Source organism: Ahaetulla prasina, chromosome 6 (genome assembly GCF_028640845.1).
Source record: "Ahaetulla prasina isolate Xishuangbanna chromosome 6, ASM2864084v1, whole genome shotgun sequence".
Taxonomy (NCBI): Eukaryota; Metazoa; Chordata; class Lepidosauria; order Squamata; family Colubridae; genus Ahaetulla; species Ahaetulla prasina.
Window position 1 is genome coordinate 80,371,247 of NC_080544.1, and position 121,896 is coordinate 80,493,142.

At 37.6% G+C, this 121,896-nt stretch overlaps 1 protein-coding gene across 4 annotated transcripts; it reads right to left on the reverse strand.

Moving 5' to 3' along the window:
• Positions 1 to 45,146: 45,146 nt before the first annotated feature.
• On the reverse strand, positions 45,147 to 111,861 carry PLOD2 (procollagen-lysine,2-oxoglutarate 5-dioxygenase 2). Of its 4 annotated transcripts, XM_058187000.1 has the most exons (21): positions 110,427 to 111,856; positions 110,036 to 110,301; positions 95,766 to 95,857; positions 92,321 to 92,457; positions 79,511 to 79,674; positions 69,787 to 69,899; positions 67,663 to 67,726; positions 66,408 to 66,505; positions 66,073 to 66,174; positions 63,941 to 64,066; positions 61,752 to 61,873; positions 59,729 to 59,833; positions 58,207 to 58,332; positions 56,137 to 56,278; positions 55,048 to 55,110; positions 52,397 to 52,510; positions 52,156 to 52,221; positions 50,121 to 50,225; positions 48,841 to 48,987; positions 47,975 to 48,100; positions 45,147 to 46,152 (listed from the first exon to the last, which is right to left on the reverse strand). In XM_058187000.1, the coding sequence occupies exons 2-21, from the start codon at positions 110,154 to 110,156 to the stop codon at positions 45,997 to 45,999; spliced, it is 2,289 nt and encodes a 762-aa protein (XP_058042983.1). In that variant the 5' UTR covers positions 110,157 to 110,301; positions 110,427 to 111,856; the 3' UTR covers positions 45,147 to 45,996. The 4 variants fall into 4 exon arrangements, 3 of the variants coding, with proteins under 3 accessions (XP_058042983.1, XP_058042982.1, XP_058042984.1); XM_058186999.1 differs by having other exon boundaries at positions 110,036 to 111,856; XM_058187001.1 differs by lacking the exon at positions 55,048 to 55,110 and having other exon boundaries at positions 110,036 to 111,857.
• Positions 111,862 to 121,896: the final 10,035 nt, after the last annotated feature.

Genomic DNA, 121,896 nt, shown 5'->3' on the forward strand with positions numbered 1-121,896 from the left:
GTTGTTGCCTGCATTCCTGACATTCCCTCCTGACTGTGTGAATTACTGCCATGCTTCTGTGTGCCTAGCTTGTCTTGATGGGATTATTCTTCCTGTCTAGAACTCCTTATCTTGCCCTGCTGGAGTGACTGACTGCAGTCATTCTGTTTACAGTGTTAAAATTGGATTATCTTCAGGTTTTCTCCAGACCGTAAAAGGAACATTGGGGGCAGAGTTGATGCCAATAAAGAGATTCATACTGGCTCTCTGGCTGTGTTGCCTACATGCCACACCCTGAGTCATCACAACTAGTCTTCTCCCACACAGTATGCAAAATGCACATTATGCATTTTGCATTTTAGTCATTGAAATTATCACCCCCTTCCAACATGTTCCTGTTTCACTGTAATACAAGTGCATGGACAGCTGGAATGATCATCTTGCTCTGGTGGAATCATGCTGGAAGTATATATCCTTGGCATTCTCACCTTGTGTTCTTCAATCATCCCTCATCCCAGGAATAGCTCTCCATCACTATGAAACAACAATATGAGGGCAAAAAGGTGTGTGTGTGTGTGTGTGTGTGTATGTGTGTGTGTGTGTGTGTGTGTGAGAGAGAGAGAGAGAGAGAGAGAGAGAGAGAGAGAGAGAGAGAGAGAATCTCAACATGTAACCCTGTGAGCAATATTGATTACTATGGCAATACATTAGAAACAATAAATTGCTTTCAAATAATTAAGGAGAGATTCTATGAGAAAACTCCCACATGTAATTTGTTATCATAGAAGTGTTTCAATTTGGATACATACTTACTGCATATCTACTAAATCATGGCTGATTATCTAGTTTACATTGTATTTCCTGTATTCAGTAGTTTCAGTAGAACATGAGAAGACCCACCAGTAACAAAGTCAAACTGTCAAACTGTGTTTTTTTTCATTTAGAATACAAATACCATGGAATATATAGGTTATATAAAAATGAAATAGATAATAAATTTGTCTAAGTATCTTACCTCCTACTCTATAATTCATAGGAATCTCCATTCTAAGTCGATGTCATCCATTCAACTATTGCATTTTCTACAAGCTAATAGCATCGGTTTATCTAGAAAATTCAATCATAAATCTGGTTTACCCTGTTCAATTGAATTGTTTAAATGAAACACAATATATGAGTTTTCCATGTTTTCAATAAGACACATTGATGAAGCACAATGTAGCACTCTTACACAGCCCAAAATGATGAAAGTCTGGATAAAAGGTTCATGTTACTATAGTACAGAGCATTAGGTGCATCTGATTCACCTTAGGCATTTGAGTTGTGACTTTTGAAACATGTATCTTGTTGATACCTTCCAAAAAGTTGACTTCCACTTCTTTTCCAGGGGAAATATTTTGTTTTTATTAGTTTACACATCACCACTGCCTATGCTTCTTTTTTACCAGTCTCTTGTTCTTCTTTGCTAACCAGGAGCAGCTAAGGGAGTGATGCTTAACTAAACAAACCAGAAAATATTTTTAATTCTCTCTCACCCACACAGTGCATCTAGGTCTAAGATTTTTCAATAGATTTGGACAATGTTTATAGTATTAAGTTTCAAATTTCCATCTGCCATCTTCTGTAATAATGGTAAGAGTGTCAAATGTCATGGATTCATTTCAATATATTTCACTCAAAGAAATATCTTTTCCTATATGTTCAATAATGATAGAAAGAAACATCTTTTCGCCTAATGGATGTTAAAAATATCACTATGATAGAATTATTGTGATGCAACATATTCCATAGACTTTCAACTCAGTATGATTTTTCCATAGAATTGGCTAATACAGAAGACTTTCCCTTCTCTTTCTGGCATCATCTACTTCGCTATGTCAATTGATAGTGGGTAAAACATTTTTACAGGACATAATTTTGAAAATTTAAATCTTCAGAATTTTGCTTTTTTTTTTTTTAATTTACAAGGCTTGCTTTACCTCCAATTATAACTAAACACTAGACTACCCATGACACATTAGATCATCCTTTTAGTCATAACGATGAAACAAAATGGCCACCAAAAAAGGAGTGGGAATGGGGCCATTTTCTTCTTGGCTTCCCAATGTTGTTTGTGGGAAGCTAGCAGGGAATGTTGGGAATCATTCCTCCTTCTCCTTCTCCTCCTCCTCCTTCTTGTTCTCATCTTCATCTTTCTCGTCCTCCTTCTCCTTCTCCTTCTTCTTCTCATCCTCATCCTTGGCTGACCTATGGAACTGCCTACCACTTTGTTGAGAGGAAGGTGGAATAATGGAATAATCCTGGCAAGGAAAGCTAAAAAGCAATGGGAACATAAATAGGTTCTGACCACCTACCAGCTTTCTTACTGATTTTGATGAGGGGAAGAGAAGGAATAAAGGGAGGCATTGATCACAAGGAAAGCTGCAACCATGCTCCTCCTCCTGGCATGTCCCCAAGGCCTCTTCCCTCTAGGAATGGCTCATCCATCAACCACTGTACCCCTCAGATGCCCTTCCTCCAAGTTGCTCCCTCATCCTTCCATTATTGCCCATTGCTGTTAAGAAATTACAAATTTCAGTATTGGTTCCAAAGGAACCAACCACCATTCACCTGTCAGGCCACAAGACAATTAGGTGCAGCGCAGTGGTGGAATTCAAAAACTTTTACTACCAGTTCTGTGGGCATGGCTTGGTGGAGCAGCAGGGGAAGGATACTGTAAAATCTCCATCCCTCCCCACTCCAGGGAAGGTTACTGCAAAATCCCCATTTCCTCCCAATCATCTGGGATTCAGAAGGCAAAGAACAGATGTGAGTGGGGCCAGTCAGAGGTGATATTTACCGGTTCTCCAAATTACTCAAAATTTCTGCTACCAGTTTTCTAGAACTGGTCAGAACTCCTGAATACCACCTCTCATGCAGCACCCAGAAGGCAGGAGGAAAAAGGCTGGGTATGCAGCCTTCCCATCTTCCCTTGAGCCGTGCAACCTACAGATTTCTGGGGAAAGTAGTCGAAAAGCACAGTAGTACTGAAGCAACCACAGCTTTCACAAATTTCATTCCCATTGGAATAGTGTATACCAGCATTTTATAGGTTAAGCCCTTTTGAGTTACTTTGGATGAATATTTTATATTTTACAATTTACTATATTTTACAATTTCAACCAATTGAAGTTTACAAAATGTTAGTGAACCGGGAGCTCATCCCATTATGCGGCACTAGGGATTCGAACCGCTGAACTGCCAACCTTTCGATTGACAAGCTCAGCATCTTAGCCACTGAGCCACCGCATCCCAAACTAATGGTGTGTATATATATATATATATATATATATATATATATATATATATATATATATATATATATATATATATATATATATATATATATATATAATTATTATAAATATTTTATATTCTTCAATAAGCTTTTAATAGTTTTTTAAAAATTGACCCTCAGGTAAGCTTGTAAAGTGGGCTCAAAAAACATTTTTAAAAATACCAGGCTGCTAAAAAGGACATTATTTTTATAAAATAACAAAATGAATCTTCTAAGAGAAAATATAGGCCAAATGATAAACTTTTCCAGGTTACTATAGTTATTCCAATTAAACAGATAATAAGCAATTTTGTAAAATAAGTAGAATGACTTTCCTGACTTCAATGCCTTTAAAAAAATAAGAACAATAGTCTTTTATTATGTGTATTTGAATTAAAAAAAACATGACAAGTCATTCTACTTCCTGCTGCTAGATGTTTCAGATATACGTTGTTCAAAGTATGGCTGCTTTGTGGAGACTGTGAAGAATGACATAAGTCCAATTAATTTTCTATGTGGAAAAAAGAAATAAAAATGACCTCATCTGTTTGGACACCCTTGTTCAATTGGAATAGTTAGCAGCTCATTGTCAGATGCTGCATGCCTTTATAACTGTTTTATATAATCCTCTTTGAATAATGTTTAAGTGCAAATGAGATAATTGTAAAAAGTATAAAACAGAGGACATTAGTTCCGCTTGTAAACGCTCGATAAAATGCTTTTAAATGTGTGTGAGAGTGTGCATGTTCCAATCTGGAAAGTGTCCCAAGAAATAATTGTGGTTAAGGTTAAGTTATGGATCTGTTTAAGAAGAAAATGGCAGAAAGAAAGTAGAGTATGGCCATAATTTCAATTCCTTTTTAGATACTGAAATATCTGAGCTAGTCCATCCAAATTCTTTACCCAGGCCTACTATGATGGCATTGGCTCTGAAACTATTCCTTCATTATGGAAACATACTCCATAGTTTGAATGAATATCACATTTGGGTAGAAAATGTTGTCACCTATATTTTTATGGTTGAAATGTTACTGGAAGCCAGTATTCAAGAAATACTCTTTGGAATGCAAATAGACCTAAGATTTATTTCCTTTCTGGATGAGTCCTAAAATGTTATAGCTATGTTTTTAAATTAAATTGAATCTGACTTGGAATAGTTCTTCAATGTATTCATAAGTTTAATTCTGTTTTATGTTAAATATCCGTTCAAGAATTATGTTACTTTCCAAGTAGATGTTAGGAATTTCCAGAGAAACAATACTTGTGTGGCATAAATCTAAAGGAAATAGAACACTGAGATTGCAGAATAACTTTTAAAATGTGTTCCATATATTGTCCAGTTTGTGAAAATAGATATTGCTAAATGAGGTCTACCTGTAATGAAAAGACAGTTTCATTACATTCCATTGTTTTTCACCTTGAAATCCAGTTTAGATGCATAAAATATATGATAGTACAAAGGAAATTGTTTTAAAATAGCTCCATTTTACTCAGGCCTTCAAATATAGTCTGTGAAATAAAATATTTCTTACATATTGTGCTGCATATCTGAGGATTCCAAAAGTGCTAACATATACAGTGCAGGGTTTGTTTGTTTTTTTGAAAAAAATAAAACCAGGCAATAAAGTTGTTAACGCGAAATTCACTTGATGTATTGTGAAGCTCCAGGCTCTATGAAGAAAACAATAGAAAAGATACACATAAATTCTCCATTTATAAAATTGTTTAGTGATGCTAAATGGGACTGCAGCAATTTTTCAATGATGTCAGAAAACACAGCAACTTGTTACTTTAAAATCAGTCATGCATATTTGGGGTTTAATAAAAAGTCATATGTGGTTTATTTATGCAAAATATGTGAACAGAGTATGGCTATGTTCCAAGGATTGTATTTTTATTATGGTTTATATCTTTGAGATCTGCTTCTATTCAGCTGTTTACTTCCTCATGGATTTTCCTGGATTGTGAATGTTTTATATAAATTGATGGTGTTATGATGAACTGTTACATTTCATGCAAGCACTTAGTGGATATTCCAAGTGCATTTGTTGTGCTTTTCCAGAAATAAAATCCCAAATTCTCCAGAACAGCACTGAGCATTACTTTAAAATTAAAGGATTGAAAAGAATGATGATTTTTCTGTTCTGCCAGCTCACTTGGTAGATTGGAAGTGAGAAAAAGAAGGAAACAGAAACATGGCTGTCACTGAGGATTATTATTATTATTATTTTATTTACACAAAATGACAGTATATACAGCAAACGAGATAATTATGCGGGATTTCGTATCACAGATCACTAGTCGAACACTTCCCAAGTGTTTAGGACTGCGTGATATATTGGCGAATTATGCGAGCAGATCCCAGTAAGGTGGCCTTCTGCAGTTGACCAATGGTGATCTGGTCAGCACCAATTGCTTTTAAGTGCTTGCCTAGGTCTTTAGGCACAGCTCCCAGTGTGCCGACTACCACTGGAACCACCTGCACTGGTTTATGCCAGAGTCTCTGCAATTCAATTCTCAAATCTTGATATCTGGTGAATTTTTCAAGTTTTTTCTCATCGATTCTGCTGTCACCAGGTATAGCAATATTATTATTATTATTATTATTATTATTATTATTATTATTATTATTATTATTATTATTATTGTTGTTGTTGTTGTTGTTGTTGTTGTTGTTGTTGTTATTATTTTCAATCAACATAATATACTTAGGGAAAAACAGTAAACAGAAAAAACTCAAATGGAGAAAAAAACCCACCATTTTTTTTTAAAATAAGCATTCTGAATGGTTTAAAAAAACTAAATAAAAAACTAAAAATCATACTTGTATCATGTTAAATAGTTTCATTCATATATATATATATATATTTGTTTTCTGAGGTTTTCACGGGTGTTTGTATGTAGGTCTTTGGTTGTTCGGGTTTTCTCCCGTGTAAAATTGGAAGTGTCTTGGCGACGTTTCGACGAAGTCTCATTCATCATCTTCAGGCTTCAGCTTCATGCTTCTGGGAGCAATGTGTGATCGCAGCTGTTTCTTCCTTTCCTTTTGGGTGGGGGCTTGGTTGTGCTCAGTTTAGTCTGTGTTGCAGGGGGATTTGAGCTGGTGAGCTGCATAGCTGTTGTTTGGCTTTGTGGTCGTGCTACATCTTCATAGTGGGTGTCAGTCTGCTGCATGTATGGATTGGAGGGGTTTGAAATGGCTAATATTGCAGCTGCGGTCTTGCTTCTGGTCCTTGGTCATGCTTCATGATCAGTGTGGGTTTGGGTCTGCTTTCTGGGTGGATGTGTGGTGGTGACATCATGTGTGGACCTCGTGAGTGTGGGTCTGGTGTCATTCCTCATGTTAGGGACTCGTTTGTCAATAAGGGCAGGTTTCCAAATGGCTGGTAGGCAGGATGTATCATCTCGTTTGTTCATGCTGTGTGGGCGTTTTTCTATCTCAATGGCTTCTCTGATTATTCTGTTGTTAAAGTGTTCAGTTTTGGCGATAGTTCTGGTCTTTTTAAAGTCAATATCATGTCCTGTGACTTTAAAGTGTTGGACCAGGGAAGAAGTTGGTTCCTCTTTTTTGACTGAGTTCTTGTGTTCTTCAATGCGTGCACTTATTCTTCTGTTGGTTTGTCCAATGTATGTGGTGGGGCAGGCGGTGCATGGGATTTCATATACTCCTTGATTTTCTAACTCAATTTTGTCTTTCTGGTTGGTCATTATGGTAACAGAAATTAAGCTTTAAGTTTGATGACAAGTATCTCTTTCTTCCAGTAATGAAAGAAGGATAATTTACATATCTTTGGAAAGAGCTAAGAATTAAAATTGTATTACTAAGGACAGCCAAATTGTTTATAGTATGTACACTGAGTTTCCGCTATAACAAAAGGTTCAGTTCGGAACTTAAGTCCAGTTTGATTTAGACTGATGTATTTGGGTCCGGATCTAAAGTAAATTTATAAAACTTTCTATATATCATTTATGCAAAAAATATTGAAGGACTCACCCTAAGCAAGCAAACTCTAACTGTATTGCTTTTTAGAAAAATGAAATGACATCTGTCGATGTAGTGATCCACCAGATATTTTGGATCAAAACTATTTAAAATTTTCAGTTTAAAAAGATTAGAAATGACTATAATTAATATCTATGGTATTCTTCAAGAAAAATCTTTATACTATCATTTTCAGGAAAGGACGTTCCCATTATCCTTCCATTTCTCCCATTATTTCATTGGCAATGCCTTTGATAAAAAAAGATGTTATCAATTCAGATAACATTATTCAAAAACATTCACAAATTAAAAAATAGATAAAATGCAAGAATCAATAAAAAAAAATCCCATGAATGGCAAACTCTTTATTGCAGAGTTGTTAAAATTAAAAATCATTAAAGGAGAACAAGCACAAAATGAAGCAAAGGATATTATAAAACTAAAAATTTTCTGCCTTTGAGGACCATTTCTTAAAATTACAGGGTGGACATTCTTGCCCTTCCTGGAGTTTTACTGGAAAAACCTATTCTAAATATAGACCCAATGGCAGGTTTGTTTGTTTGTTTGCAAAGCTTCAAAGTGCTGAATTGTATATGAAGCATCATGATGGACCTAAATGAATACTGGTCACTGCAAATGAACCTGCATTATCTCAAGAAGCCACAGAATTGGTTCAGAAGCAAATTTGGGATCTAAACGTATTCTTGCATTTTCAATAAATAGAGATATTTTTTCAGCTAATATGTCCTATTCCAAGCCTAGATCATCAAGTTAAAAGAAATTTACAGAGGAATTATTGAGTCTGTCATCTGCACCTCTATAACTGTCTGGTTTGGTTCTACAACCCACAAGACAGACACAGACTTCAGAGGATAATTAGAACTGCAGAAAAAACAATTGCCACCAACCTGCCTTCCATTGAGGTTCTGTATATTGCATGAATCAAAAAGAGGGCTGTGAAAATATTTACAGACTCCTCACATCCTGGACATAAACTGTTTCAAATCCTACCCACAAAACAACGCTATAGAGCACTGCACACCACAACAACTAGACACAATAACAGTTTTTTCCCGAACACCATCACTCTGCTAAATAAATAATTCCCTCAACACTGTCAAACTATTTACTAAATCTGCACTACTATTAATCTTCTCATCATTCCCATCACTCATCTCCTTCCACTTATGACTGTATGACTGTAACTTTGTTGCTTGTATCCTTACGATTTATATTGATATTGTTTCCTGATTACTTATTTGTACCCTATTACTATCATTAAGTGTTGTACCTTATGATTCTTGATGAACGTATTTTTTCTTTTATGTACGTTGAGAGCATATGCACCAAGACAAATTCCTTGTATGTCCAATCACACTTGGCCAAAAAAAAAAAATTCTTTTTAAATAACTTTGGATATTCCATGAATTATCTATGAGATTTTTCATGAATAGAAAGTCAGAATCTAAAAGCAGAGCTCAGATTTTGATGAACCTCAGAATTCAGAATAAAGGTAAAGATAAAGGTTCCCCTCGCACATGTGCCAGTCATTCCTGGCTCTAGGGGGCGGTGCTCATCTCTGTTTCAAAGCCAAAGAGACAGCACTGTCTGAAGACGTCTCCATGGGCATGTGGCTGGCATGATTAAATGCCAAAGGTGCATGGAAAGCTGTTATCTTCCCACCATAGGTGGTCCCTATTTTTCTACTTGCATTTTTTACATGCTTTCGAACTGCTAGATTGGCAGAAGCTGGGACAAGTAATGGGAGCTCACCTTATTACACAGCACTAGGGATTTGAAACACTGAACTGCCGATCTTTTGATCGACAAGCTCAGCATCTTAGCCACTGAGCCATCGCGTCGCTTAGAATTCAGAATACATCAATTTAAACCAAGGTCCACGAGATTAACCATATTTGACCCAAGTTCAGTTAGCTGCTTTGCTTTTCCTTCAGAGTTAATCTGCCCTGAAACCAAAAGCAGCTCTAAGAGATTTGGTGGAATTTCTGAGTTTCCTTCCATCTCAAGCGTAAATCAGTTAAAAGTTATAATTTACTGTAATTCTTTGTTTCTTTAGTATTTCCTTCTAAGTCAAAGAGTGACTTAAGTTTACTTTCAAAAGAAGGAATCCAGAATGATGAAAAAGGAGGTTTTTGTTTTTGTTTTCCATTCTAAGCATCAAATTAAAATGGACTAGAGTAGCCAACAATAAGTCATTATAACACTACAAATATAAGCATAAAACACATGATGGATTTGTGCAGTGTAAACTAATTAGATCTTAGAATCCAGCTTCACACATTCATTTGAATAAATTTCATAACAGTATGCCTGGAAATAAATTTGATTTAAAAAGCAAATGTGCTGATTTAACAGAGAAGGAGCAAAGTTAGATACGTTAGTGTTCATTATAATGTATGTTAGTGGTTTGGAAACTCAGTCTGAATGACTGAAAATAGAAATTATGATCCACAACGTTACTTCATCAAGTGAGTTGAAGCTGAAAAACATAGACTTAAAGTTTTAGTATAGTATTATTTTCTATAATTGTAAAGCTCTGAATGAAGGACTAAAGATCCTCAAAATGAATACACTGAAAAGACAAAATAACAAAATCATAACAAAGCTATCATTTCATGGAAGCCATAATGAATTGAGGATTGAAGAGGATGAACTTTCTAAAAAGCATTTATTTACAAATCTTTGTTTGAAAAAAAGAAATTGTGGAAATCCTTAAACCAAAGGATTAAAACACTTAAAATATTTCAATTATGTGTAATTCTAAGTAGAAGTGGAAAAATAATACAGAATAACATTAAAATAATATAAAAATGATTGCATTAACACTAAGATGGGGCAATGTATAAAGCCTTTATTTACTTGCAATGTGACTTTTATTTATTTATTTTTAGATAGAACTGAGGAATCTATTTGCTTTTGCACATAATCCAAGCAATATTAATATAGAATGAATATATTCAACTTAATAAATCATACCAAGATCTTAATCATAACGCATAATTTGGTTCAGAACAATAGAGTTTGCTGGAAAGTAGCACTGATAAAAAATCAACGGATGGAAGTATATTTCAGAATAAGAACATAACTAAAATTTATTCCCTACAGCACTCGTTTTTATAGTAAAGAAAAAAGAACTGTGCTTCTGACAGAGGTTTGCTTTGCAGAAATCAATTTAGGCATCACTTTTGAAGAATGAGTATTATGATCTTAGTACTTCAAAGACATCTCTTCTTCACCACATATAGTAGCTAGCCAAAAAGCAAAAAAAATCTAGCAATGTTTATAATGTGTGGGGTTCATTACATCTAAAACAGAAAGGCTTTAACAATCAAACACTATGCTGTTTCATTCCGTTGTCTTAGATCCTTCTTATTGCTTCATTTTTCCTTTGTGGGGAAAAAACATGAATCTTTTCCAGGCAATCCTATATAACGAGGAACTTTGCTGTCCCACTTAAATAGCCAAAATACCAAGACATTTAAAATAAAATCAGAAAAACTGCAAGGTTATGCTATTAATTGTTTGTAGAGGAAAGAATCCTAAAAATGTAAGGAAAGAATCCCTATAACTAACAATTGATGATATTTAACGAATAATCTCTTGAAGAGTGAAAGGAAAAGCAGAGAACAAGTTCATGTTTTGTGCAATTTTTGGCAGCCATTGTAAGAGCATTCATCACTTGCTCTCCAAATCAAAAGGTCCTAGTAGATTCCAAAGGGTGAAGGTTTTATTCATTACAAGAAAAATGATGAACTGTACAAGTAACGCAGTTCCTGAAAAATTGTAATGCTCCTGTTTCTTCTGCTTAATTAAAAGGGCTATTTGAGACTACTGGAACTTTCAGCTGGGGTATGATTTAATCAGGTTGCAAAAACATCAGACAACATTTCATGTTTGTTGCTTAAGCAACATAAGGCAGACAAATCATTTAACGAGTTTATGATACAGTCAATCAATTTTAAGATAGCATAGACTCCAATAGTTTAGTGAATTGTGAACCATTGTAGCCATTTTCTGTCAAACATTTATAAATCTCAATCACAAATTGGCTCTGTTTTACCATCAAGAAAGTGGTCATCCCAGTGGTGATGGGGATTAGCTGTTCTAATGGGGCAATACGGGACAATGTGGCCCAATTCATCTGGAGAGAACCTGGTTGAAGAAGATCAGTATTTATTTTATTAGCCTTTTTCTTCCACTTTTGTTTCCACGTGTGTAGATGTTGCAAAGCTGTTGAAATTTATCTATTATGAGTCAAATCTAATCCTAGACTTTGAATCTATTCCTTGAATTTCATTACCATTATCAACATTAGGTCCTATGCAGTATGCATTGGGCATCAAGTTTTTTGATCATTCTTACACCTTCAGCATTGTCCCAAGATCTTCCTTAAGTGTTTGGTGTTAAGTTCCAATGCTGGCCTCATTTTCTCTTTCCTCCAGGAGGTATCAAATATAGTGCAATTTTTGGACCCAGTCTTTAGGGATATGTAAGATATGTTCAACAAACCAGATTCAATGTTCATTCACAAGATGGTGGAAATAATTGGGAAGGGGAGGACATAGAAATATCTTGGCCACATGTCATGAAGGGGGTTTTAGGTGACAACTAACATTTGGAAGATTATTCTCAAGCAGTGTTGTTGGAAAACATTTAATCTTTTAATCATCTGAGTTGGAAAGTTCCACGTTTCACAAGTATACATTGCAGTTGGTATAATACTATTCTTTCGGTCTAAATAGTAGTTTGAAATAGTCAAAGTGTAGCAATTCCGATCTGAAGCAGACAAGGTGTTTTGGAAAGGGTGTGGGATACTAGTAGCATCTACCAGTCCTTCAACTGAAAAGCCACATCTTCTTCTTAACTCAATTGGTGCCACCTTAACTCAAAAATCCATTCTCTTGGATCACAGTTGCATCCCACCCAAAGCATCTTTTCCATCTTTTGTATCTGTACTATTGCACTTCACCAGATTAAAAAAATGCAAAGAAAACAATATACCACACCAGAATGGCATATTAATAACCTCCTCCTCCTCTTCCCCCTCCTCCTCATTTCCTTCTCCTTTTTCTCTCTCCCCTCCTCCTTCTCCTCCTTCCATATATTTTAATTTACTGGTATGTTATAAAAATGATCTGTCTTTTTCCTGATCATTTTGTGAAATCTGTTTTAAAAGTTATGAGTTCTGTAAATAAATAAATACTTTTTAAAATATGAGCTCACATAAACCCTAAACTCCCGATTCACAATTATAATTTAAAGAGCCATTTGAATTATACATTCCCTAAAACAGCTGTTCTCTATTGAAATGCAGCTGTAGAAAATTTGAAAATGAAAAGTCATTCTGATAGTTTATGCATTGCAATCTAAACATGTACTTGTTGCTAAAATATTTCGAATTTTACTGCTTAAAGAATAAATATTGTACATCAGTGAAATTTTAGCCCAAACAGAGATTTAAATAGAGTATTCCTTATCAGTTGATTACAGACTTCAAAGAACTTATGAAGAAGGTGGAAATCTATTGAATAATTTTAGAGAACCGCAATATAGAATTCCTTTAGTACACTTCTCACTGCTCCAGAAAGAATTTTGAAAGCATACAGTGGTAATAGTTGATAGTTGATATCATACGCATTGTACTTGAAAGGCAAGATAAATCATATTTCTCTCCAGAGTTCAAGTCAACAAGATAAAAGCCACAGAAGAAGTTTTATTTCAATCACCTATTTAGTTTTGGTTAGTTTTGCTTTGTTGGAATATTTTATATGAAAAAAGTAAAATAAATTTATTTAAACTTGGTACTCCAACTTAATCTGATTGATTTGGGGTGGTTCAATCATTCTTTATTTTGTCATGAGCCAGAACATAGTTTGTAACATGGTTACAAACATGGGAAATGGCTCAAGTTCCAAAATTTTAAAATTATTTTGAGAAAAATCATGATTTTAAGCACCTGGAAAGAATTTCTAAAAATTTATCAACAAGTTACTTAACAAGTACTCCAGGTGAACAATTCAGATGGCCTGAATCATATTTAAAAAACATGGCCAGATAAATTTGCAAATATAGTGATAGAATTGATACCATCAGATAGCTACCAAGTCTCACAACCTAGCAGTCCATTCTGACATGCCTCCTAGCCCAGTTTTGAAATGGCATTTTCAAAGTGGATTGAGCTCCTTCATAACTCATACGTATCTCTTTTGATAACTACCAGGTTTAATACCCTACCTGGGTATCAATAGCCAACTTTGTAACGTTTTAAGTTAAAAATACTAATTAAGAAGACAGCATCCTGAAAGTATTGGTGTCAAAAAAATAATTCCAAGAATATATCCAGACCCTGTGTATGTTCCAGGGGCATTCTTAGAACATTCATGTAATGATAGGATTCATCCAGAATTTCATTTGAAAATGTGCTCACATGCCACATAATATGTAAAAGTAATTTGAAAGTATAGATAACAGAAAGTGATGTGGAGGAAATAATATTGATAGGGAGCCTACTGGAAGAATAAGTGATGAAGAGCAATCTCATCAATTTGTTTTTTCAGAATTTTTAGTTTAGGAATGACCATATTTGCTATTGTTATATGTTTCCAAAATTTAAAATATACTCACTGCCCCACCCAACTGAGGATTCTGATTCATTTCACAGTTTTAAATTAGTCTATGAAATGGGACTTGATATTGTCTGTCATGGGCAAATGGGAAAGTACAGGCTACATTCAACCCTAGCAAGACAAAATGATTTTGGTTTTTAGCCCTTTCATCCTACTTTTAATTGGGATGGGGTTGTACTTTCCCAGAAAGAAGTGGCATGGAATATGAAAATCCTCACAGTTTTTGATCTGAGAGTGGGTAGCAATCATGGCCAGAATCACATCCTTTCTTGGACCAAACAATACTGCTCACATTCAGCCATCCTTTGGTCACCTCCCGAATTGCTGCAATATGCTGTAAGTGAGACATATTGAGACATATTGAGACATTCTCAAAGAGAATCCAGAAGCTGCAACTAGTGAAGAATGTAAACCTAATTTTACGCAGCTTCTTTTCCAAAAACTCTATACTTCTGTTGTGTCTTGCCCGCTCTCACAGCAGCCGGGGCCTTCTTATCTGCTCCCGAACACGGAGGAATGTATGCCTCCCGGCCCCAGTCCTGGCTCCATGCCCAGACAAGCTGAAGAGGAGGGGGCACCTCCCGGTCCCAGCCCTGGGTCCATGCCCAAGCAGGCTGCAGAGGAGGGAGCACCCCCCCCGGCCCCAGCCCTGGCTCCATGCCCAGGCAAACGGAGCAGCTAGACCCCTCCCCCTCCTCCACAGCATGTGAGCCTGAGGAAAGTTTATTTCCAACAGCTGCTGATTGGCGTGACCCTCGCATCAGAAGACTGGATAGGCGGAGGCAACAGAAGGAAGGGAGGGGCAGGCCTTAATGAGTGCTGAGTCATGGAGCCACACCCCATGGCCTATATAAAGGATCTGCTTTCTGGCAGTCTCTGAGTCAGGCAAAGTCGAACTTATCTTGCTGAAGTCACTTTCTGGTCTCCTGCCTGCTCTGAGGACTTTGCTAGGACTTTGGGCAGAGCTGCAGAGGCAAGCCTGATTCGGATTTCCCTGACCCGGCCGTCAGCGGAGGAGTGGGACACGACAACTTCTAACCAGAGCTTATAAAACATTTGCTAGACCTATTCTTGAATACAGCTCACCTGTCTGGAACCCATACCACATCTCAGACATTAATACAATTGAACGAGTCCAGAAATATTTTACAAGAAGAGTTCTCCGCTCCTCTGAAAAAAACAAAATACCTTACACTACCAGACTTGAAATCCTGGGATTAGAAAACTTAGAACTCCGTCGACTTTGACAAGACCTGTGTTTAACACACAAAATCATCTATTGCAATGTTCTTCCTGTCAAAGACTATTTCAGCTTCAATCGCAATAATACAAGAGCAAACAATAGATTCAAACTTAATGTTAACCGCTTCAATCTTGATTGCAGAAAATATGACTTCTGTAACAGAGTTGTTAACGCATGGAACTCACTACCTGACTCTGTGGTCTCTTCTCTAAATCCCAAAATCTTCAACCAAAAACTGTCTACTATTGACCTCACCCTATTCCTAAAAGGACTATAAGGGGCGTGCATAAGAGCACAATAGTGCCTACCGTTCCTGTCCTATTGTTCCCTTTCATTATATCAGATTAATACTTTTCCTTATATATATATATACATATTTTAGCCTATACATATGTTTATATGATGTGTTGTTGTTTTTATGACAATGTTTGCGTATACTGTTGTGACAAAAAAAAATGCAGCAGCACTGACAGTTATGGTGAATCTCTGTGCACTCATACTGTATCTCTGCTTCAATGGTGTTTGGTGCAATTCAACATGTTAGTTGTCACCTAAAAACCCCTTCATGACATGGGCCAGGATATTTCTATGACCTCCCTTTCTCAATTATTTCCACCATCCTTAACATTTTTTTCAGGGGAGAGATACTGCAAAGTCCTGTTACTTAAAGAATGTCATCATGTGGGACTCAGAATGTGTGACTTTTCTATTGTAGCACCTGCCCTTTGGAGCACTGAATCATTTCCTTCAGCACAAGATTCTCTTCAGCACTGCTTTCTCTTCGCCGATGATGTTAAACTATTTAACACTACCAACAATGCTACTACCCTTCAAAAAGACCTTCACTTTGTGTCGGAATGGTCAAAAAATTGTCAACTCCAAATCCCAACCAACAAATGCTTTGTCTTACACATTGGCAAAAGGAATCAGAACACAAAATGCAACCTGAGTGGACATGACTTTGTAGATGACACTCACTCTATCAAGGACCTTGGAGTATTCATATCAAGTGATCTAAGTGCCAAAGCCCACTTTAACAACATTGCCAAAAAGGCATTAAGAGTTGTAAACCTAATGTTCCGTAACTTCTTCTCCGGTAATATTGTATTATTAACCAGAGCATATAAAACATTTGCTAGACCAATTCTTGAATACAGCTCATCTTTCTGGAACCTGCACTGCATATCGGACATTAATTGATTAATACAATTGATCACGTCCAGAAATATTTCATAAGAAGAGTCCTCCATTTCTCTGCTTGCAACAAAATATCTTATGCCACCAGACTTGAAATTCTGGGTTTATAAAATTTAGAACTACGCCGCCGTCGGTATGACCTGACCATAGCTCATAAAATCATCTGCTACAATGTCCTACCTGTCAATGACTACTTCAGCTTCAATCACAACAATACACAAGCACACAATAGATACAAACTTAAAGTGAACCGCTCCAAACTCAATTGCAGAAAATATGACTTCAGTAACAGAGTTGTTAATGCCTGGAATGCACTACCAGACTCTGTGGTCTCATCCAGGGGTGAAATGTAAAATTTTTTACTACCAGTTCTGTGGGCATGGCTTGGTGGAGGGGGGAGTAATGTGACTTGGTTGGCGTGACCAACATTTTTTTTAACTTTTAAAAGCATTTTTTCTACAACCTCTTCGACCTCTACAACCTGTTTTAAAAGCCTCTGATGATCAGGCAAATCAGCTGGGATCACCAGAGGAACCTTTTAAAAGCATTTTTTTACAGCCTCTTCAGCTGAGTTGCCTGATCGCCAGAACCCTTTAAAAGCAATTTCTTTAAAGCCTCTTCATCCTAAGAAGTCTGTAAGGGGCGTGCATAAGAGCACCTGCATGCCTACCATCCCTAACTAATGTTCCCTTTAACTATATTCATTTTATGTATTCAATTCATACTTATACTTATATATATTATCTAATATGTACTCGACAAAATAAATAATTAATAATAAATAAATAAATAAATAAATAAATAAATAAATAAATAAATAAAAGATTCAATTGGCCCCAACTTCTGCAGCTTTTCAGAAAGATGACTTGGCATTGTTCCTGGGCAAAGGGTGCCAGATGGTTAACGGGAGTTTGTGAGGATGTTGTTTATTTTGTTGTTATAGATTGTCATGTCCCTTTGTTTGTATTTATGGTTATTTATTATGTCGATTGCATTATTTTTCTCTGTTGTTAGCTGCCCAAAGTGAGTCTGGTGAGATGGGTGGCTATATAACATGAAATAAATATCCTCAACATCATCCATACTTTTAGCCATCAGCTTTTAAATGGTAACTCTAGTGGGAGTCAATTATCAAAACATTTTTAATTTGGAAGCATGAAACGAGAATATATAAATATTGTTGCAAAAGAACAAATGACAATTAGGGAAGATTATTGTGACATATTCTATTTTCATTCTACCATGGTTGTGTTTAGTGAAACTTCTAGTGAAAACTACAATGCTTCATTAAATATGGGAATGCAAAGTAGGGCATATCAAATTTTTCACCTTTCAATTTCCAAACATTAGTGTTGGTCAAAAGTTGTGACATGCCTTGAGGATTGCAAAGATATTTTGGTTAGAAGTGCTTAGTAAGTAACTACATAAATATATATTTTTAATGTTTTGCTTCTTTTTTCTCACATGACATTAGCATATACTGTTTTCTAATTTAAAAAAGACCTGCCTTCATTCTAATATATTGCATTGTATCTACTGTATCTGGAAAAGAGTTACTGATGAAGGGATGACAACTAATTTAATAATATGTAACATTCCAAAATAAAGACGTATATCTGTTTTTCTGAGGTTTTTTTCTACAACTTGGCTTGAGAACATGACATTTTTTAATGTTGAAGAATAAAAATCAGCTGGATGAACTACACCATTTAATAGTGTAAAAAGAAAGAAACTTTGATTTCAGTGTTTAATTAAAACCGATGTTTCCGTTTTCACTAGATGTTCATCAGTACAACATTTTCTGTTTCTACCATGGTTGGTATCATGAACCTTCCAGGACAAAATACCATATAACATTATATATGAGAAGGCAAAGAGAAAACAGTGGCTTTAAAATCACACATTACCTTAATATGCTTCAGGACTAACCATTTATTCACTTATCTGAAAGTAAGCTCCATTGAATGCAACTGCATTTCTTTTTCAATGGCAAAATTTTATCAATGTGATGTTAGAAAAATTAAATAGCTAAGAGCCTCCAATAGTTGACAGTATTTTTTTCCTTGTCCTTTCTAGTTGAGTTTCTTTTTCCCAACTTTTGTTTGAAAGTTAAAGATTAGAAAAAGAGACCCTACTAAGTTTACAGTCAAGCTTTGCCAGATAAAATAAGCAACAGACTATTTTCTTCTTTTTTAGCTTACTCAGCATTTCCTTTTTGTGGGATGTAGTTGAATTTCCCTCCTTCTGCTTTTTTTCAAGTCAAAGAAATAATATGCCAGAAATTAGCTTGGCTTTAATCCGTAATATGCTATTTTTATTGACAAAGGTCATTAGAAATAATGGAGAATTAAATATAAATTGAAACTAATATTAGAGGATGACTAACAAAAGGTTAAATACAATCATTTATTTCCATTCAATAGTTCTTAAATTAACATATCTACACCTAATGTTAGCAAGCCTTTGTTAATTTTCAACTGTTGTTCAATGTTGCCCTCTCCTGGATTGATAGAAGGCATAACTAATATTATATTCATAATATTATAAACCTTTGTCTAATTTGAATGTGTGGGCTCTCATTTATATTTATAATACAACAGCAACACATATGCTATTATTGCAGTAATTAAATCCATTATGTCTATTAAACCTTGAATGCAGTGGAGTTCATTATAATGTTGATTACTTAAACATGTATCTTAAGATTTGTGACACAAAATCTAACATACATGATTTTCTTTGTTAGTAGAAAATGCAGTTAATTCTGGAACACTCACAAAGTTAATGCAAACCAAAGAGCTTGTTATTGCAAAAAAATACAGATTGAAAAACACTGTCCAAACAAATAATTAAAAGCACTTCTCCAGAGATTACCCTAAAAAAAAAAAGTTTGTTTTTTGAGTCTTCTCAGTTAATGACTCCTTATAATTATGTGAGGATGCTATATAGGCGTTGGTGTACATTTAGGCAGCTCAAGGTTTGAAACTTATTTCTGCCAACTCCAATGCCACTGCTGTGATAATGGTTGTAGAACAGTTCACCTTTTGTGGGGAGACTTTCAATATTTCAGGAAAATTTAACAATCGGTTCTTGCAGGTCAGTGCAAGCTGGTTCCAGTATACCACTGCATACAGACCATAACATCTGACCATAGGTTCTATAAAATGAATTTCAATGTCACCTTTCAATAACTATTTCAGCAATAGAACAATCAGAAGACCAAGAAGATTGTCAACCAGATGATCAGAAGACAGATTCATGGCTACAGACTCACAAGAATTCCCAAAAGAAATATCTGGGAGGAGAAACTGTCTGAAACCAAAACAGTGCCAAAAAGCAAACAAACATGCAACGTGGCACCCTAGAGTAAGTACTGCTGCAGAGCATGAAAGATAGTTCAAGCTGATGATGGTTTTGTGTCACTTTGGATTAGAAAAGAATTGTGTAGACACTTTCTTTTGGGTAGTGCACAGCTTTTCTCTCTTGGAAGTGAAACAAAGCTTGCTTAGGAGGGAATTAGAACCTGGCAAAAAGTTAAAATACAAAAGTGCTTAGTTTATGGATTGGTTGTGCAACTTTACACTTGTGTGAAAACTGAATTTATGTCTGACAATATAAAGAATGTCATTCTTTTTCCCTTGTACGAATGCAAGCTGACAAGAATGAATGGAAAAACAAGAGAGGAATTAGTTCATTAAGCACATTGAGAAAATATTAGGCAAAATGTTTATTGAAAGAGTATTGAAAAATGTATTAATAAGCCCACTGGAAAGTGCAACTCAGATTTATGCTCTTCAGAATCACACTGAGAAATCTATGAATGTGAGAAGATTTGCTGCAGATTTATTGATCTAGAGAAAATATATGATAAAATCAATAAGTTTCAAACGTAGAAAAGAATGCATAAATATAGAATTGAAGATTCGATTCTGTATTTTGTAAAAGCAATACTGAAAATAAAGCATGCTAAGGAATGCTTGCAATGACATTAGACCAGGGGTGTCAAGCTTACGTTGTCACGGCAGCATCACGTAATATATAATGACTTTTTTCCCCTTGGCTAAACCGGGCATGGATATGGCCAGCAGGTGATGCATCCGGCCCGTGGGCCACAAGTTTGACAGCCCTGCATTAGTTTTCAATGTGTGTGCAAATTTTTATGTAAATTTGGCTGCATTGTTAGATGAGAACTAAATGAACTGTTGTGAGTCTTAGATTGCATGATTTAACAAGAGTATGGATCAAAAATTTAATGTATAGAAAATTAGGGCAATTGTATTGATGGGAAATGAATAAACCATTACAAGTTATACACAAATATAAAAGATAACTATGAATTCATGTACCTTGGAAGAATGTTTATCGAACTACAAAAAATAGATGAAGGAAATTTAATACATGCATATAGTAATCAAAAAATAATGGTAGCATTTTGCCTGTGATGTGGAATAAATATTTGCTCAAAAAAGTGAAAATGGTTTTGTATAAAGAACCTACCATTCCTTAATTTAGTTATATAGAAGTGAGAGTCACTTCTATATATTAAGAATAGTAAAAGCAAGTTTGGATCAGGGAATGGATTACTCAGAATGTATTTGGTGAAAGAAGAGATGGGATCAAAAATGCATGAGCGCTAAATAAATATGGATTGAATACAATAGTAGGCATTGAGTAAAGACTTACTGTACATTAAAGTGACTTTATCATTAGACAAAATGAATGAGCATTCAATGAATAAATATGTTATGTGACTTATATGTGAATATATAAACTAAGTCTAAGGACACCTAATCTTTTAAATGCTAAGGTTTACAAAGCCTATGGAGTTTGCAATCTTAAGAGGACCAAGTTATCCACTGATCAAAATTTGAGTTAAATTCTGTCATCCTGCAGCAATAGAAGATTCTACTTTATTTATTTATTTATTTATTTATTTATTAGATTTCTAGACCGCCCTTCTCCCGAAGGACTCAGGGTGGTGTACAGCCTTATTTAAAACACATAGGTACACAATACAAATCCCAAATTTAAAATACATTTAAAATGAAATATTTAACCGGCCAATTTAAACTAAAACGGTCAAGAGACTGATATAAAACCCTTAGAATATAAAATTATAAATAGATTAATACACTTAAAATTCAATTAAAATTAAACTAAACTAAAATATTAAATTAAAATAATATTTAGGCTAGTCTTGCCCGATTGAATAGCAGAGTCTTCAGTTCCCGCTTGAAGGTACGGAGGTCGGGAAGTTGGCGTAATCCTGGAGGTAACTCATTCCATAGGGTCGGTGCTGCCACAGAGAAGGCTCTCCCCCTGGGGGTCACCAGCCGGCACTGTTTGGCTGATGGCACCCGGAGCAGGCCCGTTCTGTGGGAGCGCACAGGTCGTTGGGAGGCTATCGGTGGCAGAAGGCGGTCTCGTAAATAGCCCAGTCCTAAGCCATGGAGTCCTAAGCCATGGAGCGCTTTAAAGGTGAGCACTAGCACCTTGAATTGCACCCGGAAGGCTACCGGCAGCCAGTGCAGGCCGCGCAGGATAGGTGTTATATGGGAGCAACGTGATGCTCCCACAATTACCCGCGGAGCCGCATTCTGGACTAGCTGGAGCCTCCCGGTGCTCTTCAAGGGGAGCCCCATGTAGAGAACATTGCAATAGTTTCTACTTCAAAGAAATGTCAAGGAGACTTTAAAAGCAAGTGCACTCTTTCAATTACTTAACATTCATAATACCATTTAGTAATATTTTGTCTCCTAGAATTTCTTGGGTGATTGAAATAGCTTATAAATAGAACAAATAAATACATTTTTAAAATTAACTGTGATAATGGGGAAAAAATTCAGAAACCAGTGAGATGAACTGTTCTGAGCACTACTGAATATGATCTTCACTCCCATCAGTAAAAATACAGCATCTGGTCATTTTTATATTCTTATGAAATTGCTGTCTTGGATATTATTTCTGTAAAGGCTTCTCTTTAAGAAAAGGTGAACATTAATATATCCAAACAACCCAATGGAAACAAGGTCATGTGGGAAGCATTCAGAGAAACATCTGGAAACAGTAAAACAGCTGTAAAGAAAATGAGTTGACAAGGCCAAATATTGGGTTGCCAAGGATGAAAACAATGTTAACAGTAAGGGAATTTCCTCCCTCCAACTCAAAAAGGAAGATTGGCCACACAACCATATTTATTATATCAAAAGAAAGAATGTTCCAGCCTAGCAATGTGTGCACAGACCTTCAAACCATAATGTATCATACATAGGCTGTCTTTGGCACATGGGTATGATCATGTGGAAGCACTTTTGTGAGATGTTTCCAGGAATTTCTTAGCTTTTTAAAATTTATGTATGTAAATTATAGTTGTTTATGTGTCAGGATAATGCAGGTAGTCCTCAACTTATTACCATAATTGAGCCTCAAATGTTAATCAAAAATCATTGCAGTTAATCAAAAATCATTGCAGTTGTAAAATTACCACATGACCGTATTTAATTTTATGACTGTTTTTATAATGCTTGTTAAGGGAATCCATATAATGGTCGTAACTGTGAAACCAGTTTATGAAATAGGCATTTTTTCTGGAAAACCACAAAAAAGTCACAAAACATGAGCATGCAACCATGGGATGCTGCAACTGGTTGTAAATGTGATCAGTTGCCAAGCACTCAAAATGTGATCACAAGACTATTGGGGGTAGTGTGGCAGTTGTAACTTCAAGATGGTCATAAGTAACTTCTTTGAGACCTATATAACTTCAAATGATCATCAAGCAATCAACTATCTGTACATTGAGGAGCACCTGTAATGTCCAAGAAGAACACAAGCAACATAGATTATTTATGGTCAAAATTATTTTTATAAAATAGCAAGCCTCTAAGATCATTCTTAGAGAGCATGTAGTAAGAGTAGTTTTGAGGTATAAAGAAGAAAGCAAGTCCAGATGAGTAGTTTTCCACTGTTGTTATCACCTCCTTTCCTCTTCAGGATTCTCCTGTCAGGGTTCCAACTCTTAGGTAGGTAGATTCCTCAAAGAATAGCTTTATTGGATATATCATACTGGCACAGATCTGGTGAAAACTGACTCTGACTGTTCCTGTAGTTTTCACCTGATTAAAAGTGAAAGTTTTTCGCTTTACCCAAACAATAAGTCACATGGTCCAATCGAGGCTCTGTTTGGTTGCCGGGTAACATCATTCCTTCTCTTTCTGACTAGGTGTGACAATGTCCTTGGTTCCCAAGAGAAAGTATTTTTGTTTTGGCTACAAAACCCTAGCTACAGGAATGGGATCCTATCAGTTGAACAACCGATTTGCTGAGCGCACGTGCACAGTTTCCATAAAATTGAACTTCCGCATTGCAAAGAAGGAAAGGAGCAAGGAAAACATCTGAGGAGAGCCAATTCAATCTGCCACCCCTGATCAGCTGGGCTTCAGAAGCAGAAATAAAGGTCAGTATAATCCAGAGGCAGGTGGGAGGGCTGGCCCATTTTCACAGCAACAGAGAACCAGTTTGCTCTCAGCAGGGAAGTGGGAACTACCGATTCGGCCCAACTGGTCTCAACCAGTAGCATCACACCACAGCCCAGCTATCTCTATTCCCCACTCCCTAGTCCTTAGCTTCAGTGTGGCATCCCTGAAGCAGCAAAATGGCTTCAGTCAGGCCAGCTTCAGGGTTGACATCTCCCTTTTTCCAGAACAAAACTCTCAATGTAGCTGCTGTTCTTCAGCACATTTTTTAAACTGTGAATTCCAACAGTGGAGTAAGCTTTTCGTTTTTGAAAACAGCATTATTGTGAACTCACTGAAGCATATTCTTTAGCATTCCAAGAAAGTTTTTAAAACTAGGGAGGTGGAGGAGAAAAACCTTCAGATGGCTGGGGAAAAAAATGTCATGATGAAAGAAGTAAAAGACTTTGGTAAGTGGCACTTTAAGACTGATTATCTTCTTCCCAAGTTTTGTTACTGTGCCAATATGCTTAAACTGTATAGAAAGGAGATGAATTATTTACTTGCATAAAATAGACCAGCTGCAGATGTTGAGCTCAAAGATACAATTTTGTACACATCTTATACCCTAGAGACCATTATATGGTTCATGTAGGGTCCTTATATCAAATTTTCAAAAAAAGTATGGCAGCTCTGAAGAAGAAATGGGGAGCTGTTAATTTTGTTGATGAAGTAGTTATCTGATTTTATTTCCGTCTCTTTTTTCACACATCTGTTTTGCTTCATCCTCAGCTGGTTGGCCAAGACTAATAAATTTTTCTTGTATTATTTAGCTTCCTTTGCAAACCAAACCCTTCCATTTAAACCATTCCATTTTCTACCCTTTTCTGTACAGGGAAGTCTCAAAGGTGCTTTTTCCAAACTGGACTTTCTTGGTTTTTTTCTTTAAAACCTTTTCACTTCTCATCCAAGAAGCCTCTTCAGTTCTAAATGACTGGTGGTAAATGGAAGGATTTATATGCCTTGCAGTCATTTGGTTGTTACCACTTCGGGTGTTGATCATTAGCTAAGATGACTTGAATCTAGTGCCTTTTTTGTTTACTGTGAAATTTGGAGGTTGAGATTATGCTTGAGACTGAAGCAACATGCTAGCTTTATTGTTATTACAATAGAATTTATGAAAATCAGTCAAGGAAGGATACTGATGGATGTCAAAAATGTCAAGCTGAGAAATAAAGATGTAAACTAAAATTTATTTTATTTTATTTATTTATTTACTTTTATTTGTCACAACAATATATGTAGGTATCATACAAAAAGATTATATAGTATATAAACATATATGAGTAAATATAAGGAGGTATAAGCATATATATAGGAAGAAGAAAAGAAAAACAATAGGACAGGAATGGTAGGCACGTTTGTGCGCTTATGCACACCCCTTATGGTCTTCTTAGGAATGGGGTGAGGTCAATAGTAGAAAGTTTTTGGATAAAACTTTTAGGATTATGGGAAGAGACCACAGAGTCAGGTAAAGTATTCCAAGCACTGATGATTCTGTGACATTACAATAGATGATTCTGTGAGTTAAGCTTAGGTCTTGTCGAAGGCGACGGAGTTCCAAGTTTTCTAGGCCTAGGATTTCGATTCTGGTGGGATAGGGTATTCTATTGTTTACAGAGGAATGGAGAACTCTTCTTGTAAAATATTTCTGGACACGTTCAATTGTATTGATGTCAGAGATGTGGTGAGGGTTCCAAACAGGTGAGCTGTATTCTAGAATTGGTCTAGCAAATGTTTTATGTGCTCTGGTTAGTAGTATGGTGTTTTTGGAAAAGAAGCTACGCAAAATTAGGTTTACAACTCTTAGAGCTTTTTTTGCTATGTAGTTGCAGTGGGCTTTGGCACTTAGATCATTTGACATGAAAACTCCAAGGTCTTTAACGGGATGGGGGTCGTCTGTAAGGTAATGTCCATCTATTATGTACTTAGTGTTTGGGTTCTTTTTTCCTATATGTAAAACTGAGCATTTGCTGGTTGAAATTTGGAGCTGCCAATTTTTAGACCAAGCGGTTAGATGATCAAGGTCGTTTTGAATGATAGAAGTATTGTCTGTGATGTTAAAAAGTTTGACATCATCAGCAAAGAGAACACAATTACTTGAGATATGGTCACAAAGATCATTAATGTATAGTATAAAGAGTGTTGGTCCAAGAACGCTGCCTTGAGGAACGCCACTCTTGACAGGAACAGGGTTTGATAAAGCATTGCCAATTTTGACCACTTGTTGTCTGTTAGACAGAAAAGCAGATATCCATTTGTGAAGGGGTCCTGAGATGCCATAAGATATTAGTTTTAGGAGAAGTTTATTGTGTACTACTGAGTCAAAAGCTTTGCAGAAGTCTATGTAGATTGCATCTATTGATTTGCCTTGATCAAGATTTGAAGTCCATATGTTTTTGCAGTGGAGAAGTTGTAAGTTACATGATAATTTTTTTCCTGAAACCAAATTGTTTGTTGGAGAGTAGGTTGTTTGTTTCTAAGTGTGAGGTAATGGATTGGTTGATGATAGATTCCATGACTTTGCAGGTGACGCAGCAAAGGGAGATCGGTCTGTAGTTTTCGACTAAGCTGGGGTCTCCTTTTTTGAAGATAGGGATGACTGTGGCTAGTGACCAAAGTTTGGGAAGAGAACTGGTAGTGAAAGCTTTATCAAAGATAATACTTAGGAGTTCTGCTATATTAATGGAAAGTTTTTTTAAGAAGTATGCACATAGTCCATCGGGTCCAATAGATAGCGATGGTTTTAAGTTATGAAGAGCTTTTCCAACGTTGTCTTCTGTGAAATCTATATGAGTTAAATCATCATAATCATTGCTGGTATGTTTGTGGAATGTCAGATATGTGTTATCGGAGTTAACAAAAACTGAGCCAAAGAAAATGTTGAAGAGGTTTGCTTTAACTGTTTCGTCATTGCATTCTTTGTTGTTAGAATCTTTTAGTGGTGGGATGGATCTAGAGTCTTTAAGTTTATTGTTAACAAAATTATAAAAGGCACGATTGGAATTTGTGTGCAGAAGGTTTTCTTGCTTGGTGTGGTAATTTGTGCATTCAGTTTTTATTTGGTTGCATATGTTTCTGTAGCGGTTTTTGAAATTTGTAACATAGCCTTTTATGTTTCTTTTCCAGAGGGATTTTTTTTGATTGAAGCTTTTTTATTGATATGGGTAGTTTGTTTTTCTTGATCATGGTAGTCATTTGTGGTACATATAGTTTAATGACTTTATTGATTTCAAGTAGGTAGACTCTATAGTGGTCTTCAGCGGTTATGCAGGTTGCAAACAAATTTTGCCAGTCCAGAAATGAAAGATCGTTGTTTATAAGGTCGTAATTGGCTTTTTTGAAGTTGTAGTTGGGAGTACTGTTGTTATGACGATTTAAGTATGGACGTATATTGAGACGAAAATCAATCATGCATTGGTCACTGTTGGAAAAAGGTTGTTTAATTTGTAGTCCGTAAATTGAGTTTGAATTGTTGCAGAAGATGAGATCAAAGCAGTTGTTGAGTCTTGTATTGTTAGTTACAAGTTGTTCAAGACCTAGGTTTGTAACAGCGTTGTATAGTGTAGTATGGATTGGGTCAGTTGAACATTCATTAGTTGTCCAGTTAATGAGAGGTAGATTTAGGTCACCCAGGAAGATGAGAGGATATGGGCAAGAGGTAGCCCATGTTAGCATTGAGGTTAGCATATTTGCATGGGTAATGTCATAGTCAGGGGCTCTGTAGCATAGTAAGAATCGAAGAGTAGTGTCAAGGGATAGGTCGCATACAATGGTTTCAGGAAGAGAGAGTTTATGTGCTACTTGAATATTTTTTAGATTCAGTGACTTTTTGTAAAAGATAGCCACTCCACCACCTGTTCGGTTTTCACGATCTGATCGATAGACTTGATATTCTTTGTTTGAGATAATGGAGTCAGGAAGGGATGAGTTCAGCCATGTTTCACAAACAAAAATGATATCAAATGTGCCACTGTTTAATAAGAGGATAAGTTCAGGTAATTTGTTGACTATGCTTCTTGCATTTATCAATTTGCATTTGAGATCTGAAGTGATTGGTGTTGAAGAGGTAAGGGGCATGCATACCTAGTTTTGGATGTTAGTAGGTTGGGGGTTGTGTACAACAGATGGTTGCATAGATGGTTGGATGGTAGTTTGGTTGTTTGGATGGATGGTTGTTTGGATGGCTGGTTGGGTGGATTGTTGGGTGGCTGTTTGGATGGCTGGTTGGTTGGCTGTTTGGATGGCTGGTTGGATGGCTGATTGGATGGCTGTTTGGATGGCTGGTTGGATTGTTGGTTGAATGGCTGTTTGGATGGCTGGTAAGATGGTTGGTTGATTGGGTGGTAGAGTGATGGGTGCTTGATTGAATACTGGGATGGCTGGTTGATTGTTATGGGTGATGGGGGGTTTGGAGGTGATTTTTTGATTGTAGGTTTTATTTTTTATGCAATCGGCACGGTAGTCGATGTATAGGTTGGATTCACCATTGTCTTGTCTTCTTTTAAGTTCTGTGCGAAGTTCACGAGAACGTATCCGTTGTAGAAAGGATAGATCAGGACGTGATCTAAGTTTACTGTAGGTAGGGTTGGTTTTAGCAATTGAGTTTAAGTATAAATGAATTTACATTTACTGTCCTCATTTATGCATGTGACCCTACAAAATCTTGGTGCTGTTGACCCATCGCTGTTTTTATATTCTGGTCCATCTCTGGAGACAGCAATTATTTCATTTGGGAATATGGTTGATGAGTTATAATTTCCAATGATGTTGTGAATCTTGTTGATATCTGGTTCGTTAGTGTTTTCAAGTCCAAATAATATTGCATTATTTATTTTTTGTCCTCTCTCCGTTGCATCTCTGATTAGTTGGTTTGTAATTATTTGTTGTTTAGGTTGTGTTGTATTAATTTGTTGTCTGGGTTGAGTTGTAGGTTGTGTATTATGTTGTGTATTATGTGATGATAGTTGAGTTTGGAAGAGATTTAGATCATTTGAGTTTTCATTTTTTAGTGTTGAAATTTGTTTTATCAAGTTTGTGAAACTTTGTTCAATAACTGTTAAAAAATTTTTTTCTAAGTTTTGTTCAATATTTTGTATTCTTTTTTCTAGGTTTTGTTCAATAGCTTGTAATTTTTTATCTAAGTTTTGTTCAATAGTTATTAATCTTGGAGACGACTTCCGGTATCCGGCGGCAACGGACATCTGGAGGTGCCTCTCCTGCCTCCAGTGTCCGAATCCGGCCGCCTCCGAGGCCCTTAGGGGCCAGGTGTTCCGAAAAGGACACCTGCCGCACGGACGGCTCGCCAGGGGTCTCCCAGCCGACATACAGGACTGGGGGGACCGATGCTGGCGCGTCCTAGGCTCGGAGGTTCGAGGCCTCAGGCCGCGCCATTATTTTGGTCGTCGCCAGGCCGCTGTGCCCAGTGACACCGGGCTTTGGATTTATAATTGCAGCAGCCTGGTGGCGAACAGGAACGGAGAAGAATTGAGGAAGGAGAAGGAAGGAGATATCGGCAAATGTGAGTGGAGTGCTCGAGTGCGGGGGTTTCTCTCCTGCGACTGGAAGGAGCACGAATCACTTTGGAGAGAGGAGAACTTAAAATAACAAGATTACCGGTTTTGTGGAGCTCTGGAGAGAAGAGGTGATGGAGAAATTTAGGAGGGAGGGTTTGAGGCCCCCCCTCCCTCTGGGGAACAATGGTGGCGTCCAGCTTCCGCCTTCACTATGGGAATCTTGATGACATCACTTCCCTTCGGCTTCCTGGTTGACTAACTGTACTCTGGACTCGTTGCTCCTGTGAGTGCCCCCTGGTGGATCCGGAGGAAATTACAAGGATACTGTGCTTGCCTGAGGATTTTAAAAAAATTTTTTAAATGGCAAAAGGTCAGAGACCAACTGCTGGAGAAATGGAGAGAATTTTGGAAAAGTTATCTAATATGGACAAGAAACTGGATGAAATAAGAGCAGAAATTGTGACTATCCAAAAGGATTTAAAGGACACTCAACAAGTCTCAGCAGAAAACAAGCAGAAAGTGGAAGGTCTGGAGGGAGAGATGCGGGCAGTGCAGAAAAGAGAGGAGACGACAGGCAATGCTGTGCTTGGACTACAGATGGATAAAATGTCTTATTTCCTTAGGTTTCAAAATCTGGAAGAAGTGGACCAAGAAGATTTGAGAGATGTTGTGACTAAACTGTTGGGAGAATTTCTTGGGAGAGGTGTTGACTTTATGAATTGGGATGTGGATCGAGCTTATAGAGTTAATTCAAAATATGCACGCACGCATGCAGTTCCTAGAGAGGTTCATGTCAAATTTGTGAGAAGAGGCGAGATGAAATTCTTAGAAAACATAGGAGTGGGGCACTGACTTATAGGGGCAGGAGATAGCCATTCTGAGGCAGATTCCCAGACAGGTACGTGAAATGAGAAAGAAATATTACTTTTGTCAAGCAAATTGTACCAGAAGGAGTAGGCTTCAGATGGCTGATGCCAGAGGATTGATGATTTTCCGGGAGGGCATTACGAAAAAATTAGTACAATTATGGAGGCTGCGGCCTACGTGGAGGAACACAAAGCCCTCCTGGAATTAGATGACCCAGGAGTTGAAGAAGGGGAGGTTATAGACCATGGGGAGGAGGCGGCTGCCGCTGTTGCGGCCCTGGAGTTGGGTCAGGCTGAACCCAGAGTTCTGAGATCCAAAACTAGGAAGTGACAATGATATTTGGTATTGTGTTGGTTTTCCTTATTCTCCTTTGTATGATATTCTGATTATTCTTGACCCTTCTTTATTGCGTATGTAAGATTGATAAACTTAGCTACTTCGTATCACCTGCTTGCCATATGGCTGTTGTATGTGTTTAAAATTTTGAGTAAAATTCTTATCTTGTATAAGAAAAATGAAAATTTACCATACCTGATATGTATTTGTATAAACCTTTTTTGACCAATAAAAACTTTTTGGATAAAGAAAAATAGTTATTAATCTTGTTTCTAAGATTTTATCAGCGTTGGATTTTCTGGCTGGCATAATGATAATATTTCTTATTCCTTTGTTTTATTTCACACTCTTTCAATTTTAGTAATGATTAAGTATCTGTCACTTAATCAATTATCTTTAATTTTATATCTCTCTAGCTTTAAATGGTAATCAATTTGGCAATTGCTATGGTAATGGGGAGTCACTATGGTAACTGAGATTTGGCGGGAAATTTAAAATGGAGAGATTGGGTGGTTGAAGAAGCTTCTTTAAGGGTGGCCGTAATGGCGGGAGTTTCAAAAAGTCAATAGAGGCTGGGAGACTGGAGTCTCCTAGGAACTCACCAGGGTCCTGCAGCAGTCCTGCCGATTGGGGGATAGGTGGTTTTTAATCCTTTTAATTCTGGTTGTTTTGAGTTGATGCAAATGCTGCTGGGCTTACAAAATTAGAAGCGGTGAGGGAGGGCGATGATGGAGGGCAGCGATGGCAGCGGTGTGATTCACGGCAGTGGCAGGGCAGTCCTGGATTTGGCGTGGTGGTTCTGGCGGCAGCGAGTGTTTGAAGCCGCTTTCAATTGGCGACTCGCAGCAGCGGCAGTCACGGTAATATTGGTGCGAATCACGGAAGCGGCAGCGGCAGCGGCAGTCTCGGGTCTGGCGGTGGCTCTGGCGGTGACTCTGGCGGTGACTCTGGCGGCAGCGGGCATCTCCAGCCGCCTTCAATCGGCGGCCCACGGCAGCAGCAGTCCCGGCTCTGGCGGTTTCGGCCGCCCCGATTTTTCGCTTATGGCCATCTCAATCCTCAGCAGCCTGGAAAATCCTCGGCAGCCTCAATCAACTATAGCCTGGAAAATACTCGGCTCTGGAGAATTGTTAGTAAAGAATTTTTGGGGAAACTGCTCTCCTCAAGAGCTCAAAAGAGCTCCTTTACAGAGAGCGTTTCTCCAGGGCATCCTTGCTGGTCGCCATCTTGTATAATATATGTGGAATTGATGTGGAATTGATGTGGAATTGATGTGGAACAGCCGTTCAATAAAAATCAGGATGATTCTGCCATTCAGGGAGATTCTAAGACTCATAATTGCTACTTACTACAACTATACAAATCTGAAAGTAACAGTTTTGCTCTTAACGTTCTTGAGCTTCAGCTGTTATATAACCATTTGAAACTATTTGTTACACCCACTCTAATGGAGTCCTGATTCCATCAGCCAAATCTTCTGTGAACTTTGGGTTCTAAATACTTTTCTTTAAAAAAAATACGATTCCAACTGCAAAAGAAAACCAAACTAGCTCTTATTCTGACAAGAAATATGAGGTAGGCAATGATAAATCGATGATAAGCAGCATATGTATGGATCTTTGATGGTGGAGGTTGCCCCTGTGTCAACATGTAACCCTCAATTGTTAGCACTCTTATAGATTCACATTTAATAACTATTAAAAAGAAAGACACCAACATTTCAAAAGATTGAAATGATAACATAAAATAAAGAGGAGAAATATTACAACTGCATCACTGGAGCAAACTATTCTAGATCATCCTGTTGGGCTTCTCCTCTAGCACCATTCAAATTCATTTTTAATTTACATTTTGGCAGATTCAACATAAAAAAATAATAATAAAAAAAATAGTGCCCTGCCAAAAAATATCTCTGCATTTTATTTCTACAATTCTCATTCAATGTGGTGAAGGAATCTGCTTAGAAATGCATTCCAAAGAAAAGGAGGTTTTATTGGTTAGAATGTGGTGTCCTTGTATTTACTAGCTATGAGGTGGCCAAGGATGCATGTGAATGGTCTGTCTTTCATTGTGAAGACATTTCCCTTAGTGCTCTTCATAGTAGTCTCTGGCTTCTCCTGCCTCAATTAAATTCTAATGTTAGGCAACATTGGCTAACATCTCCTTCAGGGCTTTTTAGATTGAGAAGCCTGCCAAATACTATTTTAGAGAAAAGAAAAACAGCAGCATTATCATCTTTTGCCACCTCCAATAATAAACACATTCCAAAACACCACCAGAGAAATGAGAGAAAGAGGGAGAGAGAAGAGGGAAAGCAAGAAAGAGAAGTCCATTTTCTCCAAATGTTGGGGAAAGGAGATAAAAATAGATTTAGAAGCAGGGAAAATTTTCAGGAGAAAGAAGAAAAAGGCAACTAGACATAATGAATACTCATGAAAGCTTCCAGCTTCTTTGCCAACCCCCTCTGTCATTTTAGATATGTCCACTGGCTCATTGCTTAACAGCACTTGTCTAGATTTGTTAAATAATGCTAGATGAATCTCTCGCATGCCATCAGAAATAATAACTGTCTGAACTGGGGTTTTCTTTGAAAAGAAATAGAAGCCAAATCCACTAACCTTTATTCAAGAACTAATGTCTCTGTAGAATCCTGCTATGTCCTGGCATGGTTTCAATAGCAGGTGTTTTTTTTTGTTGTTGTTGTTCTTGTTGTTTCAGCATTTCTCCCCTATGTCACCATGCTCACTGCTATGAAACAACTTAACAGTGAAAGTCAGCATTTGAAGAATTTCCATTTGCAAGTCAGAAATGGGAAAATTAGTTCAGTTGTTCATATTATAACTCTTCAAACATTTTCTTGGATAATTACATACATACAGTTTTACATTGACTACCCAGTGCCATTGTTTGGTATGGGCTACAAATTATACATAAAGTGTTTCAGCTGTTTATGCTGTGAGCTATAAAGTGGCATTCTGTTTCTGTGAACTCTTTTTTTTTTCCATAGGTCAACCCTACTATATGGGTCACATGTGTGTCATGGTTCTGTCACTAATCTGCAGATACATGTGAAGAAGTTATATATGAATACAAAGACACAAAGTCTGGTGGCAAGAGTCTATTATTTGGCCATTTCTGATGATGTCCTTGGTGGATTGAAATCCATATTGGTGGGATAGGGAATAATATAATGATATAATGATAATAATATAATGATGTTGTTAGGAAAATTCCTCTGGAGTATAGTTTTGTCTGGAATTCTGTATCATATTTTATTGATGGTGATGCTGGTAGTGCTCATAACCCATTATTCCAGTTATCATGGTTCCAATGTTTGAAACAATGGGACACATTGCATTGCTTGGTTCGTGCATTTTGAGAAGTAGGTAAAAGATACCTGGTTGGAGTTTCTGAGGTATTTCCATGTAAGCCTGACCCCATAAGCATTTAGCAAATCCTCACATTAAATTGTACCATTCTGTCTGCTATACAGGACCTTACAAGTGAAGTTGGTAGACTGTGGTGTTGGACAGTTGCTTCTTGGCTTTCTTGATATAATCCACCTAATTCTTGATGATGTTGCAAATAGCATGAAAGTACCATTTACATTTGTTGTATGTTCCTTCATACCAAATGGCAAGATGGTAATTTTAAACTTTTTAAGCCTTGCTAACTAAGGATTTTCATATTTTAAGGTTCATTTTTCTGCTTACTATTTGTTTTATGGTCAGAAGGCCTAATTGTGTTTTTTCACATCTGAGAAACTGTTAACACCAAAACTTTACAGCAATTGCCTTCTAGTCAAAAAATAACTTTTCAACTTTTTCTGTTTTCTGTACTATTCAGTTCCGTTACATTATTGACCTTAACTGGAATTTTTGTTACAGCAAATTCTTCTGAATTTCTTGGAAAAGAGCACTTAAATACAGTGTGACATTATTTATATTTGAAATAATGAATTATTTACTGCACAAGTATAATATCTTGCTACACTGCTCTGATTTAATTTGATCGCTTAATAATAAGATACAAGGTTTATGGTGTGTTGCTTTCAAAAGAGCATTTTATGGTTCTGCCAAATAATTTCAAAAAGAAAATATAGGTAGTCCTCAAGTTTCTTCAGCAACTGGGCCTTTTCTGTTGTTAAGTGACATGGTTGTAAAGCTCAACATCACATCATTTCATCACTTAGTGATGGCAATTCTACTATTCCCCATTCCCATTGTTAACTGAATCCCATTGGTTGTTGCCTAAGGACCCAGTCTAATCCACATCAGGTAGATCCCTCAGAGCTTCAGCATTTATCTTCCAAGATAAATGACTATTTCCCCTTGAAGTCTCCCTAATCACCTATCTCCCCTATCTCTGCCATTTTGGCCACACTCTACTGTGCCTTGAACACATGGTCCCAGGGCTGTTTGCCATGCTGTGAGTTAAGGCCTTTTTGATAAACTGGGGCTCTTGGCCTGCAAGAAGCTTTCAAACCACAGCACAATACAACATTGCAGCTACACTTAAACCCCCACCCATCCTAGCCTGGCCCAGCAACACAGCCTTAGCTTCCCTTCACCTAGAGGACCCTTCCACCCTGTGCTCCCCTTCCTTCACCTCCACCTTTATTGACTTCTTGTTCACACTAGTGATGAGACATGCCCAGCCTGGTATTACCTAAGCCAGCTGCTGCCACACAAATCCTTATTCTCCAAGTCCTATTGCCTGTCCAAACTACCACAAGCATCCTTAGGATGAAATCCTCACATAGCTAGTAACTGCCACATGACTGGCAAGCTGGCTTGCTTGATCATCAGTGTGAACAAGAAGATGGCAAAGGGCAGCTGGAGTGTGGAGCTCAGGGCAGAGGACAAAGATGGGAGAAGAATAGACGGTGGGGGATTTGAAGTGTCCCCCTGGTTTTAAGTATAGATGGGCTGTCAAGCACCCATATTTTGATCACATGATGGTGTGGAGGTGTGTCTCATGGCTATAACATCAGGAGCCAGGTGCAAGTAACATTCATTCAGCACCATTGCAACTTTGAATCATTGAATGAATGGTTCTAACCTTAGAACAACCATTAGCAATCAGAATATGTATAAAAAAAGGTAAAGGTTTCCCTCGCATATACGTGTTAGTCATTGCCGACTCTAGGGAGCGATGCATGTATATCACACATCAATTCTAAGAATATCTTAATATTAATTAAGATAATAATATTATTATATATTATATATATATTATAATAATATTATCTTAATATTAATATGTGTGATATTAATATCACACATCAATTCTATTAATATCCACAAACTATTTTGTATATGCGTAATTTCTTTGCTTGAGACAGGTTGCCATTTCCTATTTATTTTAATTTTCTAATAATAATTTTTGCCAACCAATATATTAACTGAACAAAATTGTGGCCCTCAAAACTTCCCCAAGCATAATAATTAACACATGAATGTAATATTTTCCATGTTATGTAGAAAAGTAATTTTAGATATATCCCAAACCATGGGTATAATGGAGAGGTGGATTTCAGCAGGTTCTGACCAGTTCTGGAGAACCGGTAGCAGAAATTTTGAGTATTCCGGAGAACCGGTAGTAAAAATTCTGACTGGCCCTGCTCCCATCTATTCTCTGCCTCCCAAATCCCAGCTGATGAGGAGGAAATGGGGATTTTGCAGTATCCTTCCCCTGGATTGGGGAGGGACTGGAGATTTTACAATATCCTTCCCCTGTCATGCCCACCAAACCACGCACACCAATCCATGCCATGCCCACCAAGGCATACCGACAGAACCAGTAGTAAAAAAATTTGAAACCCACCACTGGTATAATGGCTTAAAAAAATGGCCCTTAAATTTTTTTCCTTAAAGTTGATCAATGCTTCCTCCCCTTCCCCAAATAAAAATTGCATGATACTGGCCACTAAAAAGCTGTGACTCTATAACAGCCATTTTAAAAATATTAACAGAAAAGAAACCCCCAGGAATTTCCCAACCCCAGATAAAAGAAAAAAAAAACTTTTAAATTTGCTTTCCAATTTGCCTTTTCTTCTTAGTGGTTCTACTGGAACAAGTACACCATTAGCCTAGCAGTAGACCATTCCCTAACCTTTTTCAAAACTTCAGTGAGATCATCCTGAACTCACAGAGAATGCCATCCAATCATTTGCATTAACCTTAATTTCAGAAAGGAAAGTTGAGTTTTTATTATAATTCAGCAAATTACAAAATAACTGTGCATTTTCTTATTTGCTTCTCTGACTCTATCATAACGAGCTAAAATTATTTCAATGCATAATGAGAGGAATTTTACAATTGTTTGTTTAATTTCTAGATATCAATATAGAAGATGTAAGAATCTGTAGGTAAAAATTCAATGTCATTTTCAATTTTCTCAGATCTATGCAAGGGAGGAGGAGGAGGAGGAGGGGGAGGGGGAGGGGGAGGAGTTTGAAAGGTAAGAGGTTATCTGAACCTCAACCCTGCCAACACAATATTTGAAATTAAGGCAAGGCAATTTAACAATGAAAGTTTCATCTCTTTCCAGCAACATCTGTTTTGCTAGGAAGATCTTAATTTGTTGTAACAACCATAACAAATTTTTGACCAAGGCGATTTAAACATCTAGCTACTTCAAAACTGAGACATGAGTAACAAAGGCTTTGTTTAATGTTTGTGTTTGGTTTTGTTTGAGTTTTGTTGATATTACCTTGTAATATTTACAGCAAAGGAAGCTTATGGGGCAATACCCAAGAATGATGGGAAAAATGAAAACAGTTTATTTATTTATTTATTATTTACATTTATATCCCGCCCTTCTCCGAAGACTCAGGGCGGCTTACAGTGTGTAAGGCAATAGTCTCATTCTATTTGTATATTTACAAAGTCAACTTATTGCCCACCCAACAATCTGGGTCCTCATTTTACCTACCTTATAAAGGATGGAAGGCTGAGTCAACCTTGGGCCTGGTGGGATTCGAGCCTGCAGTAATTGCAGGCTGCTGTGTTTTAATAACAGGCTATCTTACAGCCTGAGCCTGGCCTTGGGGAAGAATCCTAGTCCTACTGTATAGTTAAATAACTACTGTTAGTAGTTTAGAACAGTAGTATTTCGCAATCTTGGCATCTGTAAGATATGTGAACTTCCAAAATTTCCCAGCCAATATGTGAGTATTGAGAAACACTGATTAAAAGAACTGTCATACTGTCCTAATTATTATGAAAAGAGGCAGGAAATTCTGTCGGATGATTAGACTATCGGGTTTTGAACACAAAATTCTATCATAAGATTTACAGACATATAACTTATAGGGCTTCAATATGACAATAAAAATTTTTCAGACAGAGGTTTCCATATGGAAAGTTAAAAGAAAATGAGGATCATGCTTACAACTGAGCAATCAAAGGCCTCCCCTTTTTATGTATGTATTGACCACATTTACAAGGGGTGGAGCTTTAATTACCATCTTGATTGGAATCACCATCTTGACTGTTTTGACATTTCTTGCAGGTTGCTGGCTTCAAATCAACTGAAGAATATACCATATTTTTCAGAGTATAAGACACACTTTTTCCCCTCCTAAAAGAGGCTGAAAATATGGGTGCATCTTATACTCCGAATGTAGCTTTTTTTCAGCCCTAACAAGGCGCTAGTGAGTGAAGTATCTTTGTGGTTTGCCTGCTTTTCTCATTGCTTCTCTCTCCAAAGATCAGTTGTGCTTTAGAAGCTGTTTTTTATCCCCAAGCAGAGGATAAAAACCAACAAACTAATGTGCTTAAGCTGACCAGGCTAAGAATGCTAGCCAGATGAATATCTGGTAGGCAGATTTTTTTTCCTATTTTCCTCCCCCAAAACTAAGCTGTGTCTTATACTCCAGTTCTCTCTCTTTATCCTTTCTTCCATGTACATTCATTCTTTTTACATTGTTAAGACTGAAGTAGAGACTTGCTTGAAATAATTTGTAAGTAGCCATGGGAGTTTTTCTTGGCTAAAGTTTAGAGTTATGCTAAACAATAATCAAAATGAGCAAAACCACCTTGGAAAGGTATTTGAAAGTAAGCAAATGTCTGGAGGGGAAGGATTATATAACTGTCAGTTGACATAAAACTAAAGCACTGTATAGAAGCTTCCTAGAACACAGAGAGAGATGAATTATTCACAAGGAAAAAAAGCAATTTTAATCCAGTAAAGTTATTCTCGATCCTAAGACTAAGATTTATTAAGACTAAGCTAAGATAAACAGCTGAATGTCATGCATGGAAGAAAAACATATGTTATTAAAACTTTTCTGTTGGCCAAGAAAATACTTGTCAAAATTTAGACAAGGTTTTGATTTTTCAAGATTTCTAAATAGAGATCTATTTTTTTTTCCTGACATCACATTTTGTTTCAACATAGATTTTAAATAAATATGGCAAAAAACCAAAGTTATCAAAAGCAATTTGTTTTCAATTCAGAGACAAATTCAAGAACACATTTCAAAAATCTTTTAGCATTTCCAAAAAGTCAGATATTCTGCATATTCTAATAGTCTTCAATATATATATATATATATATATATATATATATATATATATATATATATATATATATATATATATATATATATATACATACACATTTAAAATATAAAGCACATAAACAATCATGTACAATAGCATTAAATAAAAGTCTATATTAAGTCTTGTAAATCTAGATTAATCCAATAAATGGGTTTACATTATCTAAAAATAATGCAAGTGTGAAGGAGTCTCTAAAAGGAAATTTATAAACTATAGCCTTTAAGTTTTCAAAATAACTGTTTCTGTTAGGTTCGGGAAGTAACGAGGCTGGAGACCAGGGTAGTGACAACAGCTCTTTAATATAGGGTGAACCCAGCAACAGGCTGGGGGAAAAACCTCTCCTTTTATACAGTTCTGCTGGAGGCTTCGTCCAATCAGCAACGTGCTGATTTCCCGCTCAAATATTTAAAGGTACAAACATAAATACATAACACTCCTCCCCTCCCAGAAAACACTTTGCCTCTATTTACATATTTATTTACATGTTATTTTTCGACGTAGTCACGCAAATAACCTGGGCGTCTCCTAGTTCTTTCTGACCTGCGCGGTTCAGTTCTGGGTGGTGTTTTGAGCTGGTCGGAGGCTGTTTTCCTCCCAGCTCTCTCTCTGACCCAACGGGCTCTGGATTATTGTCTGACTCTTTTTCTTGGCCATCTGGCCTTGGATTACTTCTGAAACTTTCCCAGCTGTTTCCCTCGGGAACCTGATGGCGTCGCTGGAACTCTGGGACCTCAGCTAAGTCTTGCGCCTCCCCCGGGTCATTGTCAGCTGTGAATTCAAATTGGTATTGGTCATGATTTGTTTCAGTTGGTTCAGTTTGATCAGTTATTCGTTTCCTTAACTGATCTATGTGGCGCCCACACTCGGTTGTCTGGTAGCTCTACCACGACGATTTTGGCCCGGTTATCTTTATTATTTGGCCTGCGAACCAACTAGGGCCGTCCCCATAGTTTCGGGCCCACACCGGTCGCCTATGCTCATTTCCTTGTCTTTTCTAATTCCCCTTGTAACCCTCTGGTGTGTAATGGGATTCAAACGGTCAAGTGGGCACCGGAGTTTCCGTCCCATTAGTAATTCAGCTGGGCTTTTTCCGGTGGCCGTGCTTGGGGTTCTGTGCTGGACGGCTAGGAAAAAGTCTATCTTTGTTTGCCAGTCACCTGGCTTGAGCCTGGACAATGCCTCCTTAGCGCTCCGGACGGAACGCTCTGCAAGGCCATTCGACGCAGGGTGGAAAGGCGCAGAGAGGGCATGTCGGATGCCCTCCTCTGCCAGGTATTCTTCAAACTGGGCTGCCGTGAATTGAGGCCCATTGTCGGACACCAGAGTGTCCGGCAGCCCGTGAGTTGCGAATAGGTGGCGCAGGGCTGCGATTACTGCTTCGGCCGTAGTGGATTTCATGAGTATGATCTCCAACCATTTAGAGAATGCATCAACAACCACTAGGAACGTTTGGCCGTGGAAAGGGCCAGCAAAATCAATGTGGATTCTTGACCAGGGCCCTTGGGGTTTTTCCCATTCCCTGACTGGGGCTGTTGGGGCTGGAGGTCTGGACTCTTGGCAAGCCTGGCATTTCCCTACCCTCTCAGCAATCTCTGCGTCCATGAGTGGCCAACACACATAGCTTCTAGCCAACCCCTTCATCCTTACGATCCCTGGGTGACCCTCGTGGAGGAGATCCAATACCTTTCCCCTTAACTTATCAGGAATTATTACACGATCACCCCATAACAGGCACCCCCCTTGAGCCGAGAGCTCATCTCGTTTTTTAACAAATTCTTTGAACCGTTCGCCCGGCGCAGCGGGCCACCCTCTCTGTACCCAACCGAGTACAGTTCTTAACACAATGTCCCGGTATGATGCCCGAGCCACTTCCTTAGATGTGACTGGGCCAGAGTCCAAAGAGTCAATAAGTAGGATGGGCGTCCCCGGGGTGGGGTCTTCGGTCGCCCCTGGTAGTGGGCATCGGCTTAACGCGTCTGCATGCCCCACTTCTTTTCCTGGTCGATGCTGCAGCTTGTACGAATAAGCGGCTAAGAATATAGTCCATCGGGTCAAGCGTGGCGAAAGTGCCACCGGCGTTGGGCGGTCGCCAGCCAGTATTCCTAGTAACGGTCTGTGGTCAGTCACGATTTCAAAATTCCGCCCAAAGACATACTCGTGGAATTTTTTAACCCCTGACACAATGGCTAGTGCTTCTTTGTCTAATTGGCTGTAGTTTCTCTCTGGGGAGGACATCGTTCTAGAGTAAAAAGCTATAGGGGCTTCTGTGCCATTTGGAAGTCTATGGCTGAGTACAGCCCCCACCCCATAAGGGGAGGCATCGCAAACCAACACTAGGGGTAATGAGTTGTGATATTGTATGAGCAGGCTATCACTTGAGAGCAGGTTCTTTACTGCTTCGAAAGCCCTATTTTCTGTCTTTCCCCAAGACCAAACAGTATTTTTCCCTAAGAGCCTATGCAGCGGTTCCGCAATGGTTGCTTTGTTCTTTAAAAAGACCGCATAGAAATTCATCAATCCCAGGAATGCCTGCAGCTCTGCTTTATTTTTAGGCACTGGAGCCTTCCTAATTGCCTTGACCTTGCTCTCAGTAGGGTGAATTCCTTTCTTGTCTATCCGGTAGCCCAAGAAATCGACGGATTCGACCCCTATCTGGCATTTGTTTTCCTTGACTTTTAATCCGGCTGTCCGGAAAATTCCCAAAACCTTTCTTAAACGTTCCCCCAACTCCTCCATGTTTTCCCCTGAAATGAGGACGTCATCAAAGTAGGGAACTACCCCTGGGAGCCCCTGCAGTAGTCGTTCCATTAGGTTTTGGAACAACCCTGGTGCCACACTGACCCCAAATTGCAATCGGGTGCACTTGAATGCCCCCCTGTGCGTTACAATTGTTTGGGCTTCGGCTGTGCGGGCGTCTACGGGCAGTTGCTGGTAGGCTTGGGCTAAGTCTAACTTCGCAAAGACTTGTCCTTGCCCCAAAGAGTGCAATAAGTGTTGCACCACGGGAACCGGGTAAGCGCTTTTCTGTAAGGCTTTGTTAAGCGTCGCCTTGTAGTCAGCGCAAATTCTAATTGACCCGTCCGACTTGATTGGGGTGACGATTGGCGTCTCCCACTTTGCGTGATCGACTGGCACCAAAATCCCCTGATTTATGAGCTTGTCCAGCTCCTTATCGATTTTCGGTTTTAGGGCAAAAGGGACTCTCCTCGCTTTAAGCCTAATGGGGGCTACCTGGGGGTCTAAGTTGAAGGAAATAGGGGTCCCCTTGTACTTGCCCAGGCAGTCCTTGAAGACATCTTCGAACTCGTTAAAGAGAATGTCTTTCAGGTTACAGTCACTTTTGTAGATGCCAGTCACTCCCATGCCCAGGGCACGAAACCAGTCTAGTCCCAACAGACTGGGCAGAGTTCCTTCGACGATCGTGATGGGCAGGGTCTTCTTGTATGGACCGTACTCGACTCGGACGGAGGTGGTCCCTCGAACAGGGATGCGATTCCCCTGGTAGTCGTGGACTCGTAGCCGTTGTGCTTGCAGGTGGCGCTGCGACGGACGGCGGCGACTTCGCCAAAGTGTCCCAGGACATGATGGTGATCGCTGATCCCGTGTCTACTTCAAGCCGGCACCGTACTCTCTCTATTTTTGGCTTAGTGAAGATCTTCTTCTCCACTTGGGTCGAGGCGCGGCCTATGACCACCGTTGTTTGGTTGGAATCCGCCTTTTTGTTTGAGCCAATCGGGTCGCCTTGCCGATTCCGCTCTGATTGGCCGATTTGAATTTTCGGCGGAAGGTTGGGCGCTCGACAAACTTGGGCTAGGTGCCCTTTCTTCCCACACCGCCGATATATCGCGTCCTTAAACTTGCAGCGTTGGCGCTGGTGTTGACCGCAGCTTCCGCACTCGTCTCGGTCCCCTTTGTCGCGTTTCTCGGTGCGGCAGACCCTTCCTCATCTTCACCGCCGGATTCGGTCTGAACCTCCTCCTGGTGCACCGGAGTTGCCTTCGCGCCGCCTTCTGTGGGATCGGCTTCTGCAGTGTCTCTGCCGCTTGGGAGGACATTTCATGTGCTCTGGCCGTCAGGCGTTGGCCAGCGTCAGGTTGCTCTTTGCTAGCAGCCGTCGCCGCAAACGGATGTCTTTGACCCCTCGGATGAGTTGCTCGAGGAGCACCTCGTCTAGGTCACGGTATCCGCAGTCCTTGGACGCTTTTCTTAGGGCGGCCATGTAGTCACCGATGGATTCGCCCTCCATCTGCCTTCGCTCTCCGAATTCAAACCGCCGCACGTATTTGGACGGCGTTGGTGCGAAGTGGTTTTTTAGTAAAGTCTGTAAAGTTGGCCACGACACCGACTGCAACGGCGTTGGCTCTGCCAGGGCTTCCGCGATATCAATGACCTCCGGACCACAATGGCTTAAGAAGTAAGCCCTTTTTCGGTTATCTGGAACTCCTTGCAGTTCGTTGGCTTCTAGAAAGCTTTCGAAACGGGTCATATACGTTCCCCATTTCTCTTTAGCCGGGTCAAACGGTGCGGGCGGAGTGTAACTGGCCATCTCCGCTTTTCTGCCCTGGGTTTGCTGGATTCGGGTCTAACGTGCTTCAGCTCGGTTCTGGTTCTCCTTAGCCTCGAGATCCCACCTTCGTCGCCAATGTTAGGTTCGGGAAGTAACGAGGCTGGAGACCAGGGTAGTGACAACAGCTCTTTAATATAGGGTGAACCCAGCAACAGGCTGGGGGAAAAACCTCTCCTTTTATACAGTTCTGCTGGAGGCTTCGTCCAATCAGCAACGTGCTGATTTCCCGCTCAAATATTTAAAGGTACAAACATAAATACATAACAGTTTCCACATTTTTTAAAGATTTAATAAATGTATTTTACTTATCAGTAGAGGAAAGAAAACCATTGAGGAAGTCATATCTCCTCAATTCATCCTTCAAATATCTTTCACTTCTTTTCATGTTTGCTGCTGACTACCAGCTGACTGAAATTTGGAAGTTCAAATCCCACCAGACTCAAGATTGACTCACCCTTCCAAGGTGAGTAAAATAAGGACCCAGACTTATATGCTGACTGTAAAAACTGCTTAGAGAGGGCTATAAAGCACTATAAAGTGGTATATAAGTCTAAGTGCTATTGCTATTTTTTTCAGAATAGGGCAAAAATCAAGAAAACTATAATGTTGCATTTTTTTGAATGTCAACAATATTCCCTTGACATCCTCCCTTTTCCTTCCCCCACCATTCTTCTTGTGTGGGTCAGTGGGGTTTTGGTATCAGCCACTGCAATGTTACGAATAGAAACAAAAGCCAGCAAAGGGCCTATGAAAAACTTCAATTGCAGTCCCAATGCCCTTTTAAAACACTCTTCAAGTTTTTGTTTATTTATGAAAGTACAGAGACCAAGTACAAAGCCAACCAGTTTCAGACATATGTCTTGAGCTTGAAATATTTAAATATACTATTTCTTCCACCTCTTTGAAGAATGTATCTCTTTGTTTTCTCAGGCATTGATATTCATGTGCATTTGCTAATTTTTGCTTAAAAGCTATGGATGATGGGGGAGGGAGAGGCATACAATAGTCTTTTGGGATTGTTGAAGTAGTTCTTATTTATTTTTTTAAAAAAATGGATTAAACTTGTTTATGCTCAAACTATAGACAAAACCATATGATTTACTGAATAATAATAAACTCCTTGAGCAGACTCAGAATAATCTAAAGTATATTGCTGAATAAACCATAAAAAACTCCTATACTCACTATGAAGTAGGAAACTTTATCCATAAAGGTTCAGTATAATGAAATTCCATAAACATCATACAGTGGTTGAAGCAAACATATACAGTATGTTAAAAGATGATTGTTAATGTTTGAAAAATTAAACACTTTAAAGCTTTTTTTAAACAAAAAAATCCCATCTGCTGTTGGTGTATGTGTGTGTACGTGTATGTGTTATGTATTTAAAGAAAACCAGACACACTAAAAACTTATTTTAATTTTTTATTTACCTCAAAATATACGTACTTTAGCACCTCAGACTTGATTTCATCTTTTGTCAAGTGAAACTTTTAAATTACAAACAGTAGGCACAGCAGAAATATTTAAAACTGTTCCCTTAAAAAATAAAGGCAAGTCAAAAACCTGATTTATTTATTTATTTACTTTTAAGAACAACTTTAGCTTTTTGGTATCCTGATACAACATTCAAGTAAGTTTTCTTTTCATTTAAGAGTGAAGAATTTGGTTTCTGAGGTTACTTGGTATTCTAAAGTTTTCTCAAAATGAGGGTTTCTATTGTCAAGGCTGGATTTTGTGCAAGAAGTTTGTTTAGAAAAGCTCAGGCCAATCAAAGAGCAAAGATACTTTCAAGTCAAGACTTTCTTTTCCCTTTTAAGGCACTTTAAAAAGTCTGTGAATAAACCAGGCACAAATTTTTGGCAAATGCTTTGCCTTTATCTATCTTTATCTATCTTCATCCTAAGAACAATATGAATAATTATCCACTTTTTTTTCTTTTAAAAAGTCAAGACATGCAGCTTGCTATTTAGATAATTACCAAATGGAAAACCCATATTAACACTTTTACAGAGTGACCACATCAAGGACTTTCCACTTCTTTAAAACAGGAAGAGAAGTAAATTATTTTTATTTTATTATATTTGCATTTCAAGGCTCAAAGCAGATGTTTATAAGTACTGTTTTTTGTTGTCTGTTTCCTTGAAAACCTTAGCCCAAAATTAAGCAGCTGTCTAGAAGAAGCTTCTTTGTCACTGTCATCTGGGAGAAAAATTATAAATAAAAGTTTGTTCTATGTTGTCTCTGAACGGCCAGGAAATAAAATTAAGGGTCAATAAAAGATACTGCAATATATCTTGTTCCTTTCAAAATTGGAAGTCCTTCATGTAAATGAGTAAGTCTTCCTGGATGCATGAAACTCCATCCTTTTCTAGGTGACTCAATTGAACAGTTGTATCTCAGAAATTTACATCCACCTCCCTGCAAGAAATAAGTCAGAAATATCATCTTAAAGTCTTTATGTAACCCTAGAGAAATCAATAAAAAACAAGCTCCTCTCCAAGTAAAATGTATTGAATGAGATAGCCATGATTGACATTACCGTCCCATTCTCAGAGTATATTATTCTGGAGCAGCTGTAAATTTGGTTGAAAGCAGGAGTGAAATGCTCCCGGTTTGGACCAGATCGCGGGATCTGGTAGCGATGGGAGCAGGTAGTTCGGAGAACCAGTAGCAAAAATCCCTGCCACCCCCACTGCCCACGCCTCGCTGTTCCTCTTCTCTGTCCCTGAAGCTCTCAGTAGTGATATAGCTGCAAACGGCCTTAAATGACTGCCACGGCACTTCAAAGGGCCGCGCTACAGCTGATCGGCGCTGTAAGCAGCTAGTAGACCAGTGCCTCTATTTTTAAAGAAGGTAGACCGGTGCCTTCCAAGTTTTGTATACTTTATTATTTTATTATTTATTATTATTGACCATGCCCATTCAGTCACTGACCACCAAGCCACACCCACCAATTAAGCCATGCCCACAGAACTGGTAGGGAAAATTTTTAGATTTCACCCCTGGTTGAAAGGCTTATATACCATTCCATAGTACTTTACAGCATTCTGAGAGATTTACAATGTCAGTACTCTAACGTTCCATATTTGCATTTTTCTTACATTAATGTGAAATGATATATACAGATTTTATCCAGTATTGTTATTTTCTTGACTTACAACTCCTCCCACCATCACCCCATACAAACTAGTTGAAACCCAGTTTTGAAAATAGATTAACTATAATACAATAAATTTCAACATACCTAAGGGGGATTTTACAGTTTATATCCAACATACTGAGTGACTCAGAGTCAGTCATTAGCAATCACCTTATCTTCTTGTAGAGATAAAATGAGGAAATGCCCCCTTTTGAATACCAAAAGAAAGCAGTTGCATACACAAGAATGAATGGCTAAAGGTGTTCACTTGAGATATACACCTGATACTGATAAGCTAAAGGTGAAAAGGGACTGTGACAGTGGTGAGTTGCTACTGATTTGCCCAGATTGGGCAAACCGGTTGCAGTCACGGTCAGAGGCTCTGCACATACGCCCGGACGTCTCTGCACATGCGCAGAAAGATCACGTGCAAGCACAAGCGCGCCTGCAAGCAAACCAGTAGCAAATAAAATTGAAACCCACTGCTGGGCTATGAGTAAACAGTCCATTTGGCCATAACTAACAGAACAGAGTTGGAAGGGACCTTGTAGGTCATCTAGCCCAACCCCTTGCTCAAGCAGGAGTCCCTATACCATTTCTAACAAGTGGCTGTCTAATCTCTTCTTGAAAGTCTCCAGTGATGAAAGTCCCACATCTTCTGAATGCAATCTGTTCTCTTGGTTGGCTGTTCTCACTGTCAGAAAAATTCTCCTTATTTCTAGGTTGAAGCTTTCCTTGATCAGTTTCCATATATTGTTCCTTGTCTGGCCTTCAGGTGCTTTTGGGGAGTTTTACACATTTATCTCCTAACATGGCACCTCAAGAAAATCAAGCCCTATCAGCAGCACTGTTTTCATAGCGGCATCTTTATTAGCCATACAATTTATTACTTATTTCAAAACTTAATATAATTACATGGTTGAATATTCAGTCTCTGTCCTTTTAGTGTTTTACAAAAGCCTAATCCAGAACCAACTTTTCTGATTGTTGGATCAGTTTCTTATGTTAATCTTCCAGCAGATGTCCTACAAATATTAATGTGGACATGAGCTAGAGATTGAAAAAACAGCATCAGTTCCTTGGATGCAAGCTAAAACTTACTTGGAAATCTTCTCCTACTTTGTTAAGGGCAATGTTGATGGTAAATGTAGATGAGTCATGGTGAGGTCTCAGAGAGCGCTGTCTTTCAGTAGTATATTTCACAACAAAATTCAACAAGGCATGACCCTGAAAAAAAAAATACAAGGAAGATTTAAAAGGCATGCTGTAACTTGTCATGAGGGGATTAATCAGTGATATGAAGAACTAAGAGTGGCATGCAGTTCTCAGGGTGGTTGTTGGCTTGGGGATGCCACCTTCAACTTTTTGAAATTTTGTAATTCTTAATTTTTAACTCTTTTTAACTTTATTTTTAATATTTTAATAATATTTCTTTCAATGTTTTTTTGTTTATAAGCTACCCAGAGTTACTTAAATGAGGTGGGCAGAGCAGAAATAAGATGGAGTAAATAAGTACATAATAATAAATCACTCAATTAGTCAATCAATCAATCCTCAACAACACAGGATTATTATCAGGTTGATTTAGCTATTAGGAACAATTTCATAATATACTATCATTGTTTAGCTTGTGCTTTGGAACATGAATAATTTGCTTTTTGCAGAAGGAAAGGATGGGTAAATACAGAGGCAAGCTGAGTAGGATTCAAAATCATTGCAGTTCAGTCTCAGTTGTATCCACATATGCTTCCAGTAACAGAGAGAGACTGGGCAAAGGGCAACAGGCCCAGTGATACCACTCTTCACATATTTGGAGTCCAAACCCTCAGAATAATTGAATAAGACACAAATACATTTTCCTTAAATATCAGCCATAAATTATTAATAAATTAGAACAAGCTTTAACATATGAAAAATTAAGAGTTTAAACTATGTTCTACTCAATTACGTTATAAAATTTCACTTGCCTTTGTATAGTAGCCAGCAAATACTTTTAGGGTTACAGGTGCTATGAATTCTCTGATAAAATGTAACCACACATTTTCCAGGTCAATTTGCCTCATGTGAATGTCATCTGTTGGAACATTTTCATAGCCTCCAGAAATGCGGCTATCCTAAAACAAGATGTAATATAGCATATTTTATATGAAATGTTTCATCTCTTTTATTACTACAGCTATAAATAAAAGAACATGGATCTTTGTAATTATTAATTCTTAACTTACTCCAATATCTAGAAACAAAATACTACTTTATATATAATATAAAGTATACTATATATAGTATACTATATATATAGTATAAGTATACTATAGTATACTTATACTATATATATACTATATATATATAGTATAAGAACATATAGAGCATAGCTCAGTTTATACAACCAAATGGCACTTGCTTTTTATATCAGTTTTATGCTGTAATCTACAATAGAGGAAACAAAACAATTTTCCATTCAACTTGTTGATAGTTAATACGTATACTTTTATTGTAAATCAGTAAGAGAGTTTCATAGCCAATATAACAACCTCAATACATTCAGTTCTAAATAAACCTTTATAGTTAAACTGTCAACTGCTTAAAGAGTTTTTAGTTTATGAATCATCCATTTAATAAACACATTAACTTCCTTTAAAGGTAGCATTTCTTCTTTATTAACTTTTATATTATACCCTTGTGGGTTGCTATAAAAGTTTAGTATGAATTTTATGAAAATGTAATCCGAATTGAGCTAAACCTTTATATGATTATACAATAAGTGGCACAAAGTCAAAATGTCTCACAGTATTGTCTACAGAAAGTATAAAACCTTAAAAAGAAGAAAAGAGAAGAGTTTTTCAGCCAAAGAAACTTGATGCAAAACTCAATGCACAACTACTGCTAAAATAGTTATGAATTATAGTCATATATTTATGAATAACTCTTTAAGTTTACAATTAAAAATTGCAGCCCACCTTAAAACATAGGATACATGCCTGATCCTGCTCAATATCACAGACTTTGACCTTTTTTTCCCCCCCATTTCTTCTCTGGTCTTTGTTTATGGGCTTTAGCAATGAACCAAGTGGCTAAAACTGGGTATGAGAACCAGAAAGACGATCTCCTCTAACCTCATGCACTAACCACAATCTGCCTTAGCTATCTCTTAACTTGATTTTACTTACCTTATATCAGCATTATGAATTTTAAAGCTGCTATTAAAACTAAAAATAAGTTCTAAAAGTGTCCATAAAACGATTCTTACATGATGTTTTCCACCAGACCACTGTCCAAAATGTTCCATTTCCTCTACTAATTCATTGCAGGCTGTTTCAGAAAATATGGGGAACCAAAACACATCTGGGCAGGGCTATAAGTTAGAAATAAAATGCACATACATTACAATGGATAAGCATTTGACACTGTATGCATTATTTGACAAGGCAGCCACTCCTATTTTTTTCACCATCTTTGATTAGTACCAGAAGGAATTTATTGTTTACAATTTTCTACCAGCTCTCTCCTACGATTGGAAAGTATATGTCATTTCTTGTCTTGTAGTTAGCGGATTTAATAAAATAGTTTTGCATAGGTAATAGTATATAATGCACTAGACCAGTTATATAATTGCTCTTATGTGAAATGTATAATTATCTGGAAGGAAAGACCATTTCAGTGGTGGCTTGGGTTTGCTTGCATGAAGTAGTTTCCTCTCACATGCCCACAAATATGTAGCCTTTGTGGCCATCTTATGTTTGAGCAAGAGAAGTTTTTCTTTTCAAGGGCCTAAATTAAGTCTATGAGACTAGCAGTTACAATAATCTGTACCAGGTTGAATCATTCCGAAATGTGACCCTGGTGACTCTACATTTGAGCTGTACAAATGTTTGGAAAGAGATTATTTACAACATATGGGAAATCATATGAAACAGGGGTCTCTGAAACATTAAAGCAACTGTATCTTTTCCTGGGTTCATGCAACTTTTTGTACATCTCCATATGCAAGTACAGATACAGCCACTTCACTTTTTATGCATGCTTTGAAAGGAGGAATTTTTATATACTCCTGTTCCAAAGCTGACTAAAAATGCTACCAGGATGTGTGATTTTTCATACACATTGCACATTAACTGCAGTGTTTGCAGAAATTACCCTGCCTGAAATATCTTCAGGGCTGACTTGAACTGGCTCTAGGGTGGGTAGCTTCAGCCAGCACTTCTCTGACTTGCTGCAGCTTTTTCTTAGGTTGCCTAGCATGGAAACACATTAGTTGGTGATACCCCTTCTTCTGCAAGAAAAATCCTGTAGGGGGAAAGCTGACAATGAGTGTGGATCAGTGCAAAGTAACAAGGCTGCTTATTAGTTAGGGACAAAGGGGGCAGAACATGGGCACTTCTTAATTAGAAGCAACAGGGTCATGAAATTTTGCAGGGTAGTTTTGAAGAAGTCCTTAGCTCAATGTTTGCTTACTTGTTGCCAAAGCAAAGCTCCCCTTCAAAGCATGTATAGTCCTACTGTGTTAGAAAACAACAACAACGCATCTTATATAAGCTCACAGGATGACATTTTTCTAGCCTTAGGGTCAGATTGTGTTGTGAAGAGTCATATTGTTTGTTAACAGTAAACTGAACAGTAACATAACTGTGGAGTCCTTGTTGCTCTCTTAGTTTAGTTGCAGAACAAACAGTAGCAGAAATGTGATTTCTGCTTTATTTTGGAATGAGAAGGAAGGTAACAAATACATTAAGTTCCCTAAATTCAGACCAACTATACTTTTGTAACTATAGCACACGACAAAATGTTTCCATTTGGTTTCCCTGAAACACCACAAGATTCTCTGCACTTACAATACAAACTTACGTACAAATACAGATTCCCGTATAACATATGTAATTCACATGTGGTTGCATTTTCAACAATCCAAAGCATACCAGAGAATGAATTACTGTTCTTGAACCTTTTTCTCTCATCTGATGTCACCACATAGAAACATTTTTCTTATCACTCTCCAGAGAGAGAGAGATTGGATGGGACTTGATATTATGGGATTTAGAAGGCCAGTTTTGGGAAATAGAAACAATTATAAATTAAAGACATCCCTTTTCAAAAAGTTTTCTAAGAATCAGAAGAAAAACCACATACCAATGATTTAAAAAAATGTCAACACGATACTCTTTAAGCATCAGTAAATTGGTATCAGTAAATACCAACTCCATATTAAATGTCTAGAACAGCAGTACTCTTAATCATGCATTAAAAATTACATTGTAATACTTTCATTGAAGAGAATTTCTAATTACCTGTTCTACTATACTTTCAGTAAAAATTTTTGAATAGTTGGGATTTATGTAACTTTCCTTCCAATCCTGCAAAATAAAGTTTGAAAAAAAAAGGATAATACATGAATTATTTTTAATGTTTTTCAATGCTCAAAGCATCATATAATTTTTCACACTGAATATGGATGTGTATAAAGATGATTACACACACACACACACACACACGTCTGGAAACTATTTCAATTCATAATTCAATACGTACCACGGGATTTTCAAAGATCTGCCAGAGGTCATTGTTATAGTGAGAAGTATTGTAGTTAGCAGTTGATACAAGTCTCCCAAATTCATGTCTGTTAGTGAGGTACATAAATATTCCCTATTATTAGGGAGCAGGGAAAAATATGTTAGTGATTATATATAATAATTTAAAATATTGAAAAAACTATCAGCTACATATGGATCAAGGTCACTAAAATCAGTGGGACCCAAACTATAATTTAACTTATCAGTGTTCACAAGATTACTTTCTATTTTTCCCTTTGCTCACTCTTTTGCTTGTTCAAGACTTTGTAACCAAAGTTCTGCACCTTAGCATCTTTAAATCAGCACAGCTTATTTGATGGGGATCAAATAGGTTAACATTGTAAATTGACCGTACTTAGGAAGTGAGCAAGCACAGATTCTAACATATATACAACCTATACAGTTCTCTCTCTCATATGTAGCATGTATTTGCAGTGAAAAGCAGTAATAGTTTGTGTACCCTTCTGTTACAAAAATACACCGCACCACTGTCCAGTTTTATGTTCCATACTTTTGATGGGAAGCATTACATAGAACTGGAGAAATGCAGTGGTAACACATGCTTCTAATGCAGGTGTATTTAAAAGTATGAGATTCTGTCTAACGAAAAATGAAAATAATAATAATACTACAAGCATTCTTTGTTATTACAGCACAAAAGAGCCAAATTTATATCACAAGATTCAGGAAGAAACCTGCTATGGAAGAACAGGTTTTCAGGATCAAAACTGGACAAGAATAATTGTATAATTCAACATAAACAACAACACTCAGTTATAACTATAAAAAACCCTTAAACTAGATTTTTCCTGATATCTACTTGAATTTTATTTTGAATTTTTTTATTCTGCATACATTCATGTTAATTTTAAAAGTTAACATCTTGTCACTCTATAGGCTAAAAATAAGAATCACTCTCAGGCAATATGGTGTGGTTTCATTTCGTTAACTGAGAGACAAATTTAGCATTTCAAACAGCAGATAAAAGGGATATAAAAATTATTAGCCTCAATGAAAAATTATCTAAAATCCCATAGAATTTTATACGCGAAATTGCACTGTAATGGAGTATAATAACCTACATCTGCTGTTACTAGAACAATAACTTTAAAATGTATGATTTTAATATAGATTGACTTCTATCACTGGATGAGCAAATGCTTTGGTTTACGTTTTAATAATTTGCACTTCCTTAGCCAATTTGCAATTATATCACAATTATATCTGAACAGCTTTCCAAATTTCATAGACCTATCCTCTAATAAAAAAATTATATATGAAAAATTTAATATTAAAGAAACATTAGTCCAGAATTGTATATATTAATAAAATGAAATAATGGTAGCTATTTTAAAAAACTGTACATACAGAATTGAATACACTATTAGGAATTTTTTTAGAATTGTATGCATTAAAATAAGATTATAAAGAATGATATGAAGCAAAACTAGAAAAAACTGATTGAATTTAAAATTGAAAGTAATTTATATAATGTAGATAAAAGGGAGTTTTACATATATTTTAAACCGAATGGACATGAAAATCCACTTTTGGCAGCAAGAGTATAAATATGTAGATATTTTAATAGAGTTTCATAAAAATACAAATCATACCAAATGATTTGCATATTTTTGTACTTTTAGATACTTAGTTCAATAATAAAGTTTCCAAGAGCATTTTAAAGGCAAAACATTCAAAAAGATATTTACTTGTGTGTTCCATATATAGTATCCTAAGTTCAGTGGTGTTCTGGGTAAATATTTAAGAAATAAGTCTACTGACTCTATTTTCCATGCTACACTGTGCTGCTAACAGATTGCTAGGCATCCTGGCTCAGCTTTGCTTTCAACCAGAGCAAAATTACAGAATTCCAGAAAAGTTAACAATTAGTTCTTGTGAGCAGAGCAAGGCAGCTCTGAAACACAACTGTCTAAGAAATCTTATAGCATCTCTCAATAAGAACTAACGAGGGCTAATGGGAAATGTAAGCAGCTTACAACCTAATGCTGGAAGTTACAGCACTAATATGTGGCATCACCACCACCACATCACCACTTCAGAAAGGAAGTATCAAGACATGCCTAAAAAACTAGCTGATGTAGCACCATGTGAACAGTAGTAACAGTAGTAATAACTGCTTCCTTTCCACCAGTTAGTTCTGTTGATTGTTTAGATCTGTTAACTACACTGTATCTGTTAACCACACTGTTTGGCAGCCTATAGCTCGAGAATGCCAAGTGTCTTTCAATTTTCCTTTCTGTAAGCTATATTTCTTGATTACATCCCCTAATCCATTTTTAATAAACATACAGTGTCTGTCTTAAATTTAACACGCAGAGGGGGGGAAAGTGTTCTTCTCCAACATTTAGTAACCCTTTAAAAATTCAGTGAGCCTTCCATGTGGCTAATCCATCCTTGCCCTACACTCAACTTAGTTTTTAAAAATCAACATTATTAAGTAAAGCTCTCTGCTTTAATACCTTTCACTGCTTTACATGATATAGACTGAGTTTGTAAAAACTGTAGACGTAGACGTGGGCCAGAAAGCTGAAGACATTTTTTTTTAAAGGATATCAATTGTATTGAAATAAATGATTTAAAATGTGAAACCTTTGGGGGGCTGAGCATATGGAAGGTCTCCACAGAAGGGGAGTCTTTTTCCCTCTGTATGGTCTAAAATGAAGGAGGAGAAGCAGCACATCAGTTGACCTTTCGTTGCTCTCTTTCACATTGTTAGAGCTGTATTAGGATTTCCGCTGCCACGTTAGATAAACAACATTCTTTAATCAAAAGCTGGTAAAGGATTGTTGCAAACAACATGCAGCTTCAAGCAAAGCTACTCATGTATGGGTTAAAAGCTTGATCTGTCAGCTCTTTATGTACTGCAATTAAAAGAAAAATAATGTGCTGAGCCACAGAACAAGAGTGTTTTGTTCTTTTTTTTTCATGAACCATGAAATGGAGTTAGATTTAATGAACATGAGCACATGGCAAGCATAGACTGTTGCAAACAAGATGATATTGACTGGGGTGTGCTGTACAATGAGTATGAATAAAATAAAATCATGCCTTGTTAAAGAAGGGAAGAAACTTTAATACTTGCCAGCTTTTCTTGTTCAATTCAGCAAAATTATTTTTCAATGCTACATTGCCTGGAAATAGCTGTCATATGTTTCTGCTCTGGAACTAATGTAAATATCAGTACAAATTACAGATTTACAGTTGTAGTCCAGTGATGTTCACATGTGATCTTAAAATATTACCATCCATTCAATACTATTAACGGTATTATTGCTTTTGTTTGATAAAATTTAATCAGCTTTACAATCATAAAATTAATGGCAATTCTAAAATGCAACACTGGGACATTAGTACAATCCAATATTGTACTAATATGTGTATAATGTATAGCACTGGAGTTATTTTTTTTAGCTAATAATAATTTCAATTTATAAAATGGAAAATAACTATCTATAATTATACCACACAGAGTGGATTTTTGATTCATTATGTTAAAAAATAATTTTGCATCCAAAACTGGGCAGCCTAATTACAAATCTTTAAGAACACATAAAAATGATTTATTTTAAATTAAATGGCTGCCAAGTTGAACAAAAGCTCAAAAAATTGGCTAGTACTTTTTTTTGTGAAAAGAAAAAAAAAGGCGACAATCAACTTGAAGCATCACATGCATCTTACCATTTCCTGGGCATTCCTGCACATAGCCATATCAGAATCCAGCCTTTCACGAGTGAAATAATTTATTTCTTTCATCTCAGATCTGAGAGTCTGTCCTTTGATCAAGTATATGTTAGCCACATAAGGGACATTCCAGACACCTCTACGGAGAAAAAATGGCAGAATGGTTGGAATTGAAATAGTCATTCAGTTCGGTAAAGTTTTGGACCATAATCCCTTTGCTTCTCTCTTAACTTGACTGATCAAACTTTTAACTTTTATTTCTACTTAATATGAAGTGGGAAACTATAGTTAAAAGCTTTGGAATCCACCAAGAAGATAAACAGCTTCCTGAATGATTACTATCCTGAATTCTTCCCAAATTGTTAACTTTAGAGATGATAAACTATAATTGATGAAATTTGCATGTAAATTTATTAGGCAAGGCAAATTCCAACAAACATATTTCCTCTTATTATTCAGCATGAACAATATCATTTATCAATTTTACAAGTTGCAATGCTCAGTTTCTATCTTCTATTTGAACATTGTCTTGCCAATCAATAACGGCATTAGCAGCATAATCTGTTTGCTGTGGTTAGCTTATCAATGAACCGGAATAAAACTATGATAGGAATACAATCATTTTCATGGTTGTTACTCTGCTTTGGAAGAAGTCTACAAAGCAAGATTGCATCGCTGAATTTTACAGAACACTTGCCCCTTTCCAAGGAAATCAATTTCTTGTGGAATATCTGAAAATGAAATGCACATTGTAAACAATTCTGAAATTAATTTCCATAAGTAGCTGTAATTTGTTCCATGTCCCAGTACACTGCTTCATGCAAAAACAGTTTTATAAAATTTAACAATCCAAGGGAAACACAAATTATTTTAATTGTAATTCATAATTGACTCTACAAAAAAGAGCATTTAATTTTTCAACTTGTGACACACAATTATACTTTATAAAATTAATGACAATTTATAGTTTACAAAAGCACAATGCTAATAATTAACTTCACATTATATACATGACTATTCCTTAAAAAGCTTTCAGTGAGCATTTGCCATAACTTCCATAAATTAGTAACTCTTAAATAAATGACCTAACTAGGCAAAAAGAGATTAAATCACATCCTGTAACAGGCATGATTTGATGGTAATATGCAAAATATTTTGATGTAATCATTTTAAATTTGATGTAATCATTTCAAATTTGAAACAGCCCATTTTGATTGTGTGAAGCAATCCCAAGTGTGAGCTAGGTTGCATTTTAAGAATGATCAAGACATTTTTGAAATACTTGAAAAGGAGTCATGTCACACAGAAAATGTGTTGTTGTTCAGTCGCTAAGTTGTGACTCTTCATGACCCCATGGACCACAGCACACTGGGCCGCCCTGCCCTCCACAGTGTCCCAGAGTTTGCCCAAATTCATTTTCATTGCATCCATGAGACTATTAAACTATCTCACCCTCTGCTTTCCCCTTCTCCCTTTGACTTCCATCTTTCCCAACAAGAAGGTCTTTTCCAGAGAGACCTCTCTTCTCATTTGGTAGCCAAAGTATTTGAGCTTCAGCTTCCACACACAAAAAATTGGCTATTTTAAATTTAACATGACATTAAAATAATTTGCACATCTTTTTTATTCAACCTTCAATAAAGAAAAATGCAACATAATTAATGTGAACCGCTCCAATCTTGATTGCAGAAAATATGACTTCAGTAACAGAGTTGTTAATGCATGGAATGCACTACCTGACTCTATGGTCTCTTCCCAAAATCCCCAAAGCTTTAACCAAAGTCTATATACTATTGACCAAACCCCATTCCTAAGAGGTCTGTAAGGGGTGTGCATAAGAGCACCAGCGTGCGTACCGTTCCTATCCTAATGGTCCCTTTGATTGTATCCAATTCATATGGTTATTTCATGCTTATACTTATATATACTGTTGTGTTTGACAAATAAATAAATAAAAATAAATAAAATATATTTAACAAGTTTATTAAAACTGTTTATACTAGATAACCACAAAACTTAAAAAAATACAGAGACCAGCTAAGATATTTGAATATAAGGCTAACTTACATTCTGCTTCCTTGGATAATATCTATGTAGTCTTCAGATCGAGCATAATACCCATCAGCACTTAATGCACCCCAAAAGTTAGACCAGAGTTTCCCATGACGTGTTACAAGAGGTGCAATTATCTTTCTGTAAATAAATCAGAAGGAAATATGACTAGATTGGAAATTAACAATGGAGGCTAACATAATAGCATTAATAGCATAGCATAACATTCACCCGTGCCCTGGTCACCTCATGATTGAATTACTGCAATCTGCTCTACATAGGGCTGCCCTTGAAGACCATCCAAAAATTTATAGCCAAAATATAGTGGCACAAGCAGTAATGGGCATTTCGCAGTACGTCCATGTATCACCACTGCTAAAGTAAGATGCATTGGCTTTCAATTGGCTTTTGAGTGCAATATAAGATGCTGGTTACTACCTATAGAACTTATATGGCACAGGGCTTGGATATCTGAAAGACTACTTGTTTCCAATAATTTCTGCCCACTTAGTACCTTCCAGTAGTGTGGGTGTGGTCAAGGACCCCTCTCTTAAACTTTGCCATCTTGTGGGACATGTCTTCAATGGCCCACATTGTGGAACAGGACTTTCCCATAGTTAAGTATGGCATCACCTTTCTTAAGATTCCAGAAAGCTTTGAAAACCTGGATTTGGTCCCAAGCCTAGTTTTTGTTTTGTTTGTTTGTTTGTTTGTTTGATGGCTCATGTTTTTTTTTATTCTTGGGATTCTTTTAGACTATTTTAGTCTGGGCAGTCTAATTCAATGTTTTTAATTATATTTATGTTTTTTCTAGTTTTTTTAGGCTGCCCAAAGTATACTGAAGTTGGGTGGTAAATAAATCTAAACAATTACCAAACAAATAAACTAATTAATAAGTGATACTTTTAAGATACCAGTATGAATGTATCCCAATAGTCACATAGGATTCAAATATCTTTGCCCGGAGAAAACTGGACAGTCTATATTGTATCAGGTTCATTCTGGATTCATATACAAAGATTTATAAACATAAAGAATTATTTGAAATACCATAACTTATAACTGACAGATAAATATATGTTTTACATGTACTGTATAAGACCTCAGATATTAACTTTGGCATTTACACTGGAAAACTGGGATAGCTAGAAAAATCTTCCATAGTTGCCTGTCCAAGTAGACCATGCTGGCTGAGATGGATTAATGGTTGCTATTAACTGTTCATTGCCATGTAATGAAATGGATTCTTATATTTAGAAGCAATTTTTTTTCAAATTCAAAAGCTGTATAAATGGTTTTTGAACATGCTCCTGAAAAAAAATTACTGAGAAGGAAATACAATATATTTAGCAGACAGTAATCTTAGTGAACAGAGAACTGGATGTTGACACAGAAAAATGCTACTATTAGTATTTTCTCTAACACACACTAAAACTAAAGCTGTTTCAAAAAATCATTAAACATATCTGAATGAAAAATTGAGATTAGACTTAATAATGTTCTCTAACCGAACCAATTTCCCCCATGTTAAACATACCTATTTTGTTCTATTAGAAGCTTCAGAATATTTGGATTTGTTAAAATAACATCTGCATCAATGCTGAAATAGTAGTCACACCCTTTATTCTGTCGACAAATATCCCTTGAAAAATAGAATAGACAGCAAAGCCGTAAGGATTTATAAACAAGCCAACATCCAAATTATTCATAATATCTGTAGATATATATGTATGTATGTAAGCTCTGGTAGCTTAAATAGTATAACACACAAATATATACATATAGTTAATTGTTCAGAAAAAAAATACTTAGTGAGATATTAAATAAATAAACCCAAGCTGTTACAAGATAAAGTACTGCAAAAGAAGCATTCAGCGGTAAAAGCATGTGGTTTCTCTCATGGATCTGATAATGAACCAGAGTATGATTCAGAAATGAATTTTGCAACTGTCTGCAAAATTATTTGTCTGCAATAATTATTCAGATGACCTTCACAGTAATCTTAAAAATAAACTATCCAACTTTTGAAATGGGAAAAATGACTCAAACAACATTGCCTTTGCATTAGATCTTTTCTTGGCTGTGACGGAATGTCAGGAGAATGTGGAACCATTACAAACAATATCTAAATCATGGGAAAGTAGAAAGAGTAAAAAAGTCTTCTGCGGTTTGGTATATCAGCTGGAATAGAAAGGGGCTTTGAAAGGGTTTCAGAGTTCTCTAACTATATCCTAATTGCATTAAACTACTTTCTAAGATGCCGAGTAACTCCTCCTTCCTGAAAGAATTACGTTTAAAATGTCCACATTAGTACAAGCTACAGTACTAATAAAAGAGAAAATTTGTATTTTAGGATTGATATGAGGGGTCCTCAGTGGTCTGTGAACTTGCTTGTTTTCTTGCAGATGTTTCATTCTCCAACCTAGGTAACAGTGACCTAGGTTGGGGAATGAAAGGCCTGCAAGAAAACAAGCAAGCTCAGAAAGCACCAAGGACTTTGGAAGTTAACTGTAGATTACTATACATTTGCTATTCTAGTAGCATTCCAGAGAGAATGTGGAAGGCAAAGGCAAAAGTGGTCCAAATGAGGATAGGACCACTTGGTACTGTGACTTCTAAGCTGGCAGAGTGACTCAACAGATCAGGGGCGGGTTTCAAAACCTGTCGCTACTGGTTTGCTCATGGGTGCCCATGCACGCGCTCCCACCACCGCCGCTACCGGTTCACCCAAGCCAGGGCAAACTGGTAGCAACCCATTACTGCAACAGATTCCAGGAACATCAGAGCTCTCTATCCAAAGGAGTGCAGTGCTAGGAACAGCTACAAATAGCTAAGATAATGAGCAGAACTCCCAGGCCTCTCATATAGGAATTGAAATTGAAGAAGACACATCCCACCCATGGGGTTGAGAAGGAAACCTTTTGTTTAATTTTAAGTGTAAATGTTATTCATATATATACAAAAAGAGAGATCTTCTGAGGCTTTTTGTATTGCAGAAGATATGAAACACACTTTCCAGATACACTGAACTTATGCCTATTTTAATAGCTATCCAGAGCATAGCTCTACAGATAAAGACAGCTTTATAATCTTGACTTTTTGTTGAATGTCTTATTTTATTCTTATTGTTTTATTCCATGTCTACTGATTTCCTATTTTTGTTGCAAAATGTGGTTTTTATTTTTTTGCTTCATTATTACTTGTTTAAATATTTCTGAATATTGAATTTAAAAGACAGTTGCTTTCAAACCTCTTAAAGGTTAGTGAAGAAATTTGATAAAATAAACTGAAAATAATGAAGTTAGCAGACAGGCTGATGAATAATGCATTCCACCTCTCTGTTTCAATATATTTCTCTAACATACTGATAAACTTATAAATTAAGTAATCCCACAAAGAGAAAACGTGTATGAACACATAACTGAGGTACTTAATTAAAACTATTCTTTATATATATATCCTTTATATATATTTATTCATGTGAATTAAAACCCTCTAATCAAGATCATTATCTCCTCTAATATATGCACTGGAAGGATAAATAATTAAAATTAAATTACATTCCCATGTTCCTGGCATTGGCTTGACTCAGATTTTCTTCAGGTCCAACAATTTTTATAGTTTTAATTATATTCTTGGCTTTTTCCCAAAAGATTTTTATATCCTTTTCATGATAAACCTCCTGGAAATGTTTTAAGAGAGAGAATTAATGAGAAATTAATAAAAGTACAAGAACTAAACATGCAGTAAAATAAACAGCAGACCAAATGGAAACTGAAATGAAAACTCTACACATCTGAAACAGATTATAAATGGATTATTCTTACTTCAAAAATTTTCTGCCAGATTTTTCCTCAGATGGTATTTAGATGGGACCAGAAGTTCACCCCATTGATCATATGGAATATGCACAAAGAGACAGACAGACAGACAGACAGACAGACAGACAGACAGACACACACACACACACACACACACACACACACACACGCTTATTCTAAATATAGAAACAAACCCATGAAAAAGATGATGGCCATTCTAGCCCATGAAAAAGATGATGGCCATTCAACTACATAGTGACAGCCACCTTCCCGTTCTTCCCCATTTATGGATGCTTCTACTGCTGCCTGCAGCCTTAGAATCTACTCTCCAAATATCATTATTTTAAAATAACATTGAGGAAATTGCATCAGCTTTGTCTGTGTTTTTTCAATTTAATGACGTTCAACAGGAAACTGAAAAGGTTTTCATTTAGACCTGATTTTTTGGTAGAAGTAGACAATAGGATGTTCAGGATGCAGATAATAATTCAAATAAAATATTCACCCAGATTGATAACACAATGTCTACTTCCTCTCACCTCTATCGTCTGTAATTAGATTGAAAAAAAACATCCCTAAACTTGCGGCCCGTAGCTGGATGCATCACACATTGGCCATGCCTATGTTCGGTTTAGTGAAAGGGGGAAAAAATCACAATACATCATGGGATGATGACCTTTGATACCCCTATCCTAAACAGTTGGGCTAAAGAAGCATTTTGGATATTTATTTACTTCTTTACTTATTCAATTTCTAGAGCAGCCCATTTCAAACAAGTGACTCTGGGTGGCTTACAATTATAAATTATAAAACAAGTAAATCAAGTAAAGACAATAAAACTGTAAAACATCCAGAAAACAAATACATACAGCATCTGACAGTACATCAGTAAAGCCAAGATACAGGGCCTTAACACATTCCAAAACCCAAGCCCAGGTACATAGCCCAGTTTTTAGAACTTTGCAAACAGCAATCAGGATTGGAGTCATTCTAATCTCTGAAGAGAGAATACTCCATAAAGTAGGGACTATAGCAGAGAAGACACATCTTTTAGTTCCTGCCAATCAGCACTTTTTGGCTAATGAGATTTGTCACATGCCCAGTCTGCTGGAACAAATTGGATAAATAGAGATTCTTGGAAAAAGATAGTCCCTCAGGTAACCTGATCCCAAGCCATATAAGGCTTTAAAAGTGGCAACCAGCACTTCAAATTGCACCTGCAAATACACCAACATAGTGTATTTGTGAGTTTGATTTCCCCTTCCGTAGATCTCTAAATAATTCCTAAAGACAAAGGAACCAGTGCTTCAAGATTTGAAAGAACAATGCATTGGAGAGACAACAGAAACACCAGCTTGAAATGAAATTCTATTATGAACATACACATTATGCATGTTATGCAGGGCCGTGGTGGCTCAAGGCTGTAAGAAGCCTGTTATTAAAACCAGCTGCCTGCAATTACTGCAGGTTCTAGTCCCACCAGGTCCAAGGTTGACTCAGCCTTCCATCCTTTATAAGGTAGGTAAAATGAGGACCCAGATTGTTGGGGGGGCAATAAGTTGACTTTGTAAATATACAAATAGAATGAGACTATTGCCTTACACACTGTAAGCCGCCCTGAGTCTTCGGAGAAGGGCGGGATAAAAATGTAAACAAAAAAACAAACAAACATGTAATAGCAGATTCTTCTAAAACACGGATGTCAAACTCGCTGCATCACGTTGCTGTTGTGATGTTTTGCAATGTTTTTCCCATTTGTGGAATTGGGGTGGGTGTGGCCTTTGCATGACGCATCTAACCCGCATGCCGTCAGTTTGACACCCCGATCTAAAAGTTTAGTGTTATTTTACTATCAGTCTTTATTATAAATTGAATCATTTACTTATTTACAAAAATTACAATTAAATGCCTATTTATAAAATACTTACATTATTATGAATGAAGATGCTAAATTTTTCTTTTGCATATTCCAGATTCAATATTCTGTCTAAACACTTTGATAGGAAAGGAGTTGGTTGTTCAATGAAAACACCAATTGTTATTGCTGGCACCTCCTAGAAACAATAAGAGTAAAGGTACAGACCCATGGAAAGGACTGACTTCAAAATCTTCCATTGTAAGAACAATGAATTACTATTATGAACCTTGAAAAAAGACACTCTTTTCAGAATTAGTATTTTCCACACATTACTAAATACTTTAAATTATACCAAATAACTGAAGCTTTAAATGTATTAAAAATTTATGAAATCCCTTAACTATTTACCTAGGAACAAGTTCTATTGGATTTCATGGAGTTTAACTGTTTAGTAGACGTGTATAAGATTTCATAGTAATAATATGAGTGCATAGTTTTCAAGTCTTTTATATAACTAAGAAGGAACCCATTCTCAATTTCAAGTGTTGGTTTTAATCTTTCTAAAACATAATATAGAATGGAAATCTGGGAGGGAGGAGAAATTATACTTTATGATGTGTGGCTTTCCAATACCAACATCAGCAACGTGGTCTGAGTCCAAAGGAGGGGGACTATTTCCCCCACTTCTATTATATATGGTCCATGAGATCAGAGTTATCATGGAAGCAGCCACCAGGCTGTGGGGCCAGGTAATAAATTAGTGGGCTTAAAAACAAAAAACAATATTTTTGACAGCCAAAAGAAAGATTTTTTTGGCATCTTGGGGATTCCCCATTGTGCCTCAGTGATTTGGCTTACCGTATTAAGAAAGAGAAGTCATTAAACAGAATTGCAAGTCTCTGAGAACTTGTTTTCTGCTCTTGGGTCCATTACAATTCTGGTTCCTTGAAGCAGTTTTGAAGATTTTTTGAGACATTGAACAAAGTCCGTTTTTTGGAAGCTTCTGTGATTTGTTATTCTTCTCATCTTAGATAGATGAGAGACATCTGAATCATGTGCAGTAAGGAGTGGGAACTGGTTGCCCCCACTTTGCTTGGATGTTGCTTTTCTATCTATGATATTGGAGTGTACCTTGTTCTTTTTGGCGAAGGGGTAGAAAAAGGGGAAATGGGGAGAAAAGTTCCAAAGTGGAGTTTCACAATTTTTGCCACTCCCAACCCCGACCCCAAAGACTGTTAGTGTCTGTCATGGACTCAGTCCAGGAAGGCTATTACCTCTCTTGAAATGCTAAAGTTTTCTCTAGTAAACTTTAGAAATAGAAGGCCAGGACTGTCTGATGGAAAGAAAATTTTACAGTCAGTCCTGAACTTTCATATTAAGTTATCATTAATACTGGAAGCCCCAACTGGTCCAGAATGCGGCTGCGTGGGTGATAGTGGGAGCACCTCACGGCTCCCATGTGACACCTCTCCTGCGCAGCCTGCACTGGCTCCCAGTGGTCTTCCAGGTCCAATTCAAGGTGTAGGTCACCACCTTCAAAGCACTCCATGGCATAGGACCGGGTTACTTATGGGACCGCCTACTGCCACCAGTAGCATCCCATCGACCTGTGCACTCCAACAGAGAGGGCCTCCTCCAGGTACCGTCGGCCAAACAATGTCAGCTGGTGACCCCCAGGGGGAGGGCCTTCTCTGTGGGGGCTCCCGCCCTATGGAATGAGCTGCCTCCGGGGCTTCGTCAACTCCCCAACCTCCGGACCTTCCGCCGCGAGCTGAAGACGCTTTTGTTTCAGGGCGCAGGGTTAGCTTAATAGTAGTTTTTAAATGGGGTTTTTAAATGGAGTTTTTAACTTTATTCTAATTTTTAGGCCATATATTGAATTAGTTTTTTATACTGTTTTTAATTTGTGTTATATGTATTTTTGTATTTTATTGGCTGTGAACCACCCTGAGTCCTTCGGGAGAAGGGCGGTATACAAATCTAATAAATAATAATAAAATAATAATAATCATTATTTTTACATAACAGAAATCAGTTCCTACTATCATTTTTATTTTATAGATAAAATGATAGTTAGATAGAAAAAAGAAAGATGAGAATACCTGTTGGATGCAAGGGTATGAAAGAAGAGGAGACAGTTATGGACAACTGGATAATGTATCACTTATATGCACAGTTCAAGTGCATGCAGCATATACTTACAGACAATGTAGCTATTTCTAATAAATCTGAGTCACAGACACCACATCCTGTTTCACGAGTCCAGCCATTAGGCATATAATTTCCAAAGTAATTGAGATTAAGCTAAATTAAGAATAAAAGAAGAAGAAACCACAATCAAGTCAATTCAATAGATTATCATTTCTAGTTTTTAAATAAGATCTATTCACTTAATGGAACAAAGTGAATTTGGCTATGAACATTCATGAAATACATTGATCCTTCCTACCACTGTTGCTATGCTGCTAACAAACGAACTTCTATTTTATTGCTCATATGTGAAAAAACTCATATTGAAATAAGTGACTTTCACTTACTTTTGTTGGGCCATTTCCATGAAGAGTGACTGGCAGAGTATCATATATAGAATTCCTCGCTCTGGCTCTTCCATCTTCAAATTTCAGAAGAACTTCATCTGCAGCCCATAAAGAAATTAATAACACTTCAACTGCTGGTTACTCAAACCTAAGCATCCATAGAGTCTCACCTAATTTTGTAATTTTCTAACTACTAATTACTAAAATATTGAAAAAATAGTATTCTAAATGAGTAACTCTACTACCTTCTCTTAATATTAAGGGATTGGATGTTGTTTCCTCTCCCCCTTTTTGGACAGGGGAAAAATAACATCTGTTCAGAGTTTTCTCCAATTCTGTGGAAAAATTATAAATTTGCCTCATCTATTCCATTCTTTCTTCTATTCCAATGTCTATTGCCAGGAAATGAAAAACTGGATGATATTGAAATTAGTTATTTAAAACCTAGAATTAATGTTCAATTAATTTTGAGCCTTCTTATCTTGAGATTTGAATATTTTTGGTAAATAAGTGAAGCATATTCCTCAAGCTCTGTTATCCATGACCAATAATTTCATACAAAATTTTGAAATCTTCAAAGGGGAGCTTCACTTTAAAATTTGTGATGCAACATGGCATATTCATATTTCCAGCATTCTCTCTCAACACATATGAAAACTAAAAGAGTGTTCCATGTTGATGCAGTTCCTGAGAAGAACAGTTTCTCAGCTCTGGCATGTGAGTAAGACAAGAGATGGATTCTGTGGTAGCAGTAAATCATGCATATTGCAATATTAAAATGCAAATGTGAACTCTTTGGCACTTGCATTATAGTGCTGCATCCAAGCATTATGTAGAATTTATGTAGTTAAAATAGTTAATGGGTAGAGGTTATGTCATGACACTACAGTACATGCTTAGTTATTTTGATGAAACCTCCACTGCTGCAGATTCCCAGGCAGACACTATGAAAAGTTGAAGTGATATGAAGTGCTTCATGAAGGCAAATAGCATTTCTTCAACTATGAGAATCATTTTATATCCATTTCTCCAGTCAGGCAAATCTAAATCACATAGACTGAATTTCTTATATCTTAGGCAAGAATTACAACATTGGCAAAGAAGAAGTAATAATTGTATTGTTTGTAAGCCACCTAGAGTCACCTCCAATGAGATGGGCCGAATATAAGATGAATGAATGAATGAATGAATGAATGAATGAATGAATGAATGAATGAATGTTTCATCACTTAACATGTACTTTTAATATACATACCAACAGCTCCATTTAGGGTCTGGAAAATATTGCATTTGTGATCCAAGGTAATATTGATACGTTCCTAAAGTACAAAAAGAGAAAATATGGTAGAAGTAGCCCTATAAAGTAAAGATCAGTATAAAACTAAATTCAAATAGTGTTATATAATGACCAGATGTTTCACTGGCAATTCTTTTAAACAAACATATACACACAATTTCTTTTGCAATGTTCCATATATCATCATGTTCATAATTCATCATGTCATTCAGACTTACCCTCATCAGTTATATATACTTTGTTGAGACATTGTTTATATGTCAGTAATACAAGAGATTTGCTTTCTGTTCCAAAGGCCAAGAGAAGTTCATCGCTTCCCAGAGAACAGTGATTTGGCAGTATATAGAACAAGAATATCTGCCAAATAATGCTAAAAGATTACCATCTTTAAAAGATCAGAATAGAAAGTTGAAAATAGACTACATAACACAACAGGATAGTTAAGACTGTTACATAAATTAGCCTTGCTTATTTGTATTTTTCTAAAAAGAGCAGCAAGGCCCATTTCTAGAATCCATAGATCTGCCTCAATTCAAATCAGTGAAAGAGCCATGAGATAATTTTAGTACCAATGGCTAATTCCATTCCATCTTAAAATCTAGGGAAGGAAAAATCATTTCTTAGGTTGAAGTCTATATCCCAGTTTCAGAATACAATAGGATTCAGTAAAATACTATATTTTTCCTCCTAGAATGTATAAAGTCAATTGTCCCAGAGTTATGTGTCATATTCTGAATCTTCCAGAAAAATTGATGGGAATGCTAAAAGCTGCATCTAAATACTTTAGAGAATAGACATTATATATAAGATTTAGATATATATATATTACCGTATATACTCGAGTATAAGCCGAGTTTTTCAGCACGTTTTTTGTGCTGAAAAACGTCCCCTCGGCTTATACTCGGGTCTATACGGCTTATACTTGAGGTTTTTTTTTTAAGCCCCTCGGCTTATACTCGAGTATATACGGCTTATACTCGAGTTTTGTTTTGTTTTTTCTTTTTTTCACATTTTACCGGACGGCGCGGGGAAGCCCTGCCGGTGCAGTGAGAGGGCGGGGCGGGGGAGCCGCCAGCCTTCTCAGCTGAGGGAGGGAGGGTTTCCCCAACCGGTAGGTGCCTCATTTCCCACCCTCGGCTTATACTCGAGTCCCCAGTTTACCCCAGTTTTTGGGGTAAAATTGGGGACCTCGGCTTATACTCGGATCGGCTTATATTCGAGTATATACGGTATATTTAAATCTTAACAACATGCATTGTTAAAACTACCTAACATGAGAATGATCTCAATAATCATACCCAAAATACAGTGCAAAACATTCCAGTTTTTCCAATGATTTTTAACTGACTTTGGGTGTCTATCCTTGAGCATAGGAATTAGATACATGAACTCCCATCAAGAAAAATTGAATTTAGTTCCATAAGAATAGTCAACATAATTATCCCTAATTTAAGCAAAAGGATTTTTTACCATAATCATTTAACTAGCTGTTCAAATGCAGGAAGCTGCACCACAAAAACTGTTAAGTTTTTATGGTTAACATTTGAGATAATTCTGCCACAAGTCCCTTTTTTTTCTTCCTGGTCTCTTTTTTTTCTTGCTTTATATAAAAATTCATCTGATTATATTCCGTGCATCTAAAGAAGCAGGCTATGATCCAAAATAGTTCATAGGACAATATTTTTGTTTGCTTTTGTTATGGTGTCAGAACATTTACTGCTTTTCTCCCAATGGAAATTGGTATTTTGGGAGAAATCAGCAAGACAGTGTTACAACTCAAACCCAGATTGGATTCTACCAAGCTATGAACAAGATAATAATCTATAAAATGTCCTTAACAGGTGATTGATATCAGCTCAAAAGGTTGCTGACTCTTCCATTCTAATATTCTTCACTCATCTACATCATGTGAGTTAGAACAAAGATATTTTTTGCTGAAAAACATTGCAGAAATGATGTTATGTTTTCCCTAACTTGTTTAAACGTAAAATTTATGTGAACTGCCCCCAAATTTGTAGGTTTAATACATTATCTTAAGAAACTTACAATCATCGTATTGATTGCTGATCAAGTTCTACTTACCCTCTTCAGTGGATCAATATAAATTTTTGTATAAAAAAGCTGATCATCGTCACTATCTTGGAGGTCCCATTGTTGTACAATATCATTTATGTTCAGTGAATAACCAATAAATCCTGAATAAATCATAAAAAACAATTTGATATTTTCTAAGACACCTGCTATTAAACTTTAGGAAAATTCTAAAAACCTTTCTGGAGAAGCTGTACCCAATTCATTACTGGAGATTTCTTGATATTTATTTTTTGAAATACATTCTGTTTCCTAAATAGAAAAACTATTCTAGGTATCATTCTAGTTCTGCTACTATTTGATAGAAAATGAAGTTGGGATGATGGCATGACACCATGTAACCTGGCTTAAGTGAGTCATAAAACCAATGTGAAGTAATTCATGCATAGCAAATGAAATCTGCTATCAAATCCTACACATCATTTCTAAAAAGATCTGTAAGAAAGGGCCTTCTGAAGTGGACTTCATTCTGTAGTGCATCATTCCCATGCAGTGAAATATACGCACTACAAAATTTCCTTTGGACTTTGCATTTTATTGAGCAGCCACAATCTTTTTCTTAATCCTTAAAATTAATATTTTAATTTTCTGAATACCTAGGGCCGTGATGGCGACCTATGGCACACATGCTGGAAGTGGCATGCAGAGTCATCTCTCTGGGCATAGGAGGTGTCGCCCGTTGCTCTTACGGGTTCCGGTGCACCGGCCAGATGGCCTTCACACTCACAGGAGTGCCAGAAACCAGGAGAGCAACCGCCCAGTGCGCATGCATGCACAGGGAAGATGATCTTCCCATTTCCAGTGTGCACATGCGCATTGGCCAAGTGGTCTTTGCACGTGCATGCAAGCCAGAAACTAAAGATCAGGTGGCAGGTGTGCGTGCATGCGCCGGAAATCAAAAGATCATTTCCCACCATGTGCATGCACACCAGGCAGCTGCTTTTCCGGTTTCTGGCATGTACAGATGCACTGGCCAGTTGGTCTTCATGTGTGCATGTGCACCAAAAACCAGAAGACCACATGGGCAGTGTGCCTGAACATGCCACAAGCTGGAAGAGCAGCTGCCTGGTACACGCATACGCACTGGGAGGCTGCTCTTCCACTTCCCGGTATACACATGCACACTCCCATTTTGGCACTCAGTGACAAAAAGTTTCGCCAACACTGACCTAGGGCAATAAAAATATGTTATATAAAATGAGCAAAGCAAAACAAAGTAATAGAGACATGGGACTTTCTTAGATATAAATGTGCATAGATTCATAGTTTCAGCATACCATGCTATACACAAAAGCACATTGTAAAGGTATCTTAACCAGTGTAAGAGTTCAGCAATCTCATATAAAACTTAAATGGGAGTGTTAGGTATTGAAACAAATGAAGTATATACAAGTCTGGTTAACAATATCTCAGATATTCTTCTGGTAAATTATTAGTAGTAACCCAATGTTATATGTCAGCCTTATTTAATAGCAAAATAATTTATATCGTTTAAAACACTGGTGTCAAACTTGGGGCAGCACATTGTCGTCACATGATGTATTATGACATTATTCCCTTTGTGGAGCTGGGTGGGTGTGGCCTGTGCATGATGCATCCAGCCCGTCGGCCACCGGTTTGACACTCCTAACTCCTACCTTCAAAACAACGCTATAGAGCACTGCACACCAGAACAACTAGACACAAGAACATTTTTTTCGCCAACGCCATCACTCTGCTAAACAAATAATTCCCTCAACACTGTCAAACTATTTACTAAGTCTGTGTTCTGTTTCCCTTCCCCCAATACTCCCAGCAAAGAGTCCGTCAGAGGCCTTCCTTTTTTTTTCCCTTTTATTTACATAGATACATGTCCTGGCCACGTCTACCCACGGGCCTGCCAAGTTTCTGGAGATAACGAGGAAATTATAGATAAGGCCAGAATTACTCACGAATATATTCTTTCCTCCATTGAAATAGTTAGCTCGCGCCAATTCATTAGCTCGCGCCAACTCATTACTTTGTCCAAGACAAAAAACCAGGAAGTCCCGCCTCCTATTTATAGTCTCTGCAGATGTCACTGCATGACAATTATGACTTGGCTTTGTCCCAACTCTTCCGCTGCTGCGCACGGCGATTACGTCTACGTGACCTTGCATCGCTCCAAAACTGTTCTTGGGCGTTGCCAAATCAGAAGGAGGCTCCATGGAATCAGGCTGTGCCGGCCCCTCCCCATCCCTTTGAGTGGGTGCCAGGGAGGGAAAGGGCTCAAGAGAAGCAGGGCTGGCCAGGTCTTCTCCCTCACTTTCTGAATCATCCGAGTCCAGGAGGCCGGGTCCAGGAACCTGGGTCACAACACTATCCCTCACCGCAGGGCCCTTCCCCCGGGGCTGACGATCGGGATGCGGTCGAGCTGGGTTCTGCTCATGGAAGGCCTGCACCAGGTCAGGGGCATGAACGTCGGAGGCATCTACCCAGGAGAAATCAGTCCCGTATCCCTTCCACGCGATCAAATATTGGAAACGACCCTTCAGCCAGCGGGAGTCTCGTACGCTGTGGACTTCGTATTCCTCCGATCCGTCCTCGGCGACAGTGACGGTGCTGTTGGGCACGAAGGGGACTCGTGTGGCCTCAGGAACCAGAAGGGACCGGTGAAAACGGGTGGATCCGCATGGATCGTGGCAGGGTCAGTCGGTAGGCTACCGGGTTGATGACTGCCTCGACAGGAACGGGCCGATGAATCGGTGGTCCAACTTCTTTACCGGGCGGTCGGACGGGAGGTGTTTGGTGGAGAGCCACACCCGGTCTCCAACTGCCAGCGGGGGCGTTGCCCGTCGGGAGCGGTCGGCGGACCGTTTGTAATCCTCCTTTGCCCGATTCAGCTGCTGACGTACCAACTGTTGGACCGCATGCAATTCCGTCAGGAAGGTCTGCGTTTCGGGAACAGGAGAGTCCGGTGGTGCCAGTGGAGAGGGCCGCGGATGGTACCCCACATTGGCAAAGAACGGTGTCATCTGAGTAGAGGTGTGCTGAGAGTTGTTAAAAGCAAACTCCGCCAGGGACAGGTAGTCGGCCCAGTTGTCCTGTTGCTGGTTGATGAAGCAACGGAGATACTGTTCCAGTATACCGATGACCTTCTCTGTACCCCCGTCGGTCTCCGGATGGTGCGATGACGACAGACATACCTGCACCTCCAACGCGGCCATCAGGCTCTTCCAGAAGCGGGCTGTGAACTGGACTCCCGCGGTCCGAAACCACCCTGTCCGGTAGACCATGGAGGTGGAAGATGTGCTGCAGAAAGAGACGGGCGTTTTGCGGCTGTGGGCAGTCCGCGGCATGGGATGAAGTGTGCCATCTTGGTGAGCATGTCCACCACCACCAGCACCGTGGTGAACCCAGAGGGCGGCAGGTCTGTCAGGAAATCCATAGAGATCGCCCCCCAGGGTCTGTCGGGTGTCGGCAAGGGTTGGAGGAGCCCGGGAGGGGCCCCCGTGGCGGTCTTGGCTTGCCGGCACGGTACGCAGGATGTCACGTAGGCATGTATATCATGCCGCACTCGGGGCCACCAAAAGGTCCGTGTCACCAGGTGGAGGCCTTGAAGAACCCAAAATGTCCTGCTGCAGGGTTGTCGTGGCACTGGGTCATGACGAGGGCTCGGAGTGGTCCTGTGGGTACATATAATCGCCCCCGAAACTTGAGTAAGTCCTCCTCCAAGGTCCAAGGAGACGTGGGGCCCACCTCCGCTCTCCTTTGCTGCGACCAGGCGTCCTGGCGCTGCGCCTCGCACCTGGGCCCGCAAGTCCACTGGCTCCCGTGCTGCGGCCAAGGCTTCTGCCGGCAGCACTGTCCGTGGAGGAAGGGGTCCTTGGCGCAGAGGTACTCTGGCTTATGGACAGGGCATCCGCCTCCGGTTGTGACCGCTGGGAATGTAGGTCACGCGGAAGTTGAACCGGGCAAAAACAACGACCACGGATCTGCCGCTGGTTCAACTTCCGAGCTGTGGTGAGGTGCTCGAGATTCCGATGGTCCGTTCGGACCTCCACCTGAAGTCGGGCCTCCAGATGGTGTCGCCAAGCCTCGAATGCAGCCTTGATAGCCAGCAACTCTTTTCCCAGATAGTGTAGTTGCGCTCGGAAGGTTGAGTTTCCGGAGTAGTAAGCGCGGGAAAAAGTGTGCCACCATTCGTCGGAGCCTGTAGCAGCACCGCTCCCAGAGCCACATTGACGCGTCTGTTTCCACCACAAAAGGCCGGAGCGGGTCGGGATGCCTCAGGACGGGTTCCGTGACGAAGGCTTTCTTGAGGGCTGTGAATGCTTCTTGCTGCGGGGACCCCACCGAATGCAACCTTCTTCCTGAGGAGCTGGGTAAGTGGAGCTGTCAGTGTGGCGAAGCCCGGATGAAGGTCCGTAGTAGTTGGCGAAGCCCAGTAGGCGCTGAACATCCTTCACCCGACGAGGGCTTCCCAGCTACACAAAGCTTCTACTTTACATGGGTCCATGGCTATGCCTCGGGCGAGATGATATGCCGAGGAATTCTATGGAAGTCCGGAAGAAGACGCATTTCTCCAGCTTCGCATTGAGTTGTTGCTCCATAGCGTTGCAGAACCAGACTGGCGTGTCGAAGGTGGCTTTCCTGGACCGGGAGTAAATCAGGATGTCGTCAGGTAGATAACCACGAACCGATCCAACATGTCTCGGAACACGTCGTTCATGAAGTGCTGAAAACGGCGGGAGCATTGGTCAACCCAAATGGCATGACAGTGTATTCGTAGTGTCCGTATCGGGTGCCGAATGCCGTCTTCCATTCGTCTCCTTCGTATCCGCACCAGGTTGTAGGCCCCGGAGATCGAGCTTGGTGAAGATCGTGGCCTCCGCAACCTTTCCAGTAGCTCGGGATGAGCGGCAGGGGTAGCGATTCCGCACCGTAATGGCGTTTGCCGGCGGTAATCACAGCATAGGCGCAAGTCCCTGTCTTCTTCTTCACAAAGAGGACCGGGGCCGAGAGAGGGACTTTGAAGGCGGATGAACCCTCGGGCCAGGTTTTTGTCCAGGAAGTCCCTGAGGCGGCCAACTCGGGCTCCGACATGGAATACAGGCGTCCCACAGGCAGTGGTGCGTTGGGCAGAAGGTCCACGGGCAATCGTGGGGCCGGCGCGGGTAGTCGGTCCGCCTCCTTCTCGCTGAACACGTCGGCGAAGTCCGTCAGCTCAGGAGGCAAGGTGATGGCAGCGGTGGGGACGTTCTGGCGGCACAGGTGTGGCGGATGTGATCGACGCACTGCAGACTCGGGAAAGAGATGGTGTTCCGCGACCAGGCCACCTGAGGATCGTGGGTCCGAAGCCAGGCCATCCCAAGGACCACAGGAAAATGAAGGTCCGCCGTGACATAAAACTGGATCGCCTCCTCATGGTCCCCAATAGCCAGGCGCAAAGGCTGGGTGGCAAATTTAATGGGGCCGGACACCAGTTCTCGCCCATCAATTGTCTCTCCCCGCAGCGGAGGGCCCACCGGAACCACGGGGACCGCAAACTGGGCCACAAAGGCCTGATCCATAAAGTTTGTTGTGGCCCCTGAGTCCACCAGCGCATGCGCCTGGAGCCCGTCCGACTGGTTCCCCAACCATATCCGTGTGTCCAGAATCAGATGCCGAGGGGGCCCAGAGTCTACTTCCGCAACGTCCAGTGGGGCTTAGTACGTGCCCGACCTAGGGTTTCCCGGTCGGGCCTGCTCCGTTCCGATTGGTCACGCTGTGATTCGGGGACGGCGTCGTGCCCCACCGCTTTCTGGGGCAAGAAGCGGCGGCCGGGCTCCCACAGTACAGGCACAATCCCCTTGGCGCCCGGTTCCGCTCCTGGGCTGTCAGGCGAGATCTGGCCGCTCCCAACTCCATGGGCTCTTCCGCAGCGGTTACAAAACGTGGGGCGACCCTGGGTGCTGGTGGTGCAGGAAGTGGGGTGCAGATGTCGACGGCGGGTCCCGGGGTGCGACGGGACGGTCGCCGTTGCAGACGGGCATCGAGGCGGAGACAAAGGGCACCAAGTTGTCGAGGGTCCGCGCGCCTCCACGCGGGCCAGCTCGTCTTGCAATTCCTCTGAGAGTCCCTCCTGGGCAACGTCCACCAGCGCTGCATCATTCCAGTCAGAGTCCTGGCACAAAAGACGAAATTCGCGATGTACTCCTGCAGGCGTTTCCCTTGACTGAGTTCCTTAAGGCGCCTGGTTGCCGTCAGCATTCGAACGGGTCCTCATACATGGTGCGAGGTGCTGCCAAAACGCTGTTGGTCCGCCAGCAGGGGCTGTCCTGGAGCAAGAGGCGTGGCCCATCGAGCAGCCGAGCCGGAAGAAGGTTAATCACGAAGGCCACCTTAGCCCGGTCGTCTGGGAAAACCTCTGGCCTCATAGCCATGTAGTGCTGGCACTGTCCCAAGAAGGTCGGGAACATCTCAGGCTGCCCAGGAAACTTATCCGGGACGGTTATCGGGCACTTGCGGCGAGGAGGAGGTGGGAGGATGGGGGGCTGCAGGCACATTCCTGGCAGCAAGTTGGCCTGCCAAGTGAGCCACTTGCTGCTGGAGCTGTTGATTAGCCGCGTGTAGCTGCTCTAACTGCTGCTGTACCTGCTGCTGATCCATCTTTGGTGGAAGATGTTTTAGTCAGGTCTCGGACAAAATGTTCTGTTTCCCTTCCCCCAATACTCCCAGCAAAGAGTCCGTCAGAGGCCTTCCTTTTTTTTTCCCTTTTATTTACATAGATACATGTCCTGGCCACGTCTACCCACGGGCCTGCCAAGTTTCTGGAGATAACGAGGAAATTATAGATAAGGCCAGAATTACTCACGAATATATTCTTTCCTCCATTGAAATAGTTAGCTCGCGCCAATTCATTAGCTCGCGCCAACTCATTACTTTGTCCAAGACAAAAAACCAGGAAGTCCCGCCTCCTATTTATAGTCTCTGCAGATGTCACTGCATGACAATTATGACTTGGCTTTGTCCCAACTCTTCCGCTGCTGCGCACGGCGATTACGTCTACGTGACCTTGCATCGCTCCAAAACTGTTCTTGGGGCGTTGCCAAATCAGAAGGAGGCTCCATGGAATCAGGCTGTGCCGGCCCCTCCCCATCCCTTTGAGTGGGTGCCAGGGAGGGAAAGGGCTCAAGAGAAGCAGGGCTGGCCAGGTCTTCTCCCTCACTTTCTGAATCATCCGAGTCCAGGAGTCCGGGTCCAGGAACCTGGGTCACAACAGTCTGCACTACTATTAATCTTCTCATCGTTCCCATCACCCATCTCCTCCACTTATGACTGTATGACTGTAACTTTGATGCTTGTATCCTTATGATTTATATTGATATTGTTTCCTGATTGCTTATTTGTACCCTATGACTATCATTAAGTGTTGAACCTTATGATTCTTGATGAACGTATCTTTTCTTTTTATGTGCTGAAAGCATATGCACCAAGACAAATTCCTTGTGTATCCAATCACACTTGGCCAATAAAAAATTCTATTCTTTTTTTTTTAAATTTACATTTATATCCCGCCCTTCTCCAAAGACTCAGGGCGGCTTTAAAATCTTTATATTCAGCACAAGTTCTCTTGAAAGCCTTCAAAAAAGTTTTTGTAAAGATGATTTGGGATTTCAAAATAACAAATATAAACCACAGTATATCATTCAAATAAACAATATTGTTTATATAAGCAAATAATAACAAAGATAACCTACAGATACACATTGGAAAAATCAAATCTTTCCTAATGAATTCTGTTGTTGATTTATGGTTTGTTTTCCGAAGACCAGGCACCAAAATAGCCTACAGCAGTTCCATTTTCTATCATTCTTATTACAAATGAAATAAAATTAGTGTGTCAAATATTCTGTAAGCTTAACTCACCTATTATTTATTCTTGAAAAACTTCATACTAACAAAAATCAGTATAACAATTGACTGCCTACTTCTGTTCTAATAATATCATCAGTTGATCATTATTTTAGCTGGAGAAAAAAATATCAATATATGTCTTAATACAAAATAAAAAGATTGATTTTTTAAATATCACCCTAATTCCCTCAATACTGTCAAACTATGTACAAAGTCTGCACTACTATTAATCTTCTCATCTTCTCATCGTTCCCATCATCCATTTCCTTCCACTTATGACTGTATGACTGTAACTTTGTTGCATAAATGTCCTTACGATTTATATTCATATTGATTGTTTCCTAATTGCTTATTTGTACCCTATGACTATCATTAAGTGTTGTACCTTATGATTCTTGATGATCATATCTTTTCTTTTATGTACACTGAGAGCATATGCAGCAAGACAAATTCCTTGTGTGTCCAGTCACTCTTGGCCAATAAAAAATTCTATTCTATTCTATTCTATATATGAGCATACTTTTGAATTATACTTTTGAATTATACAACTTATATAAATAAATTTGGATTTATTGAGCACTGAAGAATTAAAGATGATTACTTTATCTTGGAAACATATGAGTTTCGGAATTACAATCTTGGATTGCAGAAATGCATCAACTTTCTATTTATGAGGTGGTTCTGCCTTGACATAACAGAAGGCTGATAAAAATATTACATGTGATTATTATGTGTTTATTAATTATTATAATTATTATTATAATTATATTATTATTATTATTATTATTATTATTATTATTATTATTATTATTATTATTATTATTATGTGATAAAATATTTCATGTGATTATTATGTGTTTATTAATTATTATAATTATTATTATAATTATATTATTATTATTATGATGATGATGATGTGATAAAATATTTCATGTGATATTGTATTTAAAAAGAAGAGGAATAATTATGATATAGTAGATAAACTATATCCTTCCAGTCAATCATGTTTGATAGTTCCTGATAGTCCATTTGCTGGAACCAAAGTCTCATGAATGCTTATTGGAGGGATAGCATGGTAACAAACCTCAGGTGAAAAAAACAAAATAAAGTAAAATAAAAGTAAAATAAAAAATAAAATAAAAACTGTAACCGATGACAGATGACCAAGCAGCCAGCAACCATTTTAATTTCTTGAAATTTAACAGAACAAAGCTAAGAAAGATACATTTTGAGAAATTCAATTCAGCCCAAGAAAGGACAAAGGAGAACATGAATCATTCCAGTACAGAAAGATTGTAGTTTCTATATTTAATCATCTTTGTTAGTGTCACATAATAACAGGCTATCTGTGATAACTATAGCATACCTTACAGTTAAGAGTATTTTTAGGAATGTGCAAATTTGCCTGAGCAATTTTCCTTGCCTGAAAAACATTCTGAGGAATTTCTGCAACATTCTTCAAACGAGCTAGTTGTGAAGAAAACAATCCTATGTTGTTTTATAAATAGTGGGTCAGTTTCTGTCTATAGCAGTGGTCTTCAAAGTTGGCAACCCTAAGATATGAGGATTTTGATCCCAGAATTCCTTAACAAGCATAGGGAATTTTAAAGTTGTCAGGTTTGAAAAACTTTTTCCTGCTTTTCTACCTTTGTCTTCCTTTTTGCCTACTTCAGCTCTTGTTGATAAGGAAAGGAGATGAGAAATGAGGCAAACTTATCTGAAATTATTCTTACTAATTATGTACATTTCATCTTCAAAATGTTTCAAAATGTAATTAACAATGAAAACAAATTTGCACAGCTTCCATTTTTCCAGGAGCAGGCAACAGAGATTTCTGCTTTCAAAAAATACTACTTACCTCCAGAATTAAGGAATCGTTTTCCACTGCGGACAATCGGGTATTTGTCAGACAATTTTTTATCGGGCCATATCAAGCCATCTGCTGCAAATACAACTTTGTGATTAGTTTTCTGGAATTTCTTCAATAATTCCTTAGGTCCACCAGCAAATATAACATCATAGCTGAAGTTTAAAGAGAGTAGAAAAAGTGACTGTTAAAAATATTTCTACATTTCGATAGCAGCATTTAACACTGAAATAAAAGAGAACAATTCTAACTTTATAGTAACATTCAGATGTTATACAGATGTAAGCTTTACAGTTAGAAAAATGAGACTACTCTACTTTTTTTTTTCACCTCGTTCACTTAGGCTTAAATAGAATCAGGTTACTTCCAATTTTTCATTCAAAACCAGTCATGCTATTGAAAGGAATATATAGGTTAGCCCAGTGGTGAAATCAATTTTTTTAACTACCGGTTCTGTGGGCATGGCTTGGTGGGCATGGGGTGGGTTTGTAGGCATGGCAGGGGAAGGATACTGCAAAATCCCCATTCTCTCCCCACTCCTAGGGGAAGGATATTGCAAAATCTCCATTCCCACCCCACTCTGGAACCAACCAGAGCTGGTTTTTGCCGGTTCTCCGAACTGCTCAAAATTGCCACTACTCCAGAACCTTTCAGAACCTGCTGGATTTCACTCCTGGGTTAGCCTTTTTGTCTATTTGCTTCTGTCCATTTATCACTGCAGCCATTTTTCCTCATTTTAACGTATTTTCAATATTAGAGGCAAAAGGAGGAAAAAAGATTTTCTGAAAGAATTGTAGACAAATGGCATGGGAGAGAGACCATTTACTGTGCTTTTCAGTATGTTCCTTCTACTGCTGAAAGCAATGTGCAGAAACCCCCACCATTCCTCACAAGTTTTCTTCCCCCGTAAATTTCATTTTTGGCCATACTTTTCCACACTCCTGAGAAATTCCATTCAGTTCCCCATGGTGTGATTTACGAGTTTACAATGTTGTTTGAGGTAGTAGAGCTGAAGCTGTTATCTTCTATTACACAATTTTTCCCCACATCCTGAAGCCTTCATGGCTTAGTCCGAAATATGTCATGTAAGGAATTATTTTCGGAAGCAGGGAAGCTAGAGTGGTTGCAAAGCTGCAGAACAGGACATTCTTCCATCCTGTCCTGTAGCTCCAAATTCCACCCAGGGTAATTACATGATATTACATGAATTACATGATATTATTTACTATTGCTATTTTAATATTTTTATCATTTTTCCCCTCTCTTTATTGTTGTAAGCCACCCAGAGTAGTCCCATGGTCAGATGGGTGGCCAATAAATTTAACAAATAAATAAACAAACAAACATTTCTTCTTTGAAAGAAATTTCAATGGCAAATTTTCGTCAACCTAAATCAGGACTGGAAAAAATGAATGTAAAACACTGTGGATTGGGTATAATGTGCCTTGTCTTTTACATACTCAAAAAGAAATCATTTGAGAATAGTTTCCAAAATAGTTGGTTCTTAACCTTTTGCAGTAGCATTTAGACATATATACCGCTTCACGGTGCTTTACAGCTCTCTTTAAATGGTTTAAAGAGTCAACATATTGCCCCTCATTTTACCGACCTTGGAAGGATGGAAGACTAAGTCAACCTTGAGCCTGGTGAGATTCTAACTGCCAAATTGTAAGTAGCCAGCAGTCAGCAGAAGTAGCCTGCAGTACTGTATTCAAACCACTGTGCCACCGTGGCTCTTTAATTTAGTTTCTCAAATGAATCCCAGATAGATAATACCCAGAAACTCAAATGTGAAAGTTATGATCTATGCAGATTGAGTCTACGATTTTGCATGTTTTTCTTCTCTGTCAGCTCCAGAGCATTTAAAACAAAACTAATGAGTTGTTTCAGCCATGGTGCTACTGATATTAAAGCAGAAGTGTGTTTTGAACTGAAAGATTACTGTATTTGAAAATTATACTAGATGGTGTGTTTTAAAATGGAAATAAAATTAAATTTTTATCTCTGGAGGGCTCGTGACAGGGGTTGTTCCTCTGCCTTGGTCCTATTAGATCTTTCAGCGGCTTTTGATACCATTGACCATGGTATCTTGCTGCGGCGGCTGGAGGGTTTAGGAGTGGGGGGCACCGTTCTTCGGTGGTTCTCCTCCTATCTCTCTGACCGGTCGCAGACGGTGTTGGCCGGAGGACAGAGATCGGCCTCAAGGCACCTCATGTGTGGGGTGCCACAGGGGTCGGTTCTCTCGCTTCTTCTGTTCAACATCTATATGAAACCGCTGGGTGAGATCATTCGTGGTTTTGGGGTGCAGTGTCATCTGTATGCTAATGATACTCAGCTGTACATTTCTACCCCAAACCACCCCAACGAAGTCGTTGAAGTGATGTCCCGGTGTCTTGAGGCCGTGCGGATTTGGATGGGGAAGAACAGGCTTCGACTCAACCCTGCCAAGACTGAGTGGCTGTGGATGCCGGCATCCTGGTACAGCCAGCTGATTCCATCACTGACTGTTGGGGGCGAGTCATTGGCCCCTATGGAGAGGGTACGCAACTTAGGTGTCCTCCTGGATAGACGGTTGTCCTTTGAAGAACATATGACAACCGTTGCCAGGGGAGCTTTTTATCAGGTATGCCTGATACGCCAGTTGCGCCCCTTCCTAGACCGGGATTCCCTATGCACTCTATATACTCATGCCCTCGTCACTTCCCGCCTGAACTATTGCAATGCTCTCTACATGGGGCTTCCCTTGAAGAGCACCCAGAGGCTTCAGTTGGTCCAGAATGCGGCTGCGCGGGTTATAGAGGGAGCAACCCGAGGCTCCCATATAACACCTCTCCTGCGTAAGCTGCATTGGCTTCCTGTGGTCTTCCGGGTGCAATTCAAGGTGTTGGTGACCACCTTTAAAGCGCTCCATGGCATAGGACCAGGTTATTTACGGGACCGCCTTCTGCCACCAATAGCCTCCCATCGACCTGTGCGCTCCCATAGGGCAGGCCTCCTCAGGGTGCCATCAGTCAAACAATGTCGACTGGCGGCCCCCAGGGGGAGGGCCTTCTCTGTAGGAGCACCTGCCCTCTGGAATGAGTTGCCTCCAGGGATACGACAACTCCCTGACCTTCCGTCACGAGTTGAAGACATTTTTGTTTTACCGCACAGGGCTGTCCTAAAGTAATAGTAATTTTAATAGGGGTTTTATAGTTTTATTATTGTTTTTAAGTACTATTGTTTTTAGTTTTATTTCGGCCTATTGAATTAGATTTTTAACAGGTTTTTAATTTTGTGCTATGTTTATAATTGTGTTTTTATCTGGCTGTAAACCGCCCTGAGTCCTTCGGAAGAAGGGCGGTATAGAAATTAAATTAATAAATAAATAATAAATAAATAAATTTGATTTAATTATAGTAAATGTAAGTTTAATTAAAATTAAATTTAATCAAATATTCCTCTCTCTAAAAATTCCAGACAAGCAACTATTTTTGGAATTGATCTGAATGGTGCAACTTGTTAGATGTTAGATGCTTTTATTCTGTGTATGTATCTTGTAAAGTTCTAAAAACCAACCTCCTACCCTGAATATGAGATAAGCATTTCTTCTTGGAGGAACCAAGTACAGAATGGCTTAGATTGGGATGGATCTCATCTAACGACCAGTGATTAATGAAGGCAACAGAGACTACTGGGATTTTCATCCCTATGTGTTCATGTGACATCACACTTTATGAATGTATCTGTCATGCCTGGAAGCATTTAGTAATGAAAATTCTAGTTGTATTACTATTGTAACCTGAGGACTAGCAATATAATATTTTGTAAATCTGCAGCTGCAACAATTTAAGAAAATTACTCTACTGTGCTCTTTCCAAAACTTCTGAAGAAATATATTCCTGTAGAATCTGAGAAGCAACATAATTGCAATGGAATGTCGTCTTACAATCATATTTCATCGTCAACATTATGTTTGCAAACAATTATATCAGAAATTTGTGCAGCCTTTGATCAGGGCTCATCTCAAAACATCAACTGTGGGATTACGGTTGCTGTTGTTTTAAATAGGTATTTCATGAAAAATATTTTTAATGCTCATTTTTGTAGAAGAACAATTTGGCATGATACCGCTACAGAAATCTACACTCATGATATTAAATAACCCACAGAAATATATGTTGTTCTATGGCATCAGAATATTTCTTTTAATTCACCATGGAAAAAAGCCTACAAAATTGCCAGGATTTCTTCTGCAAACTCATTAAAATTAGAGAAGTATTAGAACAGTGTTTCTCAACCTGGGCAACTTTAAGCTATGTGGATTTCAATTCCTAGAATTGTGGGAGTTAAAGTTACAGTTGTGTGGACTTTAACTCTCTCTATTCTGGAAGTTGAAATCCACATAACTTAAAGTTGTCCAGTTTGAAAAACATTGCCTTAGAACATGATCCAACAAACGACCCAATCCTATTCAACCAAATCTCTCTCAAGCACCATTTTGATACCTGTGCTGTACCTTCTATGCAAATGCAATTAATACAACAGCAAGTAAATGAAATGTAGAGATTGACTGCATTTCCTTTCAACATTCATTTCTGATATCTATAACCACCGAAGCATTGAAATAATTACTGTGGTTTTGTGTGTGCTTGTTTTATTCTGCCACTCTTCAAATATTTTCAAGCATTCCTATTCACCTCACATATTATTCCACTGAAGTGGTACAAGCCAGGTTTCAATCTTCTTTATCTCCTCTTCTCTACATTATCACAAAACAACTATATTGTAGATGCAAACATAGCATCTACATAGTCCCTTGCAGTTTATACATTCAGTTCCCCAAATGGATACTTTTTTTTTGTAGTCATGAATCAGAATAACAGCATTGAAAGGAACCTTGGAGGTCTTCTAGTCCAAGCAGGAAACCAACTCAGACAAATGGTTTGTCCAATCTCTTCTTAAAAACCTCCAGTGTTGGAGCATCCACAACTTCAGGAGGCAGATTGTTCCACTGATTAATTGTTCTCACAATCAGGAAATTTATCCTTACTTGTAGGTTGGTTCTGTCCTGATTGATTAGTTTCAATCAAATGGGATTGTGCAGAATTATATTCTTTACCTATTCCTATTTTCTGCTTTTTTTTTTTTGTTTACATTTATACCCCGCCCTTCTCCGAAGACTCAGGGCGGCTTACAGTGTATAAGGCAATAGTCTCATTCTATTTGTATATTTTTACAAAGTCAACTTATTGCCCCCCCAACAATCTGGGTCCTCATTAATGTCTCTACCTTTTTAATCTTTCACATTGCATTCTCTCACTGCTGCTCTGACTGTTTGAAATATTTCTGTCTTTTTTATTTTCATCGTAGTCTTTTCCATGAAACAGAAAATGTAATTTTATTTTAAACCTGAAACAAACACAGAGTGTCTCTAAAGTCCTGCCAAATTGTTCTGGGTTAGCCATTGGCCACAACTGGCCAAAAAGAAAAAAGAAATTGCAGAACTCTTTGTGCTGTTTGGATTTTGGCTAAAACAAAAGCTGCAGGGATCCTGGAACAATCTCATAGGGTAAGAAGGGCAAGGCTATTACACATCCTCTCTCTGCTGTCTTCCCAATGCAACATATCCAAGAACTTACAATCCCCTCCAGATCTTTTCTTTCCCTTTTGCTGCATTAAATGCTTTGGGGATGCATATTTCACTTCCATCCCATGTTTTGATGAAGTTTTAAAAATAAAAAAGAGAAAGAAGTGTTCGATAGTATTAATTATAAGTTAGAATATTGATATTACATGCATTAAATTATCTGAATTTTTAATACACTATTGAGTATAAGATTAAAAAGTTTAGCTCATAGAATCATCTATTGTAATGTTCTTTCCATTAAAGACTACTTCAGTTTCAACTGCAATAATACAAGAGCTACCAATAGATTTAAACTTAATGTCAACTGCTCCAATTTGGATTGCAGAAAATATGATTTCTGTAACAGAATTATCTGTGCTTGGAATGCATTACCTGACTCTGTGGTCTCTTCTCATAACCCCAAAAGCTTTAACCAAAATCTATCCATTGTTGACCGCACCACATTCCTAAGAGGACTTTAAGGGTGTGCATAAGAGCACAAACGTGCCTTCCGTTCCTGTCCTATTGTTTCTTTCCCTATATATATATATATATATGCTTATACTTCCTTGTTTCTCCTGATATATATGTTTATATATTATATAATCTTTTTGTGTGATGCTTGTGTATATTGTTATGACAAAATTAAAGAAAGAAAGAAAGAAAGAAAAAGAAAGAAAGAAAGAAAGAAAAACTGCTGCAAATCACATCAAAGGATAGCTTTTAAATGCTATATAGGTTTCAAAATGGAGCTAGTTACTTGGTATTGAAGCCTCCATTCTATAATTGCTAATAAAAGAAAAGAAATAAAATAAGGAAAACCAACTTAGTCAGAATTAGTAGGAGAAGGAGGAAAATTTTTAACTTCTCCATTTTTATACATCTATTTAATAGCACAAATGCCACCATATCAAGGAAAACAGCCAAAATAAATTCTTTTTGTCTACATGCATGGTAGCTTTGTTCTTCAAAAGCTAAAAATTATATTATATCCATGCCATATGCCAGGGGTAGTCAACCTTTTTATACCTACCTCCCACTTTTGTATCTCTGTTAGTAGTAAAATTTTCTAACCGCCCACCAGTTCCACAGTAATGCACCGTGTATTGTCGTCTGCGCATGTTTCTTGTGTATCGTGGATTGGGTTGGGGGAGGGCACCAGCTATCAGTTCTGCTTGTCTGTTACAGCTGGGTGGTGTCAGGGGAGATGCATGAGTTATTTTGGGATGAAGCTCTTTTTTTTGTGGTCGCACTATAGCGCCATTTAGTTTCACTTATGTAACGTGAACTAAACTTATGCACGGGTGATACAAATAGTATATTTTCAGAAATTTAAATTGTCATAGAGAATTTTATGAAAACCTAATGAAAATATTTTTAAATAATGCTATGAATTTTTTTTAAAAAGTCAATTAAATTAAAAAAAGGAAAGTGCTTCAGTGTAGGACAAAACCCCTACTGCCCACCATGAAAGCTGGAACACCCACTAGTGGGTGGTAGGGACCAGGTTGACTACCAGTGCCATATGCTATGGACCAACCTTTAAAATCCTAACCACTTCAAAATTTTGTTACAACAGATGCAATGATCTGAACATTAGTATCCCTTTGAATGGAGACGTTTGGGTTGTAGGATCAGTAGAAGACCATAAGGTTTCTCTTTCCAAGCTAATCTTAATACCAGGCCTATCAATCTAATTATTATGAATGTACATATAGTGTAAATAATGTACCATGTCTAGATGATTTAGAAAGGAAGTATGCTATCAGGTTTGCAAGTGAGCTGAGTGACTTTTTCCCAGTTATTATTTCCTTTCTCTACCATCTATAGATATAAACTGAAGCAAGTAATATTATATATAACCCCTGAGCTCTTGTAAGATAAGTAGTTAGAATATAAATGTCTATTGAGTGCTGGTTCAAATCACAAACACTTATTTGGTGAATTTGGGTCATTTTCTATATCACTTTCCAGTATAATTCAGAGTAAATGTTAAAGTTTTTAAATCAGAGTATGTTGCGTTAAGTTCTTAGAAAGTAAAAATAACCATAGAACTAAAACTGAATATACAGGCTGTATATGGTCCTATTATTACAATGGTTAGAATCCAAAGTTTTACTTAAAAGCTGAAAAGAATCTCAAAAATCAAATAACTTTCATTAAAATTTTCTTTTGAAAATGCACTAATTGAATATAGAATATGTTAAGTACAAGGAATATCCTGAATAGACAAAAACTAAACATTGCTTTTCTTACCCAGACTCTAAGATGCATATTAAAATAAGATTTAATGTAGGGGTTAAAATCTTGAACTAGGAACTGGGACACCATAAGTTCTATTTTTCGAAGGCCCTTACACATGAAAACTGGCTGGATTACTTTTACTACACTCACTCACTCTCAGTCCAACTGCCTTGAGTTGTACAAAAATAAAGGCAGGATATTTCTCGATAAATAAAGAGTGACCAGAATTCTGTCAAAGAATGAAAAGCTTTCCACGTTAATCACTAAAATACAGACCTAAATTATAACAATTCCTTAATTATAACCACTACAAAGCTTCCACGGTTAAGTCTGCTAACCCCCTTTTCCCTGAAAAAGCCTGGTTGAGAAATTGCTACATGATTCATCTAGCTATTTTCAGTTTCATGCTTACACTTACTAAAACATAATCTTAGTAATTAAGATAAAAGGAAAATGTAAACTGATTTGGACATTAAGAGAAAACATGTCCTTCAGCATTTTAGAAGGTCTTGGAGGTCTTCTAATCCAAGTATTCCCATATATAGGATAGGTGTTGTGTCTCGTCCAATCTCACCACAGCCGGGGCCTTCTTATCTGCTTCCGAACACGGAGGAATGTCCTAGTATGCCTCCCGGCCCCAGCTCTGGCTCCATGCCCAGGCAAACGGAGCAACTAGACCCCTCCCCCTCCTCCACAGCATGTGAACCTGAGGGAGGTCAATTGCCAACAGCTGCAGACTGGAGTGACCCTCGCGTCAGAAGACTTGATAGACGGAGGCAACAGAAGGAAGGAAGGGGCAGGCCTGGATAAGTGCTGAGTCAAGGAGCAACACCCCATGGCCTATATAAAGGACCTGCTTTCTGGCATTCTCTGAGTCAGGCAAAGTCTAAACATATCTTGCTGAAGTCACTTTCTGGTCTCCTGCCTGCCCTGAGAACTTTGCTAGGACTTTGGCAGGGCTGCAGAGGCACGCCTGATTTGGATTTCCCTGATCCGGCCGTCAGCGGAGGAGTGGGACATGACAATAGGAGGCTTCACACATAAAATAGTCCTATATGGCCAGGCATCCTATAGTTCCATTGAGAGCCTCGGTGGCGCAGTGATTAGAATGCAGTACTGCAGGTTACTTCTGCTGACTGCTGGCTGCCTACAATTTGGCGGTTCAAATCCTACCAGATTGACTCATCCCTCCGAGGTGGGTAAAATGAGGACCCAAATTATTGGGGACAATATGCTGACTCTATAAAACCGCTTAGAATGGGCTGTAAAGCACCGTAAAGCAGTATATAAGTCTCAATGCTATTGCTATATTCCGAAGACTATAAATGTTTTATATCGAGATCTGCACTTTTGAACAGCATGTCAGAACCTTCAGTTCAAAAAAGTGGACAGGCGAATACAAGCCCTGGGTTTCCATTAATTTATGTTTGATTAACGTCCACTTCATTTTAAGAGTTAATATTATCCTTCTTTATTAATTTCATAATTTACCATCTCATATTAATCCCTCAACTTAATGACAGCTATGGAAAGCTTTGAGAGTTTCACTCAATACTTGGAATGAATTCAGCCTAGGAGAGAGGATGTTCTCTGTTCTCTAAGGACTGAATAGGGCTTTAGCTTTCAGCACAAACTGATGTGTCTCACAGATGTTACTATTTAAAACATGTATTACTTTGCAGAAATTCTATTCACATCTGGATATATATTTCTGTAAAAAAAAATTTAAAGAATGCCTATGGTATTCTATGTCTGGACATAGAATATGTTCAATGTTTATTATTTGAAAAATTATTGCTAAAGTAGTGTTTTTCCATGAATTACTATAAATTAAAATGAAAAGGTACAGCAGCCTCCATATTATTCCAAAAATATACGTATTGTCAGAAATGTCTGTAAATCAGAATGTAAACTATTGTTTTAGAACAGGATACATAAATATTTTATTTATGTTCCTGAAGAAAGAACCATGACTAATTCTAGACGGACGATGATGATAGAGGGAGGGGGGAGGGAGAGAGGAAGAGGGAGAGAGAGAGAGATAATAGACAGGCAGAAATGGTCTCTATTTTCTTTTCAGAATGTCAAAAGCATTTCTTTACACCAAGGGTATGAAGGGGAGTTTCCACTGTCTATCTCCCAGGTTCAGTAATAACCTCTTGACTCCCAAGTTTAAACTGTGCAAGACAAGTTCATAATCCTTCTATAACCTAAAATACAAGACAAAAATGTAGCCATTATTTTGCTCATTAATTTTCCTTTCTTAAATGGTAGCTACTGTAATTCCTCCTTTCCATGGGTTTTTAATCAGCAAAGGAAATCATAGCAATGATCTACTAAAAAAAAAGATTTGTATGTAAAATTCATTAGTTAACTTCATTAACTATCCATACAATAACCCAAGATTTATCCTTACTGTGACTGAACAGATATGTGTCTTCTACATAATATATCAACAAAGACTGGAATTCACAGTCTTTCTATGGTCATTTGAACTCAAAATTTATTTGTGTCTTTTAAAAAAATGATGCATATCAATGGAAAACATAACTACATAACTACGAAATTCACATTTGCCTATCAATACTTATATTGATAGGCAAATGTGAATTTCGTAGTTTATGTAGTTATGTAATGGCAATTAAAAGCTCCTCAAGTATCCCAAACTTAGACACTACTTTTCTGTCTGTTGCCAAAAACATTCCATAAACTGCTCTTAGGTAAGATGGATGGTATAGAAATGTGATAAATATATAAATTCCACTGCAGCTTTTTGCAGAATGCTCATTGATTTATCTAATGTTATATTCTTTGTAAGTAGCCCAGTGTCACTGAGAGTGAGTGGTCAGCCATATAAATCTAATTAATTAAGTACCAATTCCAGAAAATTTCCCCAGTCAGAATTCTATTCTCTGCACCTTTGTTCTCAAGATCTTTTTAAAAACAATACCTTTCTTTCTAAATAAATTATTCATGATACCATTTGTGTGAAGTCTTGGTACATCTTTCTGCCATGATATATAAATGTTATGAATATGCAATAGACCACATAGAAGGGAAATGCATACATGTGTTTCATCCTTGTTTATCATGTACATAAACAATAGTCACAAGCTGCTGGGTAGCTTCACTCTTCATTTCTCCAAAAAAATTCTGATTGGCATGCATGTTTAGATCAGAGCAAGCAAATATTTTAATAGTTAAGGGTTAAATGGATGCTCTACTATTAGGATCAGAAAAAGATAGCAACAATTAATTATATCAAAGGTTATGGGGAACAAGGTTGAAACAGTAACAAAACACAACACATACATAAACCAGAAATAGGATATCAAATACAGTATATTAAGGAAATACAACATCAAAAGACTTAGAATTGGAAAATAAAGACATTTCAGATTATTAAGAGTTGCCGTCTTACATTCATTGAAAAGAGCAGTTTTGTAATACCTGTTAACAAGCTATGACTGTTGTAAAAGGGCATGTAATGAACCTAGATTAAAAGCTTGATGAACAAATAAGTGAAAATCCGTGGTAAATGGTAATGGTAAATTACTTCCCAGAAAAGCACATGATGGAAGTTTTTAGAAGTTGAGCTTGACTTGAGGAGTTTTATCTTTTACGAGCTACTAATCCTATTTGGAGTCCAGGAGGGTACCAGAGAAAGAGGTGCTGTTTTAGAAAAGGAAAAGAAAACAGACTCTTTTCATGTTCTAAGTGTATGTCAGGAATTTGGGGGGGAGGGGAGAGTAGGTTTCTACAATCTTTCACTGTTACCCTTTCCCCAAGTTTTGGCAGAAGGATTAAAGAAAAGAAATTTGCTTTTGGATTTCTTCTGTTTCCAAAAAAACGTCTGGTTGATGCTACAAACAGCCCTCTGGGCAAGTTGACCAAACCAGAGACTGAGATAAAGAACAATGCAAAATAAGGAAAAGGTGACAGAGAGAGGAAAGTGGCAGCTGGCTCAGAGCTACAGTTTTCCCCTTTCCAAAGCTGAAAGCAAAAATGTTAAGCCGGTGACACGATCCAGATGCAACACAGAGCACAGCTTTCCAGACAGCATTTTCTTCACCGCAAAGCAGAATGACCTAATGTTATTCTGCTGGCTTCTTCTACCCTTTCTCTGTCCCAGAAAATCATCCAGACTATTTGTTAAAGTAGTCACAAAGCAGTCAGGCAAAAAGAAAAGAAAAGAAAAGGATATGTTGGGAATCCAATTGCTTTTGTTAATTTGTTATAATTATTTCTTTTTAATTAGTCCAGAGGTTAACTGTGTGGTGATCACTTAACTTCCGTAAAAGTAATCACTATATTAACAATAACTTAATTAACAAAAAGGCAAAGTGGGACACTTAAATCCACTTTACATGTGTGACCCTGAAAATTAAACATACTTTGCATTTCTTCCAAATACCAATGACAAATGCTAAAATTCTTGTCTGACCCAAAGATACAATCCTTCTTTTTATATAGTTGTAGGAAATATTTCCAGAGCAGAAAAAAAAGTAGTATCAAGGTTCATGACTCAGTATCTGATTTTCCTTTTCAAAAGGTTGGAAAGTTGCTATTATCTAGCTACAGTTTCTGTGCATTTAATATTCCAAATTTAAAAGACATGTTGCCTAGTCTTTTCTGACAGAAAGGACTAACTCATACAAGAAGAATGAGCTGTACAATTCTAGGCTGCACAAAGCATATTCCTAAAGTCTTATTAATCTGTTTGTCATCTTCAAGAATATAACTGCAATAGTCTTTGATAATGTTTTATATATATAAGTCCACTTGGGGAAAAAAAAAACTGGATGTATAAAACAGATTCTATATCTATCTCTGTTCCTTAAGAGAGACTTGGGCAGCAGAAAAGATCCAGCATGATGCAACAAAATTAGCAATGTTACGACGTTCCCAATGACTAAAATATGAAACCCAAAACAAGGAGTTCTTCTTACCAGTCCACATACATAACCACCAAATCTTCCTGATCAGCATATGTCTCCAATGCAGATTTTATCAGACGTACTTTCTGGCCTCCACCAATAGCATTTGGTCCATTTCTTCCTTTCCACTTTTCACCTTTGCCTAAGACCTAGAAACAGAAATAACATGGTTTTTATTTTTATTCTTTTGGGAAGGAGGGGAAGGGTTATTAAAAATATATTGCCATCATTTCTGCAGTTAACAGGAACACCGACGACTGGGTTGTGTCAGTGTCAATCCTGAAGCTGATCTGGTCGAAGCCATCTTGGAGTGTCAGTGCTGCCACAATGGAGCTAAGGGATAGGGAAGGGAAATTAGAGATAGCTGGACTTGTATAGTTAAAATAAAATACTTTTTTTCCTGGAAACCAAAGACATTCTCACACCTGGCCGGAGGTGATGGTGATGTCACCAGACCTGCAGACACTGCCATAATTGGGCCATGTGACTGATTGCTTGGGTTTTAGGGAAAACTTTTTACTTTTAATTAGGGGAAAACCAAGGGGCCCCTCAGAGTTGGTTTTCACCAAGATACGTGCCAATATGATATTTCCAATAAAGCTATTCATTGAGGAATTCTCCGGCCTCAGAGGTTTGCTTGCAATTGATCTATTATTGGAACCCTGACAGTGAGATCCATAGCCGCTCTGGTTTTATACAGTTCTACTTCAGATTTTTACAAAGAAATCTTTCCTAAATCTGCCAAGGATTGAATGTGTTGAAGTCAGTAAGGTAAATTTGTTGAAGATAAATTTCACACTATTTTTCAACTTCAGTGTTTTGATTCAGGTGACAAAAATTATACAGTATTTCTATCTATATCTAATTTTTCATACCCATTTTTTTTTAGTTGTGATCAACAGATACAATTTTTTTTTATTTTTAATAGAAATAGCAACATCTACCATGGGTCCAGTCTTGAATCTGAATTTGGTGCTCTCTGGTCTTGGTTGTTTGCTTGCAGATGTTTCAACAACCAAAATCATCAGACTGATGATATTACTCATTTAAGTAATAAAACATCTGTAAGCAAATAACCAAGATCAAAGAGCAGAAGAGAGATATAGTTCAACCCTCAGTTATAAAGTTTCTTTTATTGCAGTGAACTAAATCCCCTCCGGAAGACTACCAGAAAAATATGCACTATTTTGAATTCAGACAAAAATTGTAATATAGATAGTCTTCTACTTACAACCATACATTTAATGACCATTCAAATTTACAATGGCACTGAAAAAATGACTTATGGCCACTTCTTACATGTATGACTATTCCAGCATACCCACAGTCACAAATCAAGCATCCCAAGGATTATCATTTGCAACCACCTTAGGGAACTTCTAATAAATAAAGTCAGTTGGGAAGCCCACTGATTCACCTAAGTATCTCATGATTCACTTAACAACTATATTGATTCACTTAATAACCATGGCAAAAAAGAATGTAAAATAGGCCATTATTGCTTTGCTTAGTAATCAAAATTTTGGGCTTATTTGTGGTCATAAGTCTTATACGCTACTTGTATAAGAAAGTTTATCAACTTGGAATAATAATAATAAAACAGTCTCCAATTTCCTTTCTCCAAGAAATTTACACACCTATCCTTATCCATTCTGTACCATAATTCTGTTTAAATATATCGTGACATGGCCTTCTGCCCATATCACAATATATTTGCCTAGAAAAATTCGCGGAATATTCTATTATTTATTTATTTATTTATTTATTTATTCGTATTTATATACCGCCCTATCTCCCTAAGGACTCAGGGCGGTGTACAGCCATATAAAAACACACAAATATACAGAATAAAAACATTCAACTAAAAAACTTATTATAAAGGCCAAATAGAATATATTACATTCTATTTTAAAAGTTGCTGTAAGATAATGCTATTTGTAATTTCATGTGAAAGAAAAAACGGGGAGGGTTACTATATGGTTAAGAATATTCTCTCATATTTGAAGACTGGTGTCATTGGTTTTTTAGTTTCGGATACAGAAAATTTATGAGTAGTGAAATGCTGGCTTAATATGGATTAACTTTGGAAGAATGATATTTGAAAGAGCGTATATATGCATAATAGGCTTCACTTTAGCTTTTCTTTTTTTTAAGGAAAGGATAGTTGACCCCTGACTTCACTTGTGTTAAAAGAACTGATTGATATTCACTAACTTTTACAACATATGCTTGGAATTAAAATTTAAAAATATAAAAAGAACCAAAAGTAAGGGTAGACTGAGGAAAATTACTCCTTTCTGTACAAATTTGGAAAAAGCTTCCGGTGCTTTATTTCTATTCCTTTACATTATACTAATGCCTAAAAAATGCCAGATGGCTCTTTCTCTGCCTCCGATGCAGGGCCCTTGTCCGAGGATTCCAGGACTGGCCCATGTTCCTCCCCAGCCTCCTCACTGTCCAACTCTGCTGCCAGCTCCATAGGCTGCTGGCAGACCACAACAGTCTCTGGGCACAATGAGAATATACCTGCTAAACAAAACTCCGCATTGGCAATAGGAAGGGCATCCGGCCAGTAAACACTCTGCTAGCTCCATTCAGTTGCCCAGACTTCACCCCCGCAAGAGAATATGGGGTCATTAAAAGAAGATGATGTATAGGCATCTTCCACTTGATTAGTTGTTGCCTTATTTTAAAGTTACTAAACCATGACTATGTTTGAAGTCTTTTAAGCACATAATTTTGCATATATATGCCTAGGCTGTTCATAAAAAAGTTTACTGGCAAAACAATATAAAGCACAATCCAGTTTCTACTCCAAATTTTCAATATCTCCGCAATACTAATTGGATAAAAAAAGTTTTTGTTTTGGATCAAAGGAAATCTGATCTAAAGATCATGTCCTGAATATCTTGGTAATATTCACTTTTAAATTTATCATTATATGTGTATTGACTACATCAGAGAAACAAGTATTTTACTGAATCCAGGAGCCAGAATAAAATCATCAAACCAAAAATAAATTGCCCTGAAATGGCAAGAGGTGATATTGTTAATATGAAATTATGGAATAAAAGGGAATATTTTGGAATCGTAACAGATGCAAGCACCATGAAAATAATTGAGTGGAAACAGAAAGAGGTAATATTTACAGACTGTTAAAAATCTTGCCAACGTTTCAGTCTATAACTCTTTGAAACTGTCTCCTAAAATGAGTAAAAGACAGCATCTGGAAGATTAAGAGGTAGGCAACACTAACAAAGTGCTATAGGACGGAATAATATTGAGCTGGCAAACACATGCAGCACACTGCAACAGAAAGATTTTCTAATTTCATTCTGTGTTTTCATTTAGCACAGTATAACATAATGCATAAATCCCCCATTTATGTACACGTGTATATATACACAGAGTGGAAATTGTCTGCAACATCATGAAAGGGCAACTGAACACACAATACCTTTACTGTGTAGTTGAAGTGATTTGCTGATTGCATAAATCGGTGGAAGCCATCTGTTTCCTTGGTTGCGATAGTTAGAATTAAAAGCTTATCTATTGAAGGAAAAAAGAGAAAACATTTGTTCCTGACTGATGAAAAAAGATAGCTGAAAAATAAGGAACAATTGTGAAGTTGGCTAAACTTATCAACATCTCATGTAATAAATCAAATCTTCATTTCATCTTCAATCATAACAGTAAACTAAGTTAATTTGTTTCATTAGAAGCTCAGAATTTAAGAAGTTGACATAAACTTAGCTGTTAAAAAACAGCATAAAAGAACACTATTGAATGGAAACATATTATCCATTATCTAAATGATAGTTCTATTTAATTATACAAATTATATAATTTATAATTAGGATGAAATACAATTCATCAACACACTTCATTTTAAAGTTTGGAATGAAAACTGTCAAGTCTGTTTCAAAAGCTGGCTTATGGAAAACATCTGTCTAAATGAATTGTCAGTGTCCAATTACATGGGATGAGAACCATTACAAGTTCAGGCCAGATTTATAACTTGGCCTCTACAGCATACCACTGCTAATCAAAATTCTTCAAAATGTTCATATTCACAATGCTTTTATATAGTCTCTGAATAGCTATCTATCTATCTCCCCTTGGGGCTCCCCTTGAAGGGCATCCGGAGGCTTCAGTTAGTTCAGAATGCAGCTGCGCGGGTGATAGAGGGAGCCCCTCGTGGCTCCCATGTGACACCTCTCCTGCGCAGACTGCACTGGCTACCTGTGGCCTTCCGGGTGCGCTTCAAGGTTTTGGTAACTATCTTTAAAGCGCTCCATGGCATAGGGCCAGGCTATTTACGGGACTGCCTGCTGCTACCGAATACCTCTCACCGACCCGTGCGCTCTCACAGAGAGGGACTCCTCAGGGTGCCGTCTGCTAGACAGTGTCGTTTGGCGACACCCAGGGGAAGGGCCTTCTCTGTGGGGGCTCCCACCCTCTGGAACGAACTCCCCCCAGGACTTCGCCAACTTCCGGATCTCCGAACCTTCCGCCACGAACTTAAAACATATTTATTCATCTGCGCAGGACTGGACTAGATTTTAAATTTATATTGGTTTTAATGGGTTTTATTATTTATATTGCTTTTTTAATTATTTGTCTGTGTAGAATAAGTTTTTTAATTGTTATTTTATTCTGTATTTATTTGTACTTTTTTATCTGCCTGTGAACCGCCCTGAGTCCCTAGGGAGATAGGGCGGTATATAAATACGATAAATAAATAAATAAATAAATAAATAAATAAATAAATAAATAAATAAATACCTACCTACCTACCTACCTACCTACCTACTACCTATCTACACACACACACACACACACACACATACGGAGCCATTTAGAAGCCATTCACATTCATGGGGGAAAACTACATATATGCTTACTTTTATAGCACAAACAGGAAAATCCATTCTGAGTGGCTTTAATTTGAATGTTACTGACGATTAGTCAATAATGGATTTATTAGTCAATAATGAGCCAATTTGGTGCAGTTATTAAGATACCAGGATAGAAATCAGAATATTGTGATTGCAAGAGGATGATGATGATTTAAGTAGAAATCTGGGGGAACTTGGACCAGTCACTTTCTTTCAGTCCTAGAGCGGAAGAAATGGCAAACCACTCCTGAAAATCTTTGCCAAGAAGATGTCTAGACAATCAGACACAATTGAAACAAAGGGGGAAAAACAGAACTACAATTTCACATTACAGCTACATATTTCAGCATGGGGAAAATATTTATTAGATACGGTGTTAATTGTAGGCGTTGTTACTATTTTTTAAAAAGTACTAGTGAATTGAAAGTTGCAGTATAATTCTTTAACAAATGCCCTTGTGAACTATAATACAATGCAATGATGAAGCTACTATTTTTTCTTCTTTGTTTGCAGAAGCAAGAATTATGTGACTTAATAAAATAAGGAAGGAAATATTAGGAAATGAATAAAAGCTATGAAAAAGGAATATTTCGACAAAAATGCAACTAAGTAAAATATATTTGAATATACTGAATTGTATAAAATATGATATGGCCAATACTCTGTTCATAAATTATGTATGTGTGTAGGGGGGGAAACTAAAGAATTATGACACTTCTGAAAGAGAAAAATAGAAATATAGTATTCTGGAAAATGAGATTGCCTATGACTAAGTGATACAAATCAAATCTCTCAGCAACAAAATTACTTCCATTCCAGTGTTGGGTTTTGCTTACCTTCACTACTGGTTCGGAACTGTGAGTGCACATGCGCTTCGCTCTTGCGCTGCCCTTCTGTGCATGCGCAGAACCTTCTGCACATGCACAGAACCTTCTGCACATGCACAGAGCATCTGTGATGACATCCGAGTGGTGGGCGGAGCCTCCCGCATCCACCGTTACTGGTTCGCCTGAACTGGTAGAAATCCACCATTGTTTCATTCCATTTTGAATATCATTGTGGAAATGATGAAACATTGATATACTGTATATACAACTTTTGTGGAGTGACTGCAAATTTGTTTCTGGTATGCTAAACAAATTCCTGGTCTTAAGATTTGGAACTTATTTACATTAGATTCTAGTTAAATCACCATCAACCTCTTGCAAGCCAAAAACCTGCTTACTCCTGTTTTATCAACAGTCTTCCAAATATTCTTTCTCAGGAATTAAGAAGCAATGGGGTCTATGTGTGAGATACAAGTAACAGATGTGTTTTCTGCAATCATAGGAACACTCCTTTGCTCTGATTGCCTGATAGCAAAAACATCTAATTGTTTACAAATATTCTACTACAGTCAGAATACCACACAGGAAAATGTATAAATTAATATTTATCTATAATGTTCTTAATTTTATTCCTTTACAGTTCACTCTCAGCTGAGTCCACCCGAATGGGTTGTTGTGGGGAAAAAAGCAGGAGCAAGGAATATTAGGTAATACATGTGTCCCTTTCAGCTACATATAAAGTGATAAAATCAGGATAAAAATCTAAAGATAAATAAAGTAATAGGTCTGCTTATATGTCAAAAGTACGGTAATTCAAAAATACACAGACAAGCTGCTTTTTAAAGTAACCATATCTTTTTTCTTGTTTCTACTCAAATCTGAAAGAAAACAGAAAAGGTATTCTGCTTTAAGGAGTCAAGTGAATGAAGCATTGATTTTTTTTTTCACTTATATGGACATGTAAAAAAAGATATGGGTGCTTTAAAGATATGCTGTTCCTCTTTTAAGATTTTTTTTTCACACAACTCTACAAAAGAATTTCAGAAATTTTGACCATGCTGTAATTTTAGAATTACAAGCAATAAGGCAGGAAAAGGCCATATATTAAATTCAGACTCGTTCATCAGGATTGCTGAAGCTAAAAATTATAGCAGTTTATAGTTTATTAAATTTCTTCTTCTGACATTATTAATAGATATTACATTTCAACTTTTTTTTAAAAAATGCATGCTTTTTCTGTATGACTGCATTTTAAGTTTACATTGCTCATTGTGTGAAAAGTAAGGGTTAATTTAATTTCTATTATTTGTATGTGTCAGTTGCAAAATTTGTATTTTGAGAGACATCAAAAGAAATTGCTAAATACACAAACAACATTCTCCTATATGAAATTAATTTAATCATATGTTGCATCAAGCATTAATGTGGTTGCTTGGTTTTATTTAGAACCATGTGTGACCCTGCTACTGTGATTTGTTTACCAAATTATGATTAAACAAACTTCAGCTTTTGCAATTTTGTGAAACCACCCTTTGTGAGTGACAAGATGGGATTATATATTAGGATTTATTAACTCTTACTGAGGGGTGAGAAGCAACAAAGAAACAATTTGAACAGGAATTTAAAATTCAATCATTTGAATAAAATTCTATTGCCTTGCATATAACTTGGTCAGCAAACCTCTGGGGCCATATTCTGGAAAAGCAGTATACTTTATACTACTTAAAACATTGATGAGCCAAAATCTATTTTGTACTTTATTGGAAACATTCTTACACTGCAAAAAGGTTTATTTTCTTATGTTATTCTCAAGGCGCTTCAGAATTTCTTTAAACATTTTTGGTGTATTTATTTTATCTTCATTGTTACAATATGTTGTAAATATTAGCACAGAGCTAATATTAAATATATGAAGCATTCAGTATTCTAGTACATTGGTAATTTTATGAAAAGTAATACTTCAATTAACTACTCCCCCCATTTACATCCCCACAAAATACTCCAAGCACAACAAATTATTTTCTTTAATTGGTCTTGGACTAGTATAAAGTCCATTTACAATAAGTAGGAATTATTTTACATATTTTAACAAGACAAGGTTATATCATATGTATAAATTAGGCATCAATTAGTTAAAAACAGTATGTTTTAACACTGCTAGTCATCCCAAAGAGAGACACCTGTACCCTTAGCTTTTTTCCATTTGTCCATATTGACTGAAATTGTTGGAAATTGAAATGTCCTGGTTTCTTTTTATTTTTTCTTTGTTCCTTCTCACAAAATTCTTCAAAGCTTTAATAAGACTTTTTTGTTAATCCAATATAGGAAATAGGATAGAAATGTATAGAAGTCACTCCCTTGGTTTGTTATTTATATATCCATTTTAATTATTAAGACGTGTGTTTCTTTTATAATTCCAGTTTAGCATCCTTTTCCATATCATTCTTGTAGCCTGTCATTTCTAAATCAAGCTCAATCTTGTCAGAAACGAACTTGTTCCTCTTCCATAACTCTTTGAAATGGAGTTCTATCTACAGAGGCAGACACTTTTCAAATTAATGTCTGGGTCCATTGTTCAAACATTATGAGAATATTAAAATATTTCGCTACTTTCGGTATCAGTAGATTAAACTAAGTGTTCTCTAGCTTTTAGCTCATTCTGGTTCCCTTTAATGTCCAGCATTCAAATTCTCATCCTGGTTTTTCTCATGAGGAGCAATTGTCTGGAACACTTGCGGTCACTCTGCATTAGTTGGTCCCAAGAGGAATCACAAAGAGCTGGTCTTCTCGTCAGCAATTCATTTTGCTGCAGTTGTTGGCTTTACTTCAGTTCACCATTTCTTCCATGGAAGTCATGCTACTTATGTAGTAATTTAAAAAGACCACATTTCCCATAATGAAAATCAAATGCTGGGCTGTTTTGTTTGAGCAAGAGAAATGATTGCTTACAAGAAATTAACATTTTTCTGACAATAATTGCAAAGTCTTCATCAGATTTATATTATGTTTAATCTATGGCCATATATAGAACTTCTTTCTTTTTACATCCTAAAATGCAGTTCTATAATCCATTCAATATTTCAGTTCTGTCATTGTCTTTTTCAATAATACATTAAAGTTATTTTACTTTATGTGGGATTAAATAGAAACTTAATGGGCACTTTAAAAATACAAGATATAGGACTGTATTGCATTACAAATCTTAATTTAGTGTAACTAACATATGGAATGTATATGCTTTCTTTTTAGACCTTTTTTAAAGGATTGTTTTTATAGTTTATACAAGTTGATTATAAATTATTACACCAATTTGAAGTCCCGCTTTGAGCCAAAAGTTGACTTCTTCCAAAAAAAGAGCTCTGCGTCCTTTACCTAACATCTATAAATGTTAGCACCATCACTTTTCAAGTTAATTTTAGTTTTCATGGGAGAAAATGCATGACTGAAGTAAAAGAGGTCATCAGGTTGAGGATAATATAACTCCAAGCACCAACTTCAGGAGAAGGATGGGAAAGTCATCTCCTGCTTTTAAATACCCCTGATGCATCTGAATGGCCACTGGCAGGATCAATAGGATCACTTAAGGTGGATCTTGGCCAGACCCAACTAAACAGTTCTTATGCTCTAAGGTATGAAACATTTTTACTTATATTAAATGTGTGTGCAGCTGACATTACTATAGTTTTACACTGAAATTAAAATTTTTAAAAGATTTCCTGAAACATACACTGATAAACTAGTTACTCATTTGAGTAACGATTATTGACACACAGTATAAACTATAAATTACTGTATTAATATAATATTCAAATGTCTTTCCAGTGCCTAGTCAGTTCACAAAGAGTAATGGGATTTATACATTTCCCATTCCCACTTTTCCTCGTGCCCACTATACCAAATGACATGTCATCCAAGGCACTGTGGTTACACACAACCAAGCTATTTTGAAAGGAAGGAACATTTTTTGTAAACTGGGCTTAAAGAAATCTGAATGAGAGAGGCATTCACAAAGCCCAGCAATTTGTCCAATATGTACAGAGGATTTTCAGTTGCTAGGGGTATGGATTTAGCTATAAAAGCTGTTGTTCTGGGATGGTTTCCATAACACAATGCATTTACATTGGATAATCAGAATGCTGTTAAATAACTACTTCCACAGATCTTATTCAATAATGTTATGAAGTTAGGTTTTTAGGCAATATTATAAAATACAATAGGAATAATTACCAATGTTAAATGCACTTTGACACTAATCTGGTTTTTTCAGCAGGGAAGCCATAATTCAAAAATTAATCTGAAATTAACATTTGTTTTCTGTTACTTGTAATCCTTTCTGGATTTATTTATTTTTTTAAAGCCAATTGTTAAAAATTGGTTAATACAATGTATGGGTCCCCTGGGACAGAAATTACAACTTTTGAATAACATAATGGTAAAACAAGCTAAAACAACTAAATTAACTGCCAATCAATTACAGAACCATATTAAAGGTAATAAAATTCTCATATAAAATTCTGAACAATTTAGGCCACTTAACCATTTTTCTTTTGCTAAAAAACCGTATGAACATGTCTGTCAGCTGCTTGAGACAGTCCAGAGAGAAGGCTAAAGCCATGCACACTACTACATTTATTGCAAGGTTTATAGTAATATAATCTTGCAAGTCTGAAAGCACTTCTCCCCACCCTTGCCTTTGCCTTCCAATAAACTAGGGAAGGTCCCTTCAGAGACTCTTCAGTCATCCCTTTCCTACTGTGGGCTGAGACATCTCTTATTGACCATTGTCCTGGCTGAGGCTCTTCTTCCATCTCCCAGCCCATTACATGAAAATTCCAAAAGTCAAATTTGTTTTCAAGAGGCCTTTAAAAAATGTATCTGACCCCTCCTCCCCTTTTCTGGTCCTATTCTACTGCCACAGTTTAGAGTATGATTGAGGATGCCTTTTCCATGGTAACATCTGTCCTGTGGAATAATCCTGGCCGTGTTCAGTATATTCCACGCACACCTTTGCTCCTTCCTCCACCAGCTTCCAATGATTGCCTGGCTCTTCTATACAGTAATCTGTTTATAAAAGAAATTTTAAAAATCTGCACTATAGTTTATCCACGTCATGGTTTTTAAAATTGGCCCAAATGCTATGCACATACCAGTACTGGAATAAGTATTCTTTGTGCTAAATCAGGTAATTGGATGAAAAAAATACCCAAGGTTGTTGGCACTGACCAGTTACCATTAGGAAAAACTGTGCAGCCAACCCTTGAGATAAACAGCTGAACTCAGAAGGTCAATGTGTCTTTGTCAAAGGAGACAGGCCTTTCCCCTCTCAGGCATGTAAATGTGTGGAGTTAAAGAAAAATAAATAACCTCCAGTTCTCAAATGAACACTGCAATTACTTAGAACCTGGCAATTTAGAGTCCACATAATAGGCATGTACATCCTCCCTCTAATTGAACTGAATAAATCCATATGTGCAAGACGCAAGCATGTGTTTTCATAACCCTCTGTACCTTCAAAACCCACATTCACAAAAATAACAAAAATAACAGAGAAATGAAACTATGGAGGAAGACCTGATCCATTCATCAAGCTACTGTCAACTGTCAGCTATTAATAAGGTGTGCATTTTTCTGCTGAGTGGCAATACTGTCCCATGTGAAATATGTAGAATTAAATATGTTATCAGGTATTTTGTGATTATTTCCAGCATATTAAAATATTGAGCAGGAGGGACAGATTTGATCCAAACTTGTATATCATTGGTTTCCCAACAAACACAAGAACTGTGAGGTGAAAAACTGCCAGAGGGGGGAACCCCTTTCTCTCATAACCACGGTAATAACACTCATTGCCAATGGATAGTCCAAGTTCTTGTATTTATGGCACTGTAATTTCCTGCAGTACAGAGAAGAATAAACTACTTAGAAAGAGAAGACCACCAGTGATTTTATCAAAAATGCCACTGTCATCAAAAATGTCAGAAGCAGTTCCATTTTCTGTTCCAAATTTCCTCTATAAATCCATCTAAAGTAGAAAATATCTGCATTTATAGCCAACAATATCTACTTTTATGGCTAACTGGAAGCTCTTTATAGACCTTTTGCATGAATGGAAAAAATGCCTTCATGACTTGTGGTTTTATAATTAGAAAAAAATAATAATAGAAAAAAGTGAGCTTCTTTGTAATCATAGGGTAAGAGAGAATTTGATAACGGTACTTATATTTACTACAACAAAAATCAGAAGCTTCTTTTTTCTTCTTTTCATTTTTTCCTTCCTTCTTCCTTTCCTCCACTTTGTATTAGTTTGTTAATTTTTATGTTCCTTGTAAAACCTTTAATAAAATTTATTTTGAAAAGCAATCCATCTAAAGCAGAGGCAGGCAATGGGAGTACTACCACACTTCTCTAACCTCCTTAATTGTTGTTTCTTTGATTTTAAAAATATAATTGGGAAAATGAAATGCATCAAAGCAAAATGTATTGTAGGGTTTGGAAACGTCCTTATTTGCAAACATTTACATATACTCTTTTAGAATAAGAAATGTGCCTACAATGGTATGTGCCTACAAACAGCCAAACCAATTTATTTTTCTAATCATCTTTCAAGATTTATAGTTAATTCAGAGCTTGTGATGAGTTTTCAATCACGTCATTGAACTGAACAAAGATATGACATATTGATGTATAAGTGATAAAAAGCAACATTTTCCCATTTACTATATTTTCTCATTCCACTGCATACTGTATTTTATGTTCCCAAATGGGGTGTATATATACATTTCATTATTGCTCAGTGACTCAGCATTTAGAAAACACTTAGCAACTGGCTTCAGTTATACAGAGTGAGGAAAGTTTAGAGAAAGTTTCTTGCCCTTAAACACTCTTTTTACAAGGCCAGCTGTTTAAATATCAGCAGGCAAATATGAAAACCCAGGGAATATTTTAAATTACTCTCCAGCATCCAATTTGTTGACTTTTTGAGCAGACATAGCTACTGCTGTTCCATGATTCTTGACCGCCTTTGGGTATCGCTTCCTATACTTCACCTCAGTAATATATATTGTATTTTATTATATATTAACAAACCACATAATATACTAAACGTCTAGAACTGGTATGAACATTTTATAGACGAGAATACAAATCAATTTTCAAATTCCACACAATATTGCTAAACCAAGAAATTAACATTTGCAAAAAATAATGAAGCAAATAAGCATAGTGATATGCTTGCATGTAGTTGTGGGTTTATTATTAACCACATATTTTACTGTCTAAAGTAAATTATTTTGTAGAAGAAAACACTCTCAGAAGACAAAGTTACATATTAAAACTGTTGCACTCTACACTTCCCCATTTTTATTAAAGTTCCCAAGTAATTACTTCATGTTACACATCTCTTCCTAACATGAGCCACATTTATTATAGTTTTGGGGGATTATTTTTAAACAAGAGAAACATGTGCTATACAAGTTCATTTATTCTGACTCTGAGGATGAATGAAGGACTTTAAAAAAACCATCCAGCAGAATAATTTGTTTTGACAGGAACCTGAACTATAACTAGTATGTCAGGACTTAAGCAGCCAATAAATTTGGGATATGCTCCATAGTGCATATGTCCTTCAGAAGCTCTCTTTCTGGCAGTGCATTTTATCAAATGTAGCATGCATAGCATTTGTTGGTTACAAGTACTAAGTTAACAGCTAGTATTATTTATTCTATTCAATAATTACTCTTATGGGCCAAGCGTGATTGGACACACAAGGAATTTGTCTTTGGTGTATATGCTCTCAGTGTACATAAGGAGAATAAAATTCATCAAGAATACAAAGATACAACACTTAGTGATAGTCAAGGTTACTAATAAGCTATCAAATCGTACTAGGAAACAATTAAAAACAATATAATTGAAAGATACAAGCAACATAGTTATATTAATAAGTGGGAAGAGATATTAGTAAGGAAGAGAAGAGTAATAGTAATAAAGTCTTAGTAAATTATTTCACAGTATTGTGGGAATTAGTTGTTAAGCAGAGTGATGGCATTCGGGGAAAAACTGTCCTTGTATCTAGTTGTTTTGGTATGCAGTGCCCTGTAGCAGCGGCCACCAACTGCTGGTCCGGGAGAAAATTTTGGTGGTCCACAGAAAAGTTATTTGCACTTTTTATATTGCACTAAATACTATTTATCTTTTTAAAAATTCATATTAGTGGTCCACGGGATTCATAATTATGAATTTAGTGGTCCCTGAGGTCTAAAAGATTGGTGACCCCTGCCCTATAGTGTTTTTTGAGGGTAGACATTGAAACAATTTACGTGAGGGGTCTGTAGATTTTTTCACACTCCTCTTGACTCATGCAATATACAGATTCTCAATGGAAGACAGGTTGGTAGCAATTGTTTTTTCTGCAGTTCTAATTATCCGTTGAAGTCTGTGTTTGTCTTGTTTGGTTGCAGAGCCAAACCAGACAGTTACAGAGGTGCAGATGACAGACTCAATAATTCCTCTGTAGAACTGAATCAGCAGCTGGTTTTGAAAGCTAACATTTTCAACTATTTGGCCATAGTGAAGGCTTGTACTATGGTGAAGTCTTCCTATGGCTGATATGATTCTACCCAGTAGAACACTCAACTGTGATGTGCAAACATATCATACCTCAGGCATGTTTTTAAATCCTTCCCAATGAATGCCTTCTTGCATTCTAGGCAACATCTCCTTTCTTCATGTCTGCTCCAGTCTAGACAGAGCCACTGTTACATGCTGACTCAGTGTAGTCTGCCATCTTTTCATTGTGGGGCAGTTTGTGAGTTAACTTTTTGTGGCTTTCAAACCAACCAACCAACCAACCAAAAGAAACCCACCCTGATATTTTGGTTCTGCGTTGCCTATCCACTATCTAGAAAAAAAACTTGTCTTTTTGGAATTACTATTGTTTTGGGAAAATGTATTGAACTGTGTCAACAACAACCTGCCAGTCAACAATCAGATTTTTATCACCGATCATCCAAAAGAAAAATACTGGTAGAAAAAAAAACTTGTCAATAAGATTTACATAAGCTGGGAACATCAATAGCTCAAAATGAATCCAATTTCCATTGAACAAGTTCAATAAGCCACAGCATGAAATTTGGTCATAGAAAGCATAACAACATCTATACCTGTATCATCTGATTAAAAAAAAATAGATCTACCTGGTCTGTTCAACAAAAAAAGAGTAATATAAATAACTCAACAAAATGAGCAATGCAATAGAACATGAATCAGAATAGAAACTAACTCTGGACCAAAAAGGCAGAATTAGTCTCTCTTTCTTTATGAAATTTACCCTTCTCACACACCTGATAGTGAAATGTTAAAATGTCATAGTCCTACAGAAAACATCCTCAAAGTACTTGAGATGATATCTGACTGCTTGGGAAAAAAAAGTCAGAATAATACCTTCATGCCAGAGGGTAATATGAGAGTAAAACACATTGTCACATTCTAGAGTCAAAGCAGCATATTTCATGATGATAGTCCTGTTGTCTCCTGTAAGTCTAAGTTGGAATGTGAATATCCCACAGTGCAAGTCATCAAGGTCATCAACGTCTATAGGATTTATGGTGAATAAAGTGTGTTCATTACAGCCTTCAATCTTAAGGTAGTTTCCTGTTCTACTCATGTTCTTTATATGAAATAAACAACTCACAAATAAACAAATAAACAACTAGACACAAGAAGTTTTTTCCCGAACACCATCACTCTTCTAAACAAATAATTTCCTCAACACTCTCAAACTATTTACTAAATCTGCACTACTATTAATCTTCTCATCATTCCCATCACCCATCTCCTTCCACTTATGACTGTATGACTGTAACTTTGCTGCTTGTATCCTTACAATTTATATTGATATTGTTTCCTGATTGCTTATTTGTACCCTATGACTATCATTAAGTGTTGTAAGTGTTGTACCTTGACGAAGGTATCTTTTCTTTTATGTACACTGAGAGCATATGCACCAAGACAAATTAATTGTGTGTCCAATCACAGTTGGCCAATAAAAAATTCTAATCTATTCTATTCTACTTACTTTAAGCATATTATGAAAAAAATAAAGCATTCTCTTTAGTAGTTGTTTGCTACTTTAAAATGTACCCCAAGACTCTGGAGAAAGTAATAAATTTTTTGGGTATTGGTTCTGAAAGATCCTTTAAGTGGAATTGAAATATTAATAGGCAAATTAAAAAGAATTTAGTCAAAAACAACACTAGATTATTTTTTTCTTGCATTTTTAACTGCAAAAATATTGATTTCTGTCTTCTCTTTTCCTTATTTTATATTAGTTTGTATTAGTTTTTATCTTCCTAATGTGTGTCCGTGTATATAAGTTTCTTGCATTATTATCAAGGATAGAGATCAGACATTATAATTGAGTTTCAAGGCAAGATACATGTAAGAGTATGAAAAAAGATCCAAGCAAAGAACATGTGGCAAAAAAAATGTGTGTTTTAAACTCATTATCGCAGCTGAATGAAAAGTCTTAAGTGCTTTTCTTTGAACAGGTTTAATGCATGTTTTTATTCTTCTGCTTTACACATCAGGGATTGAATTTCTTCCTGCTTTCCAGCTCCTCAGAACAAGCATGTTATAAGATCCAAGAAACAGAATATGAGCAAGACTGGGGCACAAATTCATCTCATTTTGAGAAAACTGGCTGGGGGAACAGGACGATATAAAAATAACAGTTACTAAGTTGAATAAATTATTTTCCCCAACCTTGCTTCTCAGGCCAAGTCTGTTACCAAATGAAATGATGCCAAGAAGGCAGCATTTCCTTTTTTGTCTAAGGAAAAAAAAAAGATTTCTCTCTAAGCTTGAAACTGGATTTCCTACATTTTGCTACTTGGTTCTGAAATTGGAATCATCAGAGTGAAAATAAATTCTTCATGACAGCTATTTAAGTGCATTTGACAAGTTACAACCCTCCCCCCTTCCCCGCCCAGCTGCTGGTGTTTAAATTACCCTCAATGAACAATGTATGGGAATCCACAGATGCCCTCATAGCTATTTCATGTTAAGACTCTGGACTTAATGCCTCCCAGGACCACCCCTCTTTCAAGAACAATGGCTTCTGCTTCACTCTATTTTGTTTCTAAGACACCCTTGTAATTTTGAGGGCTTTAGAAACAACTACAAATCTTTCCCTGACAGAACATAGTTAAAAATCTGAGGTTCCTGAAATAAACTTTACGGAAAAAAAGAACATTGCATTTGTACATCTCAATTTCTTTTAAATTTTCCTGCTAGATGCAGAGAATTCCATTTAAAAAAATCCTCCAAATTTCAGAACATATTTCTCTCTAATAGGGAGGGTATGATTTGCAGTTAATATTTGAAAGGTGCTTTAATTAATCTCTTTTTAATTACCACCATCTTTATCCTGAGTATGTGTTTAGAAACCACAGTCTTTAACAAGTAACACTTGTTTCAATTTGTATCTAGGTGAGCATTTGCCAATGATTTAGGGTCTACATAAATGGGGAAGAAAGAAAAAAAGGGGGAAAAACAGGAATGATGAAACCCTGGATCGTCATTATAAGGGAAAAGAATGGACTTTGGTCTCTTGAATAACAAGGAGGAGAAATGCTTTGAAACGGCTTCTTTGACCAAACCAGAAATTAAACTCCATACAAAGGTTTGCAAAACCAACATCTTTTAAAATCTACTTTGGCAAGATCTGGGATCCCCTCTCTTCTGTCCTTTCAAAGGGGCATCAGCACCTTATCCATTCATCGGCTGTTGGACTTAAATCTCGTTCAAACAGATGCAAGCATTTCTTAGAAAAGAAAGGAAGTTTCACTTCCTTGAAATTAATTATCCTCTTATAAATCAGTCTGATAATGGAAAGGGCCCGGGGGAGGGCAGGAACACTCCCCTCTTTTGAATCTGGCATAGAAAACCGTAATCAGCGGAGGCCTGGCACGCGTTAAGCTTAGAACTAGAACAAGGTTAGTTACCTGCAGGAAGGGGCGACTGAGAGGATTCGGGATCAGCGAGTTGGATCGGAGGGAGGAACTGGATGACTAAACCCAAGAAGAGGGCGAAGGGTCCAGCGGTCCTCATCGCCATGTTCAGCATTCCGCTAAATCAGCCAGCAAAATCAGCGGTTGCGTCTCTCTCTTGACTTCGCTCGTTGGCTTCCAGGGAATCCTTTCGCCTGCTTTCCCTTTTAATGCCAAGCCCGGGGGGCTGCCATCCAAACTCCCGAAAAGGAAAAGTTGCCCTGCGGGGGGAGAGAAAGGCGGACTTGAAAATTCCACGGGTTCCCTTGGAAAGAGTTGAGGAAGGAGGACCCCCCTCGTCTCCGATGAAGTTGGTCAAACGCACGGATGGAGGGATTGCCGCTACCTTCTGCTGCTCCTCCCTTCGGTCCAGGGTCCTTGGGCAGTAGGCAAAGGGCACGCGTGAGGCTCGCTGGAGCTTTTATACGGCAGGCGGGAATGGGAGAGGAGGGGCAGCAGGGAGACCTGAGCGAAGCGAAATCGGAGCTTCTGGAGAAGGAGCTGCGAGATTCAGCCATTGGCTCGCGGCGAGGTCGGGCGGGGAGCGTCTACTTTCTTCTTGCATTCAGCCTTTTCTCTTCTATTTCCCCCCCCGCCCCCCGTTTTCGCCCCACGCCCGCCCCATTTATTTTATTTTATTTATTTTATTTTGCACTTCACAGAGCCGGTGCGAAGGGAACAGCCAGCGCGCTCAAATGAGCATGTGTGAAATATGTGCACATGCTCAGTAGAGACGTGAAGCCGTCGCCCGAACTCTGAATGAGATATATGAATGATAAATGTCGAGCCGCTTTGCTTATTCCTGCGGCTTTATTATTTTTTTTTCGATGCCGTGTAATTGGCGCGGAAAGAAGAAGGTTTGTTGGTACTCTTGACTTAGACAGCCGTGGGGTGATAACAGCCTAGTTTTCTGTTTTTGGTACTTTTTGGCAGCTTGGTTACCGCTTTGATACAAAAAGGTACAATAATGCAGAATGATATTGTTTCTCAACCTGAACAACTTTAAAATCAATGGGACTTCAACGCTCAGAATTTGGTTCAGATAAATGTATCCTTTTTTTAAAAAAAAGTTTTTATTGATTTTATTACAACACAACACAAACATGCATAACATAAACACATGATATGTGTTTTCTTTTTACATGATGGTTTCGTTCCGTCTACTTTCAGCTTTATATATTCCCCTTTTCCCTTCTTTTTTACTATCTTTTACTTTATTGTCCCTTTATATCTAGTTTTATTTGTTTACAATATTTTGTAAATTTTGTAACAAGATTTGTTATCTTGTCTTCTCCATCCTTTATCTCTATTTAGTTTTCCTATTCTCTAACCATGCTCTCTACATGGGGCTCCCCTTGAAGAGCACCAGGAGGCTCCAGCCAGTCCAGAATGCGGCCGCGCGGGTGATAGAGGGAGCACTGCGTTGCTCCCATATAACACCCATCCTGCGCAGTCTGCACTGGCTGCCGGTAGCCTTCCGGGTGCAATTCAAGGTGTTGGCTACCACCTTTAAAGCACTCCATGGCTTAGGACTGGGGTATTTGCGAGACCACCTTCTGCCACCGATTGCTTCCCAACGACCTGTGCACTCCCACAGAGCGGGCCTTCTCAGGGTGCCGTCGACCAAACAATGTAGATTGGCGGCCCCCGGGGGGAGGGCCTTCTCTGTGGCGGCACCGGCCCTATGGAACGAGCTACCTCCGGAGTTACGCCAACTCCCCGACTTCCGGGCCTTCAAACATGAACTGAAGACTTTATTATTTCACCGAGCGGGACTAGCCTAAGAAATATTTTAGCGAAATTTTAATGGGTTTTAATCGGTCTTTGACCATTTTAGTGATTCGGCCATTAAATATTTGCTTTTAATTGTTTTTAATTATAGTTATTTATTATATTTATATTTGTATTGGTGTGTGTATTTTAATATGGCTGTAAACTGCCCTGAGTCCTTCGGGAGATGGTACAGTATAGAAATGTAATTATAAATAAATAAATAAAAAATAACCACTCGTACCATTTGGTCCAACTTGATAATATTCTGTCTCTTCCTTTTCCTTTATTTCTTTCGTTAATTTATCCATAAATGTATCCTTTAACAGATTAACAGAGTTGGAAGGGATCTTATAGGTCATCTAGTCCAACCCCCCCTCAAGCACGAGACCCTACACCATTTCTGACAAATAGCAGACAAAAAGTCTGAAGTGATGAAGCTCCCACAACTCTAGAAGGCAAGCAAATTTGCATAGGTTGATTCTTCTCACTGTCAGAAAGTTCCTCTTCATTTCTAGGTTGAATCTCTCCTTCTCTCTCTCTCTCTCTTTCTCTCTCTCTCTCTTTCTTTGCTTCCTTCTGTTCATTAGACTAGACCTGCATGGTTCTGCCAACCATTCTTTGTACAGTTTAGCCTCCAGACCCTTTATCATCTTGTTCCTCCTCCCTTTACTCTTTCTAGTGCCTCAGCATCTTTTTCCTATGGTGGTGACTAAAACTGGACACAATATTCCAAGTGTGTCTCAGCAGAGGAGTTGTTGTGGCACCAAAGTAATCTTTTCCATAGCACAAGTAAGAGCTCTTTGACTGCTGCCCTCGTTACATTTCATGCCAGTCTGTCTACTCTACTGCACTGTGGCAGGAACACCCCATTCTCTTCCCTTACTGGTGATCTAAGGCCTTTTACCCTGAGCTTCCAGACTGGTAACAAGCTGGACATTTTTGAAATAAATAAATTGCCAGTGGAAGTGAAAGGCTGGGGACTTTTCCTTCCTTTCAACCATGAACATTTTTTCATTTTTTAATTGAATCCTAGTATAAAAAAACAAATTAAAATAAAGATTGTAGGGAAATGGAGAAGGAAATTGGGGGAGAAGTGTGACATGGGCGGGAGGGGAAAAAGGCATTAACTTCCAACATTTTTCAGCATAGTAGAATACCAATAATAAAGTATAGCTGCAACTTTTTGCTTTTATCATTTCTATAACAAACTTCAGCAAATCTGAAAGTCAGACTTCAGTTTTTTGTCTTGAGCACAAAGTCTAGAAGTGGTTTCCAAATAGAAACAAAACTGATTCTTTGATTAAAGCAGTTAATTTGGCCATTTTTGCAAGCTTCTCCAGTTTTTCCATCCATTATTACATTGTAGGGATTGTTGTTATCTTTCCATTATTGTAGATAAAAAATTCTTGCTGCAGCCAGCATATACAATAATAAAATTCCAGATTATGTTCAAGTTCCTTGCCCAGTAGTCCTAAAAAAAAAGTCTCTGGTTTCAGTTTTATATTCATTTTAATATAAATAAATTTCTGCACTAAAATACGGCGTCAATATTTTTTTGAGAAATGGTGAAATAGCAGGTATTTCCTTTTTTTTTCTTTTAAAACAAGGTAAAATTGGTAAGAGTTGTACCAAATCCCCTTCAAACTGATTGTTAGGAATAATGGTAAAAAGGTGGTGTTCTTTTTATTTTTACTCATCCTCCAGTGGTCACATGAGATGGGAATGTATCAACTATGGAGAGGGAGATCAACAGAAGACCACTCAGATTTTAAAAAATGGGAACCACATATCTGGAAAGGCCTATCCATGAGAAGGAAAGTGGATGGTGTTTCATTTTTGGCATGGGTGGAAGGAATAAAGAAGCTGGGGACTTCTTTTGGACAGAACCCCAGACCATCACAGCAGCCAAAGTGGAGGAAGGAATTAAAGTCTGTAAAAGATTACTTATGTAATCTGCATTCAGTTTATGCATAGGAATCTGCAGAATAGTCTCTTGTCTTTCTTCCTGAGAGTTACTCCCAAAAGATTAGCATCAAAATGGATGGATGGTGTCATGAGAACTTTGTGGGTTCACAGCACAAAGTCCAACTGACAAACACAAAACACTTCTTGCTGCTTCCTTGTTTGTTTGTTTTCTTCCTCTATTAGCAGAGCAAGCAAATTTAAGCACTTCAGTTGATTTCCAGTCTTGGAAAATAACTCAGGCGCTGACATTCCTCCCCTGAGCTTCCTGATAAGTTACAGGGAAAGGCAATAAACAAGCCTGATTTATGTGAATTAAGCCAAGTGTTTGAAAGTTAACTCTTTATCTACTGGAAGAGAAAGAAAAGGAAGGGAGGGAGGGAGGGAGGGATATTTATAACTTCAAGTTCATTCAATCATGTCCAGTTCTCAGAGACTGGACATCATTGCTTCCTAGGGCCTAAGAGAAAGTGACTGACACAAGGTCACCCAGTTGGATTTGTGCCTAAGGCAGCATTAGAACTCATGGTTGCATTGATTGAACAACTTGTAGCAAACACAGAGTGTCAGTTGCTTCTAATCGTGTCGTCAAAATTTATTGCCAGAAAACCTAGTGGTTATTCTGCTTCCCCTATGGCATACTTAACTAATCTCGAAGTATAGGAGGGCTTACTCTTGACAAAATATTAGGCCCTTCTGCGAGCTGTATTGAATGCCAATACAGGAAAATTCCTTACCTGGAGAGTAAGACCCATCTGAGTCTAGACACATAGAAACAACAGAGCTTGTATTTAAAAATAATAAATGTAGGACATAGATTACTGATGTGTAATATCTGATTCACACTTTCTCCTATCCAAAGCAAGTTCTTCAACTTGGATCATGATTCTCTACTTATTTGAATTATACAGATGACTCAAGGGCACTCTATCTGTTTCATTCCTATTGCAAAAATGCTACCATAAGCAGCTTATTTCACAAATCTACTGTAAAAAATCATTTTGTAATACTAAGTAAAATATCATGCAAATCCAGACTGTATCAAAGCTTTTTCCTTATATTATAGGCTTTAAATTTAAACACAGAGGTTTGTTTACTTTCCATTTGTATTTCATATGGAGAATGAGTGCAGAGAAGAGCAACAAAGATGATTAGGGGACTGGAGACTAGAACATATGAAGAACGGTTGCAGGAACTGGGTATGTCTAGTTTAATGAAAAGAAGGACTGGGGAGACATGATAGCAGTGTTCCAATATCTCAGGGGTTGCCACAAAGAAGAGGGAGTCGGGCTGTTCTCCAAAGCACCTGAGGGTAGAACAAGAAGCAATGGGTGGAAACTAATCAAGGAAAGAAGCAACTTAGAACTAAGGAGAAATTTCCTGACAGTTAGAACAATTAATAAGTGGAACGACTTGCCTGCAGAAGTTGTGAATGCTCCAACACTGGAAATTTTTAAGAAAATGTTGGATAACCATCTGTCTGAGATGGTGTAGAGTTTCCTGCCTGGGCAGGGGGTTGGACTAGAAGGCCTCCAAGGTCCCTTCCAACTCTGTTGTTGTTGTTGTTGTTGTTGAATATTCTTATACATTAAAAATCATATTGAAATTTTATACTCCAAAACAAACTGATATCATAATATAAGGTGCACAATTTTTTGTTATTGTTTCCTTTCTCCATTTTTTTTTTAAATAGAAAAACTTTCTTGCTTTTTTCTTTAATAACATCTGTCCAATGTGACATTACATACCTTGAAGCACTATTAAATACCTTTTAATCTGCAGTGGGTGTCAAAAGAAATCAAGATGAGAACCTCAACCATGTGACTAATATCCTCTCTCTTTTACATAATGCATGTAAAAAAGATAAGTGCTTCAATTGCTTGGCTTTGACCACCATCTTAATCTACTTGATCCTTCCTGTAGAGTAGACACTCTGTTGAAGGCTGATTTAGAGTTGCTTGCAACTACCCATACCCATTGCTGTATCCCTACACTATGAAGGAAATAATAGATAAGTGAAGATTGCAGAGAGCTGGTGCAAACATCTCCCAAAACCCAGCTGCAGGTTTTATAGAAGTGCATGCCCTGCATGTTGATTGGTTAAAACAACTTCCTGTTATGTGCTTTGCTGTTGGAAGGCTTCCTAGCAAGGAATCTTAAAATTTGCTACATATAAAAGGAATGTCTTTTGAACTATCCCTGATGACAGACACATACATTTCCTCATGTACAATGTCAGAGAAATCTGCCATAGCCTTGTGTGTGAATCTTTCCCTAATATTCCTATACCAATAAATTGGATCACTGACCAAAAAAATCAAAAGATTAGTTAATAAATAAACTCATGTCCATTTGAAATAATGAAACATTCCAGATCAGTTTTGCTCTGCTGAAAGAAAATTTAAAATGACCTAAGTATTTTGTTCTAATTTTGAAAGCCAGACTCAAACTCAAATCTTGTTATGAAGCTAAAGTTGCCTACACTTGAATTCTTTATTAATTATTAATTCTAAGGAACACAATACACAAAATAGCCAAGTTCTTCCACCTCGGATCAGAACAAAGCATCCTGTTTTGTTTCCAACTTGAATTAAAACTTTTTAACAAAACTTTTTAACAAAACTTTTTAACAAAACAAAATTGAAATATATGTCATTGTATACCATTTATCTAAGCACCAATAGCCATCATGAAACAGACTAAAAAATATTAAGATCAATTTGCTCATAGAAGGAGCTTCAAAATGTATTAAAAAGCTGATAAGCTGCCAAAGAAATGAGAGGGTTGATTATTTAAGAACAGGAATATTCAACTTTCTCATATACAAGTTTGAAGAAGGTTAGGTAACCCTCTTCCAGTCCCTCCCTCCCTTTCTCCCTCCTTCTTTCTCACAAATTTGCATTGTTTAAAATAAAGAGCATTTTAGAGTGAACTCAAACAGTTGAAGCCCAAACGTCTTCCTTCACTATGCTTTATTTGAGTAAATTGTTACAAAGCTAGTCCTAGTTAAGCATCTCAAAATTCTTATCTTAAACATGCTCATTCAAAAATAACTCCTACAAAATTGAATGTGCTCAACTTCCTAGGACGTGTACTTAGTTTTGAAGCACTAGAATAAGGAATGGTTAAGTCAGCTCTACTGTTATTTGAACCTATTATTCTGAAGAAATGTGGAGATTCTATAATATAGTCTTCGACCACCAAAGTAGTCCACAGGAAACTAGCAGTTTAGATTAATCTGGATGATTAAGTGTTGTACAGCTGTGAACTGTATATTTCAAATATAACAGTTCCAAACACATTCCCTATGCACATTCACTAGGGGAAAAAATCCTAGTGAAAAACTCATTTCTATATAGATTTCATTGCTTGCAAATTTCAAGAAAGGCCTTTTCTTGCAATGAAGTAAAAAGACACATGAAGCAAAGGCTTTCTTCTTAAGGCATGTTCACTTAAGGAAGTTTACAAAGAAAAGGTTTTTGTCACATCATATCCCTTTTATCCACTGGAGAATTGATTGATGTTCTTGAATGATGGGGAAAATGATGCATGCAGGGGCCACTGGGGAACTAAATCAAATTTCAGTCCATTCAATTTTCTTCTATTTACTTCTCACAGTAAAACTTGCTTTTAATAGCCATGTCCTCTTCTCTTACAAGGTATCAGCAAAAAGCAGTATCTTCTTTCTTTTTACAAAAAAGCTTTTGTGTAGTGCCTAATTTCACTGTGAGAAATGAAAAGATGAGGTGAGAAATATACTCTTTATTGTTGCTACCTGACTTTTAAGAGGAGTCAGCAGGAAGTATAGACATAAATAATATTTCATTTTATTTTATTGAATTTTTATAGCCATTCAACACAACCAAGTGATTATGGGTTGCTTACAATTCTAAAATTCTAAAAAAATAAAAAAATATTAAAAATAAAAAACATCCACAAAATAAATACCATATTTTTTGCTCCATAAGGCACATATGATCATAAGACGCACTCCGGTTTTCAGCCTCTGTGAGCCCCATTTTTGGTGTCCACGCATCTCATTTTTGGCCTTCACACGTCTCATTTTTTGCCTCTGCACACACTGTTTTTGGCCTCTGTGTGTCCCATTTTTTGGCCTCCTTCACGGAAGCTGAAAAAAGGGTGTGCGGAGACTGAAAACATGGCACGCAGAAGCGAAAAACAGGGCACCTGGAGACCAAAAATTGAACATACAGAAGCTGAAAATGGGGTGCATGGAGGCCGAAAATGGCCAAAGGGTGGGGGCTGGTGGGTGGGTGGGGCTTCGACAATGTTTGCTCCATAAGATGCACAGACATTTCCACCCACTTTTGGGAGACAAAAAGGTGTGTCCTACGTAGTGAAAAATACGGTAAATGCAAACAGCATCTGTGATGATTAATCAACTAACAGTAAGCTCAAGTAATGGGGCCATTAACACATTCCGAGCCCCAGGCCCAGGTACATAACCAGGGTTTTAAAGCCTTACAAAATGGCAACAGAGTTGAGGCCATTCTAAACTCTGAGGTTTAGAATATTCTAGAAGGCAGGGGCTACAACAGAAAAAGCCCATCTTCTAGATACCACCAGTTGACATCCTGTGGCTGACAGTATCTGCAATATGGCCAATGAGTTGGATTGAGAAACTTATGTTGGAGAGTAGGCACTGGAAACGGGTGAAATTAAAACTTTTCCCCTACCGGTTCTGTGGGCATGGCTTTTGGGGGGGAGGTCATGTGACTGGGTAAGTGTAGCCAACTCAACATCACTCACATCAAGGGGCCTTACCAGCTCCTCTCCTCCCAGCCACTCCTTGTTGCAAATGGCAGGAAAACGGGGAAGGGAATATTCCTGCTTACCATCCTTCCCTCAGTCTGTGCTGAGATTGAGGAATGGATGACAGGCAGGAAAATCCCCTTCCCCATTTTCCTGCCTTTCACAAAAATGGCTCCATTCCACCTGCTCTCCCCGTCCCCCTCCGTCCTGGGGATTACCTTAAAGAGACAGGCTGCAGCAGCTCCGTTGTGATTGGAGGGAGAAAAGTTAGCATTCTATCTGCTGCATTTAAGATTGAATTCTGTGGAATATCAAGCGGCCAGAAGAGATGAGCAGCGACTAGCCGGGCGTGGGTGGGGCCAAGGAGGGGAAATTACTACCGGTTCGGCAAACTGATGCCCATAATCCCTAGCAGTTCTCCCAAACCAGTCCGAACCAGTAGGATTTCACCCCTGACTGGAAAATAGAAAATCTAGGAGAAGTTCAGAGAACGTATTATCTGGGAGCCTCCTTAATTCTGGCAATACCACTCTGTACCATTCAGAATTCTATATTATACTTACTATAATTATAATTAGTGGCAATAAAAAAGAAGTAAGGCAGGAAAATCCCCATTTGATTGAAGAAGAAAATATACTGGAAACCAAAGAAGTTTATTTGCTTCTGGAGGCATTGAAAAATAATTTAAAATACTATTTTAAGTAACAGATGACTCATTCTGACTAGAAAACATCTGTTTCAAATGCAAAATGGCCTGTTTCCCAAAGTGTTTTGGGGTTCCCAATGTGAGATACACTATAAACAAGACTGAAACCCATCTAAAATGAGTGAACCATGCCACTTCATATCTGAAACAGCTGTTTATTACTTTACATGATTCTAATCACTAATAATTTAAATTTGACATGTGCACAACCAAATTTGCTTCCATGATTTCTATGGGTTCTGAAATAGCAGAGAAAGATCACTCTTACATAATTTCTACATCTGTAAAAATTTATTTGAAGTGGTGCCAAGCAAATAAAATAAATAAATAAAAAGAATAGGTCTCAGTGAAATGATTGCAGAAGCATATTCATTTCCCCTCACTAGAATTTGAAAAGGTCCTTTCTTCTCATTTCTTCTTAAGTGCAAGTGTTAAATTTATACTGTAGGTACCGTGTTTCCCCGAAAATAAGACCCTGTCTTATAAGGTCTTGTTTGCCATTTGTGACATTCATGTTATGGAATGGATAACAGCTATCTTAGATAATGGAGCTCGTAAAGAATTAAATCTAAGGGAAATTGTCCAAAGTTTATAATATCATGGAAAGGAAATCTATATGGTGATACCCTCAGTCTTATCATTGTTCTTTTTAGATTGACTGGGAAAATTTTAAGGGATAAAATTCACTTGACTAGAAATCTCTGTTCCAGGGTCTGAGACAGTCTTATTATTTGTCTTTCTTACAAAATATTTTCATTTCATTGATGAACGAAATAAAATAATCTTGATAATTTTATTTATCAAAATATGAACTGGATCAACAATTTTCAATGCATGCCTAAGTTTTTGAATTTATCAAAGATTGATCAATAAGATTAGTAATCGTAGTGATGCTTCACAAAGAAAAAAGATTTCTTATACAGCATAGTTGGAAGAGTTATGATTACCAGGAATTATTATCAAGATATTACTATTTTGTTAACTAAGCCATAATTTGTGGTATTCATAGAACATTAGGATATAAATCATGGTATCAAATCTTAATGGTTGGATTAACAAAATACACTAAGCTTGATGACAAAATGTGGGCTAAGTGTATTTTATGAACCAACAATTCTTTCCATTCAAATATGGCCAGAAAATTAAGATATTTTTCCACAATTGGTCCTAACTCTGTAGTTCTAGACATTTAACCATTAGTGCAGTAATTCAGAGATAATACCTAATCACTAGCATAATGAATAGTTTAAAGAGAGGGAGCAAAATCACAACACTGAAGTAATTCAAACAGCATCTGTGTAAAATTCAACATTCTGAGTGAATACTGATGTTAAATTATTAGGAATATGAAGAGGAGAGACATAGAACTACAGGAAAGCATGTCTCCTGAAGTCATACTACCTCATTTTAGTGCTATGAAAATTATTTGAACAGATGGAGAATCCAACATATCTGGAAGAAGTCAACAGGTCTGTGGTGTCTGCAGTGAATCATCCTTTATTCACGTCTACCAGTAGTATTTATAAAATGAAAGAAGTCATTATTTTACTTCTTTATTCCATCCCAATTTTTTTGCATTTACTTATCCTTTTCCCCCCCACAATACCATGCATGAGTCCAATGGAGTTTATCCTCAGCAAGGATATGTAGCAATATGTGGCCTAGTTGATTTAATAAACTTTGATGTTGTATTTTAGTCACATCAAAGATCCACCATTAAGGAAAAACTGTTTTTAATATAGGTTGTGGAGGAGGAGAGGGGGAGAACATTGGAAAAGAAAAGAAAAATAGCAGGGGAGGTGAGAGGCAGGATATTTCTTTGAATGACAATTTAATATATGCTTGTTAGCTTGGTTAACAAGACTTTGTTCTGGGGAAACAAAAATCAATGTACAGACATTTTAAATAAATATTAATAAATGTATAAATTAATTTTTCACATGCCAGAACTAACACTGAACAGTATATAAGTTTCAGCTGAAATTCTAAACAATTTCATAGGGATGTGTATTGCCATCTATTTCAATAAAAATGTACAATTCTTCATCATCATTAACAACAACAACAAAAAGAGAATTAAAATGATAATTTTAATTTTTTTTTCTCCGAGATTCATTGGGACATGGGGACTTCTTCTTCTTTAATTGTGGTAGTTTAAACTTTTTTTTCAAAAGGACTGTCAGAAATATTAAAAGTATCTGGTATGTATGATATTCTCAACTCAAAACTCAAGACTAAAAATCCAAAGGCATATCAGAAAGAAATAGATTTAAGAGAGGAATTATAGTTTAGTAAAATAGGAGCTTTGTAAAGGATCCTGAAATCTTAATATCTTAATGTTCTGTTCTTGAAATATCTAGCCTCAAACATGCTAGTCTGAGTTGGAAGCCACATTATAGAAAACTCTGATTACACCTTTGATAAATCTGAACATTAAGTTCTGAGATTACCGCTTCCATAAAAATGAAGTGCTAGACTGCTCATTTTAAAACTCAATTATAAGCTTCTAACTTAATTGTAACCTTGCTTTCTAGAAATAGATTCATGTTTGTAATGTTCTTTTGATTCTAAACTTCAATTAATCTCTTCACTGATGCCTGGG

Excerpts from the sequence above, each read along its gene's own strand:
- PLOD2 (XM_058187000.1), bottom strand. The coding sequence starts at position 110,156 with ATGCTGAACATGGCGATGAGGACCGCTGGACCCTTCGCCCTCTTCTTG. Across the intron at positions 79,675-92,320 it reads GTGGTTATGTATGTGGACTG|CTATGATGTTATATTTGCTG; the intron begins GTAAGAAGAACT and ends TTTAAACTTCAG. Across the intron at positions 48,101-48,840 it reads TTGCTGGCTACTATACAAAG|GGTCATGCCTTGTTGAATTT; the intron begins GCAAGTGAAATT and ends TTTTTTTTTCAG.